General features: G+C 40.4%; 11 protein-coding genes across 19 annotated transcripts in view; 3 read left to right on the top strand and 8 right to left on the bottom strand.

Moving 5' to 3' along the window:
• LOC308099555 (tyrosinase-like) overlaps positions 1-6,011 on the top strand; it is a gene marked incomplete at both ends in the record, with an annotated part of 13,469 nt that extends 7,458 nt beyond the window's left edge. Inside the window, one exon of the mRNA XM_080448293.1 lies at positions 5,951-6,011. Coding sequence (XP_080304419.1) covers positions 5,951-6,011 — 61 coding nt within the window. The remainder of the gene's footprint in view (positions 1-5,950) is intronic.
• Positions 6,012-63,978: 57,967 nt separating this feature from the next.
• Positions 63,979-77,895, bottom strand: LOC308099011 (histidine--tRNA ligase, cytoplasmic-like). The gene is made up of 4 exons (XM_080447517.1): positions 76,560-77,895; positions 75,410-75,566; positions 74,046-74,602; positions 63,979-69,577 (listed from the first exon to the last, which is right to left on the bottom strand). The coding sequence occupies exons 1-2, from the start codon at positions 77,812-77,814 to the stop codon at positions 75,541-75,543; spliced, it is 1,281 nt and encodes a 426-aa protein (XP_080303643.1). The 5' UTR covers positions 77,815-77,895; the 3' UTR covers positions 63,979-69,577; positions 74,046-74,602; positions 75,410-75,540.
• Positions 77,896-83,360: 5,465 nt separating this feature from the next.
• Positions 83,361-87,153, bottom strand: LOC308099013 (histidine--tRNA ligase, cytoplasmic-like). Of its 3 annotated transcripts, none has more exons than XM_080447520.1 (3): positions 87,088-87,153; positions 84,493-85,898; positions 83,361-83,499 (listed from the first exon to the last, which is right to left on the bottom strand). In XM_080447520.1, exons 2-3 carry the CDS (start codon positions 85,745-85,747, stop codon positions 83,474-83,476), a joined length of 1,281 nt encoding a protein of 426 aa, XP_080303646.1. In that variant the 5' UTR covers positions 85,748-85,898; positions 87,088-87,153; the 3' UTR covers positions 83,361-83,473. The 3 variants fall into 3 exon arrangements, with proteins under 3 accessions (XP_080303646.1, XP_080303647.1, XP_080303645.1); XM_080447521.1 differs by lacking the exon at positions 87,088-87,153 and adding an exon at positions 86,431-86,830; XM_080447519.1 differs by lacking the exon at positions 87,088-87,153 and having other exon boundaries at positions 84,493-86,830.
• LOC308099554 (histidine--tRNA ligase, cytoplasmic-like) lies at positions 86,921-92,446 on the bottom strand (the record flags this gene model as incomplete). Its single annotated transcript, XM_080448292.1, has 4 exons — positions 92,047-92,446; positions 90,109-91,514; positions 87,088-87,170; positions 86,921-87,046 (listed from the first exon to the last, which is right to left on the bottom strand). Exons 2-4 carry the CDS (start codon positions 91,361-91,363, stop codon positions 86,921-86,923), a joined length of 1,464 nt encoding a protein of 487 aa, XP_080304418.1. The 5' UTR covers positions 91,364-91,514; positions 92,047-92,446.
• Positions 92,447-92,536: 90 nt separating this feature from the next.
• Positions 92,537-95,101, bottom strand: LOC308099553 (histidine--tRNA ligase, cytoplasmic-like; the record flags this gene model as incomplete). Its single annotated transcript, XM_080448291.1, has 3 exons — positions 93,779-95,101; positions 92,704-92,786; positions 92,537-92,662 (listed from the first exon to the last, which is right to left on the bottom strand). The coding sequence occupies exons 1-3, from the start codon at positions 95,031-95,033 to the stop codon at positions 92,537-92,539; spliced, it is 1,464 nt and encodes a 487-aa protein (XP_080304417.1). The 5' UTR covers positions 95,034-95,101.
• A 657-nt stretch (positions 95,102-95,758) lies between these two features.
• LOC308099302 (histidine--tRNA ligase, cytoplasmic-like) lies at positions 95,759-104,374 on the bottom strand. 3 transcript variants are annotated; one of them, XM_080448017.1, is made up of 6 exons: positions 104,309-104,374; positions 101,714-103,119; positions 100,564-100,720; positions 99,196-99,752; positions 97,818-98,125; positions 95,759-95,792 (listed from the first exon to the last, which is right to left on the bottom strand). In XM_080448017.1, exons 2-3 carry the CDS (start codon positions 102,966-102,968, stop codon positions 100,695-100,697), a joined length of 1,281 nt encoding a protein of 426 aa, XP_080304143.1. In that variant the 5' UTR covers positions 102,969-103,119; positions 104,309-104,374; the 3' UTR covers positions 95,759-95,792; positions 97,818-98,125; positions 99,196-99,752; positions 100,564-100,694. The 3 variants fall into 3 exon arrangements, with proteins under 3 accessions (XP_080304143.1, XP_080304144.1, XP_080304142.1); XM_080448018.1 differs by lacking the exon at positions 104,309-104,374 and adding an exon at positions 103,652-104,051; XM_080448016.1 differs by lacking the exon at positions 104,309-104,374 and having other exon boundaries at positions 101,714-104,051.
• LOC308099552 (histidine--tRNA ligase, cytoplasmic-like) lies at positions 104,142-109,667 on the bottom strand (the record flags this gene model as incomplete). Its single annotated transcript, XM_080448290.1, has 4 exons — positions 109,268-109,667; positions 107,330-108,735; positions 104,309-104,391; positions 104,142-104,267 (listed from the first exon to the last, which is right to left on the bottom strand). Exons 2-4 carry the CDS (start codon positions 108,582-108,584, stop codon positions 104,142-104,144), a joined length of 1,464 nt encoding a protein of 487 aa, XP_080304416.1. The 5' UTR covers positions 108,585-108,735; positions 109,268-109,667.
• Positions 109,668-109,757: 90 nt separating this feature from the next.
• Positions 109,758-115,283, bottom strand: LOC308099551 (histidine--tRNA ligase, cytoplasmic-like; the record flags this gene model as incomplete). Its single annotated transcript, XM_080448289.1, has 4 exons — positions 114,884-115,283; positions 112,946-114,351; positions 109,925-110,007; positions 109,758-109,883 (listed from the first exon to the last, which is right to left on the bottom strand). Exons 2-4 carry the CDS (start codon positions 114,198-114,200, stop codon positions 109,758-109,760), a joined length of 1,464 nt encoding a protein of 487 aa, XP_080304415.1. The 5' UTR covers positions 114,201-114,351; positions 114,884-115,283.
• Positions 115,284-126,285: 11,002 nt separating this feature from the next.
• Positions 126,286-130,608, bottom strand: LOC308099550 (uncharacterized protein; the record flags this gene model as incomplete). Its single annotated transcript, XM_080448288.1, has 5 exons — positions 126,286-126,439; positions 128,583-128,739; positions 129,408-129,658; positions 130,126-130,226; positions 130,593-130,608. The coding sequence occupies 5 exons, from the start codon at positions 130,606-130,608 to the stop codon at positions 126,392-126,394; spliced, it is 573 nt and encodes a 190-aa protein (XP_080304414.1). The 3' UTR covers positions 126,286-126,391.
• Positions 130,609-131,101: 493 nt separating this feature from the next.
• LOC308098304 (cysteine protease atg4da-like) lies at positions 131,102-139,675 on the top strand. Of its 3 annotated transcripts, none has more exons than XM_080446612.1 (11): positions 131,102-131,208; positions 133,150-133,415; positions 133,514-133,597; positions 133,840-134,013; positions 134,482-134,776; positions 135,708-135,772; positions 136,171-136,316; positions 137,057-137,135; positions 137,565-137,641; positions 138,181-138,300; positions 138,784-139,675. In XM_080446612.1, exons 2-11 carry the CDS (start codon positions 133,217-133,219, stop codon positions 138,958-138,960), a joined length of 1,416 nt encoding a protein of 471 aa, XP_080302738.1. In that variant the 5' UTR covers positions 131,102-131,208; positions 133,150-133,216; the 3' UTR covers positions 138,961-139,675. The 3 variants fall into 3 exon arrangements, with proteins under 3 accessions (XP_080302738.1, XP_080302740.1, XP_080302739.1); XM_080446614.1 differs by having other exon boundaries at positions 131,108-131,208; positions 133,191-133,415; XM_080446613.1 differs by lacking the exon at positions 131,102-131,208 and adding an exon at positions 132,313-132,364.
• A 2,769-nt stretch (positions 139,676-142,444) lies between these two features.
• Positions 142,445-144,179, top strand: part of smarca4a (SWI/SNF related BAF chromatin remodeling complex subunit ATPase 4a) — a 26,166-nt gene continuing 24,431 nt past the window's right edge. For all 3 annotated transcript variants that reach the window (XM_080446109.1, XM_080446108.1, XM_080446107.1), the window contains exon 1: positions 142,445-142,578. The gene's annotated coding sequence lies outside the window, so the exon portion shown is untranslated. The remainder of the gene's footprint in view (positions 142,579-144,179) is intronic.

Below are 144,179 nucleotides of genomic sequence, written 5' to 3'. Positions count from 1 at the left end.
GTAAATTCTGTTGTAATTGTTGATTAAATCATTTAAAAGAGAGTAAATATATTGGGCACTTTATAACTTTCTGAGCTCTTTGTGGTGAAGAAAGAGAGAGTGAAAAGAAGGAAAATAGATAGAAATAGAAGAAAACAGATTCAACCAGAAGTTCTTTGCATCAGTTGATCAAACAAAAGTTATTGCAATTGCATCTGTTGCCATGACATCATAAATCAATGAAACAGACCTCTTTGTTTGGGCAATCTGATCAGCCGTAGTAGTTTGATGATGGTCTTCGAACCTCTTCCAGGGCTAGGCTCAGCAAAGTCTGTTGACTCCTTTTCCAGCGGCCAGAAATAGGGGCCGCAGTCTTCTTTGCGAGAGAAAGAGAGACAGTGGTGGGGACTGGATGTCCAATGGTAGATTTCTGTCTTTCTCTCTCTCTCTCTCTCCCGACTTTGATCCTTGATGCACTGTTTTCCTGGTTCAGAATGACTTTTTCCCAGGAGTGTGCTAATCTTTACGGGAGAGAAGATTGTCACTTTTTGATGAACGGTTCCTACAGCCTTGACTTGAAATGGCTGCAGGGAGGCTCACAGTTTACTGTGATAAGGCATTAATGCTTATGAAACTAAAAGTCCAGCTTATTAGATCTTTAACATTATGGTAGTATTTGGCCTGTTAAAAGTTGATTAGTTAGAGAAAGTTACTAATCATTTGATTCAAGTTAAACTTCAATACTTGTATGAATTAAAAACATTTAAAACATTTAAAACACTCAAACGTGTGACAGGAGGATAGTATAGACAAGGGGGTAGACGAACGACAACTGAACTAGCAGTTGGATGGGAAATGAGTGTATATCTGACCTCATTTGCATATTCCCAGTAGGTCTGTTTTTAACCTCACTGCACACTTTACGTCATGTGTTAAATGTTTCAAAAGGGATCCTTTAAAGGATACAGAGAATGAGAGAGAAAGAAAGTTAGAGAAAGTAGGAGAGAAAGAACAAGCTGAGCTTTCCTTAGTTATATTAGATCAATTATTAAAGATGCCCACACACTTTCAATATCTATAAATGCACTCAATAACCACATTTTGATTATTCTACAATTATTTATTTACCAAGTCTTATGTCAAAACATTCAGCATAATAAACCACTGTAGAATAAGTAAAACTTCAATCAAATAGAAATATAGTTATTTGATTATAACACAATTTGCTAAAAACACAACCACACAATTATAACAGGTTTAAACCACCTGGTAGATAAGACAGAGAGGGAGAGGGGAGTGATGTTTCACTCCTTGATTCATTGTCCAGGGAATGGAGGAATTCGCTTTATTGCGAGGTCGACAGTTTTGCAAAGGTTCATGTTATTGCGTGGTTCGAGTCACATGATGTTTTTGGGTTATCTTGTGACTAACAGTCAGACTTGAGTCTCTCTTTGTCACATCCATCAAGCTGAGATGTCGCTTACCGACAAAGGACGCATCTGGTGGTATGCTGGGATCCATCGGATGTGCTGGTGTGTGTGTGTATGTGCATGTTAGTGCACGTGGGAGTGTGTGCTGTTTTAGACACACAGAGCTGTGAAGGGCTCCCTGGGGTCACAAAGGGTGAGATCTTATTTCACTGTACAAAGTGAGCACCACCAGTGACTGTCTGTTGTGGAGTCTATCTTCTGACCAGATGTTAATGTCAGTCATTAAACATTTATTGATCATCAGGCTTTATTATAAGCCGAATTCACTACATATAATACCCCCCCCCCCCCCCCCCCCAATTACAGTACATTTCGGGTCCAATACAGCATATTTGAATACATTTTGGAGTAAATGACAGATTTCTTTGATATAGAGCTGTCATCACGCTCAGTGTTGCCATGTCCTCTAATTATAAGCGACATTGCCCTTGTTTTTCTGTGAAGGTACTTGTAAAGACTGGTGGTTGGCCTTTGTCCCTGTTTCTAAAACGTTGTTGATATTTGGCATGAGTTATTTGTTGATAGCTTGTAGATCTGCTATTTTCTACTACCACCACCACCACTAGTAATACTATTAATAACTAGAAAAAGTGCTCCTCGGAGCACAGGTCTCCACCAGGTCAGGTAGGTTATTGTGGCCTCCTGGTGGCGCTATAATAGGCCAATGTGAAAAGGGTGGCATTTCTTCTTAAGCCTTTCACGGCAAACGGACATTTCATTCATGATTTGAGGCATTTTGTTCCAAAAATGTGTACTGCTAAGTTGTATGGATTTAAACTTGTAACAGAGTATTTCTATATTGCAATATTGGTACTTAACTTAAGTAACGACTTTGAGTACTTTTTCCACCACTGCCAAAATATTTCGCCTATACATAGTAAACTATAATAGCTGTTCAAATGGCTTTTCAGGTAATAATGGTGCTTCAAGGTGATGCCTTCCTGTGCTATTGAAGTGGTGCTAATCACTGCATATGGAAGTTTCGAAGTAGTTCACACGTCTATTTACCAATAGATGTCACACTTAATCGGTATTCACATTCCACGTACATCACCAGCGCAATAGAGATGAGATGTATGGCTCTTTTAAGGGAGCCGGCTCTTGGCGATCCGTTCCTTTCACAGTGCCGTTCAAAAGACTGGCTCATTTATGCCTCATTTGTATATTTATATATTTAAAAAACATATATAAATGTATATAAATATATATAAATATTTGTATATTTATATCTCATAACATTATTTATATTTGTATTACTGTATATAAATATGATATAATTGATGTTATATCATATATACAATAATACAACATATAACATTATAATAATATATTATTATATTTAAAAATATATAATAATATAATAGATTACATCACTAATACAATATTTATTATATTATAATATATCATATACATTATAGTACATATTATTATTATATTATAGTATAAAATTATAATATAACATTTTCTTACACTAATTAATTTAATAAATCTCTGCTGTCCAGCAGCCAGCAACCATCTACCTCTAAAACGCTCATTTTTCAGGAAATGAAAAAAAAAAAAAAACTTATATTTTTTTAAACAAAGCAGTACAGCCTCATCAAAGTTGGTATAGTGACTTTATATATTGTCAGATACTTGCATGTGTCATTATATTATCACCACTTTACCCAAATCCAGCTCAACTGTAGTTAGGAGTCCAAAAAGATGACAAGAGTTGGAGTTTGCGTAGAACTAGCGAGATAAATGCTCTGAACTCATTTCTTGTCACATTGCTCTCCTCATTAAATACTTCATAGATTTTAGAAATATAATTACTTGTTTTCATAACATTAGCGTCAGTGCTAAGTTTGATAAAGATAAAAAGGTACACTGCATAGTTTTAATAGACTACGGGGAGAAAAACCCTGCCGTTTAGTTTGTTTATGTGCTGCTCCTCCTCTGTCTGTGTTCGCTCACTTCGCTCACAGTGCGCTCTGCGCTGTGCTGTGCAACAGCAGCAGGAGAGGAGAGGGGGGGAGTTGCGTGGTTTTGACAAACCGTTTGAGGAATTAGGGAGTTTTTGTCAGAGGCGCGTTTTCATACTTTTTATTAGTTCATTCATTAGTCCCTTTTTTTTACACAGACGTAAAGGGTGTTCAATAGCGCTGAAAATGGAGTTAGCTGGTTCCTGCTATACAGCGACAATATAATAAATGTATATATAATATATAACATATGCATAATATACTATGTTATAACTACCAATGCCAAATACATCAATCACCTACATAGCAGAAATCACACACCCTCACAAACCCGCATCCTACAAATATCCAGCCACTGCCAACTCTCTGTCCACCATGACATCTACAGTATGTCATTCTTTCTTGTTTAAAGATCTAAATTGTTGTTTGTTTGTGTTTTCTCCACATTCATTAAAGTATTACTGATTTTATCGTAGTCAATAAGATGGCTAAGCAGTGAGCGGTTAAGAAGCCAAGTTTGAATTTCCTTCTATATTCATTTTCTTTTCCAGGGACAGAATAGATGTTTCAAATCAATATTTAAAATGCATGCATTAATATTATCACACTCTGTGTATGGGTTCAGAGTCGCAATTGTTCTCATGGTGGTGCTATAACAGCTCCATCGTTTTTGTTATTTCCATGAAAGAGAAAGGGAAGAAGAAGAGGGGGTAAGAGGAAGAGAGAGAGAGATCAATAAAAACAACAATTTATCTATTTACACATAGTGGCCCTCATTTATCAACGCGGTGCAGCCCAAATAATGGGCGTACGGCGAGATCACCGCACCTTTCGGCATTTATCAATATATCCTGACGTTGGCTTCATCCTACCGTAGGCTGAGATCTCACGTCTGGTAGAGACCAGTTGTTGACTTTGGCTGCGCCCGTTTATTCCATTGTAGTCCTGCGGAGCAGCATTGTCTGACTGGCATCTGGACACATAATCCACTCCTAAATGTATATCTACACTAATAAATAATCCCTGTGAAAATATAACATTTTATAAAGTAGTTTAAACAAACTGCTTTAACAGTCATTCGGTTAAGCTTGTAGATCTGGCTGCATTGGCTATTTGAAAATAGCAGATCTGCAAGCTCACAACGGGTCGCATCGCGACGCGTTGTGAGCTTGTAGATCTGCTATTTTCAAAATATACGAGCGCTTTTGCGTTGGGAGTCCCGCGGTCGGGACTCCCGAGTCCCGACCATCTTTTCATGGACAGTGAGGTGTACAAACTTACAGTAGCTTGTCCTATGGTATGGAGTTATGTCATAGAGAGTTATATAGGCTACAACCTGGCTGGGTTAAGGATATAAACCTGACGCTCCAATCTCTTATAACGTGGGTGGCAGCACGGGATCACTGCAGTCTGCAGACCGCCCGAGTCTCATGGGGAATATAGTCTACATGACTGCTTTAGTGTAACTCGAACGCGCACTGCTTGGTATGGGTTAAATAAATGAATATACAAACGTATTCCATTCATGGCGATGTGATTGGTATCATAATATGTCATTCATGTAGGCTACAAGCCTACGTGACAAAGATTGTACCGCTATGGTACGGATTACAATACATGAAAAACACAGCTGGGCGGGTGTGTGTGTGTGTGTGTGTGTGTGTGTGTGTGTGTGTGTGTGTGTGTGTGTGTGTGTGTGTGTGTGTGTGTGTGAGAGAGAGAGAGAGAGAGAGAGGGGCGTGTGCGTGTGCGTGTGTGGCGAGGCAGGCGGGGGAAACTCTTTCTTATTGGCTTTTGATGTCTTTGATCGTATTCTGGTTCTTCTTCATGTCGTAAAATCGGGGCGTTTTGAGAATATTTAAGGGCGTGTTATTTAAATGACGCTAGGTTTCAGCCGTGACATTTATCAAGGCTAGGACCAAATGTATGCTCGGATCAGCTGTGTAGGATGCGTTGATAAATGTGACTTCGACGTTGGTGTACGGCCGAATATATGGAAAAATATACGCCGGTTTATACGCTCCGTTGATAAATGAGGGCCAGTATCTCTATCCGGTGCGGTACTGTAAGTACCTAAGATAAGACATAAGGTGCATAAGCATAGCAGCAGCAGACATACAGGTTTACATGATATCGAAACCTCTTATCTCCATAGTTTAACTTTTTATTTTTCTTCCAAAATGAATGCCCCATTCTGTCAGTGTCACACAAAAATAGCAGATCTACAAGCTCGCGGCGCGTTTTGAGCTTGTAGATCTGTTATTTTTGCTATTTTTGAATTTCAATCCTGAAAAGTAACAGCAAGAATAATACAAATCAACGCGTTGGACATGGGATTAAGGTGCAGATTGTCAGCGCGTGTCGACCACATAGTCCACATGAAGGGTAACTGTCACTGGTATAACCCACAGGATTATAATGAACACTAAACACTATGGTCTGTCTGTCTGTCTGTCTGTCTGTCTGTCTGTCCAGATGATCCTGCTCTCTCTGATCCTGTGTTGTCGGACTGGGCAGAGTGGTCAAACTGCACGACTTGGACCACAATGATCTCATCAAACATCTTCGGCTGCAATAGACCTAGACTAGGACATCAGCAGCGAACGCGTCGATGCCTTCACAAAGCAGAGGATGGACGCAGCTGTCGTGATCAGGACCTGATTGAAGTCCGATTCTGTCTCAATATAGGAGATTGTTACAGTAAGACGCACACGCACACGCACACACACACACACACACACACGCACACGCACACGCACGCACCACAATGTTGAGTAAGCTCCAAGTACAAGTATGTCATTGTCTACAATGTACGGGCTGTACAGCTATGCAACAGGTCTTGAACCCTGAACCTAGATAAATAGCATTGCCAAAAATAGCAATGTGTCACGTTGCAGGCTTGTAGATCTGCTTTTTTCAAGATTAAGAATGCTAGGCCCCATCCCTTTTTTTTTACCTCTACAACAAAATCTCTTGGCAGAAAATAGCTGAGCCACAGGCTCACAACATCAACATCACATTGCGAGCTTGTGGATTAGCTATTTTCGCCAAATGTTCTCCTATTTTCACAGAATCTGTTCACCTATTATGACATGCCCAGAATAGAGCTCATGTGGTTAATATAAGTAATGTTATTAATAACTGTATCTGTGTGTCTGCAGTCTCCGGTACATGGTTAGATAATTGGTCACAATGGTCCAAGTGTAGACCTTCATGTGGAAGCAGCTACTCCAAACGATTCAGAGAGAGAATCTGTCAACTACCTGACTACAGGTAACTAACTAACTAACTAACTAACTAGCCTTGACGACCATGCAGTCTTATGCAAAGGTTAAAATATAATTTAGATACAGTAGCATGTTATTTAGGCCAGGTTCATTTGTTGACCTAGCATCCTATATTGTTTGTAAAGTTTCAATGTACATATCATTTACTTTTTGATATTATAATGTTTTGACTGATGATTACAGAGAATGGGGCGTCATTGACAGACTTATGGGTCTTGGGGAAAAGGAAACGTCACAGAGGTATGCCAAAAATAAGTGCTTTTTATTAATAAATGATTTTAAATGATCAAAAGATAAAGCAACTGGATTCAACTGAACATTATTAACTTAATTCAACTGAGCATAATTAAAGCAACATAAGCAGACGGTGCTATTTAGTGTGACCGCTCCAGCTGCCTCAGGAGGACTGAAGAGAAAGAATATCATTAGAGCAGGTATTTTATAGTGTCTGAGGAGACAATGGCCAGGTGTCTCCCCTTCCACCAATCATCTCCAACTCCACCCTCCAAGTCAGCACTGCAATGGAAATGTACTGACACACACACACACACACACACACACACACACACACACACACACACACACACACACACACACACACACACACACACACACACACACACTCCTATAGCAAAGGCCCAGGGGGCCGTCACACCCCCCCCCCTTCAAAACAGGGTCCCATAGGGAACCCTGGCCCAAACTTTATGCTATAAATAAATCACCTACAAATGTGCAAATATTTACAAAAATGTACCCCCTTCAAAACTAACCCCCTCAGTTCACATCTATATTCTGCTTCTGCCACACCCCCCTCAGCAACTGGTACCTTGGAGCCTTTAAGAGAAAAGTTAAGGCATTATGCAAAACAGAAAATGAACACAGAATTAGTTACATGGGGCTCTAGACAAAGCGTCCGCAACCACATTATCTTTTCCTTTTACATGGCGAATATCTAATGTGTAGCACTGAAGAAATAAGGACCACCTAATCAGCCTCCGATTTGGACTGTGCAGTGAATGCAAAAAGGTTAATGGGTTATGGTCTGTGTACACCACCACAGGTCCAGAACCCACATAAACCTCAAAGTGCTGCAAAGACCATATCAAAGCCAAAGCTTCCTTTTCTATCACTGAATAGTTCAACTGATTCCTGTTAATTTCTTTTAAAAAAAACACACAGGTTTTTCAATGCCCAATTCATCCTCCTGTAGCAAAACTCCACCTGCACCCACATGACTGGCATCAACCTGCAGTTTAAAAGGCCTTTCCATGTGTGGAGCAGCTAGAACAGGAGCATTATAGAGGATCTTCTTAGCACTTTCAAAAGCCAGCTGACAAACAGGAGACCAGATGTATTTTACATTACCCTTAAAGGGCAAGACCACTTTAGTAGAGGTTTGGGTTGTGTAGTGTACCTTGCCATGAAGTAACTCCAAAGGTGAACAAGAAATCAAAAAGAATTACTCCATTGATTAGAAATTGAGAATTCAAAATATGCTCCTCATTGACTTACATTGTACAGTGAAACAGCTCTCAAAGTCACTCTTTTAGCACGTAAACAAACGCAAACAAAGATGATTCAGACAATATAGAACATCACAAAACCCAGTACTGTTTGGTTTTTAAATAAAAATGTTAACTTCCTGTTGATTTTACTATTTGAAGATCCGGATCCGGATCCGGATCCGTGAATCCACAACTGATATTGCTTACGACGACCTGGAGTGGCAAGAAGAGAATTTTGCTCTGTCAGCTGTTTAACCGCATTATATGGTCCCATAAATTTAGCCTGGAACGGTGAACCCACAATAGGCAATAAAGCTAAAACTTGGTCACCTGGACTAAAAACACGCTGCTCAGTCAGCTCTACGGTCATACAAACGTTTCATTTTCTTTTGTGCAGAATGCAGTCTTTCCTTTGCCAACTCCGTAGCCGAATAAAGTCTGTGCCTAAAGCCATTTACATAATCAATTAGATTGTTAGGCGGATCAACCTCTTTCCAATCGTCTTGTAGAACCGCTAATGGTCCTCTCACTGTATGACCAAACACAAGTTCGTTTGGACTAAAACCCAAACTCTCCTGCGTTACTTCTCTAGCAGCGAGTAATAACCATGGTAACCCATCCTCCCAGTCTGCCTCCATCTGAACACAGTTTGCCCACATCAATGATTTTAATGTCTGATGGAAACGTTCAAGCGCCCCTTGGCTTTGCGCGTGATATGCCGACGCTTTGTTGTGTTTAACCTTCAGTTGTTTCAACACTTGGGCAAACAAATGAGAGGTAAAATTAGAACCCTGATCACTCTGGATCGTAATCCCGAAGATTGAAATAAACTGCGTGAGCGCACGCACCACTGACTTCGCTGTAACCATGCGTAATGGATACGCAGCAGGATATCTGCCTGGTGCTCTGGCACATCACGGTCAACAAATACTTTGCACCAGACTTGGCGCAAGGCAGAGGGCCTACACAGTCCACAATCAAATGCTCAAACGGCTGGGAAATAGCTGGAATAGGATACAGAGGGGCCACTTTTATGGCTTTCCCGTTAACTGACAGGTATGACATGTTTTAATGTAGCCGGCAACACTTTTCTTAACCCGAGGCCAGAAAAAAAATCTCAGAACACAGTCATATGTTTTCCCCACTCCCATATGTCCCGACTCATCATGAGCGACCCGCAACACTAAGTCACGAAATTTGGAGGGAACAACAATTTGATAAATAGGATCTCCAATGAACCCCTCGCCATGCGGCACCCATTTGCACAGCAGCACTTCATTCTCCATGAAATAACCCTGTGCAAGATTATTCACCTCACTTTTGGGGAGCGCCATCTGGAATAGATCCTTCAACGTGGGATCTGATGTCTGCTCACTCACCAATACACTGAGTGGAATAGACACTGGAGTGTCAGCCAAAGACAACAACACCCCATCCATGACACCACCCTCCGATTCTGTCTCCCCCCGAACCTCGGCACTGTCACTGGCTTTTTTCATGGCACGCGTCATAGCGCATGCCTGAAACACATCAGGGAAAAGTTTCTCATTCTCATCAAGGTTCAAGATTCAAGGTTACTTTATTTTTGTCTCCCAAGGGAGAAATTTGTCTTGGACACACAGACCAGCAGCATACACAATACCATACAGTACAGGACAGAGACAAAAACAAAAACATAAACACACAGTGACATGTACAGTCCGTTTTTCCTAGTCATCACCCTCCCTAATAATAATTAATAATAATAATAGCCACCTCATTCAGTATATAGCGCAATAAGACCAACACCTTAGCACACCTCAAAACCTTCTGCCCCGCCGTCTGCCCACCGCAAGGACATCATTGAGGAGTGTAATTGACATAGGGACAAAGGAGTACTTGTACCTATTGTAGTTGAACGCATGGGTCCCGTACCTCCTACCTGACGGCAGTAACCTATACTCAGTGTGTAGGACATGAGAGGAGTCAGACACAATCTTCTTAGCCAGCCCAATGGTGGACTGCTCAAAAATGACCTGGGGGGTAATGGGGGGTGTGGACATACCCATAATCTTCCCTGCCATTTTGACTAATCTAAGGATCTCAGATTTATACTTTACCGTCAGGTATCCGAACCAACTGGTGATACCATATCTGACAACAGACTCTATACTAGCTCTATAAAAGATCAGCATTATGTTTCTACATACACCAAAGAGTCTAAGCCTACGGAGAAAATGAAGGCGCTGGTGTATTTTTGCACACACACTTGTCACATGAGTGTGCCAGGCTGCCAGCTCATTTCACAATCGATCTGTACTCCTAGATATTTATAGGAGGTGACCTGTTTGATGTCATGACCATGAATGGTGATCGTCGTGTGGTCTCCTGGACCTGGGATCCACCACAACCTCCTCAGTTTTCCTTACATTAATTTGTAAGTGGTGTTCATCACACCATCCTACAAACCTGTCCACTCCAGTTGTATGGCTACTGATGTCACATTCACTTGTGAGTAGACTGAGGATAACAGTGTCATCAGAGAACTTAAATACATACTGATTGGGTTGTGAGCTGACACAATCATTTGTGTATAAAGTAAACAAAAGGGACGAGCTAACTGTCCCCTGAGGGGCCCCTGTACTACTCACTGCCTTATCAGAGAGTGCCGAGTTAAATCTCACCTGTTGTGGCCTATTAGATAAAAAGGAAAAATACCACTTAATTAAAAACGGATTCACCTTCAGATCAGCTAATTTACGGAAAAGAATATCTGGATGGATTGTGTTGAAGTCCGAGCTAAAATCAACAAAGAGAAGTCTTGCATATGCCTTTGTGTGCTCTATATGCTACAATACACAGTGAGCTAGTGTAGAAATCACATCACTAGTTCCGCGGTTCCTTGCATAGGCAAATTGATGCGGATCTAGTGATCGCTCTGTTTCCTTACGGAGCTCCTCAGTTATAATTCTCTCCAGGGATTTAACCACATTGGAGGTTAGTGCTACTGGCCTATAATCATTATTTTCTAATGGACAGGGCTTTTTTGGAACTGGAACTATGATCGATTTTTCCATAGTTCTGGCACCGTGTGGGTGTCGATAGAAACCTGGAAAAGAGGATGCCATGCTCGAGTTAATTCCTCCGCACATGTTTTTAGGAGGAATGCACTCATTCCATCCGGTCCTGTTGCTTTGTTAGTCTGCAAAGCTTTAAACACCTTAGTAACCGAACCTGCATCAATTATTATTCTATCATCATCACCATCACATGGTAAGGCATTTATTACATCACAGCATTCTTTGACAGTGTCAGTCTCAAAACGCATACAAAAATAATTTAGCTCATTTGCCATGGGCTTCCTGGTAGGTTGCATGTTTGTCATCTTCCTGATAGAGTCCCATAGTCTCTTGATATTGGAGCTGGCTAACTCCTGCTCTGCACGCTCTTTATGCTGCCTTCTGGATTCCCTCAGCTGCAGACTAAGTTCACTTTCTGCAGCCTTCATAGCTGCTGTGTCCCCCATCCTGAAGGCTGTCTTCTTTCTCCGAATGCAGTCCTGGATTCCCTTTGTGATATAGGGTTTATTGTTTGGATATTTTGTAAAAGTTTTCTGGGGTATTATTGAATCCACACAGAAGGTGATGTAAGCGGTTATTGTCTCTGTGGCTATGTTGACATCTGCATCGTGATAGAAGACATCCCAGTCTGTGCATAAAAAGCAGCCCTTCAGCTCCTCCACTGTATCACCAGACCACACATGTATAGTCTTGGTGACTGGTTTGCTAGATTTAAACACAGATCTATATGTGGGTGTGAGATGGACAGCCTTATGGTCAGAGGTGGCTAGTGGAGCCATAGCTCTGGCTGTATAGGCGTCCTTGATGTTACCAAAGCACTTGTCCAGTATGTTGCTTTTCCTCGTAGCACACTTCACATATTGTTGGAAGCCTGGCAGATATTTCTCCAGAGGGCAGTGGTTTAGGTCACCCAGGACCATCATAGGTGTGTCAGGCTTATTTTGAAGATGACGGTGTACACAGTCTGCGATCTAGCTAGCTGCACTGGCTGCCCTCGCATCTGGCGGTACATACACGACACATACAAAGATATTAGAAAACTCCCGTGGCAGATAGTGTGGTCTCAACGTGATACACAACAGCTCCAAGTCAGGGTTACATATATTGTCTCTGATCGCATAGTTCCGACACCAGCTGTCCTTAACATACACACAGAGACCTCCTCCTGTTAACTTCTCAGAGCTATCCTCTCTATCAGAGCGTATATGTGAGAACCCTTCTACCTGTACAAGACTGTCCGGCATGTCCTTAACAAACCAGGTCTCCGTAAAAACCAATAACCCAGACTCACGGTATTCATAGCTGATTCTTGCTTGTGTGCGTAGGTTGTCCAGTTTATTCCTCAGTGAGCGGGCGTTGCAAAGTAGTATCGGCGGCAGCGGTAGCTTTGTAGCCTTCCTAGTACGTTGCCTGACGCCACCTTTCCTCCCCCTTTTCCTGGCTCTCCCAGCATGGTACGGTGCCTGTCCTGGCGGCCTCAGTAGCTCTCCTGGAACCAAGCTCAGCAGGTTCGGCGATGGTCCTCCTTCGCCCTATTGTAGCTGTAGAAGCTCGGTCCCGCTGTACACTAGTCGGCCCGTGTTGCTGGGTCCGCGAGCTAGGCACTCAGCTATCCAGCCAGACAGCATTAGCCATGCTAGTAGCCATACTAGTTTGCGGTCCAACCGTCTCCATTCCATTCTCCATAAAGTTTTCCTATAGTCCATGGTGCACACTTTCCAACCGTGTGATCCCTAGTGTACCAGTCACCACATAAAACAGCACGGAAAACAGCACAAAACTACACAAATAAGGACATATAACAAGTTGCTGCGGAGCCTGTGTGCCCGTGTCGCCGCAGAGCAGCGCCAACAAGGATCAGTTCAATCGGGAGACCACCCGATTGAACTGATCAGGGCCCTTGGTAATCAATGGTACTGGGACCAGAACCGGACTTACAGGCTGAACCCCATGATCCGCCCACACCCGTTCCCCCGCCACATCATTTCCCCAAATTACCGTTACCCCGTTCACTAGAAGAGCTGGTCGTACTCCCATTCGCACCTCACCTACAAATAAATCTGAATGAAACATTAACCTGTGTACCGGGACATGGAACACAGCCATTCCCATGCCTAACACAGGAAGAAAGGATCCGGTATGAGTCTCCTCAGAGAAGGGCAGAGCAGATGACAAGATGAATCGAACGCGCCTGTGTCTCGTATTATCGTAACTGGCACTTTCTCTCCACTACCAATCAGGGACCTTCTTACCCTTTGAAACAAAGGGTAAGAAGGAACTTTCAGGTTTTGACATTTTTGGTACCTCAGCCATCGGCTGTGCAGCACCACTGGTACCGGGCAAGGATGTAGCAAATGCCACTGGCTTAGCTTTAGGCCCGCCGTTCTTATTACGTGGCCTAAGCATGGGACATTCCTTTTTCCAGTGTCCTGCCTGGTGACAGAAATGACAGGAGTTACCGGAGTCATCTACAGCACGACCACTCGGTCCACTCTTGTGCTCCGCACTCCATGCCCCACTGGTCCTACCAGGGAAATATTTTCCCCCAATAACTTGGCCAGCTTCTCTGCCACCCCCAAATCCACCAGTAAATCTACGGTTGTCCCCACATCCCTTATGCATTAACGAGAACTCATCGGCGAGTGCCGCAGCTTCAGCTGCAGTCTGTGCCTTCTGCTCACTTATATGAACGGCCACTTGCTCAGGGACTTTGAATTGTTCAAGTACAATCAGATCTGCCAGATCATCATAGTCATCGACTCCTGCAGCTACACACCAACGATTAAAGTGTGTGGACAGGTCACGGGCAAACTCCAAGTAGGATCTATTGCCTCGCTGCCACGTTCTAAACCGCTGGCGGTAAGTCTCGGGTACTAATTCGTAGGTACGAAGCACTGCGGCTTTCACCTCCGTGTACTTACAACTGTCCCGTGCCGACAGTGAAGCAAACGCCTCCTGTGCACGACCAGTCAGCACACACTGCAACAGGACCGCGCGGTCCGCATCACTCCAGTCCCTAGCGTCTGCCACCCGCTTGAACAAAGTGAAAAACACCTCCACCTCCTTCTTGTTAAATTTGGGGACTAACCGTAGACTTTTTAAGATCCTGTCCTTATCACCTGATTCCTTTTTCACCTCACTTAACGTGCCATCCCTCACCAGCTTGAGCCTCGTGTCCTCAATTTCTAACCTCGTCATCTCTGTCCTGTGTCTCAGCCTCTCCATCTCCAAATCCTTGTCTTTTGTTGCCGTTAACTGTGCTTGCAGTTGTAATTGCAAATTCAACAATCTTTCCTGCTGTTCAAAGGTTAAGACAGCCACAGATGGTACACTCTCCTTAACCTCAGCCTGCACACTTACTGTCGGAGGTGGGGTCAACACCTTTTGCTCATATAAGCTGTCCATAATCATGGCTTTGATGTTGTCCTTCCTGGACCTTTTATCGCCAATTTCAATTGCATAGTGCTCTGCAATTAAAATGAGCTGATCTTTGGTGCAGGCACCTAACCCCGCCTCCGACGGAGCCAAGAAAAAATCAATAACCTCCATTACTTTTTGAAACTTTTGAAAAACCCAAACCAAAAAGAAACAATACCAAATTAAACCAAAAACCTCTAGTAACAAAAGAACGCAACAGAAAACAAATCAATTAAATTGAGCCTCCCCACTGACTGCCTATACAAAAAACTTATCTAACTGCACTCTAGTCTTCAGAGGGTTTCTGCGGCCAGGTACTTACGCACCAAAACCCGCTAGCGTGGAAAAGCGACCAGCAAGCTGGCAACCCCCCAAAACTAGGGACATGCTCCAAGCCACTTTCACCCCACACTACTTTCTACCCGCTCACGAATCCCAAGGGGAAACGCGCTATGCCTACCATGAGTTGGCTCAATAAAACCGATTTGCAAAATAACTGTACTTACGTTCTTAAGTCACCAGACCTTTAACAAATTCTCCGACCTCCGATCGTTCCCCAAAAGAATGCGGGTAGGGAATCCCCAGCACTGACGTCACCAGCGGCTTTCCCAATTCCCACGGCCCCACCCCCCTGCTGCCACCAAGGGTAGGTGCGAACCTGAACCCTGCTTGTTGAACACAAGCAACCTAAACTACAATAGGCCTACTCAAACTTTGCAGTTTACCAAATGTTTCCGTTTTAGACGAGCCCCCATTTGTTATGGCCTGGCTCCAAGGCCACAACAAAAAAGGGGAAACGGCACGGAGGTATGCCAAAAATAAGTGCTTTTTATTGATAAATGATTTTAAATGATCAAAAGATAAAGCAACTGGATTCAACTGAACATAATTAACTTAATTCAACTGAGCATAATTAAAGCAACATAAGCAGACGGTGCTCTTCGGTGTGACCGCTCCAGCGGCCTCAGGAGGACTGAAGAGAAAGAATATCATTAGAGCAGGTATTTTATAGTGTCTGAGGAGACAATGGCCAGGTGTCTCCCCTTCCACCAATTATCTCCAACTCCACCCTCCAAGTCAGCACTGCAATGGAAATGTACTGACACACACCCACGCGGAAGGCCTACAAATCCACGCCCACTTTTGACACTCGGGGTCCGTTAGAACGATGAACTGCAGCTCTCAATGCAATCTCTATGAGAGGCATTGTAAAATACCGTCATTTCACTGGTTAACTACTGAGGCTGTAGCGATTTTTTTTGTGTTCTAATTATCTGTCCCATTTGTTTAATTTGTCCTTTTTAATGTCCCATATCTTTCATCTCGATATACTACCCACAATATACTATAATATACTCCATCAGTATGTCAAAACCGCTAGCATCGGAGATCCAGAGTTTAAGTGGTCGCATGGTATATACGTTACGGACGCATCCCTTCAGGTTTTCAATACCCAGAAAACTGGCGAAAGTGGCCGTTTTCAATAGGTTTTGGTCATTATCTCTGGAACAGAAGGTCCAATCTGCTCAGTTCAAAGCTTGTTGGATGCGTGACTTTGAGGACATTAAGCACGCAATTACACATTTTCGGGTTATTTATTTTTTTAAGGAGGGGTGAGCCTTAGTTGGGCAGGCGACCGCCTCTCCTGCCTCTACAGTGGGTACGCCACTGGTCGGCGCTCGGCGCTCGAAAAGACAGTGATGTCACTGAAATGCCCTTCTGCTGTCTACCCTCTGCTGTGTTAACATTATGGGTAACTCGTTAAAGTGGCAAATTAAATGTGAAACACATCAACTATTAAGAAAACAAGAAGATATGTTGACAAAGACACTCCATACATTTGGAAACATATTTTTATTTAAATCAATATCGTCTTCAGTTAATGCAGGATAATTTTAAAAGTAGGCTAACTTTCATATCCTCTCATAGGGAATGCATTGGAAGCTGCAGTTCATCGTTCTAACGGACCTCGAGTAGCGGCGCTGTCTCAAAAGTGGGCGTGAAATTTGTAGTCCCCGTGTGTCTCTATAGCAAAGGCCCAGGGGGCCTTCACAATCTGGAGGACCCAGGCGAAAGGTAGTATGAGGCCCCAGGCTGCGGCTCAGTGTCACTGCCCCCCCCTCCACAGATTTTTTTTAACAGAATAGATGTCATTTCCAGTATTCTGGTGCATTTTGGGAGTTTGATACTTCTATCAGGCTTTACTAAAATGGGATCCTTTAAAAATCTAAAATTAGGCACACACCATGCCTGTAACTTTATAATTTTTTCATGAGGTCCCCTAACTCTTGAGGCCCCAGGCAGTTACCTAACCTTGCCTACAGTTAAGTCCGCCACTGAGGTCTCTATGCATTTGATGTATTACCTTGTGTTTACCTTGCGGACCTTCGCTCTGGATTAAGAGTGTGTGCTAAATGCCTAAATTGTAACTATCTATCCTACTACTCACTACAATAACACAAGTATGGAACAAGCAACTGTTTCAGCGCTCAATAAAACGTGTGTGTGTGTGTGTGTGTGTGTGTGTGTGTTTGTGTGTTTGTGTGTCCAGGTTCAGGGAGAACATTCACTGTGGTGAACTACCAGCAGGAAAAAACAAGAATGAAACCCAAGCCTGTCCTTACTATGCCTGTGTGTCATTACTTTCGAATCGCTTCGATTAGGCAGCCTGCCGCTTAGGCCTACCGATTTGGTTAAGCGGCAAATCTAGCATTTTCAGAGGTTAACTTTTATTGAGGTAATATCATGAAGGTTTTCTAAGATTGTATTGATTGGGTCCTGAGCTCAGTAAGAGTAATTTCCATTTTTGTAGAATAGTCTTACTTAAAAGACGTCTATATTACATGACAAATTAATACATTTATTTTCGTGTCTGGCTGCCTTTCACAGCCTATCCCTTACGGGATTATTCAGACACAATTTAAAGTTTAAACACAGTTTTTCCAGTGCCAACATGCTGACACCAAAATAATAAACAAAATAAATAAATACCACACACTGTATACAAATCAAAAGTACAGTTTAGAAGTCTTTCAAACTATATATCTCTGCTGTCCGGCAGAAACCAGCTAACTCCAAAATGTTAATTTTTCAGGAAATTACAAAAACAAAACAAAAAGACTGGACCTCCAAGCTCACAATGAGGTTGGAGGTCAAAAGGAGGTGGAGCCTGGAGTCAGCAAAACCAGCTAACTCCACCCCCCTTTGGTGGACTTTAGCTGGTTTAGCAGAAAGTTTGAGGATCCAGTTAGCTGGTTTTGTCAAAAGCGCTTTTTAATACTTTTCATTGGTTCAATATTTTTTTTATCAATACACTGACGTAAAGGGTGTTCAATAGCAATTATGGAAAAAATGCAAAAGCGGAAAAATGGAGTTAGCTGGTTTCTGCCGGACAGCAACAAAATATGTATCTTTTATGATAAATGTAATATATCTCTATCTCTATCTCTATCTCTCTCTCTCTCTCTCTCTCTCGGATCTGCCAAATGTAATCAATGTTATTAAAAGATCGTATGTGACAGAACCAAACAGAGTAATTAGTATTATTATTTTTCGCCATTTCATATGACATGTTTGCAACGCCACAATGGTCTTGGAATTACACCGTGGTATATGGAATTCACTTTAAAACCTGCAAACAGAGAATTTCACATTGAAAGAGAAAACACAGTCATTCTCTCTTTCTTTTCATTCACTACACTGGTCTTACGTATCCCAAAGGACATATGTATAGGAAGGGGCCTGATGCCTAACACTCAAAGAACTTTTTTTGTTTTGTTTTGTTTTGTTTTCTAGAAGATATAATGTTCTCACACAGAAAACTTGTTTATCTGTGTGACTTTTAGAGAGCCAGGAGGATTTGCATTTACAATGTAAACACAACCAAAGTATATGCATTAAATATACAGTAAGGTAGATCTTTATTAATCCTGCGGGAGAAATTCAGTTTCAGCTTCACCCATCTTGCACCAGTGGCAGTGACACATACTGGTAGGGGTCTGTTTTTTTTTATATGTTTGGTTCAAATTGAACATACAAATTATCCCCAGACCCTGGGAGGCTTCTGCTGACCTTCTGATTACCAGACAGCCTCTCTACCACTAAGCTATGGCTATAAACAATATTGTTTATTTCTTTCTTATAGGCTACAACGCAAACACAGCCAGAGTAGGAATTAATTTGGATGTACAAATCTTGTTTATTGTATCAGAAATTAATATCAGCAATGGAGCCGTCAAATACATGTTTAGAGCACTACATGTGCCAATACCCATGCATGCATTTCCACCAGATGTCACTTTTGACTCAGTTATTAAGAGTAGTTGTGTTTTGGACCCAAAAGCAGAACTCAGAAAGCCAATCTGTCTTTCACATTGTTGACCCGAATCCAAAATAAGAATTTCCACTAAGGTCTAAGCAGCAGAACGTTGTTGTGTGAACACACATTCTGAATGAGTTGAATAGTTTGTTTTGGCAAAAAAAAACAAAGCACTGCAGTCTGGCAGGGCAGGCATGGCGTGTCACTGGGCATGGATCTGAGGCACAGAAAGCCAAGGAGTAATAAACTAGAATTTTTGCAATTCTGGGAAATTAAAAAGTGAAAATGTGTGCAAATCTTTGAATATATATATTTTTTAAAGCAAACATTTGTAACTCAAATCTTTGCTTCTGGGGGTCCCTGGAACAACATATTTTGAGATGGGGGTCCGTGGCCATATACATTTTGGGGTCCTTGACATGAAAAAGTTTGAGAACGACTGATATACTGTTCGACTTTTTTCTGTTCTGGCCCCACAGTGGTGGAATGAACTTCCCACTGATGTCAGGACAGCAGAGTCACTGCCCATCTTTCGCCGCAGGCTGAAAACCCACCTCTTCAGGAAACACTACCCTTCCTCTTTGCCTGGCCTACTTGTTGTTAACTAGTTGTACGAACTCTTGTTTTATTTTTTTATTGTTTTATTGGATCTTGTTTAGTCGATACACTTATTTGTTTTAGCTCGTGCTCATTTGATTTTGCTATTTTGTCTCATCTGTTTAAGAAAGTAGGTAGCTGATATATTGCACTTTTACCTTAGCGCTAGGTATACTCTTGGTTGCTTGTTTTTGCAGGAAATGCACTTAAGACTTCTGGTGATTAGTAGTTTCGTTCCCTACCTATGTTGAATGCACTTATTGTAAGTCGCTTTGGATAAAAGCATCTGCTAAATGACTGTAATGTAATGTAATATAGTAACGGCAAACAGCCTCTGAGAAAGACTCTTTGCAGAAACCTGTAAGCATCTTTGATGTTCCTTTTGTGATGTGGTTTGTTTATGGCTGTCATGGTGACGTGGCGGTGGTTTGTTTATGATGTCATAGTGACGTGGCCGTGGTTTGTTTATGACTGAGTCAGAATGGCGTCTGAGGTCCGCCAAGCCCTCCATTAGCCAATTTCAATACAGGATAATGAAAGTCAAGGGGGCTGAAACCTTGCCCAAATTTGGAATCATACGAATGACTGATGTCACAGGCTGCCGCTGGTCACATGAATTCTCAGATCCACATTGGAGCCACGCTATTTCTGTCTGGATCCTCAAAATCCACATAATTTCAAAGTTTTTTTTTATTTAAAAAAATGTAGACAAAATGAACCCAAGAATAATTTTCACTCCTTAGTGGCTGTTCTCCATTTAATAAAGCCCCAGACCAGTGTCCAAAATGGCTATTGACTGCACAGTCAGCCGTACAGAGAGCCAGAACATTCCTGCTATCGACTTATTCGGTCTGATGAACCGGTGAATCTGAGGACAGGGAGGAATAGAAAAAGCAATGGGCCTTATAAATTCAACACACACGCACGCGCACACACACACACACACACACACACACACACACACACACACACACACACACACACACAGCAGGGATTATAAAGCAAAAGAAAAGTCTCACGACTGAAACTTTTGGTCGTGCCGATACCCAATCTGTCATTTGTGTGAAATAGCATGAAAGGACCCAGCACACTCGCGTTCTGTTTCCTAAACAGGGATGAAAGTGGCTCTGAGATAAACCATCAGGAACTATATATAAAGTACAATATTTGCCTCTGAGATGTAGTGGAGTAGAAGTAAAAGTACTGAAAATTGTACTTAAGTACAGTACTTGAGTAATTGTACTTAGTTATGGAGTATATTTAATAACATGATACAAATGTAAGCCATATTTCACAGATAGCCTACTGTCAGACACAAGAGTGGATTCAAGAGGTGACTGTTGGTCTGGGCCGGGTGGGGTACATACACTTAGCTTTGCCTTTTGTTGTTTACCTGGGTTCTATGCATGTGTCTCCCTTCCCCCTTTCCTGCTTCATACAGGTGCAAATTGAATCAGGGAACTCAGAGGGTGATCTATTGTTTGTCTGGGGGGGTCTAACCTTTTGGAGGCTGACCCCCACCCACTTATTCAAAATGTGACCACGGCTATAAAGACTATGACATGTAAGCTTGTAGTGTGTGTGTGACTCAGCGGCCGGCAGGCTGTTGTGTTGTGTGGTGGGGACCTCAGGGTCCATGGAAGAGCTGTTCTGTACTGTTTGTACTTGTAATAAATCGGAAGCAAAGTAACCTCACTTGCTGGAGTGATGACTCAAATTCATTCTACAACCATTCATTCTCATCTCTGGAACAACAAACTTATCTACAATATGGCGTTGTTGGCAACTCAATAGAGCCTTTAAGGCAGTGGAAGAATATACCTCATATGGCGTCAAAGTCGGCAGTCGCGTTGGTTTGTTTTTTTGGGGACGTCAGTCTCCAGGGATACTGAGCCAGGCGTCGAAAGAACATGCGGCGGCGTTTTTGCCTTGCGGTGGGTGTACGGATCACGTTCTCTTCCTGAGACGTGGGGGGTCCACCGTGTAGGTGATTATGGACATCGGCACGACATGACGACAACTTTTCAAAGTTCTGCAGGGAGAGGACCTCATGACCAGGCCTAGGATGGCTGCACGACTCGTCTGGCTGATCGCTAGCAGTGCGCGTGGCTGTGCTGGAGCTGCGCTGGGCAACATGGCTGGGGTGAGAAGATGACATTGCGGGAGACTACAAGAGGGACGTTATCGAGCGGGACGCTGCACATATGGGACCTGGGATTGTATTTTTGTGATAATGGTGGGTTAACCTGTGAATTAGGGGATGCCTACTGGAGTTAACTGTCCCAATATCGACTGATGTAATCACTGATTTGCCCGCCTTTTGTTTATCTGTAGTACATAGGGTGGCGGTGTTGGATTAAGTTAATATTTTTTTGGAGTTTGGACTTCTTTTCAATGGTTCTCATGTCGAGTGATATAATTGCTTTGATGCCCGCCTTTTGTTTGTGTGCTGAGAAGACCAGGCGACTCCCGTGACGAGGTACATGGAGGGGTGGCGGTGTGGGAACTATGTGATGGGATTGTTGGAATTTTATTAAACCTTGTGGGGATCTCTGAGTTGGCTGTGTAATTCACCGTGTCGCTGTACTATGTAATCTTGGTTTTTGTATATGCATTGTTCTGTATGATGTTGTTTGCTGTTTTAGTATTCCTGAATGTTTTCTTTTTGTCCTGGTTGGTGTTCCGGTCGCTTTTCATGGGGGGCGGTTCTTTGTGGTTCTTTTGAAATATACGTGTTTGTGGAAGACGTTTTAATGTCTCCCATGGGGGGTCTGGAGTATATTTAATAACATGATACAAATGTAAGCCATATTTCACAGATAGCCTACTGTCAGACACAAGAGTGGATTCAAGAGGTGACTGTTGGTCTGGGCCGGGTGGGGTACATACACTTAGCTTTGCCTTTTGTTGTTTACCTGGGTTCTATGCATGTGTCTCCCTTCCCCCTTTCCTGCTTCATACAGGTGCAAATTGAATCAGGGAACTCAGAGGGTGATCTATTGTTTGTCTGGGGGGGTCTAACCTTTTGGAGGCTGACCCCCACCCACTTATTCAAAATGTGACCACGGCTATAAAGACTATGACATGTAAGTGTGTGTGTGTGACTCAGCGGCCGGCAGGCTGTTGTGTTGTGTGGTGGGGACCTCAGGGTCCATGGAAGAGCTGTTCTGTACTGTTTGTACTTGTAATAAATCGGAAGCAAAGTAACCTCACTTGCTGGAGTGATGACTCAAATTCATTCTACAACCATTCATTCTCATCTCTGGAACAACAAACTTATCTACAATATGGCGTTGTTGGCAACTCAATAGAGCCTTTAAGGCAGTGGAAGAATATACCTCAGTTACTTTACACCACTCATAACAAGCACCTTTGGCTCCACTGGAACAGGTTTTTTTTTTCTCCATTTCCTGAAAAGTAACAGTTTTGGACATTATTACCACCAGACAGTGATATGAACCTGTGCAGTGTGGCTGTGCTCCAGACAGTGAATCATCAGTGACTGTGACTTGCAGGGCAGAGCAGAACCATGGCACAAGCTGTCAGCCTGGCCTCCCACACTTTACTGCTTTTCATTTTCCTTCCTCTGAACTTTCTTTAACTTCCCTCACTTTGCTGTTGTCTAGAAATGTATTACTGTGTAAATAGACCCTTCATACTTAGTTGACCGGAGGTTCCCCTATGCTTGGTCAGCTTCTCTTTCCCCACCACACCAAATCTCTTTGCCAAAAGTAACCAATCTGCAAGTTGTGACGCGTTCGTGAGCGTGCAGATCTGCTATTTTCACCAAAAGTTCAGCCACCCCATAATAGGGACGCTGGGGTTCAAGTGAGGAAAAAGGTTTGACATAATGGTGATATTGATTTGAAGTAGGGATGCAAATGATCGATTAATTCATTCATTGATAGTTGATAACCTTATCGATCGATTAACCGATTAATTGATAAGCGGCGTTTTTTTAACAGGGTAATTCTTGTTCGAAACCGAAAATGAGCGCAGAAACATAATTGCCTTGTTGTATATAACATTAACGAGCGTCAACGAGCATCAGCTGGTCACAGACACACACGCCTCCCCTCTGAAGTGCTCTACGGAGTCTCTCTCATTTCTCTCCAAAAGCCCTTGAATATGATGGAGTATGAAGGATTACTGTGATTATGGTAAGCTCACATTTCATATCACACACACCATACCTGTAACTTTCACTAGTCCAAAAAGTTATCCATAACTTCAATAGACTAAATTCTTAGCGGAAGTTGATCGATTATAGATTAATTGTTAACATGACATCCCTAATTTGAAGTCATATCTCTCTCTCTCTCTCTCTCTCTCTCTCTCTCTCTCTCTCTCTCTCTCTCTGTCTCCCTCCCTCTCTCTATCTCTATTCCTCTGTGGTAAACAGCTCTCTCCCCACCGTGTGGCTCTGTCCTCCACTTGCCATGCTCACCTGTTCCCATAGTTTCACCCCCCCGACTGATTCTCTCTGTGGTTAAATATTCATGCTTCTCTCCTCGGGGTCGGCTTCCCTACATCCTCCTGACATTATGGCAGCAGGTGGCAGGGCTGCATTTCATTAACTACAAATGCAGCCCCAAGCTGAGGTGAGCCCAGCACGCACAAACACACGCACGCACGCACGCACGCACACACACACGCACACACACACACCCACAACCACACACGGTTGTATTATTATACTTGTGAGGACATCGATATTTTATACCATTTTGTGCCATTTCTAACGTTTAGGTTGAAAACAGTCGATCTACAAGCTCGCAGCTTGTCGCATCGGCCTTTGTTCGGTGCACAACACACCGGCATGGAACCAAGTACAAATCAGGTGTAACTCTAACCCAAACACTAAACCTAACCTATAAATGCCTGATCCTAATCCTAACCCCAACCAACCTGACTCTTTTCCTAATAGTAAACCTAACTCCCCAAATCGTTTTAACCATAAAACAACCTTTTCTCATGTGAGGACCAGTGAATATTGACCTCATGTACATTTTACAAATTCTACCATGCTTGTGGGGACATTTAACCATCATAAAGTGTATAGTAATACACGTGTACACACACACACACACACACACACACACACACACACACAGACGCGCGAGCGCACGCACGCACGCGCGCGCACACACACACACACACACACACACACACACACACACACACACGTTTGTCTTACCATCTAATTAAATAGTTATGTAAACAAGTACGTACATGACTAGCATGCATGTGTGTGTGAGTGCATGATGATCCTTAGGCCTCTTGCTACCGGTACTCCCCCTGCTTGCAGTTTCATCATCAGTACGCGTTGATGATGAAACACGCAAAACAATCCTTTAATCCATTAAGAACGGGAACGCATCTGAGTCATTTTTAGATTTCTTTGGCTATTAAAAAAAATAAAAAAAAACGTGAAAATGTGTGAAAATCTTTGAATATATATATATATATTTTAAAGAGAACATTTTGTAACTCAAATCTTTTCTTCTGCGGAGGTCCCTGGAACAACATATTTTGAGATGGGGGTCCGCGACCAAATACATATCATTTTGAGGGTCCTTTGACATGAAAAAAGAACCACTGATAATATCAACATAAGTTTAAAAAAAAAAAATGTTCAGGATTTAGAAGACATTTGTAGAATCCCCAGAAGCAAAGATTAGATTTGAGTTAAAAACATTCTTTAAAAATACATATATATATATATTCAAAGATTTGCACACATTTTCAAGATTAAAAAAAAAAAAGCAAATATACAAGCTCATAGCACGGCACTCAGTGCCGCACTATGAGCTTGTATATCTGCTATTTTTTTTTAATAGCCCAAAGAAATCTATAAAATGACGCTTTCCGGGTCTTAATGGATTAATCCTTCTTCAAAGCGACCATCAGTAGTCCTCAGACGGGATGCACATCAATTCGTTCCAGACATATTTTGGTTCTAACATGGGACACACTCATGTTTCTACCACAGCGAGGCAATGCTGATGTGAGGCAGGCGTTAAGGTCTCTGATGGGGTATGATGAATCACCCCTCCGCAATTTTGCTGGCTAGGAAGCCGACACAACATCTAAAATATTAATTCTTAAACCAGCAGAACGTTATGGGGGAATACAGCTTTGTATTTGATATATAAACTCCAGATTAGTTTCACTTCTTTTTTTTCATGGCTTGGCTTTTAAAATAAATCAAAGGCTTTGCTCTGAATCCGTTGCTGATAAAGAGACAACTAGGAAACCACAAGGTAGACACCGTTTCCTTTTATTTGACCTTTGTTCACCTCTGACCATAACGAGACCGTTGGCATGTCCTGCTCACTGTGTTCAAATACTGACGACAGCTGCCCAATGCAATTTGCCTCTCTAATGGGGCAATTGGTTGCGCAGCAGTAAAAACATAATAACACATGGTCAAATATCCAACACAATTAAATACAACATAAGAAAAAGTTAAAACATACATGCTGATTTTATTTCTATGTTTTCTTTTAAAATTGTGATAGAAGATGTTTGTATTTTGTCAGCCACTGCACATGGCAGAGAAACTTAATGTTCTGAAATCATTTCCAAACATAAAGTCTCAAGTGACTCTTTATATCAATGCAAAACTAGCAAAGTATTCACCAGTATGGTCAATGATTAATACCATGCTGTACCCAAATAAAAAGGGCACGACCAAATCATGTGCCGGTGCGACCAGCTGAGAAGGTTCGTTGCACCCTATCAGTGGAAAGGTTAGTCTGGAGCTCTGTGAACTAAATGCTAAAACAAAAGACACACACACACACACACACACGCACGCACGCACGCACAAACACAGGTATAAACACAAACATGCACAAGCACACAGACACTGTACCGCAGAGACACAAAGATACACAACCCATAAACATGGGCCGGCGGCCCAAAAATGGGTCCCGACACAGTGTTTGGGGAACACTGTTTCTACACAATCGTTCCTGCCAAGCTTGGCACAAAGCTTGGCACAAAGCTTGGCACAAAGCTTGGCACAAAGCTTGGCACAACTCAGAGATCTGAGTCTGCATTGGACTTCCTGTCCGGCCGTCGCCATGGTGGTGAGACTAGGCATCAGATTCACTGACCCTCAACACGGGTGCTGAGCTCACTCCTACACTCAACCAGTGATTCTCAAACGTTTTTATTTCAAGGACCCTCAGTTTGATATGCAATATTATTGATATGATTAGTAAACAATGTTTTATATCTCTGGGACCCTAACAATCTACCCCCCCCCCATTTGCCAACCACTGCTCGACTCCATGCCTATGCACAGCTCCAACGTCATCATCAAGTACTGTATGCTGACGGCACGCCGATGACGGGCCTCATCTTCAACAATTACTGCAATGTAGAAATACTCTGTTACAAGTAAAAGTCCGGAATTCAAAATGTACTTGAGCGAAAGTAATGGTATCAAAATGTACTTAAAGTACCAAAAGTAAAATTCCTTTTAAAATAGCAGATCTATAAGCTCACAACGCGTTGCTTCGACATGCGTTGAGAGCTTGTAGATCGGCTATTTTCAAATTGCCAAAGTTTAAATATGGCTGAAGTGGTTTTGTAATAATAATCAAAATCTACAAAGTAACTAGTAACTAAAGTTTTCAAATAATTGTAGTTTGAGATTGAGTAAAAGTACAATATTTGCCTCTGAGATGTAGTGGAGTAGAAGTAAAAGTATTGCAAATTGGAAATTCTCCAGTAAAGTAAAAGTACCTCAAAACTGTACACATTGATTGCCAAGAACGAGTTAACTCGTTTTTAAAATCCATCACTTGATTGCCAAGATCGAGTTTTTAAGAAAGAAAAAAAAATCAAAAAAAAAATAATCTTTTTTTAATTTTTTGATTTTTATTTTTTAAAATTTGACCCAAAGACCAAGGAGATATGATTTGTTGAAGATCTAGACTCCTATCCACTTCCTTGTTAACTTAAAACTTAAAAATGTTGTATCTCAGCTCCTGAGTACTTTTTTTTTTTTCAATGAAAAATCTCTGGCAATAAAAAAGTTGGAATGTGGAGAATGAGATACAAGGTTTCTGTCCGACAACAAAGATATGAGAGAGAGAGATAGAGTATGACTTTGAGTGCACTCAATTGTAATTCAACTGACACCATCACTTTATGCACAGTATATAAATATGACTGAACTCCATTCCCACATATTTCATTTGGACATATTTTGATAGCATTTGGACATGTTTGATATCTTCTGCTAAGTGATGTCTCTTACTTGCACAAGAGGTGTACTGTACTGTGTTTGATATCGTTAATTCCATTAATTCCGTTAATTGCCATTTTCCTTTGTGGGAGCCTTTACGCCTGTAAACGTACACCTCTTAATTCGACTACTTCAAGTTTGGGGTGTGTTTGTTCTGCGCCTTCAGTTTTTCGGTTTTAGTTTTCTTCCATAAATAGCCTAAAACATTCTCAATTAGCCTAATACGGTAAAACAGAGCAGTCGACGCCAATGCAAATCTGGCAATGTGGCCTCGAGATAAAGGGACAGCATCCAATAGCATGGTTTGAAAGCCTCTACCTCATCTTAATCCAATTCATTTCACTGTCAAGGAAAAAACATTACTGTTGCTCACTGGAGTGTTTATGCTTGGCATTTTAATTGCACACACTCAGAGAGGCAGGGAGACAGGCAGGAGAGCAAATAATGGTAAAATGAGTCAGTCATCAGCTATGCTGCTTTCTGTTGCCTACAGCAGTGGTTCTCAAACATTTTCGTGCCAAAGGACACCCAAATTGATATGAGATATGAGATTTGAGTTCAGGGGTCCCCCCCAAGGACCCCTGGGGGTCCCCGGACCCCACTTTGAGAACCAATGGCCTACAACAGCAATGGCTGAGAGCTGTGGTGTGTGTGTGTGGACAATTCAAAGATCTGCGCGCAAGGCCCCTCGTCTGACTAAACGATGCGTACGCGAGTCTCTGTGACACCGGCAATGACTGTCAATGACAGGCACAATGATGGGCAAAAGAACAGGCATCAAAGGGGTAGTGGACCTTTTCAGATTAATCAGCTTGTAGTCACAGTCTGTTCTGTTTTCTGATGGAGTCTTATCATTCGCCCACATGCTGGAGCTGCTGCTTGTCATCTTTTCATCTCTTTTGGTTCTTTGCTCCACACTACGCACGTACAGACAGACAGACAGACAGACAAGACAGATAGACAGACAGACAGACAGACAGACAGACAGACAGACAGACAGACAGACAGACAGACAGACAGACAGACTCAATTAGACAGACATGAATACTGCCAAACAATGGTTCAGGGCCCATCCAATATTTTCTAGGCGCAACCACTGTCAAATGACGGGCGAATAATTACCAGGGTTTTTCATACTTTTAGTGAATAGGACATAATGGGACATAGTTGACAATAGATGCTAAAAAGAAAGATGATTCAACTGTCTTGTTTGATTTCTTCATTATTATTTTTCTTGAACTCTTCACACCTGCACACTTTTACTCAAGATGGAATCTAAAGCCTGAATTATACTTAGTTGCACGCTTTGTTTTGTTTTATTTATTTTAGGGCTGGGACTCGATTAAAAAAAAATCTAAATAATTAGAGGCTTTGTAATTAATTAATCGCAATTAATCGCATGTTCAATTTGAAATGAATCACTTAAAGTCCCAGGCCTAATTTATTTGCACAATAAAAACTGTACATAAGGTAACACTTACAAAAAAGACAGAAATACAGTAAGGGCAGGTGAGAAAGGAAACCCATATACAGTAGGGCTTATAAGGTTTTCACCTAAAATGTGTGTGTGTGTGTGTGTGTGTGTGTGTGTGTGTGTGTGTGTGTGTGTGTGTGTGTGTGTGTGTGTGTGTGTGTGTGTGTGTGTGTGTGTGTGTGTGTGCGTGCCTGTGTGGTAGAAGCAAACGGAGAGGCTTGATTCATCAGGCTGGCCCTCAATCTATGTTCAAAGTTACTGAGTGAAGATGAGGAGTTGGCAATAAGTATGTGTGTATTCCAGAGTAACCTCCGTGTTTAATGGAGAACTGGCTAAGAGTGATACGGCTGAAGGGAGGCTGGAGATTATGGGATTGTCTAGTATTATGTGCATGAACTTGCAAATTGGTCACAAAATATACTTTGAAAGGTGTAGGAAGCATATTTGAAAGTTAGGTGTTTATTTGAAAGGTAGATAAGATGGTGTTTCTACGCTGGTGTTGCATGCCATAAATAGCAGATCTACAAGCTCACAATGCGTCACATCTGTGACGCGTTACGCGTTATCAGCAGCCACAAAATAGAAAGCACGCTTTATATTTGTATAGATTTTTATACAAATATAAACATTAGCTACTCGTTTATGTCAGTGACATGATGATCAAAGTATTGTTTTCCAATGGAGACTCACGACAGCCGGTGTGAGAGAGAGAGAGAGAGAGAGAGAGAGAGAGAGAGAGAGCTACTTAAGCTCTCAGAAGAGAGATCTACAAGCTCAGAACTACGTCACATCGCGACGCGTTGCAGATTGTAGATCAGCTACACTTATTTTTGCAATTAATTTTTTTTTTGTGTCTGTGGGTTTTATAACTATCAAACCGATGAAAAGTATTAACAAGAGCTTGGGACTAAATAACAAATACATTAAATCCGTTGGGAAACGGATTTCTTTTATCCACTTCCTGAAAAGTAACATATGTGAGCGGGTACAGTGCTTTAGGCAGCAAGGGGGCATTTTTCATTTTTCATTTTATTACAGATTGTTGAAGTACAGAATATAAGCTTTCATATGATGTATCATTCATTGAAATTGGAACACATTTGAAGAAGATGTGATCATTTGAATCTTGTCATCTTTAATAGTCTAAACTGAGATAATCCCTTGTAAAGAATTTCCACTTTCTAGCACCTCTCAGCTCCAGGTAATGGGCGTGAACAATGGGTAATTTATTCAACCTAGCCACTCCTCTAACCACTCCCCCATTTTCGGATTTTTACTGTGGAAAGCAACTAAGTACATTTACTCAAGTACTGTACTCAAGTACATTTTTTTAGGTATTTTATACATAGGCTATTTGAAAATAGCCGCTCTACAAGCTCACAATGCGCATTGCAACGTGTTGTGAGCTTGTAGATCAGCTATTTTCAAACATTTGAGTACTTTTACTTTAGGTACTTTAAGTATATTTTGATGCCAATACTTTTGTACTTTTACTTTGCTTGAACGTAACATTTTGAGCACAGGCCTTTTACTTTCTATATTGTGGTATTGCTACCACCAAGTGCTTCTTCCACCACTAAATTTGACCCACTGGTAGTCGACTATAGTCGAGGTTTACCTACTAATGATAAAGACACGCACAAGCTAGGTCCTGGATTAACTCCAACCTGGTGTTTGCACTCCATTTACAACCCGTACATCTACAGAAACGTTCAGATTTCAAATATAAAGTCCTTACCTCATGACAACGGATGTTACCATTCACTTCGGGTGGGTCTAAGTACCCGTATCTTCCATATTGTTCAATAAAAAGCATTTTAATCCGATCGGCGGCCATTTTCTCATAGAGTTATAACGTATCAGGAGTGCAATACCCCCCCCAACCGATACGGCCGCGTAGTTGAAAAAAAAAACGGAGATGGCCATCAATCGGATCAAAATGCTTTTTATTTAACAATACGGAAGATACGGGTACTTATGAGGGCCCGTACATAATTATAACACCCGTGGCCATGAGATAAGAACTTTATATTTGAAATCTGAACGTTTATGTAGATGTACGAGTTGTAAATGGAGAAATGCAAACACCAGGTGTACGTTCTGCCATGACGCTTGGCAACGAGCTAACAATGCTAAAGCTCCTAGCCTCGTTACTCCACTGTTGTTTTGGCCACATCTTCAGTGAAATACTTCCATACGAACGTCGAGCGGCCTGTTGTTTAGCTGGGGCTGACCTCACCTAGCTGCTGTGTTCGCTACAATCTTATATTGTTTATACAACTAGATTCTGTCCCGAAAAAGACTAACGCAATACTAGCCCTGGTCCAGAGCGTTAGTGAGATTATTTTTATTTACTCCACTGCGCCGGGTGCGCCCTCTACAGATCTGGACAATTTGAACTTACAATTAACCAAATCTGTAGAGGGCACTGTGGAGTAAATAAAAATAATTTCCGTCTTGCGGACATTTTCTGCCCAAAAAGTGTATTTTACAGAGTAGCTGGGGTGCTGAGAGGCTTCCCACCTCCGAGAATAGACTTTCAACAACACAAAACAGCCTTTGTTTCAGTGAGTAGCGAAATGGTTTTGTTTATTTTCACTACTCTTGAGTCTTCCAGGGCGTTAGAGGGAACTCACTAACGCTCTGGACCAGGGTCCACCGTGGTGAAGTTAGTTTCATATTACTCCAGTAAAGTAAAATACCTCAACATTGTACTTAAGTACAGTACTTGAGTAAATGTACTTAGTAACTTTACACCACCACAGAGAGGAGCGAAACTGATGGGCGGGGATTAGGCTTGTAACCGGAGTACAATGCCTAGCTATGACCAATCGAAACCTCTCGGGTTAGCAACTCTCTACCAAACTCTCCGCCCACAGGACTCACAGACAGACACACAGACTAGCAGAATAGGAGCCTACTTTACTATACAAATTTAACCATTTAATGACGTTAAAACGGATATCTGTTGGGATTGAAAGCTTGCTCGACATTCGAACTGTGTTAATATGGAAAAAAACGAAAATCAGCCAAAAAAAAAAAAAGTTATTTTGCTTAGTTTCTACCGTTTCTCATCTCGCGAGTTGATGCCCGAAACACCAGGCCTGCTCACATATAGTAGCTGGTTTTGGCTCCAAGATTTCCGCCCTACAGAGTTGGGTGTTCTCCTGGCTCATTAGCAGTTATCATCACACCTGTTCGAATGCCGCCATCACTGTGTTACTTCAGGATTTGTGTCCTGTCCTCTCGCTCATGTGTGTGCTTTTCAATGACAATGAGGCTCACCCAGTATACGTGACTGAAGGGTAATTGCACCTTAATCTCAGGTTGTGATTTGTCTCCAGCCATGCAGAATTAAAGAGCCTCTCCCAAATATATAGTAGGAAAAGACAAAACAAAGCAAACAATATTTCTGGTGCAACGTGATTCTCCACCTTTTTTTTATGTCAAGGACGCCCAGTTTAAATATGCATCAGGCCACGCGAATCCCCAGTCGATTACATTTTTAATCTCTGGGACCTCAATCTACACCATAAAATCCTGTTGTGTTCATTCAACTCATTCAAACAGTGAGTGTACAAATGGAACCAAATGGATCACGGGTACATTTGTGGGGCCCCTGGTGGTCCCCAGTCCCGACGTTGAGAACCGCTGTTCTTTCTTTCTTTTTCTCTCTCTCAGCAGGAGGGCCATAGTCGACCTTCCTTTCTGCTGCTCTGCTGTCAATCATTATCCTGCTTCACACCACTGGTGACTCTACCCATCGAGCTTAATCATTCCATTCCCTGTTCCTGCTGTCCATCATTATCTGCTCCCGCCGTTTGTTTGTGTGTGTGCTTGTGCTTTGCTTAAACCCAGAGCCAGTAACAAGCAATGTCCCTACCTGTAGTTGTCTGATTAACGACAGGGGTGTTGTTGGAATCTTGAGACATCTTAGCCCAGCCCAGAAACCTTTAGATTTTCATCCGAATTTTTTTTTGCATTTTCAAGTTATTTCAGAATCAAATTATTATAAGATGTGAGAGACTGTGCCGCTCTAATGTTCCTGTCAGGTGAGTGGGCTGGCTTTCAGAACATGAAATCAAAATAAACCAAATGAGTGTAATCGGAGTTCAAATGACTTTGGTTATTTTAATTTTCAGGAGCAGGAATACAAATATTAAGGAGTAATATATAGTAATATAATAGTAATAAGTATTAAGGAGAAACAAGAGCCTTGATGTTGATGAGCATCGTGCCTCATCTCGTCTGCTCTCTCCCCCTCTGCTCATAAATAGGATCCAATCAGCATTGGCATGCCAACCGAAATCTAACCATTTTGTTTTTGATTTGATTGTTATTCATCACTCTATTTTATACATACAGACTTTTTGCCAACCACAGCAAAAACAAACAATTAATGCGTTATTCCATGAGAGGCTGAATAGTTAGCAATGCTTATAATTCCACCTGGGCTCACAGTCACATAACACAGCAACACTACTGGATGCAGCCATGTGCCAATATTCAAGATAAATGTTCTCATCTAGCCTTGTCTGTGCCTCGTTGCCTAACATGCCTTCATCATTTTTCTTGAAAAAAAGAAAGAAAAAAGAAATAAAAAAGGTTTCTTTTAGCCATAGTGAATTAACTTGCAGATGACAACAATAACAAACCCTGCAGATGGTGCTTTGCTCAAACGCAAGTTGTGCAATGCCAAGTTGCCCTAGCCAAGTTGCTGGTTTGCCACAAACCAGCAACAACAAACAACAAAATATAGCTGCAAGCAGCGATAAGCGGTTTCGAGGGATAAGGCCCTCTCTCCCTCTCTCCCTCTCCCCCTCTCTCCTTCTCCCCCCTCTCTCTCTCTCCCCCTCTCTCCCTCTCCCCCTCTGTCTCTCTCTCCCTCTCCCCCTCTGTCTCTCTCTCCCTCCCTCCCTCTCCCCTGTCTCCCTCTCTCCCTCTCTCCCTCTCTCCCTCTCCCCAGACAGACAGACAGACAGGCAGACAGTGAGAGAGTGAGAGAAAAGGCAGACAGACAGACAGGCAGACAGTGAGAGAGTGAGAGAGAGGCAGACAGACAGACAGACAGACAGACAGACAGACAGGCAGACAGTGACAGAGTGAGAGAGAGGCAGACAGACAGACAGACAGGCAGACACTGAGAGAGTGAGAGAGAGGCAGACAGACAGACAGACAGACAGACAGACAGACAGACAGACAGACAGACAGACAGACAGACAGACAGACAGTGACAGAGTGAGAGAGAGGCAGACAGACAGACAGACAGACAGACAGGCAGACAGTGACAGAGTGAGAGAGAGGCAGACAGACAGACAAGCAGACATTGACAGAGTGAGAGAGAGGCAGACAGACAGACAGACAGACAGACAGGCAGACAGTGACAGAGTGAGAGAGAGGCAGACAGACAGACAGGCAGACACTGAGAGAGTGAGAGAGAGGCAGACAGACAGACAGGCAGAGAGCAGGGGCGGATATTTGCACTAGGCATACCACGCAGCTGCGTTGAGCCCCGAGGGAGGGCAAAAATAAAATACAAAACAAACACAAACAACATACACAAACAAAAAAAGTATCAATACATCTACGCATCGTTTTGAAAGGAAACAGATTTCTGGGGGCCCCTTGACTAACGGGCCTATGGAACAATGTGTGTTCTCTTTCTCATCTTTGCAGAAGGTGGGTAAGTAATTAATCTAGTGCTGACAGCGGTGGAAAGTAACTAAGTAAAGTACATGTACTCAAGTACTGCTATTTGAAAATAGCCGATCTACAAGCTCACAAGTGACTATTAGGCCTACTACTGTACAGTATACATTCTGTATAGTATAAAATGCTTAAAATGCATGAAATATATAAAATGCATAAAATACTTAAAATGCATAAAATGCTTACAATGCATACAATTCATAAAATGCTTACAATGCATAAAATGCATAACATTTATAAAATGCATACAATGCATAAAATGCTTAAAATGCATAAAATGCATAAAATGCATAAAATGCATAAAATGCATAACATGCTTAAAATGCATAAAATGCTTAAAATGCATAAAATGCTTAAAATGCTTAAAATGCAAAAAATGCATAAAATAGATAAAATGCTTAAAATGCATAAAATGCATAAAATGCATAAAATGCATAAAATGCTTAAAATGCAAAAAATAGATAAAATGCTTAAAATGCTTAAAACGCATAAAATATATAAAATGCTTACAATGCATAAAATGCATAAATATGCTTAAAATGCATAAAATGCTTAAAATGCATAAAATAGATAAAAGGCATAAAATGCTTAAAATGCTTAAAACGCATAAAATGCATAAAATGCATAAAATGCTTAAAATGCATAAAATGTATAAAATGCATAAAATGCTTAAAATGCTTAAAATGCATAAAATGCATAAAATACTTAAAATGCATAAAATACATAAAATGCAAAAAATGCATAAAATGCATAAAATGCAAAAAATACCTAAAATGCATAAAATGCTTAAAATATATAAAATGCATAAAATGCTTACAATGCATACAATGTATAAAATGCATAAAATGCTTAAAATGCATAAAATGCATAAAATGCTTATAAATGCATAAAATGCATACAATGCTTAAAATGCTTAAAATATATAAAATGCATAAAATGCTTACAATGCATACAATGCATAAAATGCTTACAATGTATAAAATGCATAAAATGCTTAAAATTAATAAAATGATTACAATGCATAAAATGCATAAAATGCTTACAATGCATCAAATGCATAAAATGCATAAAATGCATAAAATGCTTAAAATGCATAAAATGCTCAAAATGCTTAAAATGCATAAAATAGATAAAAGGCATAAAATGCTTAAAATGCTTAAAACGCATAAAATGCTTAAAATGCATAAAATGTATAAAATGCATAAAATGCTTAAAATACTTAAAATGCATAAAATGCATAAAATGCATAAAATACTTAAAATGCATAAAATACATAAAATGCATAAAATGCAAAAAATGCATAAAATGCAAAAAATGCATAAAATACCTAAAATGCATAAAATATATAAAATGCATAAAATGCTTACAATGCATACAATGTATAAAATGCATAAAACGCTTAAAATGCATAAAATGCTTAAAATGCTTACAATGTATAAAATGCATAGATGTATAAAATGCATAAAATGCTTAAAATGCATAAAATGTATAAAATGCTTAAAATGTATAAAATGCATAAAATACATAAAATGCTTAAAATGTATAAAATGCTTAAAATGCATAAAATGCTTAAAATGCATAAAATGCTTAAAATGCATAAAATGCATAAAATGCATGAAATGCAAAAAATGCAAAAAATGCATAAAATACTTAAAATGCATAAAATGCATAAAATGCTTACAATGCTTACAATGCATAAAATGCTTAAAATGTATAAAATGCATACAATGCTTACAATGCATAAAATGCATAAAATGCATGAAATGCTTACAATGCATAAAATGCATAAAATGCTTAAAATGCATAAAATGCATAAAATGTATAAAATGCTTAAAATGCATAAAATGCTTAAAATGCATAAAATGTATAAAATGCTTAAAATGCATAAAATGCTTCAAATGCATAAAATGCAAAAAAATGCATAAAATACTTAAAATACTTAAAATGCATAAAATGCATAAAATGCATAAAATGCTTACAATGCTTACAATGCATAAAATGCTTAAAATGTATAAAATGCATAAAATGCATAAAATAGATAAAAGACCTAACTTGCCTAAAATGCATACAATGCATAAAATGCTTAAAATGTATAAAATGCTTAAAATGCATAAAATGCTTAAAATGCATAAAATGCATAAAATGCATAAAATGCATGAAATGCAAAAAATGCAAAAAATGCATAAAATACTTAAAATGCATAAAATGCTTACAATGCTTACAATGCATAAAATGCTTAAAATGTATAAAATGCATACAATGCTTACAATGCATAAAATGCATGAAATGCTTACAATGCATAAAATGCATAAAATGCTTAAAAAGCATAAAATGTATAAAATGCTTAAAATGCATAAAATGCTTAAAATGCATAAAATGTATAAAATGCTTAAAATGCATAAAATGCTTCAAATGCATAAAATGCATAAAATGCAAAAAAATGCATAAAATACTTAAAATACTTAAAATGCATAAAATGCATAAAATGCTTACAATGCTTACAATGCATAAAATGCTTAAAATGTATAAAATGCATAAAATGCATAAAATAGATAAAAGACCTAACTTGCCTAAAATGTTTAAAATGCATAAAATGCTTAAAATGCTTAAAATGTATAAAATGCATACAATGCTTACAATGCATAAAATGCATGAAATGCTTAAAATGCTTAAAATGCATGAAATGCTTAAAATGCATAAAATACTTAAAATGCCTAAAATGTATAAAATGCATAAAATGTATAAAATGCATAATAAAATGCATAAAATGCTTAAAATGCATAAAATGTTTAAAATGCATAAAATGCATAAAATTTATAAAATGCTTAAAATGCATAAAATGTATGCATTAAATGATTACAATGCATAAAATGCATAAAATGCTTACAATGCATGAAATGCATGAAATGCATAAAATGCATAAAATGCTTAAAATGCATAAAATGCTTAAAATGCATCAAATGTAAAAAATTCATAAAATACTTAAAATGCATACAATGCATAAAATGCTTACAAAGCATTAAATGCATACAATGCATACAATGCTTAAAATGCATAAAATGCTTAAAATGGATAAAATGCTTAAAATGTATAAAATGCATAAAATGCATAAAATGTATAAAATGCATAAAAATGTATAAAATTCATAAAATGCTTAAAATGCATAAAATGCAAAAAATGCATAAAATACTTAAAATGCATAAAATGCTTACAATGCTTACAATGCATAAAATGCTTAAAATGTATAAAATGTATAAAATGCATACAATGCTTACAATGCATAAAATGCATGAAATGCTTACAATGCATAAAATGCATAAAATGCTTAAAATGCATAAAATGTATAAAATGCTTAAAATGCATAAAATGCATAAAATGCTTAAAATGCATAAAATGCAATAAAATGCATAAAATACTTAAAATGCATAAAATACTTAAAATGCATAAAATGCATAAAATGCTTAAAATGCATAAAATGCATAAAATAGATAAAAGTCCTAACTTGCCTAAAATGTTTAAAATGCTTAAAATGCTTAAAATGTATAAAATGCATACAATGCTTACAATGCATAAAATGCATGAAATGCTTAAAATGCTTAAAATGCATGAAATGCTTAAAATGCATAAAATACTTAAAATGCCTAAAATGTATAAAATGCATAAAATGTATAAAATGCATAATAAAATGCATAATAAAATGCATAAAATGCTTAAAATGCATAAAATGTTTAAAATGCATAAAATTTATAAAATGCTTAAAATGCATAAAATGTATGCATTAAATGATTACAATGCATAAAATGCATAAAATGCTTACAATGCATAAAATGCATGAAATGCATAAAATGCATAAAATGCTTAAAATGCATAAAATGCTTAAAATGCATCAAATGTAAAAAAAATGCATAAAATACTTAAAATGCATACAATGCATAAAATGCTTACAAAGCATTAAATGCATACAATGCATACAATGCTTAAAATGCATAAAATGCTTAAAATGCATAAAATGGATAAAATGCTTAAAATGTATAAAATGCATAAAATGCATAAAATGTATAAAATGTATAAAATGCATAAAATGCTTAAAATGCATAAAATGCATAAAATGTATAAAATTCATAAAATGCTTAAAATGCATAAAATGCATAAAATGCTTAAAGGACGACTTCACCGCTTTTCAACCTATCTTCATATAATTGGTCCTCACTAATACTCATGATACAATGGTACAATTTTTTTCTACTTGGTCTGTGTCTCAGAGGAGGGCTGTGGACAGTTCAGAGTCCCGTCTACCAGTGACATCATCAATGGGGAATCCAAGCTAATAGAAACTGCAGGCTTTCTATTCCTGGAAAGTTGCAATGCAATAAAAGAAGCCATTGTTCTCGTGTTAATACAAATCTAAATAAAACATGTGAAATCTTGTTGGAAAAAAAAATCATGCCTAACGATGATGTCACTGGTAGACAGGTTTCTGGACTGTCCACAGCCCTCCTATGAGACACAGACCAAGTAGAAAAACATTGTACCATTTTATCATGAGTATTAGTGAGGACCAATTATATGAAGATAGGTTGAAAAGCGGTGAAGTCGTCCTTTAAAATGCTTAAAATGCAAAAAAAATCCATAAAATGCTTAAAATGTATAAAATGCATAAAATGCATAAAATGCTTAAAATGTATAAAATGCATGAAATGTATAAAATGCATAAAATGCATAAAATGTATAAAATGCATAAAATGCTTAAAATGCAAAAAAAATCATAAAATGCTTAAAATGTATAAAATGCATAAAATGTATAAAATGCATAAAATGCATAAAATGCTCAATGCATAAAATGCATGAAATGCATAAAATGCTTAAAATGCATCAAATGCATAAAATGCATAAAATGCATAAAATGCTTAAAATGCTTAAAATGCATAAAATGCATAAAATGCTTAAAATGCATCAAATGCATCAAATGTATAAAATGCATAAAATACTTAAAATGCATACAATGCATAAAATGCTTACAAAGCATTAAATGCATACAATGCATACAATGCTTAAAATGCATAAAATGCTTAAAATGCATAAAATGCTTAAAATGTATAAAATGCAATAAATGCATAAAATGCATAAAATGCTTAAAATGCTTAAAATGCAAAAAAAATCCATAAAATGCTTAAAATGTATAAAATGCATAAAATGTATAAAAGGCATAAAATGCATAAAATGCTCAATGCATAAAATGCATGAAATGCATAAAATGCTTAAAATGCATAAAATGCTTAAAATGCATAAAATGCATAAAATACTTAAAATGCATACAATGCATACAATGCATAAAATGCTTACAATGCATACAATGCATACAATGCATACAATGCATACAATGCTTAAAATGCATAAAATGCTTAAAATGCATGAAATGCTTAAAATGTATAAAATGCTTAAAATGTATAAAATGCATAAAATGCAATAAATGCATAAAATGCTTAAAATGCTTAAAATGCTTAAAATGCTTAAAATGCAAAAAAAATCCATAAAATGCTTAAAATGTATAAAATGTATAAAAGGCATAAAATGCATAAAATGCTCAATGCATAAAATGCATGAAATGCATAAAATGCATAAAATGCTTAAAATGCATCAAATGCATCAAATGCTTAAAATGCATAAAATACTTAAAATGCATACAATGCATACAATGCATAAAATGCTTACAATGCATACAATGCATACAATGCATACAATGCATACAATGCTTAAAATGCATAAAATGCTTAAAATATATGAAATGCTTGAAATGTATAAAATGCTTAAAATGCTTAAAATGCTTAAAATGTATAAAATGCTTAAAATGCATAAAATGCCAAAAATACATAAGATACTTAAAATGCAATACTTAAAATGCATGAAATGATTACAATGCATAAAATGCATTAAATGCTTACAAATGCATAAAATGCATGAAATGCATAAAATGCTTAAAATGCATAAAATGCTTAAAATGCATAAAATGCAAAAAATGCATAAAATACTTAAAATGCATAAAATGATTACAATGCATAAAATGCATGAAATGCTTAAAATGCATCAAATGCTTAAAATGCATCAAATGCTTAAAATGCTTAAAATGCATAAAATGCATAAAATGCAAAAAAATACTTAAAATGCATGAAATGATTACAATGCATAAAATGCATAAAATGCTTAAAATGCATAAAATGCTTAAAATGCATAAAATGCTTAAAATGCATAAAATGCAAAAAATGCATAAAATACTTTAAATGCATAAAATGATTACAATGCATAAAATGCATGAAATGCTTAAAATGCATCAAATGCTTAAAATGCTTAAAATGCATAAAATGCTTAAAATGCATAAAATGCAAAAAAAATACTTAAAATGCATAAAATGATTACAATGCATAAAATGATTACAATGCTTACAATGCATAAAATGCATTTTATACTTAATGTTTTGAGGAAAAAAATAATAATTAATTAATTAAAAAAATAATAATAATGCAACATTTAGCAATTTTTTTTATAGTAAAAAATGGCAAAGAAGTTTAGGGATAATGGGCCCTAAACTGCAGGTGTGCGAGGAGGCCCCGAACCAGAGCTTTGCTTGGAGCCCCTAACTTCTTAAATCCGCCCCTGGCAGAGAGTGAGAGAGAGGCAGACAGACAGACAGGCAGACAGTGACAGAGTGAGAGAGAGGCAGACAGGCAGACATTGACAGAGTGAGAGAGAGGCAGACTGACAGACAGACAGACAGACAGACAGGCAGGCAGAGTGAGAGAGAGGCAGACAGGCAGACAGTGACAGAGTGGGAGAGAGGCAGACAGGCAGACAGTGACAGAGTGAGAGAGAGGCAGACAGGCAGACAGACAGACAGTGACATTAAAAATGCTTAAACTGCATAAAATGCACAAAATGCATAAAATGCTTAAAAAAATGCATATAATGCTTAAAATGCATAAAATGCAAAAAATGCATAAAATACTTAAAATGCATAAAATGATTACAATGCATAAAATGCATGAAATGCTTAAAATGCATCAAATGCTTAAAATGCATCAAATGCTTAAAATGCTTAAAATGCATAAAATGCAAAAAAATACTTAAAATGCATGAAATGATTACAATGCATAAAATGCATAAAATGCATAAAATGCTTAAAATGCATAAAATTCTTAAAATGCAAAAAATGCATAAAATACTTTAAATGCATAAAATGATTACAATGCATAAAATGCATGAAATGATTACAATGCATAAAATGCATGAAATGCTTAAAATGCATCAAATGCTTAAAATGCATCAAATGCTTAAAATGCTTAAAATGCATAAAATGCAAAAAAAATACTTAAAATGCATAAAATGATTACAATGCATAAAATGCATAAAATGCTTACAATGCATAAAATGCATTTTATACTTAATGTTTTGAGGAAAAAAAATATAATTAATTAATTAAAAAAATAATAATAATGCAACATTTTGCAATTTTTTTTATAGTAAAAAATGGCAAAGAAGTTTAGGGATAATGGGCCCTAAACTGCAGGTGTGCGAGGAGGCCCCGAACCAGAGCTTTGCTTGGAGCCCCTAACTTCTTAAATCCGCCCCTGGCAGAGAGTGAGAGAGAGGCAGACAGGCAGACAGTGACAGAGTGAGAGAGAGGCAGACAGGCAGACATTGACAGAGTGAGAGAGAGGCAGACTGACAGACAGACAGACAGACAGACAGACAGGCAGGCAGAGTGAGAGAGAGGCAGACAGGCAGACAGTGACAGAGTGGGAGAGAGGCAGACAGGCAGACAGTGACAGAGTGAGAGAGAGGCAGACAGGCAGACAGACAGACAGTGACATAAAATGCTTAAACTGCATAAAATGCACAAAATGTATAAAATGCATTAAATGATTACAATGCATAAAATGCATATAATGCTTACAATGCATAAAATGCATGAAATGCATAAAATGCATAAAATGCATAAAATGCTTAAAATGCATCAAATGCATCAAATGTATAAAATGCATAAAATACTTAAAATGCATACAATGCATAAAATGCTTACAAAGCATTAAATGCATACAATGCATACAATGCTTAAAATGCATAAAATGCTTAAAATGCATAAAATGGATAAAATGCTTAAAATGTATAAAATGCAATAAATGCATAAAATGCATAAAATGCTTAAAATGCTTAAAATGCAAAAAAAATTCATAAAATGCTTAAAATGTATAAAATGCATAAAATGTATAAAAGGCATAAAATGCATAAAATGCTCAATGCATAAAATGCATAAAATGCTTAAAATGCATAAAATGCATAAAATACTTAAAATGCATACAATGCATAAAATGCTTACAATGCATAAAATGCTTACAATGCATAAAATGCATACAATGCATACAATGCTTAAAATGCATAAAATGCTTAAAATGCATGAAATGCTTAAAATGTATAAAATGCATAAAATGCTTAAAATGCATAAAATGCCAAAAATACATAAGATACTTAAAATGCATAAAATGCTTAAAATGTATAAAATGCTTAAAATGCATAAAATGTATAAAATGCTTAAAATGCTTAAAATGCTTAAAATGTATAAAATGCATAAAATGCTTAAAATGCATAAAATGCTTAAAAAACATAAAATGCATAAAATACTTAAAATGCATAAAATGATTACAATGCATAAAATGCATAAAATGATTACAATGCATAAAATGCATGAAATGCATAAAATGCTTAAAATGCATAAAATGCTTAAACTGCATAAAATGCTTAAACTGCATCAAATGCATAAAATGTTTAAAATGCATAAAATACTTAAAATGCATACAATGCATAAAATGCTTAGCAAAAAATGCATAAAATACTTAAAATGCATGAAATGATTACAATGCATAAAATGCATTAAATGCTTACAAATGCATAAAATGCATGAAATGCATAAAATGCATAAAATGCTTAAAATGCATAAAATGCTTAAAATGCATAAAATGCAAAAAATGCATAAAATACTTAAAATGCATAAAATGATTACAATGCATAAAATGCATCAAATGCTTAAAATGCATCAAATGCTTAAAATGCATCAAATGCTTAAAATGCTTAAAATGCAAAAAAAATACTTAAAATGCATGAAATGATTACAATGCATAAAATGCTTAAAATGCATAAAATGCTTAAAATGCATAAAATGCAAAAAATGCATAAAATACTTTAAATGCATAAAATGATTACAATGCATAAAATGCATGAAATGCTTAAAATGCATCAAATGCTTAAAATGCATCAAATGCTTAAAATGCTTAAAATGCTTAAAATGCATAAAATGCATAAAATGCAAAAAAAAATACTTAAAATGCATAAAATGATTACAATGCATAAAATGCATAAAATGCTTACAATGCATAAAATGCATTTTATACTTAATGTTTTGAGGAAAAAAATAATAATTAATTAATTAAAAAAATAATAATAATGCAACATTTTGCAAATTTTTTTATAGTAAAAAATGGCAAAGAAGTTTAGGGATAATGGGCCCTAAACTGCAGGTGTGCGAGGAGGCCCCGAACCAGAGCTTTGCTTGGAGCCCCTAACTTCTTAAATCCGCCCCTGGCAGAGAGTGAGAGAGAGGCAGACAGACAGACAGGCAGACAGTGACAGAGTGAGAGAGAGGCAGACAGGCAGACATTGACAGAGTGAGAGAGAGGCAGACAGACAGACAGACAGACAGACAGACAGACAGACAGACAGTGACAGAGTGAGAGAGAGGCAGACAGACAGACAGACAGACAGACAGACAGACAGTGACAGAGTGAGAGAGAGGCAGACAGACAGACAGACAGACAGACAGACAGACAGACAGACAGTGACAGAGTGAGAGAGAGGCAGTGACAGAGTGAGAGAGAGAGGCAGTGACAGAGTGAGAAGAAGTGAACATGCATTAATTAACAAAGTCATGATTTTTGTTCAGTAAATTATATTTGGACTGGTTAAATTGGGGTTTGAACCAGGGACCTACAGACTTGCGGTTAGACAGTGTAAAGGATAAGGATAATTCCTTTAACAGGTCCGTTCATGAAAGTCCTTGCGGCCTTGTTTCCAATGAAGGCCTGTGAGCAATTAGGGGTTAAGAGTCTTGCTCAGGGACACATTTCATTTCATCGACACATTTGCTGGCCTGGCCTGGAATCGTACCTGGGGCAACCAGGGCCTCTGGCTCCGTAGGCGGGCTCACTAACCACTCAGCTATGGCCGCAGTACTGACTGAGCTATTGGATAGACAGGACGCTACCTACTCTAGATCACTGGTTCACTAGTGAAACTAGTGAAAATAGTCGATCTACAAGTTCACAATGCGTTGCTATATAAAAAGGTGTGCGATTGTAGATCGGCTATTTTCACAAGAAAGTATGTCATACATAAAAAACAACTACTCTCAAAAGCATTTCATGTTATTGTTTAAAAATTGCACATGTCTGAATTAACAGGGTCATGTTTTGTACAATGCAATTTAAATGTAAACTGTGATGAGTGGGGTTTGAACCGTGGACCTTTGGCACATGAGGCCACTGTACTGATCAAGCTATTCAATCTACAGTCTTAATCAGTGAAAAAGGAGAATCCAACAAAACAAAACAAAAGAGGGAATGAAGTACATCATACATTGAAAATAACTACTCTCAATAAGCGTTTCATTTAACAATTGCACTTTTATTCATTGATACAGTCATGTTGTGTGCAGTGCAATTGAGATGAAGTCTGCATGAGGTGGGATTTGAACCGGCAACCCTGTGGTATCAAGGCAGATGATTAAAGGTATCATGACATTCATTTTCACTTTTTTTATTTTCAATGTTTTATTTGGGGTTTTATGTCCTCAATTACACCCAAAAAACCTGAACTTAGAACATTCAGTGGATTTTCTGTGGTCTGGGGTTTTCTGAATAATTAGGCTGAAAAGTAATCTGAGCTTGGCCCTTCGACAGTGAGGTCACAGTCAATTAATCCCGCCCACTCTCCTCCTCGCCCCTCCCCTCCCCTATCCTTTCCTTTGGGGGGGCGGAGCAGAGGCGATGATTGACAGGCAAAATCCCTCACCAGCGACACCCGCAGGCAAAGATTTCTTTTTTCATTGCAGTTGAAAAGGCTTTAGAAATGTGAGAGAAAAACACCTGCCATGGATCACTGGAATGGAATTTTCACTTAAAACTTTTTGTACACTTTTGAAGGACCAGGACAAAGACTTTGAATGTGGTGTAAAAGTGAATGTCATTAAACCTTTAAGCCATTGGGCCAACAGACCTGAACTGGTGAAAAGGAGCTCACAGATTTGACACACTTTCACGCAAATTGCTCAGAAATTCTGGGTTAAAATGTTTTTCAAACTGGTTAAATTGGGGTTTGAACCAGGGACCTACAGACTTGCGGTTAGACAGTGTAAAGGATAAGGACAATTCCTTTAACAGGTCCGTTCACGAAAGTCCTTGCGGCCTTGTTTCCAATGAGGGCCTGTGAGCAATTAGGGGTTAAGAGTCTTACTCAGGGACACATTTCATTTCATTGACACATTTGCTGGCCTGGCCTGGAATCGTACCTGGGGCAACCAAGGCCTATGGCTCCCTAGGCGGGCTCACTAACCACTCAGCTATGGCCGCAGTACTGACTGAGCTATTGGATAGACAGGACGCTAACAACTCTAGATCACTGGTTCACAAAACATTTACCAATAAAGTTTTTTTTTGTGTCCTCGGAATGGAAACTAGTGAAAATAGTCGATCTACAAGCTCACAATGCGTTGCTATCTAAAAAGGTGTGAGATTGTAGATCGGCTATTTTCACAAGAAAGTATGTCATACATAAAAAACAACTACTCTCAAAAGCATTTCATGTTATTGTTTAAAAATTGCACATGTCTGAATTAACAGGGTCATGTTATGTACAATGCAATTTAAATGCAAACTGTGATGAGTGGGGTTGGAACCGTGGACCTCCGGTATATGAGGCTAACACTGAACTGATCAAGCTATTCAATCCACAGCCTTAGTCAGTGGAAAAGGAGAATCCAACAAAACAAAACAAAAGAGGGAATGAAATACGTCATACATTGAAAATAACTATTCTCAATAAGCGTTTCATTTAACAATGGACCCTTCGCTAAGCCCCACCCACTCCACTCTGTGACTGGTGGTGCGAAGTTAGTCACACCCAGGCCTGACAGCGCCTGGCAATCTCTGCTTCTCACCCATTGACTTGCATGTTAAATGACGGCTTTTCCCCTTAAAGATAATCGATAATTTCAGCAGCAATAGCTTCAAAAATCTCTTCTAAATCTAGTCAACAAGGCCTGCAGTAGGCTATGCACTGGACAAATGTGCATGACATTATTTCAATAAACTAAAAACACGGGACATTTTAGAGGGAGTAATAGCCATGGATACACGACGGTCGTCTGTCTCGACCGTCATGGATGAATTTCAACCTGGTGTTTGCACTTTCTCCATTTATAGCCCGTACATCTACAGAAACGTTCATATTTCAAACATAAAGTGCTTATCCCATGGCCATGGATGTTACATTTATGTACGGGCTCTCAAAAGTACAGGTATCATCCGTATTGTTCAATAAAAAGCATTTTAATCTGATCGGTGGCCATTTTCTCCATATGCTTTCAACTAAGCGACCCTATCGGTTGGTAGGTGTATTACACTCTGATACGTTATAACTCTATGAGAAAATGGCCACCGATCGGATTAAAATGCTTTTTATTGAATAATACAGAATATACGGGTACTTTTGAGAGTCCCGTGCATCATTTTAACATCCGTGGCCATAGGGTAAGCAATTTATATTTGAAATCTGAACGTTTATATATATGTACGGACCGTAAATGGAGAAAGTGCAAACACCAGGTTGAAGTTGATCCATGACTGTAACAGGAGTTTTCATGTACCGCAGGGTAAGACTACAGTAGCAGTTAATAAATAGACGAACAAATGAATGAATATACTTTAACGTGCGGAATCCAAAACAGGCAGCGCTGTGATTCTGAATTTTGTTACGATTACGGTGACTAGTAGCCTATTATTGACACGCACCACCTGGGCGAGTGAGTCGTGTCGTGTAACTTTCTGACAGCTGTGTATGTGTTCAACAACACAGCCATATTCAGCCTTGCCGTTTAAGTGCAGATTTCAGCTTAATTGGGAAAAGCAGCCTCCAACGGGTTTGGGTACGTGGTTCATAGTCACCATTGCGTTATCGTGGTATTCCTATTCTTGCTATTATGTTGCAAATGATTGTGTGTGTGCGGGCGAAATAACATTGACAGCTATGGCAGGTGACGAAAGCTTGCCAGACCTATGCCAGGCTAACAACGGTTGCTAAGCTGGCATTGGACAATCGCTTTTGGGGTGGGGTTTAGCGAAGGGTCCATTGCAAGTTTATTCATTGATACAGTCATGTCGTGTGCAATGCAATTGAGATGAAGTCTGCATGAGGTGGGACTTGAACAGGCAACCCTGTGGTTTCAAGACAAATGATTAAGCGATCAAGCTATTGGACCAACAGACCTGAACTGGTGAAAAGGGACTTCACACACGACACACTTTCACGCAAATTGCTCAGAAATCCTGGGTTTAAATGTTTTTCAAACTGCTCAAAATTGCAGACAATCTAAGGGCGGAGCTTACTGGTCAAAGTGATAGATATGTTCCTCATGAGTCAAGGCACATATGTAAGCAAGTTTCACGGCTGTCGGCCAAACGAGGCATGACTTTTGCCTGTTTAGAGTTTGCATTAAAAAAAAATTGCTATAGCGCCCCCCTTTTACCAATTGGAGTAAGATTGGTTTCAGTGATACTTGGAATGACCCTCTACAATATTGCAAAGTTTCAAACAAATGTGAGTCTGCATGTATGTGTTAGGGGCAGACGAATCATTTTCATAAAACTGCAATATTCATTGGCTCATAAAAGCTTAACGTTTTCACTTATGGAAAATCCGCTTGCTCACGTCTGTCGGTATAGGTCCAAAGTTCATGTGTAAAATGTTTTGTGCAGATTGCTCAAAAATCCCAGGAGGAGTTTGATTTTAACTGCTTTTCATATAATTGGAAATGGTGGGAGATCTAAAGGTCAGAGGTCAAAAGTCAGAGTGTGAAAGTTGTTAGGCATGAGGAGACGCATGTGTGTATCGAAGTGTCATGGATGTGGGTCAAACAGGGCATGAGTTGTACCTGTTCAAAGTCAATTGAGTAAAATAGCGCCACCCTTTGGCCGATAGTTGTGAGTTTCGTTTCTTCGCCGTTTGGCATAGCCCTCTACCATATTGCCGAGTTTCGTAAAAAGTGACCACGCGGTTAGGCCAGAACTGCCAAAAACGGCGGAAGAATAGTGAAAGGCAAGAGATGCAATAAGGCTTCGAGAGCCTGATAGGCCTCGAAACCTTAACTAGCACCGTTTGTACATTTAATCTTGTTTTGGTCTCCTTTTTTTACACACCACACACTCAATATCTTTTTATTCAATGATTAAGGGCCCCTAACTAATTGGAAAAACGTTAAGATTTTAACATTAATATTAAAATAATAATGTAAAAAAAGTCATGGTATTCTTTCTTTAAAACCTTGACAAATTAGTTTTCTTTGTGATACCAATAAATATAGTGTTCTACGTTAGTTCCATTGATCCAAGCCGGAACACAATCGATTGATTGATCATTAAAATGAGGTGTTGATAACTAGAACAATGATGCATCTCCAGGTGTTCTGGAGGTGAGAAGACCTTCTTCATAACTAAGCAAGTCACAGCAGATTGGATGCGGACAGAAACACTGTCACCTGATTCTATACATAGCTTCCTATCAATTCCTGGTGTAATGCACCCAATACCCAATACACCAAACTCCTCATTAAAATGTTGAGGAAGTGTAGCAAGCATGTGTGTGTTTCTGCATGCACACGTGTGTGTGTGTGTGTGTGTGTGTGTGTGTGTGTGTGTGTGTGTGTGTGTGTGTGTGTGTGTGTGTGTGTGTGTGTGCGCGCGTATGTGCGTGTGTGCGTGTGTGTGTGCATGTGTGCGTGCATGGCGTGCGTATGCGTGTGTGTGTGCGTGTAAGTACGTGTTTTCCCTACACCAACTGGACAGTCTCCAACCCTAATTATGAGACCAGAACAGACAGCTGCTTCTTCCTATCTGTAGTTCAGTTAATGAGACGTTCTCTGCCATAGCTCTTTACACCAATTCTCGTTGCAAGCTTAATCAAACACACAAGCGCGCATGTGCGTGCACGCACAGCCACACACACACACACACACACACACACACACACACACACACACCAAGGATGGCTTCTGCCTGGCTAACAACATGCTTCATGCAGTTTTGTGCAGTTATTCACCCTAGACAATGAAGGATACCTGGACAGTGATAGCCTCAGGTGCTGCGGTATCACTTAGATACACGTGTATAGAGGCTAAGCTTGCACAGAACGTTTGTATATTTCTCTTTCCTGCATTGGTCAGTCACTACAGTGATTTCAAAAGGAATTGTCTTAATTTCTGTACAGTGTTATATTAGGTAAAACATGGGAAAAGCATACTATTCCTGTCACTTGGCAACCTGTGCCTAGACAATAACAGGGACATGCATGCACACAAACTACACAGCTGCTTCCAGTTAACATCAAGCCGGCTTCGAAGTGTCTTAGAGTTCTGTATTGAATGTTTCCTTAAAATCATCTGTACATCTTGATGCATTGTTGAAGATCACAAGGACTATTTATGGGTTTTAAGCTATTCTATATTTGAAACTAATAAATGAAAGGTAGGGTGAGTGATTTTATTTGGTTAAAATAAGTGTTAAATAGCTCTATATTCTGATAGTACTCATTGCTATAGAGTGTTTGTTCAGTAACAGGAGTCTCTCCACCTCTTTAATAAACAGAAAATGCATTTTCAGGTCAGGATACCAATTTTATCCAATCAGGATAGAGAACTCAGTCAGGATACAGATAAAACAATGAAATTGGAAGTGATGACACTAAAGCCAGATTCCATTCCCCAAAGCTCGGTCACTCGCTCACTCTCCTCGCTTCCTCCACTCGCGCCTAAGCCCCGCCCCTGCGAGGAGCCGAGGATTATTTGTGAGGACGAGTGGTCGAGTGGTTGCCGTCAAAGGATCGGACTGCACTGGGTCCGTCATTTCAAAGCGACAGAAAATTCCGCGATCACTTATGACGTCTCAAACAGCTGGACCAGAGCCGTGGATGAAAATATACATGCATAGAATAATATGCAGGTATAGAATAATACATAATATAAGAATAGACAATCATCAATGTGGATGGCCACATTGTTATCTTTATAGTTAACATTTTGTGCAAAGCCATTTATTCCTGAAATAGTGAACGAAGCGCCAGGATGATTAAACATGTATGAATTAAATCCTGACCCGTCCCTCTTTTTGCTCTTACAGTCCCCAGACCCCCCACCCCCCGCAGCAGTCCCGCACGGCACTGCTGCTTATAACAGCCACCGTATATTACAGAGTATGTCTGACTCTGAATTACATCATTCATGCAGGGTAGCCATATATACGTCCTCTTTTCCCCTTTTGAGAGTTTGGGTGATATCCCTCCCACTTCTGGGACGAAGAAAAAAGAAAAAAACTCAGACGATTTTGTGATTTTGCTTGATATTGTTTGATAGCGAAATAAATCATGACTGATAGACATGAAAGAAGACCCTTCACAGCTAATAGAGAATTATAAATTTTAAGAATCGGTTCAGAATTGAATGAGTACGGCTATAGTTAAAGAGTAAAGTGTCCTCTCCTATATTCAGTCTATATATAAATACAATACATTATTTTAAACATAATCTTTGTCACAGTAATTTATAGTAGTCCATGCACTGCATTGAGACATGCAAGGAGAGAAATGAACTATCAGCTTTTGAGACAGAATAAGTGTGCACAATATATTACAATGTATATAATTGTATTATACTTTATATCGTATTGTTGCGTCTTTTCAGTCAATTTACACTGTGTGTGTGTGTGTGTGTGTGTGTGTGTGTGTGTGTGTGAGATGCGCAAGTGATCGGCGGGGGCGAAGGGGGGGGGGGGGGGCAGCCGGTGTTTTCGGGGCATGGTTTCGGGTTTCAAGCATTGTTTGTGTGGCCACATGTGGAGGAGGACCATGTATACGTCACGGGAGAAGGGAAAAAACAAAAAAAACGTGTACACGTGATGCGGAAGTCTGCCGCAGAGGAGCTGTGGAGAGTGGTCGAGCCTACACTTGATGTACACTCGCTAAATGCGGAAGTAGAGAGCCTTCTCGGCTCCTCCACTCGACTCCACTCGCCTCCTCCAAGAAGCAACTGAGTAATTGGAATTTAGCACATCCGGTTTGGAGTCGGAGTGACCGAGTGGGAGTGAGCGAGTGGCCGAGATTTTCGGGTTTGGAATCTGGCTTAAGAAATGAGCTGACAACATTCTAACTGGATCACTATCAAAATGAAGCTGATAAATGGGTACTCTGTCTCTCCTTATTGGCTGAGATTTTGTCAGAAAATAATCAGTGAGATTATTTTCAAGCCTTATTTTTTGATGTCTTATTTATTATAAAATTATTTGTGCACTGTAACTACTGCACAGGACTATTGGTGTTGGTCTTTTGGGAAAAAAATAAAACTGCAATAATCTTTTGTCTACTTCTTGGAACCTTGGCCGTTTGACCAACTTCACAGTTCCACTTTGACTTGTTTACATCAACGCATAGCAAAGGTTTTAGCAACCGTTGTTTCTTCTAACATGGTGGATAAATGGGCATTCTGTGAAAGGTTAAGGAGACATGGCTTTGTAAGGTTAAAAGGAAGGCCAAACACGGATCCCATTCCATGGAGTGGAGATGAAGGCTGGTCTGCCCTCTATTGTAAAGGGAAAGCCAACTATCATACATGGCTTTGATCAAGGTTAATAATGCTCTAGCCTCGGTACCCAGGCGTTTGTTATTTGTTTCATAATGCTGTGACTGAGTCTTACTCCCTGGAGGTGGAACATAGCAGACAGCCCATGGGGCTTGACCAGGGAGGTTATGTGGTGAAGGTCAGCTTCGGCGCAGACAGTGACTGTAGGCTGGAGGCATTTATATTAAAACAAGACATGACTCAGTCATGTAAACCAGCATGCAGAACGGACGCTACGCAGCGCGTATGCAGAGGTGTGAAGTAACTAAGTACATTTACACAAGTACTTTATTTAAATTTTGTCCTATATATTACTCTGTGAACTGACGGCAGGCGTGTATACTGTAGTAGCCTTAGAGGCGAGAGGCGTGTCTAGTACCATAGCTTGGGATGATGAGACCGCCCGTTCAGAGTATGGGAAAGTATCCCCATTGGCTTAACACTTGCACGACTAAGCTATCACTATGACCGATTTTGAGAATTTAAAGTGGATTATCTTCTCTCATGAAGCTCTGAGAAAGTTCCCCTTTCATGACTTTTCCTAAATATTTGTTTCAAATCATCTCCGTTTTTTTTTTCTTCTGAAACGTATTATAAATATGAAATATATACTATACCATCCCAACCGTTATATTTCGGCTAAATTGACCGCTCTCCCCCTCTCTCCCCCAGGCAAGAGCAGTTGACACCTCTAGACCCCCCGCAGAGCGGCCCGTAGACGAGCAGACTCCCTACGCAGCAGCGAGTCCATGTTGCCATGTCTGCTTATTATAAGCGACTTTGGGCTTGTTTTTCGCGTCTTTCTATTATTATTAATATTATAATTATATATATAATTACATTATAATGGTAATACTTTTCTACTCCACTACAGCTCAGAGGCAAATCTTGTACTTTTACTTCACTACAATTATTTGAAAACTTTAGTTACTAGTTACTTTGCAGATATAAATATATTTTCATACTTGTTTAGATTAGAGCTTCATGCATTTTTATTAGGTATATATTTATATAGAAAGGTCTAACCAGGGACTGGTGTTGCAAATTAGCCTCGGCTATTACCCCATTCATGCCTGTTTTCTCAGGGCACAACGACGCATGCAGTAACATTTTCATAGACCTGACTTATTTCTCTCGCAAAATTTGGCGACCCATTTTCCACTTTCCCTTTCACTGCAAAGCGGTGGAAAAAGATAGGATCTACAAGCATACAGCTTGTCACGCAGCAACTGTTTTATGCTTGAAGATCAGATATTTTGCGCAGGATTGAGCACATTTGTGGAACATAGCATTGTGTTCACTTGGGAGGGAGGGAGGAGGAGAGGAGACGCGTTTGTCAGCGACTGGACAGCTGATAGAATGAGAGCTTTACGCTCAGACAATAATGTGAATATTATTATTATGAATAATAATAATATAGGTTTGTCACTGGGTTGTTTACAAGTTACTATAGTTCGCTTGCTGCTACTAAATTTAGAGCAGCATTACATCACGGTCATATTATGACAGTGATGACGAAACTTCAACCTGTTTTTTGCACTTTCTCCATTTACAGCCCGTACATCTACATAAACGTTCGGATTTCAAATATAAAGTTTTTATTCCGTGGCCACGGATGTTACAATTTACTTCGGGTGGGTATAAGTACCCGTAACTTCTGTATTGTTCAATGAAAAGCATTTTAATCCGATTGGCGGTCATTTTCTCATAGAGTTATAGTGTATCAGAGTGCAATTACACCTCCCAACCGATAGGGTCACATAGTTGAAAGCATGGAGAAAATACGGAGAAAATGGCCACCGATCGGATTTAAATGTTTTTTATTGGACAATACGGAGAATATGGGTACTTATGGGTTACCCGAATAGAATTGTAACATCCCTGGCCATGAGGTAAGCACTTTATATTTTAAATCTGAACGTTTGTGTAGATGTACGGGCTGTAAATGGAGAAAGTGCAAACACCAGGTGTAAGTTTATCGCTACTCCTCTCCTCCTCCCTAACGTAAGTTCGTCAGCATTAGTTTGGGCACTTTGGGGTCGGATTAGTGTTTTTGTTGGAACATTAAGCCGACACGCAACACCACGTTTAATGTTACGTTGTAAACAACCACCACCAAACCTTTTGTTAACTTATAACTCGATCTCTTTGTGGTGAACGCTTGTGTCTCTTCAAGTTGTTGCGTTTTTCCCACATTGCTTGCCTTCGGATAAAATCAAGCATTGTGTTTTGTTCTCCACATCGATGTAGCGAAAATGTGTCCATATCACCTCTTCTCTTTCTCCCGAGCCCCGTGCAAAGCATTTTACCGTTTTATTTTGTAAAGTTTCGCTCTGAAATCTGAATCCTCCTGCCATTCATTTGACGGTGGTGTGACTCTGTGTGTGTGTGTGTGTGTGTGCGTGCGCGGCTGCAACTTTAAAAGGGGGTGTGTGTGTGAGTGAGGAACAGCATGCCTGCGCTGTGCATCAAAGGAGACAGGGAGTGACAAAATCATATAATAAATATATGATATAATATTTTGTCTCGTCTTTGTTCGTGAACTAAAATGACCATAGAGTTTAGTCCAGTCTTTATTTAGTGAATTACATTTTCGTCTCGTCTTTATTAGTCAACGAAATTGCATAATGATTTAGTCCCAGTTATTGTTTATTCATGGGTGGTGGTCTCGTCTCGTCTTCGTTCTGAAAAATGTGCTTTGACGAACATATTTCGTTTCGTTTTCGTTAACGAAATCAACACTGCATGGAAGTAAAAATGAGATCCCCACATACACAAATCACAAATCATGATGACATATAGGAGACAGATAGAAATACACACTAGCCTACTGCCTACACTTTCATAGACATGCCTGCTTATTTCGCTCTCAAAATTTGGCAACCCATTTTCAACTCTCTGCTTTTTAGAAGACAATGGAACCCCCCACTGTTTGGGGGAGAAAGTGTGAACTAGTCTGGAGAACAGAGGGAGACAGTGGCCAATAGGATAGCCTGATTTGGGGATCAAAATGATCATTTTTCAGGCTTGGTGGAGGAGTATGAAACCTCAGTCATGCGAGTGTTAAACCCTCTATATTTTCCACAAATGAACAGGGATGCTTGGGTTCAAGTGGTTAAAATGGCCAACTGGTACCATATATGGCAGTAAATGTTTAACCATGACAGCATGAGGTTCAGCAGTTCACAGCCTATTCCATTCTCTACAGCACTACCCTTAAGTAGTTTTGTCTGATGTAAAGTCACACGCTGACTATACTAGTTTGTCACTTTCTTTAGCACCACAAAAAAACATTCTTTAACAATTAATCAAGTTTCAATGCGCATTCAGCTTCTGATGACGAAGTCCTTCATGCGGCACCGCTAAAAACACCCAAATACTTAAATAATGTACTTATAAATTAAACAATAAAATACAAGTGAAAAATTTGTAAACGTGCAGGGTGCTTAAAGCTAAAATTACCGACTACGCCACCTAGTTAGTCCTTGTGTATTTATACCCCCCTGTTCCTAGTATGATTGTGAATCTATTCTCTCCCCAGCCAGCATGCAAGGTACATGCATGGCCCACTGCATTTTCTTATTTCCATATTATTTTTTTGCATTTTCCAAAACAGGAACAAACATACATGAAAAAGGAAAGACTAGTAACAAACAAACCGGACATACAAATACAAACGTATAAGGGGAGCAAACTGGACATACAAATACAAACATATAAGGGGAGAAAACTTTCTCTCTACTTGGTCATTTATTGACTACTATGCATACGTGTATCCCATACACTTGGTCACATCTTCAAAACCGGTGAACAAAAAGTCCATTAATGGGACAGATTCAACATACACCCCATTCAATATGGTCAATCAAAGAAAAATAGCTGAAGGAAATGTTATTAAAATAACTGAATTCAAATAAAATCAGGTCTTATGGTAGAGACATGAGTAAGCCAACTGAATCCTCTCCATGTGGAGGAACTAGTCATTATCCATTGGTGTTTGCGTCCTGTATGCACTGTCCGTTAAGAATTGGGTAATGCTATGTATTTAGCCACATACCCCCATCTCAAAACATTTAGTTCCAGGGACCCTCAGAAGCAAAGATTTGAGTTAAAAGTGTACATATATATTCAAAGAATACAGGTACACTACCAATACACCAGTTTCCTTCACATCGACAATGTTTTCTTTTTATTTCACTGGTACGAACCACTTCTTGAATGGTGCGGCATCAATGAGGACGATGCAAAAAAATTAATACAATTAAGAAATAAAATAAAATAAATGAAAAATAAACTTCTTTTTGCATGTGGGCAGAGCTGAGCAGTCGGAGGCACTGAATCATACTGTAGTCCTAAATCCGATATTAGTGGCTTTAGCAACTTGTGTCTACTGGTAAATACTTACTGGTGCCCCAAGGGCTGTACGGTTGCCATGTCGCCAGTATTGTGTTGAGGGGGGAGAAGTTGAGTCGTTCTGCTTCTGGCAGGTCAAATATCATGTGCTTATCGGCTGACCCCTGGGACAGTACCACCATGTTTACCCTGGCAACACAGACCATGAAACTGTTTTAAGACCTTTTGTTTTTTTCTTCAAAAGGCCATTAATGCATGAAAAGTACTCAGCAGACAAACATTTTGAAAATAGCCGATCTACAAGAGCTTGTGAGCTTGCTATTTTCACAAATTTATCTTTGGAGTCAAACAAATTATAATGCCTCAACTGATTATTTTGGGGGTCACCAGGTCAAATATGATTATTTTGTGGGGTCCCTGCAGTTCAAATATGATTATTTTGGGGGTCACGGCCTGAAACGGTTGAGAACCACTGTCTTAATGTGTTCTTCGTGTTCCCAGTACAGTAACAGAATGGGCTAAAACATAACATAGATCTAAATCCATTGAATAAATGTAACGGATGCTTTCCCGGTTTTAATGGGTTAAGTGGTTAAGTAGTTGAAAAGAAACACAACAGAAAGAGCTGATAAAACCCGACCCTGTATGTCATCAATGGCTCTTGAAAGCCAGTGGTGGACAAAGTGTCACGATCTGTTTTTAAACACTCACGGCATCTATGAAGATTTTCAGTCCGGTTTTAGATTAGGTCACAGCACGGAAACGGCACTCTTAAGAGTTTTTAATGACCTTTTAACTGTAGACTCTGGCAGCCCAGCTGTCCTGGTTCTGCTTGATTTGACAGCCGCATTTGACACGGTGGACCATAATATTTTATTATCGCGTCTCGAATATAATGTAGGCATTACTGGCACCGCCTTACAGTGGTTCAAATCCTATTTAACAAATAGGAGTTTTTCCGTGAAACTTGGAGAATTTTCATCTTCTATGGCCCCTCTGACCTGTGGAGTCACTCACGGTTCAATCCTGGGCCCCATACTCTTTTTATTATATATACTGCCCCTAGGGGAAATCATAACCAAACACAATATATCTTTTCATTGCTTCGCCGACGACATCCAAATTTACCTGCCCCTTAAGCCAAATGATAATAACCCAGACCATAACCCAACCCTACAGTTACTACAGGACTGCCTAGCAGATATCAAATCTTGGATGAGCTCAAATTTTCTTAAGTTAAACGACAGCAAGACAGAAATTATAATTTTTGGCCTCGATTCTCCCATTCCTCCCCCCGTCATCCTTGGTCGCCTTAGCTTCTATAATCACTCCTCTGTAAAAAATCTTGGTGTCACTTTAGATTCAGCATTCAAACTAGATAAACAGGTTAGCTTGGTCGTTAAAACCAGATTTTTTTCACCTCAGACTCTTAGCCAAGATCAAACCCTATCTCTCTCAAAATGACCTTGAGAGGGTCATCCATGCTTTTATTTCTTCAGGATCGGATTATTGTAACTCTTTATATGTTGGCATTGATCAATCGTTGCTGAGCCTGCGGCTGGTCCAAAACGCTGCTGCCCGTCTCCTCACTGGGACAAAGAAGCGAGACCACATTACTCCAGTTTTAGCCTCGCTCCATTGGCTCCCTGTCCGTTTCCGAATAGATTTTAAGATTTTAATGTTCGTTTTTAAAATTCGAAATGGGTTGGCTCCCCCGTCCCTTGCCGATCTAGTTTCTAACCACTCTCCACCCAGAGCCTTGAGGTCGGCTGACCAGCTGCTGCTGTAGGTGCCGGCAACACCCACGAAAAAGAACAGGGGTGACCGGGCCTTTGCAGTGGCTGCCCCCAGGCTCTGGAATATTTCATATTTTATGTCAGTGTCTGTCTGTCTGTGTGTTTCTATGTGCAGGGCGTTGCTGAAAATGAGCACTTGTGCTCAGCTACTACCCTGGGTAAATAAAGAACAAAAAAAATATCTACCAAAGACTCATTTTTTCTCCCTGGCCTTCAGTGATAGCTGATGTAACCCTGTCTCTCCATTGACTGGTGCTAATGTTTGTTTTGTTTTTATTTGCACTTAATTTTTGTATGCTACGTCTGTTTACATTGCATTGTTTGCTCTTTGTTGTGTGTTTTTACCTGTACAGCACTTTGTTTGATTCTGTCATGTGAAATGTGCTACATAAATAAACTTTGATTTGAATTCCTGTTGTGGTCCTAGTTTTAGTTAGTCTTTAACTTTTCTATTGTTTCCTTTCATTTTGAAGTATTGTGTATTCCTTGTTTCTTGGTTGCAGTTGGAGTTTTACTTTACACTTGTGCACCTTTTATTTTGTAGTATCTAGTGTCTCCTGGTTTCCTCTGTTGCTGTCTCTGTACCTGTCTTGTCTCGCCAGTCCTGTGATTTGCCAGTGTTTCCACCTGTGTCATCTTAGTCCCCCAGCCTATCCCAGTGTTGATTTTCCAGTTGAGTTCACCTGTGTGTAGTTAGTCCTTGTGTATTTATACCCCCGTTCCAAATACGCTTGTGAATCAATTCTCTCCCCAGCCAGCATGCAAGGTGTATGCATGGCCCACTGCATTTTCTTATTTCCATTTTTTTTGTTGCATTTTTCAAAACAGGAACAAACATACATGAAAAAGGAAAGACTAGCACACTAGTAACAAACAAACTGGACATACAAATACAAACATATAAGGGGGTCAAACCGGACATACTAATACAAACATATAAGGGGAGAAAACTGTCTCTCTACTTCATTTATTGACTACTATGCATACGTGTATCCCATACACTTGGTCACATCTTCAAAACCGGTGAACAAAAAGTCCATTAATGGGACAGATTCAACATACACTCCATTAAATATGGTCAATCAAATAGAAATAGCTGAAGGAAATGTTATTAAAATAACTGAATTCAAATAAAATCAGGTCTTATGATAGAGACATGAGTAAGCCAACTGAATCCTCTCCATGTGGAGGAACTAGTCATTATCCATTGGTGTTTGCGTCCTGTATGCACTGTCCGTTAAGAATTGGGTAATGCTATATGTATTTAGCCACAGACCCCCATCTCAAAACATTTAGTTCCAGGGACCCTCAGAAGCAAAGATTTGAGTTAAAAGTGTACATATATATTCAAAGATTTGCACACATTTTCACGATTTCTTTCCTCAAAAATAGCAGATCTACAAGTTCAGAGCACGGCACTCGGTAACGCACTGAGCTTGTAAATCTGCTATTTTTGAATAGCCAAAGAAATCTAAAATGACACGGTATGCGTTCCTGGAATGAATAGGTTAACCCAGTGGTTCCCAAACTTTTTAGCTCAAGACCCAAAAGAGAACTTAGACGTTTGCCTGGGTCACAAATTAGTGAAAAATAGCAGATCTACAAGCTCACTTTTTTAGTTTTTTAAATGTAGGAAAAAAAAGGAGGAAAAAAATGATGTTTTTTTCGACCCAAACATGACACATTGTTTGGGAAACAGGGCTTTAATGCAGACTACTAATTGATTTGGATGTTTTACATTTGGTTGCATTAACCATCACACAGTGGTGTAAGGCCTGGGACCCAAGGGCGGTCTTTTAGAAAAAGTAGTTTTTATCCAAGTCTCCTCATTTTTAAATTCATTTAACATTATTGACAAATTTCAATCCGGTTTTAGAACTTTGCACAGCACAGAATCCGCACTGCTCAAAGTACAAAATGACATCCTTTTAACCGTCGACTCTGGCTCTTGCGCCATTTTAATTCTGCTTGACCTCACCGCAGCCTTTGACACGATCGACCACAATATTCTTTTAAAACGCCTGGAAAATGAGGTTGCTTTTAAGAGCACTGTTTTAAACTGGTTTACTTCCTATTTACAAAACAGAACTTTTAATGTCACACTTGGTACCTACACATCTTCCTCAGCCCCTATCACTTGTGGTGTCCCCCAAGGGTCAATACTAGGGCCCCTTCTTTTCTCCTTATACATGCTCCCACTTGGCTCCATTTTTAAGAAACATGACATCCCCTACCACTGCTATGCCGACGATACACAATTTTATCTCCCAGTCACACCAAACGACACGTCCTCCTTAAATAGTTCTAAAATTGCCTTGATGACATCAAAGGCTGGATGGCTACAAATGTTCTCCAGCTGAACCAAAATAAAACAGAAATTATTATCTTTGGCCCGAAACAGTCCATCACTGGCCTAAAAAGCGCTCTTGCCCCCCTCTCTGTAAATTTGCACACCACTGTAAAAAAAACTTGGGTGTTTATTTGGACTCCTCCTTGAACTTTAATAAACTAATTTCAAGTGTAGTGAGCAGTAGTTTTTATCAGTTACAAACCATAGCCAAATTGAAGCCCATTTTAACTCATAGGGACCTGGAAACAGTCATCCACGCTTTTATTACTTCTCGGTTGGACTACTGTAGCTCGTTATACCATGGGCTGGCTCAGTCTACTCTCTCCCGTCTGCAGATGGTCCAAAACTCTGCTGCTAGACTCCTGACTGGAACTAGGATGCGAGAGCACATTACCCCGGTTCTGGCCCAACTGCACTGGTTACAAGTGAAACATCGCATTGATTTTAAATTTTTACTTTTTGTTTTTAAAGCCTTAAATGGCCTCGCGCCACAGTACTCTGACCTACTTTCTGCACCTCCTACCCTCAGAGTTCTTAGGTCATCTTCCCAAATGCTCCTCGACATTCCCCCAACAAACCTTAGAACTAAAGGTGACCGGGCTTTCTCTGTTATTGCGCCCACACTCTGGAACAATTTACCACTGCACATTAAGTCCAGCTCCACCATTGAAAGGTTTAAATCCACCCTAAAAACCCACCTCTTCTCCATTGCCTTCAGCTCAGTCTGAGGGCAATTTTAACCTATGGCCATTGAATGTATTTTTCCTCTTTTTTGTATTACTTTTATGTTCTCCTATCTTTGGTGTTTTTGTTTAGGTATTGCTTTATGTTTCTTTTACTATACTGTATTTTTATTAGGTTATGCTATTGTGATTGTAAAGCACTTTGGGTCAACTTCTGTTGTTTTTAAATGTGCTATATAAATAAAGGTGTCTTGACTTGACTTTTAGATGGGTCCCAGGGACATTTTATGAGTCCCACAAAAATTCCCAGCGTTTAACTCGTGTTTCATCTTGGTTATTATGGTTATATTCATGTAGAACATGTATCTGAAAGAAATCCAAATCCGACAACTTTAATAGTGCAAGTGTAGAACAGTGCAAAGTATATAATATGTGTATACTATTTAGTATAGTATATATTTAGAAAATAGGTTTGCTATTTTCTGTTGCCCTGCAGCAGGCTTCAGAATATTTTTGGTGCCATTTTACACCACTAACATTTTATTAACTTTTTTCGTTTATTTTTAATTCACGTTTGTTATTTTTAAATGTGTTAACCATAGAGTCAGGTCTAATGGAGTCACGACACAGAGACGTCACGTTTCGACGGCCCGGTGTGTGTGTTACACCCAAACGCGTTACCCAAAGAATTCGGTCTGAGCAGAAATGTAGCATACAGTGGCATGACGGATATTCCTTTCAAAGTTTTCTAACCTTCCACTGGTCTCCAAGGGCATCGGCAGAGACCTCACTGGCCATGCGCTTATGGTAGAATGGACGCAGCCTCCACTCATCGTTGACTTCTATCAGCTTCTTGTGCCATGTGCCACCATTTGTGCTTGTATATATGCTGCATCTGCCCCAAAAAAATATGTTATGTCCAGCCCTGACCATTTTCTGTTGAATGTAGAATCAAATGTGATTTCTGGCTAGATCATGGTGTCCTTAACCCCGTTTAATCTTTTCATCAAGTTGTGCTCATGAAATGTTACTCATGTCTACATTACCTACATTATACTTTTTCACACCACAGGCCTAGAGATATTTACATATCAAATCAATAGTGTAGCACACACACACCCATAATCAACCTCAAAGCAGCCAGACCAGGTAAACCCACATATTAACTAGACTAACATTTATCACTTAAATCCTCTATATTTTCCACAAATGAACAGGGATGCTTAGGTTCAAGTGGTTAAAATGGCCAACTGGTACCATATATGCCAGTAAATGTTTAACCATGACAGCATGAGGTTCAGCAGTTCACAGCCTACTCCATTCTCTACTGCACTACCCTTAAGTAGTTTTGTCTGATGTAAAGTCACACGCTGACTATACTAGTTCGTCACTTTCTTTAGCGCCACAAAAAACATTCTTTAACAATTAATCAAGTTTCAATGCGCATTCAGCTTCTGATGACGAAGTCCTTCATGCGGCACCGCTAAAAACACCCAAATACTTAAATAATGTACTTATAAATTAAACAATAAAATACAAGTGAAAAGTTTGTAAAAGTGCAGGGTGCTTAAAGCTAAAATTACCGACTACGCCACCTTTGGAGAGGTCTGGTCCTCAGTTAAACTTTAAAAAGGCAACACAGGTTCGTCTGACAACTTTGAGATTTAAAAGGCAAAAACTTAAAACTGAGGCAAAATTGCAAATGTGAACAATTGACTTTTATTTGAATTACCCTAATACATAATAATGGCATCTAAAACAGCCAACACACAATAAAATGCCTATCTAAAAACAAATTAAGGGCCCACTAACTAAAAACAAATTATGGGCCCACTAACTAAAATAGAATAAAACAACAAAAACAAGCAGCGAAGAATAAAATGATGGGTAGAGCACGGCAGGTAGGAGCCTTCACACACCTCAATTCAATTCAATTCAATTTCAATTCAATTCAATTCAATTGTATTAAAGTGTCAAATCACAACAGGTTGTCTCAAGACACTTTACATGTAGAGAAGAGACCCGACATCCCACCCTGAGCAAGCAATTTTGCGACAGTGGCAACGAAAAACTCCCTCTTAACTGGAAGAAACGTCAGGCAGACCCTAGGCTCTAGGGTGGCGGCCTTCTGCCTCGACCGTGTCGGGGGAAAGAAGAGAGAGAGAGAGGGAGAGACAGACAGAGGAGAGACAGAAAGAGATACAGTGCAAGTAGTAACAATAACACTAGCAGCAAATATAATAGTGTAAGATAGTATATGATAATATAATATAATAAAATAATATAGTACAGCAATAGTGTGTATGCAGTATATAATGGTATAATAAAAGAATGTTAAGATAATATACAGTATAGTGTAGTGGTATAGTGTAGTGTAGTAGAAATCCACGGTCGTGCTCCATGGAGAGGCCCGGTCCGCAGTCACAGTATTGAGCCGCAGCTGGGGGTCCATGGACCTGCGACGTGGGAAATAAAAGAAACTCCGGGGAGCAGGTCCCCGGTTGTAGAATTAGTGGCAGGCCTTACTAGAGCGTGAATCTGTACAGGGTTAATTACGATTGTACCAATGGGACACAAACCCACACAACCAAAGGGAGGACTGAGTCTATACACTTTGGCTATAGGCTTTATCATAGAGAAAGGTTTTTAGTCTAGTCTTAAATTTACAGAGTGTGTCTGCTTCACGGACTGAGACTGGGAGAAGGTTCCACAGCTGAGGTGCCTGAAACTTAAATGCTCTACCTCCTGTTCTAATCTTTTTGGGGTTTCTTGGAGCTGTAAGCATTTTTCCATACTGTGGACGCAATGGTGTTCTGGCTGGTTTATAGGGCTCGATGAGTTCTTTGAGATATACTGGTGCCTGTCCATTGAGAGCCTTGTATGTGAGGAGGAGAACTTTAAACTCTATTCTGTATTTAACCGGGAGCCAGTGCAACGAGGCCAATGAAGGAGTGATATGATCTCTTCTTCTGGTTCCTGTCAGTATGCGCGCAGCGGCATTTTGGACTAGCTGCAGGCTTTTTAGGGACTTACTTGGGCAGCCTGCTAATAAAGCGTTGCAATAGTCCAGCCTAGAGGTAACAAATGCGTGGACAAGTTTTTCTGCATCATTTTGGGACAGAATGTGCCTAACTTTTGCAATATTACGCAGGTGAAAAAAGGCATTTCTTGAAATTTGTTTTATGTGGGACTGAAAGGACATATCTTGGTCAAACGTGACTCCCAGATTCTTTACAGTGGCCCTGGAGGTCAAGGTAATACCATCTAGGTTAAAATTCTTATCGGCTAGTTTATCTCTGAGGTGCTTAGGGCCAAGTACAATAACTTCAGTTTTGTCCGAGTTGAGGAGTAGGTAATTACGGGTCATCCAACTCTTGATGTCTATAAGACATGCTTGAAGTTTAGCCAGTTGATCTGTTTCATCTGGCTTCATCGATAGATATAATTGTGTATCATCTGCATAACAGTGGAAATTTATAGAGTGTTTCCTAATTATCTCACCTAAAGGAAGCATATATAGAGTAAATAGTATTGGTCCAAGTACAGAGCCTTGTGGGACTCCGTATTTAACCTTTTCGCGTAATGAGGGTGTATCGTTAACGTTTACAAATTTAAATCTGTCAGACAGATAGGACTCAAACCAGTTCAATGCAGCACCCTTAATGCCAACCAAATGCTCTAGCCTCTGTAACAAAATATGGTGATCGATAGTATCAAATGCAGCACTGAGGTCCAACAAAACCAGTACAGAGAGAAGGTTGTTATCGGATGCAATCAGGAGGTCATTTGTGACCTTCACCAATGCCGTCTCAGTGCTATGGTGTGCTCTGAATCCTGACTGAAAAGCTTCAAATAGCTTATTGTTATGTAAAAAGTCACATAACTGCTTGGCGACTGCTTTCTCAAGGATTTTAGAGAGAAATGGAAGGTTCGATATAGGTCTATAGTTAGCCAAAATGCCTGAGTCGAGAGTAGGCTTCTTGAGGAGAGGTTTGATGACAGCTACCTTAAAGGACTGTGGTACGTAGCCCGTCACCAGGGACATATTGATCATATTGAGTAGGGATGCACCAACCGGGGTCAGGACCTCTTTAAGTAATTTAGTTGGGACTGGATCCAAGAGACAGGTCGTTGGTTTGGAAGATGTGATCATTAAAGTGAATTCGGAGAGCTCGACCGGGGAGAAACTGTCCAAATATACACTGTGTCGCACAGCCACTTCTGAGGATACCACATCGGAGGGTGGTCCAGCAGGGGCCGAGAGCAGTAGGTTATCTATACTATCTCTGATAGTATTGATTTTACCATTGAAAAAATTCATGAAATCATTGCTGCTAAGGGATATAGGAATACGCGGACACTAGTCATGACTTTTTGTCAATTTGGCTAGAGTGTCAAAAAGGAACCTATGGTTGTTTTTGTTTTCCTCTATTAAAGATGAATAATAGGTGGCTCTGGCATTGCAGAGAGCCTTCCTATATATTTTAAGGCTATTCTGCCAGGCTATACAGGATTCTTTCTGTTTGGTTGAACGCCATATTCTTTCAAGCTTACGTGAAGTTCGCTTGAGGTTTTTAGTTCCAGAGTTATACCATGGGGCTAGCCTCTGTTGCTTTATTACCCTCTTTCTTAAAGGAGCAACAGAGTCAAGCGTTGTCTGAAGGGAGCCTGTGATACTATTAACAAGGTGATCGACCTGAGAGGGGCTATAAGTATAGAGATCTTCGATTGTGTTGGAATATACTGAGTTGATGGCTGATGGTATTGCTTCCTTAAATTTGCCCACAGCACTATCGGATAGATTTCTACCAAATACATTTTTGTCCAATGGTGAGTAATCAATTAATGTAAAATCAAAGGTTATTAAATAGTGGTCGGAGAGGTTCTCATTATATGGGAAGACTATGAGATGTTCAATTTCAATACCATAGACCAAAACAAGGTCGAGGGTATGGTTGAATTTGTGAGTAGGTTTATCTACACACTGAGAGAAACCGATTGACTCAATTAATGTAATAAACGCTTTACTGAGGCTATCGGTTACTACATCCACGTGGATGTTCATGTCGGCAGCCAAAATGATTTTATCAGAGTCTAGGACTAGGCGTGATAGAAACTCTGAGAATTCAGGTAGAAATTCAGTGTAGGGCCCAGGAGGGCGGTACACTGTAACAAATAATAAAGGCTGTAATGATTTCCAGCTTGGGTGCGAAAGAGTGAGAACTAGACTTTCAAACGTTTTGTAAGTCAGCCTGGGTCTGGGGCTGATTATTAAGTTTGAGTTGAAAATGGCTGCAACTCCACCTCCAATCTGGCCGGTGTCTCGAGGGATATGAGCATTTGTGTGACTTGGTGGGGTGGCTGTATTTAGACTGACGTATTCTTGCTCACTCAGCCATGTTTCGGTAAGACAAAGTAGATCAAGATAGTTGTCTGATATGATTTCATTTACCAATACACCTTTAGAGCGTAGAGATCTAATGTTCAGGAGTCCACATTTAATAATTTTGTTTTGTGGCACTACTGCATTAATTTTGATATGTGCCAAGTTTTTATGCACAGCTCCTCGAACCCCTGGTTTCACATACCTAGGGGGTCGAGTCGTTTCAATTGTTCTGATTTGTAGGGTAGGTGGCTGCTCTGGTGGAAGCACAGAGAAGCGTGTAGGACTGCAACTCTGCTTCCTGATCCCAACTCTGGGTGGTCATTGCTTATTGATAGACTCGTCTATATTTCTAGAGATGAGCGCCGCACCATCCCAAGTTGGATGTATGCAGTCTCTCTCCATCAGACCAGTTTTCCCCTCGAAAGTTTGCCAATGATTTATAAAGCCCACGTTATTATCTGGACACCACCTTGATAACCAGCGGTTGAATGAAGACATACGGCTGTACATCTCATCACCAATCATATTTGGCAGGGGACCAGAGAAAACTACGGAGTCCGACATTGTCTTTGCGTATGTGCACACAGACTCAATATTTATCTTTGTGATCTCTGATCTCTTACGTCGTGTGTCATTGCCACCGCAGTGGATTACAATTGTATCATAACGTTTATGTTTACTTTTAGCCAGCATTTTTAAATCTGATTCGATGTCGCCCGCTCTGGCCCCGGGGATGCATTTGACTATGGTCCGTGGTGTCACTAACTTCACGTTTCTCATTATAGAACTACCAATAACCAGAGTTGTATTCTCAGTGACACACTGGGGGGGCGTGTCACAGAGTGGGGGTAACGTCTCACTGCTAAACTCAACGGGTGTAGCAGCGAGTGGGGAAAATCTGTTTGAAACGTGAAGTGGTTGGTGTCCCGTGTTCTTTTGTTTATTACTACGCTTCCGACCAGGAGCAGTCACCCAACCGTCTCGGTGCGTGTGGGGACTATGATCAGTCACGATCGGTGACCGTGACTGGTAATGTCCCCCTGTTCCCTGTTTCACGGGAGCAGAGGCTAGGCTAAATTGAGCACCGCTAGCTAAGGTTTCCTCTAGCTGCCATAGCCTCTCCTCCAGCGCTGCAAACACACAGCACTTGTTACATACATCCGTACATTCAATAAAGTCGTCGGAGTTGTAACTATACATGTGGCAAGCAGCACAGTAGAGAGGATAGGAGCAAGACGGGAACCGGGGGGGGAAGGAGTGGGAGGCCATAGCCCAGCAGCCCAGGGTAGCCGCTAAGCTAAAGCTAGGATAATTGTAAAGCCAACAACCAACGGCAAAGTTAGTCCCTTAGCTAGACAATCAGCCCAGGCAGCGATAAAGTCGCCACACAGTAGAGAAATAGGATAGTAGTTAACAGTGGCAGTGTGTGTTTAAATCACAACAATACAATAATATCAACGTTAGCGTCTTGCACAGCTAAACGATACACGTCTCGCTTAGCTCAGACAGTATAGGAAGTGACGTAACACGCTTACCGTCAGGGCTACGTCAGGGTTGCCAGATCCTCCAGAAGCCCCTGTGGAGGACAGCCCCTGTGGAGGACAGAAAGACTGGGGCAGATCACTGGTATAATGGCTATTTAAGCTTGTTGTAGTGGCGTGCTGTGTAGTCAGAGACTTACCGACAAGGCAGAGTCATAGACCCTGCCGCTGCGGTTGTTGCGTGTACATCACTGACGTCTCCCCACGGCACAGTGTCTGTCTGTCTGTCTACTGGTCCGGTCCGCTCTCCGTCCACTCCCTCTGCTTCTCCTCGCCGTCGCACTTACGACCTGGCCATCCTCGGGCAGCCTCCCACGGACGAGGTCCTCCCGCAGGCAGGCTGGGCACACACCGCCGGCCGCATAGCAGTTTAGGGGGTCGTGGCTCCCACTGGCCCCCCCACCGATTTTTCAACACTTTGGTCATCTGATAATGCCAGAACACATCGACTGTCAACTAAATGGCTGCATCAAGTTATCTCCAAAACAGTATAGACCAGTGGCGAATTTTCAGGACCTTCAGGGTATTCAGAGAAGGCCCTGGGATCCTCAGATGAAAGAAAATAAAAATTCTATAAATAAAATATTTTTTTGATATAATTTTTTTTTTTTATCAAGTAAATTTTTTTTTTATTGTGTTGCTAATCTGTTAAACTGCACTGTTTCGCTCGCCATACTTATTTTATTTGTTTTTGCCCCATGCACTGTGTATTTGAGTGTGTTTGTGTTGGGAAAAATTAACAGCCAATCAGAGAATTTTACTACAGAGTCTCTGGGCAGAATATTCGCCATCGTGGGGATTCTAGCATGACCACCGGTTGACCATCGGCTCAATAGTAGCCTAGGTGTGGATTGACAGTTTAAGCAACCAATCATATTTCGAGTTGTAGTCAATGGGCGTAGTCTTTCAGAGTTCAAGGTATTCTAGAAGGTAGCGGAAGTCTCGCCCCAAAACCTGCTTGCCTGAGGTTACGTTTAGGAATACCAGTTGAATACTGGCGGATTTTCCCCGGGGTGATTGTGTTTTGGGGCGAGTGTTTGGTAGAACCGCTCAGCTACGGGAAAGCGCCAGACTGTCACGGGGTCACACAGACTGTGATTGTATGAATGTAAACAAACGCAACATGGCAGCAAGTGAAGTTAATACCGTCGCAAATGATGATGTCGTTGTGGATTTATTATCAGTGCCCTTTTCAAGACGACCCTTTAATGAAAAGATGGACATTGTTAAAAAAGGCCGCCCAACACCGGATAAACTGGAGATCAGCCAAGCTTCAAAGGCGGGCTACGAGCGGCATTTTCAGGGTAGCAATTGGGAACGATACCCGTGGCTTACAGGCTCGGTTCTAAATAAGAAGCTGTACTGCTGGGAATGCTTGTTGTTTGGTACCGATAAGGGTGCGTGGAACTGGAGAGGCTACGACAACCTTAGCAGTTTAACCAAAGCTGCACAAAAGCATGAAGGCTCAGCAAGTCACCTTAAGGCAACTATTAGTTTGAAAACCTTTGGAGACACAAGGATTGATTTACAGCTGGATGAACAGAGACGGAGAGACAACTATGCACAATGAAAAGGTGAAAAAAAATAGGGATCTTTTGAAACGTCTCATACACTCTGTCATTTTCCTAGGCAAACAGGAGATGGCTTTTAGGGGCCATGATGAGAGCAGAACATCATTGAATCGCGGTAATTACCTGGAGATTTTATCATACTTAGCAGAATATGATCCAGATTTGCACTACCATCTGACCACTTCAAAAGTGTTTATTGGAACCTCAAGTCAAATACAGAACGACTTAATAAGTGCTGTTGGTGGTGTGATGGATGATGCCATTAAAGAAGAAATAAATAAAGCATCATTTGTAGCTCTTATGCTGGATGAAACATCTGATGTGAGCAATGCTGCGCAGCTATCGATTGTTCTTCGTTACATAACAGACAGTGGCGTACAAGAGAGGTTCGTTAAATTTGTGGATGTGTCGGGGAGCAAACGGGCAGAACAGGTAGCAACCCTGGCCCTTGGATTCTTGGAGGAATATGCATGCACAGACAAACTTGTAGCCCAGTGCTACGATGGTGCTCCCGTTATGGCATCGGGACTGAACGGGGTCCAAGCCAAAGTGAAGGAAAAGATTCCCCAGGCGCTTTTCATACATTGTTATGCACATGTCCTTAATTTGGTATTATCACAAGGTGTAGGTAAAATTAACGAATGCAAAATCTTCTTCGCACACCTTTCTTCCATGGCCGCATATTTTAGTAAATCGCCAAAACGAACGCAACTGCTCGATGAGATATGCCAGAAGCGACTGCCACGAGTTGCACCAACCAGGTGGAATTTTGCATCAAGATTGGTGTGCACTGTATTCGATCAGAAAGATGATCTCAAGGATGTGTTCGAGTATGTAGTTGACCACCATGATGAGTATGACGATCCTGCTATAAGCAGTGCTGATGGTTACATATCAAACCTGAGCAGCTTTGAATTTTGCTTTTTGCTTTCAATATTTAACGACATATTTTCACATGCAGATGTTCTCTTCGACATCTTGCAGAAAAAGTCATTTGACATGCAGTTTTGTATGGCCAGGGTGGACCAGTTTTGCATTTGCATTGAGGGGCAGAGGGCAAATTTTGATCAGCTCTATGACGAGACAGTGCAGAACACCAGCGTGCCATCTGGGCGCAGAGTGCATGGAGATCCACGTGCACACTACAAGAAGTTGTTTGACAGCATTATTGACAATATTCTCAATCAAATGACAAATCGTTTTAAAGATCACGAAAAGCTTTCATTCCTTTCCCTCCTTGACCCCAAGCAGTTCCCCATCTTTAAAACGACGTTCCCTGAAACTGCTTTCGCAAGCTTGACTGCCAGCTACGGGCCGCGTTTTGACTTGGTACGGCTGAAAACAGAACTCAGTGTCATGTACTCTATGGCAGATTTTCAGGGAAAGGACCCATCAGACCTTCTTCTATTTCTCCAAGGCAAAGGACTCTGTGACATTATGCATCAGATATACAAACTAACATGTTTAGTTGTAACTATCCCTGTCACCACTTCATCCGTGGAAAGGACATTTTCCGCCCTCAAACGGATAAAAACATATTCGAGGAATACAACAGGACAATCCCGACTCTCTGCATTAGCTTCCATGTCTATTGAAAAGCAAATTCTCCTGGATCTTAAAAGTACTGATCAGCTCTACGACCGGGTCATTGAAAAATTCACTCAAAAGGACAGGAGGATGGATTTTGTCTTCAGGTGAACCACGTCATTGGTGAGTGAAAGTGAATTAATTTATATTGCTGGATCTGCCGCTGTGCATTTTATTTCCACACACTTATGTCTGTCTTGAATTATTGGCCGCTGTGCCTTTTATTTGGGTCTTTCTTTGCATTGATAACTGCTGTTACGAGACTGGTTGTGTGGTTGTGTGGCACTGGCGGGCATCAGACCAGTGTTACCAAGTCCGTTTATTTACCGCAACTGTTGGAAAAAAAAAAAGAGGCTTGTTTTTGGAGCTCGGCTGGCTCATTTCTCTCACGATATTTGGCAACACTGACTAACACACGCACAGCTGAGCCTGAGCTGTCACTGTCACAGTCACACAGGAAAGAGACAGGACAGCACATAAATCGCCCTGTCATTCATTAACATTTTAACATTGCAAATTACACTGTGATGACTCATCATGGTGTAATTTGCAATGTTAAACCCACAATCAATCCTCCAGTTCAAGGCAACACAGAAAGGGGGGAACTTTTTTCTTATTTCCACACAACTCCTTTATGCTATATTAATGACATAGTTAAATATTGAAAAGGGGTGGATTTCCCCTTTAAGAGTGCCATAATTGTGAATGGAATTATTAGCGGGCCTACCTGTTTAAGTGTGTGTAGTGGTTCTGTGTTCTGTGCGGTTATTTTTTTTATTTTTGCTTTATCAAGTAGCCTATACGATATAATAGCCTACTTTATTGTCAGCTAAATCATACCGATTGCGTGCAAAGTGTGTGCGAGGTGTGTGTGTGTGTGTGTGTGTGTGTGTGTGTGTGTGTGGGTGGGGGGGTGCGGGAGGAAAAAAGAAAAAGGTTTTTCACGGCTGGAAAAGTCCGACGGTTCTTATTATCCATTTCTCAATGGAGAGGTGCGTTATGAGAGACATTTTTCTGATCCGAATTAACCGAATAAAAGTAAGAAAAACACGAAATAAAAGGGGGGGGGGGTGCGGGAAGAAAAAAGAAAAAGACGAGCAGGAGGTTTTTCACGGCTGGAAAAGGGCGACGGTTCTTGTTATCCATTTCTCAATGGAGAGGTGCGTTATGAGAGACATTTTTCTGATCCGAATTAACCGAATAAAAGTAAGAAAAACACGAAATAAAAGGGCTATAACCCGCCCAAAAGAGAGACATTTTTCTGATCCGAATTAACCGAATAAAAGTAAGAAAAACACGAAATAAAAGGGCTATAACCCGCCCAAAAGAGAGACATTTTTCTGATCCAAATTAACCGAATAAAAGGGCTATAAACCCGCCCAGAACCGAAAAAAAAGGGCTTTAACCCGCCCAGAACCGCAAAAAAATCCCGCGCGCGCGGTGCTCTGCGTCCCTGAGAAGGTCCAGTTCATTCTGGTACGCTTCGCCACTGGTATAGACCTTTTTGATCGAAATGTCCATACATTTTTCAAGAGTTTGGCTAAACATGTAATCAAAATACAGCTTTCATTATCATAAAAAGCCACAATAGAATACAGGTACACTACCAATACACCAGTTTCCTTCACATCGACAATGTTTTCTTTTTATCTCACTGGTACATTAGGTTTTCAAATCTAGTTTTTTTTTCTTGTAAAATCAATCCTCATTTCACCACAGTGCTAATAGACACATACCTTATTGAAATCTTCCCGAAAACTGAGGGGTATGGACATTCTGTAGTAAGACTCGAACCACTTCTTGAATGGTGCGGCATCAATGAGGACGATGCACATTGGTAGAATTCCCTGTAGCGGCCCGGGCCTGGGTTGTCACGGCGATAGACCTTGCCTATTTGGTAGCGCTTAATGTTGGTGACTTTGTACATGGCCAGGTAGCGGGCAAAGGGCACAGTGAGGTCATATCTGAGAGACAACAGCTCTCCACCTTGGTCCTTGAGGTCGTATATCAACGATTAATACAATTAAGAAATTAAATAAAATAAATGAAAAAGAAACTTATTTTTGCATGTGGGCAGAGCTGAGCAGTCGGAGGCACTGAATCATAAAGAGTCTAGCCCCACTGAATCATAAAGAGTCTAGCCCCAGTGTGAAATCAATTTTAGAAAAAGGCCCATCCAATGTTTATTTGCCAGTTTTGCAAATTTTTAGCTGGTAGAACTCCAGCTCCTCGCCTTCCAGGATGTAGCCATTGGCCATGCCACACTGCAGGTCTGGAGCTGATGCAGGCTGCACTGCAGAGGGGAGAGGAAAATTACAGGATTTAACAGCAGAACTTGATTTCATCCACAATTAACTATACCAACACACAGAAAAAACACCCCATCTATAAAATCATGGGTGTCTACATCACTAGGTCATAAAAAAAACAAAAGAAAAAAATACTTTATGGGTTTGAATGAAAACCTGAAATCACAGCACATAACTTAAAGAGGTGGTGCCATGTTTTTGCACTTTTTCTGTTTTTCATGTGTCTATGAGGTTGATAGAACTTCATTAAGCCCCCCGGTGGTGTTTTTATGGTGTTTTATGTCTTCTCTGACTATTTGGAGTTTTTTCCTGGAGGCTGAAACCTTGAGGGTCAAATGTGCCAATAGAGAAACAGCGCTTTAGTGACATCACAAAGCCCACACCCTCCCCCTCATTATCATAACACAACAGGTGTGGGCATGAGGAGGAGGAGGGACTAGGACAGGTGGGTGGTGCTAAGGTGGTGGAGGAGGTGCTAAGGTGAGAACCAGGTATACTTAATGCACTGGCGTGTCTACATAAAAACAACATTTTAACACTTACTGTACACTTTTTTTTTGTTGAAAAAAATCCTTACATAATAATAATACCTTATGATCAGGTTTTAGGGTTGAAAAATATCATGGCACTCCATCTTTAAAGTGACATTAAGATGTTGGCTTTAGGAGCCAATGACAATACAAATTGTCATTACATCACAATATCAAGTACCATATAATCTGGATTATTTTGGCCAGTGTTTGACCAAAACAATTTGGAAAGTGCACATGCTGAAACAGATTTGGACTTACCAAGAAGTTTGTCCTTCTGCAACTGCCTCGCAATGCCTTGGGACAGCATGCAAGTCTTTTTGCGTTCCTCGTGTTGTTTCTTGACATACTTGGACCTTGGTACGTAGATTATAGCATCACTTTTTGGCTAACTACCTCTGGCTCCCTCTGTTGTACACTGGGAGTTAAAGGCGGTAAGAGGCAGTTGTAATAACACTACAAAATCACTGACATGCTGATAATTGATTTCAATGTAGTTCTTATCAACTATATGCAGAACCAAGTTAATGTTTAGTGTGAAATGTTGACAGTGACCGCTGTCATTTTGATTACCGGTGGGGATGTTTTATCCCTGCTTCTGGTCAGACTGAATTAAATACATGCATTTCCTTTGGGGAAATGCATGCAGACTGTGTGATATGTCATTATGTTTGGTAATACAATTTAACTAAAACATTTACCACATCCCTATTTGGCCTAAATTTGTATTGAAAAATAACAAGTTCACAATGAGATCTGATATTTTTTCTATTTGTCACACAAAGAAGTATAAGTGGTTAAGAAAATGGGGCCCTCCTGTTTTCCTTTTTATTTTTTTCGCATCCAAGTGCATCTGACTGGTCAGACAGGTACAAAGCACTCCATCTCTTTTATGACTTTAAGCTTCAATGGGGCCAAAATAGTCAACTCCATATCTATAAAAATGAACTTTATCAGGATCTTTATCAGGCAACACTCTCTCCTCTGGCAAGTCTGCCATCTTCTGGTCCAAAAGCCTTCCACGGTGCTTGTTAGCAATAAATTGCCATATTATATATATTGTATATCTGGGAACCACTCCCAAAAAAAAATCACCTTTAGTCAGTAGTTATTACATATTACGTTTCTATCACACAACTTTGAAAACAGCCTCTACTTAAAGGACTTCAAGTTTGAAGTTAGACCAGGAGGCTGAGAATTCTCAACTGTCTCACCTCATGTGAGATGGACAGTACAGAAATAATGCCCAGAATCATGGATTAATCAGTCGGTGTGGTCTTACTTACATTAGTCATTTAATTTTGTATGCTTTTTTGCTGGGTAGAGCAGAATGAACAGGCCTCTGAGGTCCTTCTCCTGATCTCTTTTATTAAATCACCTCTTGATACATAAGCCTCTTTTATTAGATTACCTTTTGATCCACAAGCCTCTGCCTCCTCTTTGGTGACAACAGTGCAGAGTTTGACCACTCCGTCTTTCAGTTCCTGTTCTCCCAGGATGGCTACCAGGGGGATTTCTGAGCGCACACAGTACTGCACCTGGTTCAGGTATTTGGGGTTCCTTTTGTACTCTGTCTCTGCCTTGATGCCAGCAGTCCAGAGCTCGGCCGTCAGTCGGAGTCTCTCCTCTAGTAAGTTCTTCTGTGCTGAGACCACCATGACCTGCACCTCTGTGGTACGCACGTTGTTACCCTTGGCCTCAATGATAGAGAAGATCCTCTCCATGCCAATGCTGACCCCGACACACGGCACCTTCCTATCCTTGGGGGAAATCCTGTCCACCAGGTTGTCATACCGTCCACCTCCAGCCACACTGCCCATGCTCGCGGTAATCTCTTGGGCCACCGCACCCGCCTGGATCAACACAGCCTCATAAATTACACCTGTGTAGTAGTCCAGACCTCTGGCTAGGCTGAGATCAAACAGCACCTTGTCTGTGACCTGGAAGATCTGCAGGTAGTTGAAGAGCTCCTTCATGTCGGTGAGGCCAGCACAAATCTGGTCGTTCTCACACATCTTTGTGTCTTTAAGCAGGAGCTCTACTAGGTCGATACCACCCTTCTTCATTTGCACATATTTACCAATCTGCTCAGCCACCTCCTCCGATACGCCCTTCTCCATTATCTCATTTTTAACGTCTGGCCAAGACATTTTGTCCATTTTGTCTACTGACGAACAGATGGTGCAAAACTTGTCTTTCGGAACACCGCACATGTCAAACATTCCCTCCAGAATACGTCTGTCATTGATCTTGATGCAGAAGTCTCCCAGGTCCAGCTCGCTGAGGATTTCGTAGATGATCTTCAGGCATTCAGCATCAGGGATCATATTATCATACTTTCCTGCAATGTCAAAATCACATTGGTAGAATTCCCTGTAGCGGCCCGGGCCTGGGTTGTCACGGCGATAGACCTTGCCTATTTGGTAGCGCTTAATGTTGGTGACTTTGTGTGTGGCCAGGTAGCGGGCAAAGGGCACAGTGAGGTCATATCTGAGAGACAACAGCTCTCCACCTTGGTCCTTGAGGTCGTATATCAGCTTAGCGTCCTCGCCATACTTGCCTGTCAATGTCTCTTTTAGTTCAAATACAGGTGTGTCAATGGTCTCAGCACCGTGACGTTTGAAACAGCCAATAATGGTGTTTAGCACCTTCTCTCTGATGGCCATCTGCGAGGGGATGTAGTCTCTTGTTCCCTTGGGAGTTTTAAGAACAGACTGGTGTTTCCTCCCACTCGCTCCTTGTAAGCAAACCCCGGCTGATCAAGGATGAATTCTCAAACTGATGATAATGAAAGTTTATTCCAAAACACCGTAAGAACTGTATAGGTGGGAAAACAACAGAAAACAAAACATACATTACAATATGGCTGTAATATACTGTAACAAATGCAAAATAATACAGAAACAACATTTGACAAAGAGCCTGTGAGTTGCAAAACCTCAGCATAAATAGTTTTGACACAAAATGACAATCTCCTTGTTTAGAGTGCAAACATAAGAAATAGCAAAAATATTAACCATCTTAATCACAATAAAATGTCTTATCCTTTTAAACCAACAATAAAGAAATTGTTACTGTACTGTTATTTGTATTATTTATGTCCTTTAGTAAACATGAAATGTATGTTTTACTCCATGAATTATGCATTGCAATTGTGGATTACCGATCTAAACCCACGGTAATTATTTAATTATTTATTCACGCCACTGAGGCCTCCCAATGGGTCCAAGAACAGATCGGCAGAACGACACCCAATAAGTGACTAGTAACTTCAACTTTGTGAAAATATGCAAAAGATACAACATAACATAAAATGCAAACGACACAAAGCAGCATGTAACTAACATACCTTATGTTAGGTTGTGTGGTTGTGTGGCACTGGCGGGCATCAGACCAGTGTTACCAAGTCCGTTTATTTACCGCAACTGTTGGAAAAAAAAAAAGAGGCTTGTTTTTGGAGCTCGGCTGGCTCATTTCTCTCACGATATTTGGCAACACTGACTAACACACGCACAGCTGAGCCTGAGCTGTCACTGTCACAGTCACACAGGAAAGAGACAGGACAGCACATAAATCGCCCTGTCATTCATTAACATTTTAACATTGCAAATTACACTGTGATGACTCATCATGGTGTAATTTGCAATGTTAAACCCACAATCAATCCTCCAGTTCAAGGCAACACAGAAAGGGGGGAACTTTTTTCTTATTTCCACACAACTCCTTTATGCTATATTAATGACATAGTTAAATATTGAAAAGGGGTGGATTTCCCCTTTAAGAGTGCCATAATTGTGAATGGAATTATTAGCGGGCCTACCTGTTTAAGTGTGTGTAGTGGTTCTGTGTTCTGTGCGGTTATTTTTTTTATTTTTGCTTTATCAAGTAGCCTATACGATATAATAGCCTACTTTATTGTCAGCTAAATCATACCGATTGCGTGCAAAGTGTGTGCGAGGTGTGTGTGTGTGTGTGTGTGTGTGTGTGTGTGTGTGTGTGTGTGTGTGTGTGTGTGTGGGGGGGTGCGGGAGGAAAAAAGAAAAAGGTTTTTCACGGCTGGAAAAGTCCGACGGTTCTTATTATCCATTTCTCAATGGAGAGGTGCGTTATGAGAGACATTTTTCTGATCCGAATTAACCGAATAAAAGTAAGAAAAACACGAAATAAAAGGGGGGGGGGGTGCGGGAAGAAAAAAGAAAAAGACGAGCAGGAGGTTTTTCACGGCTGGAAAAGGGCGACGGTTCTTGTTATCCATTTCTCAATGGAGAGGTGCGTTATGAGAGACATTTTTCTGATCCGAATTAACCGAATAAAAGTAAGAAAAACACGAAATAAAAGGGCTATAACCCGCCCAAAAGAGAGACATTTTTCTGATCCGAATTAACCGAATAAAAGTAAGAAAAACACGAAATAAAAGGGCTATAACCCGCCCAAAAGAGAGACATTTTTCTGATCCAAATTAACCGAATAAAAGGGCTATAAACCCGCCCAGAACCGGAAAAAAAAGGGCTTTAACCCGCCCAGAACCGCAAAAAAATCCCGCGCGCGCGGTGCTCTGCGTCCCTGAGAAGGTCCAGTTCATTCTGGTACGCTTCGCCACTGGTATAGACCTTTTTGATCGAAATGTCCATACATTTTTCAAGAGTTTGGCTAAACATGTAATCCAGGGTTCCCACACATTTTTAACAATGATTTTTCAAAACTTTTCCATAACTTTTCCAAAGTATTTTACCCCATTTCCAGGACTATAGAAATCATACAGTGCAATAATGAGACTCTTAAACCAGTGTGCCATCAACGCCCCAACACAGACTCGAGCGAAGGTGTCACGTGATAATTTAATGGAATGGCATTTCCTGAAAATAAATGTGCTGAAAATATAGAGCTTGGTTTAACGTTTTGTGGGAATCTAAAATACACTAATACAGAGTAAACTAGTTACACAATAACATTTGTGATTTTCTTTCTTATTTATGCAAGTCTGTTTTGAAATTGATCATATAATTTAATCAAACTGAATCCTAGTGAAATTGATTGACTTCATAATGCATTGAATCATTTCCTACATTATCAATCCATCAAGAACATCAACTCAATTACACAAGTGGTTTTAACTCAGGATTCTAAGTCTTATGCTTATTATTGCAGTTTTGTAAGTATTGTCTCTCTAAGTGTATCCTCATTGCAACCCCAGTTCCAACATCAGTTAGGCTGGAGTACTTAAGGACAGGTGCTCTGCCCCACAAGAATGACCACTGGAGGACATAGACAGCCCTGGCGGAAAGTGAAGATGGGGGTTCTAATCCAAATGTCAGCTCCAATGCAAGCACCAATTCACAACACAGAAATCTTTACTGTCTCTTTACTTCTCTCAAGTACAACATTACTTGAGCTGTGAGAAGTAATGTGAATTGCAGGACACATTGATCATCAACACTTCGAATGCACCTTGCGGCCTCGGGTCCATCCCGGGGCTACGCCTGTCTGAGGGTCGCCCCACAATCAATCGGAGGCCCCTCGCGGGTCTCTGCGGCTGGGGCGTTGCAGGCCTTCCGAGGCCTTTGTCCCCTGAAGTGTGGGCTGCCTGTGGACCTCGTGTCTCTAAGCAGCCTGCGTGCGTGCGCCCGGCGGACTCCGGCCGACCCACGCAGCGGAGCGTGCGGACGGGGGGTTCCCTTCATCGGGAGCCACACCAGCAACCTGTTGCTTTACGACCTCAGATCAGACGAGACGATCCGATGAATTTAAGTATATTACTAAGCGGGGGGAAAAATTAAGAAAAAAAAAAGAATTACTAAAACACAGGCTAAGACAAATCCTAAGTGTCAGATATACAACTACACACTAAGGCAGCAAAATATAAAATAGATGTAATGTACAAAGGCTGAGGTCGTTTTTGAGTGTATAACGTTAACTGACACACCTAGAGTATATATGAACTATGATTATTGGAGATCTCAACTATTCCGTTTTAAAACTGGCTACATGTAAACATCAAAAACATAATATTGATGAATAGTGTTTTGTCTTTATTTTTTTGTGAGAATAATAATCACTGACTTTCTGGAAAGACATGACATAATAATACTGATGACCATGATATGAAGATAAAACACATGTGCATGTAAACATCACTGTAGACTTCTGTCGCCCCGATTTTTTTCCTTTACGGAATAAAGCAGGAATTGTGGGATGAGAGAAGGGGAGTGAAATTGGTGAAACAAAACATGATTGATTGAGGTTTCATTGGAGCGCTGAAAAAGCAGAGTCCAGCTCAACGTTTTTTATAGCTTTTATAGCATAGCTCACTGGAAGACTCATTATGGCATCCGTATGACTTATTTTATTTAAATAATATATGCCATCACACAGCCCGTTCGGCGAAAAACTACTTGTTACATATTTCGTGTAATGTTATACATGTTTATGAAAATGTTTTGTATTAACAAAATCAATAGCCAAAAACAATGCATAGCCAAATATTTTTCCAGGACCCTTGATAAATTCCAGGACCTTTGATCAATTCCCAAACTTTTCCAGTACTGGATTATTTTTTTTTCAATTTAAAAATATTTCCAGGAATTTCATGACCGTGGGGACCCTGGTAATGAAAATACAGCTTTCATTATCATAAAAAGCCACAATAGAATACAGGTACACTACCAATACACCAGTTTCCTTCACATCGACAATGTTTTCTTTTTATCTCACTGGTACATTAGGTTTTCAAATCTATTTATCTCACTGGTACATTAGGTTTTCAAATCTAGTTTTTTTTTCTTGTAAAATCAATCCTCATTTCACCACAGTGCTAATAGACACATACCTTATTGAAATCTTCCCGAAAACTGAGGGGTATGGACATTCTGTAGTAAGACTCGAACCACTTCTTGAATGGTGCGGCATCAATGAGGACGATGCACATTGGTAGAATTCCCTGTAGCGGCCCGGGCCTGGGTTGTCACGGCGATAGACCTTGCCTATTTGGTAGCGCTTAATGTTGGTGACTTTGTACATGGCCAGGTAGCGGGCAAAGGGCACAGTGAGGTCATATCTGAGAGACAACAGCTCTCCACCTTGGTCCTTGAGGTCGTATATCAACGATTAATACAATTAAGAAATTAAATAAAATAAATGAAAAAGAAACTTATTTTTGCATGTGGGCAGAGCTGAGCAGTCGGAGGCACTGAATCATAAAGAGTCTAGCCCCACTGAATCATAAAGAGTCTAGCCCCAGTGTGAAATCAATTTTATATAAAGGCCCATCCAATGTTTATTTGCCAGTTTTGCAAATTTTTAGCTGGTAGAACTCCAGCTCCTCGCCTTCCAGGATGTAGCCATTGGCCATGCCACACTGCAGGTCTGGAGCTGATGCAGGCTGCACTGCAGAGGGGAGAGGAAAATTACAGGATTTAACAGCAGAACTTGATTTCATCCACAATTAACTATACCAACACACAGAAAAAACACCCCATCTATAAAATCATGGGTGTCTACATCACTAGGTCATAAAAAAAACAAATAAAAGAAAAAAATACTTTATGGGTTTGAATGAAAACCTGAAATCACAGCACATAACTTAAAGAGGTGGTGCCATGTTTTTGCACTTTTTCTGTTTTTCATGTGTCTATGAGGTTGATAGAACTTCATTAAGCCCCCCGGTGGTGTTTTTATGGTGTTTTATGTCTTCTCTGACTATTTGGAGTTTTTTCCTGGAGGCTGAAACCTTGAGGGTCAAATGTGCCAATAGAGAAACAGCGCTTTAGTGACATCACAAAGCCCACACCCTCCCCCTCATTATCATAACACAACAGGTGTGGGCATGAGGAGGAGGAGGGACTAGGACAGGTGGGTGGTGCTAAGGTGGTGGAGGAGGTGCTAAGGTGAGAACCAGGTATACTTAATGCACTGGCGTGTCTACATAAAAACAACATTTTAACACTTACTGTACACTTTTTTTTTGTTGAAAAAAATCCTTACATAATAATAATACCTTATGATCAGGTTTTAGGGTTGAAAAATATCATGGCACTCCATCTTTAAAGTGACATTAAGATGTTGGCTTTAGGAGCCAATGACAATACAAATTGTCATTACATCACAATATCAAGTACCATATAATCTGGATTATTTTGGCCAGTGTTTGACCAAAACAATTTGGAAAGTGCACATGCTGAAACAGATTTGGACTTACCAAGAAGTTTGTCCTTCTGCAACTGCCTCGCAATGCCTTGGGACAGCATGCAAGTCTTTTTGCGTTCCTCGTGTTGTTTCTTGACATACTTGGACCTTGGTACGTAGATTATAGCATCACTTTTTGGCTAACTACCTCTGGCTCCCTCTGTTGTACACTGGGAGTTAAAGGCGGTAAGAGGCAGTTGTAATAACACTACAAAATCACTGACATGCTGATAATTGATTTCAATGTAGTTCTTATCAACTATATGCAGAACCAAGTTAATGTTTAGTGTGAAATGTTGACAGTGACCGCTGTCATTTTGATTACCGGTGGGGATGTTTTATCCCTGCTTCTGGTCAGACTGAATTAAATACATGCATTTCCTTTGGGGAAATGCATGCAGACTGTGTGATATGTCATTATGTTTGGTAATACAATTTAACTAAAACATTTACCACATCCCTATTTGGCCTAAATTTGTATTGAAAAATAACAAGTTCACAATGAGATCTGATATTTTTTCTATTTGTCACACAAAGAAGTATAAGTGGTTAAGAAAATGGGGCCCTCCTGTTTTCCTTTTTATTTTTTTCGCATCCAAGTGCATCTGACTGGTCAGACAGGTACAAAGCACTCCATCTCTTTTATGACTTTAAGCTTCAATGGGGCCAAAATAGTCAACTCCATATCTATAAAAATGAACTTTATCAGGATCTTTATCAGGCAACACTCTCTCCTCTGGCAAGTCTGCCATCTTCTGGTCCAAAAGCCTTCCACGGTGCTTGTTAGCAATAAATTGCCATATTATATATATTGTATATCTGGGAACCACTCCCAAAAAAAAATCACCTTTAGTCAGTAGTTATTACATATTACGTTTCTATCACACAACTTTGAAAACAGCCTCTACTTAAAGGACTTCAAGTTTGAAGTTAGACCAGGAGGCTGAGAATTCTCAACTGTCTCACCTCATGTGAGATGGACAGTACAGAAATAATGCCCAGAATCATGGATTAATCAGTCGGTGTGGTCTTACTTACATTAGTCATTTAATTTTGTATGCTTTTTTGCTGGGTAGAGCAGAATGAACAGGCCTCTGAGGTCCTTCTCCTGATCTCTTTTATTAAATCACCTCTTGATACATAAGCCTCTTTTATTAGATTACCTTTTGATCCACAAGCCTCTGCCTCCTCTTTGGTGACAACAGTGCAGAGTTTGACCACTCCGTCTTTCAGTTCCTGTTCTCCCAGGATGGCTACCAGGGGGATTTCTGAGCGCACACAGTACTGCACCTGGTTCAGGTATTTGGGGTTCCTTTTGTACTCTGTCTCTGCCTTGATGCCAGCAGTCCAGAGCTCGGCCGTCAGTCGGAGTCTCTCCTCTAGTAAGTTCTTCTGTGCTGAGACCACCATGACCTGCACCTCTGTGGTACGCACGTTGTTACCCTTGGCCTCAATGATAGAGAAGATCCTCTCCATGCCAATGCTGACCCCGACACACGGCACCTTCCTATCCTTGGGGGAAATCCTGTCCACCAGGTTGTCATACCGTCCACCTCCAGCCACACTGCCCATGCTCGCGGTAATCTCTTGGGCCACCGCACCCGCCTGGATCAACACAGCCTCATAAATTACACCTGTGTAGTAGTCCAGACCTCTGGCTAGGCTGAGATCAAACAGCACCTTGTCTGTGACCTGGAAGATCTGCAGGTAGTTGAAGAGCTCCTTCATGTCGGTGAGGCCAGCACAAATCTGGTCGTTCTCACACATCTTTGTGTCTTTAAGCAGGAGCTCTACTAGGTCGATACCACCCTTCTTCATTTGCACATATTTACCAATCTGCTCAGCCACCTCCTCCGATACGCCCTTCTCCATTATCTCATTTTTAACGTCTGGCCAAGACATTTTGTCCATTTTGTCTACTGACGAACAGATGGTGCAAAACTTGTCTTTCGGAACACCGCACATGTCAAACATTCCCTCCAGAATACGTCTGTCATTGATCTTGATGCAGAAGTCTCCCAGGTCCAGCTCGCTGAGGATTTCGTAGATGATCTTCAGGCATTCAGCATCAGGGATCATATTATCATACTTTCCTGCAATGTCAAAATCACATTGGTAGAATTCCCTGTAGCGGCCCGGGCCTGGGTTGTCACGGCGATAGACCTTGCCTATTTGGTAGCGCTTAATGTTGGTGACTTTGTGTGTGGCCAGGTAGCGGGCAAAGGGCACAGTGAGGTCATATCTGAGAGACAACAGCTCTCCACCTTGGTCCTTGAGGTCGTATATCAGCTTAGCGTCCTCGCCATACTTGCCTGTCAATGTCTCTTTTAGTTCAAATACAGGTGTGTCAATGGTCTCAGCACCGTGACGTTTGAAACAGCCAATAATGGTGTTTAGCACCTTCTCTCTGATGGCCATCTGCGAGGGGATGTAGTCTCTTGTTCCCTTGGGAGTTTTAAGAACAGACTGGTGTTTCCTCCCACTCTCTCCTTGTAAGCAAACCCCGGCTGATCAAGGATGAATTCTCAAACTGATGATAATGAAAGTTTATTCCAAAACACCGTAAGAACTGTATAGGTGGGAAAACAACAGAAAACAAAACATACATTACAATATGGCTGTAATATACTGTAACAAATGCAAAATAATACAGAAACAACATTTGACAAAGAGCCTGTGAGTTGCAAAACCTCAGCATAAATAGTTTTGACACAAAATGACAATCTCCTTGTTTAGAGTGCAAACATAAGAAATAGCAAAAATATTAACCATCTTAATCACAATAAAATGTCTTATCCTTTTAAACCAACAATAAAGAAATTGTTACTGTACTGTTATTTGTATTATTTATGTCCTTTAGTAAACATGAAATGTATGTTTTACTCCATGAATTATGCATTGCAATTGTGGATTACCGATCTAAACCCACGGTAATTATTTAATTATTTATTCACGCCACTGAGGCCTCCCAATGGGTCCAAGAACAGATCGGCAGAACGACACCCAATAAGTGACTAGTAACTTCAACTTTGTGAAAATATGCAAAAGATACAACATAACATAAAATGCAAACGACACAAAGCAGCATGTAACTAACATACCTTATGCCCTCAGCCAGGTGCTTAAACAAAATAAACGTTTCGGTAAGAACGCTGAAGTTCTTTGTTATTGTTTCATTCATTCGTTTACGTGCATTTTGCAAAGACGCGCGCTCTCAAAACAGTACAACTTCCAGTTCCTACTTCCTTCCTGTTTAGGGCGTTTTCACAATAAAAGCTTTACAAAAACAGATTAATAAAAACGAACTCAAAGAGAATTCTTTCAAGCAACCAAAGTAAGTGTCAGTAGAGGCAAGAATAATAAGACATTATAAGGCCAATAAAAACAATTAAAGGACCCAAATGAAGTGCATATATTAAACTTTGGCAAATGTCCACATCAAAGTATTTTGAAGTCCAAAGGCTTGTGTTGTTTTAGGGAGACAATAGCGCCGTCTTCTGGCCAGGAGGTACACTGGTGGGCCTTTCTTATGGAAAGTAATACTTAATTCTGGTAACAATTTCTTATGCAAGGCAGTGCTTAAATGGTTAGTTACACTCCTGCTTCCACTACTTCCTCCAATCCCTTTTCCATTTTCAGGAAGACCTTGTTCTCTATCTTAATCTCATTATTCTTCATCATGTCCTTTTCCCCCTCTGTTTCCATCTTCTCCAACCCCTTTTACATGTTTAGGATCTTGATTCTCTGGAGTCTCTTACCTTAATAATGTCCTCCAGGTCTCCAACATTCAGCACCACTGAACATCTGGCACCACTGAACCTCTGGCTCCCTCTGTTGTACACTGGGAGTTAAAGGCGGTAAGAGGCAGTTGTAATAACACTACAAAATCACTGACATGCTGATAATTGATTTCAATGTAGTTCTTATCAACTATATGCAGAACCAAGTTAATGTTTAGTGTGAAATGTTGACAGTGACCGCTGTCATTTTGATTACCGGTGGGGATGTTTTATCCCTGCTTCTGGTCAGACTGAATTAAATACATGCATTTCCTTTGGGGAAATGCATGCAGACTGTGTGATATGTCATTATGTTTGGTAATACAATTTAACTAAAACATTTACCACATCCCTATTTGGCCCAAATTTGTATTGAAAAATAACAAGTTCACAATGAGATCTGATATTTTTTCTATTTGTCACACAAAGAAGTATAAGTGGTTAAGAAAATGGGGCCCTCCTGTTTTCCTTTTTATTTTTTTCGCATCCAAGTGCATCTGACTGGTCAGACAGGTACAAAGCACTCCATCTCTTTTATGACTTTAAGCTTCAATGGGGCCAAAATAGTCAACTCCATATCTATAAAAATGAACTTTATCAGGATCTTTATCAGGCAACACTCTCTCCTCTGGCAAGTCTGCCATCTTCTGGTCCAAAAGCCTTCCACGGTGCTTGTTAGCAATAAATTGCCATATTATATATATTGTATATCTGGGAACCACTCCCAAAAAAAATCACCTTTAGTCAGTAGTTATTACATATTACGTTTCTATCACACAACTTTGAAAACAGCCTCTACTTAAAGGACTTCAAGTTTGAAGTTAGACCAGGAGGCTGAGAATTCTCAACTGTCTCACCTCATGTGAGATGGACAGTACAGAAATAATGCCCAGAATCATGGATTAATCAGTCGGTGTGGTCTTACTTCAGGGTTCCCACACATTTTTAACAATGATTTTTCAAAACTTTTCCATAACTTTTCCAAAGTATTTTACCCCATTTCCAGGACTATAGAAATCATACAGTGCAATAATGAGACTCTTAAACCAGTGTGCCATCAACGCCCCAACACAGACTCGAGCGAAGGTGTCACGTGATAATTTAATGGAATGGCATTTCCTGAAAATAAATGTGCTGAAAATATAGAGCTTGGTTTAACGTTTTGTGGGAATCTAAAATACACTAATACAGAGTAAACTAGTTACACAATAACATTTGTGATTTTCTTTCTTATTTATGCAAGTCTGTTTTGAAATTGATCATATAATTTAATCAAACTGAATCCTAGTGAAATTGATTGACTTCATAATGCATTGAATCATTTCCTACATTATCAATCCATCAAGAACATCAACTCAATTACACAAGTGGTTTTAACTCAGGATTCTAAGTCTTATGCTTATTATTGCAGTTTTGTAAGTATTGTCTCTCTAAGTGTATCCTCATTGCAACCCCAGTTCCAACATCAGTTAGGCTGGAGTACTTAAGGACAGGTGCTCTGCCCCACAAGAATGACCACTGGAGGACATAGACAGCCCTGGCGGAAAGTGAAGATGGGGGTTCTAATCCAAATGTCAGCTCCAATGCAAGCACCAATTCACAACACAGAAATCTTTACTGTCTCTTTACTTCTCTCAAGTACAACATTACTTGAGCTGTGAGAAGTAATGTGAATTGCAGGACACATTGATCATCAACACTTCGAATGCACCTTGCGGCCTCGGGTCCATCCCGGGGCTACGCCTGTCTGAGGGTCGCCCCACAATCAATCGGAGGCCCCTCGCGGGTCTCTGCGGCTGGGGCGTTGCAGGCCTTCCGAGGCCTTTGTCCCCTGAAGTGTGGGCTGCCTGTGGACCTCGTGTCTCTAAGCAGCCTGCGTGCGTGCGCCCGGCGGACTCCGGCCGACCCACGCAGCGGAGCGTGCGGACGGGGGGTTCCCTTCATCGGGAGCCACACCAGCAACCTGTTGCTTTACGACCTCAGATCAGACGAGACGATCCGATGAATTTAAGTATATTACTAAGCGGGGGGAAAAATTAAGAAAAAAAAAAGAATTACTAAAACACAGGCTAAGACAAATCCTAAGTGTCAGATATACAACTACACACTAAGGCAGCAAAATATAAAATAGATGTAATGTACAAAGGCTGAGGTCGTTTTTGAGTGTATAACGTTAACTGACACACCTAGAGTATATATGAACTATGATTATTGGAGATCTCAACTATTCCGTTTTAAAACTGGCTACATGTAAACATCAAAAACATAATATTGATGAATAGTGTTTTGTCTTTATTTTTTTGTGAGAATAATAATCACTGACTTTCTGGAAAGACATGACATAATAATACTGATGACCATGATATGAAGATAAAACACATGTGCATGTAAACATCACTGTAGACTTCTGTCGCCCCGATTTTTTTCCTTTACGGAATAAAGCAGGAATTGTGGGATGAGAGAAGGGGAGTGAAATTGGTGAAACAAAACATGATTGATTGAGGTTTCATTGGAGCGCTGAAAAAGCAGAGTCCAGCTCAACGTTTTTTATAGCTTTTATAGCATAGCTCACTGGAAGACTCATTATGGCATCCGTATGACTTATTTTATTTAAATAATATATGCCATCACACAGCCCGTTCGGCGAAAAACTACTTGTTACATATTTCGTGTAATGTTATACATGTTTATGAAAATGTTTTGTATTAACAAAATCAATAGCCAAAAACAATGCATAGCCAAATATTTTTCCAGGACCCTTGATAAATTCCAGGACCTTTGATCAATTCCCAAACTTTTCCAGTACTGGATTATTTTTTTTTCAATTTAAAAATATTTCCAGGAATTTCATGACCGTGGGGACCCTGTTACTTACATTAGTCATTTAATTTTGTATGCTTTTTTGCTGGGTAGAGCAGAATGAACAGGCCTCTGAGGTCCTTCTCCTGATCTCTTTTATTAAATCACCTCTTGATACATAAGCCTCTTTTATTAGATTACCTTTTGATCCACAAGCCTCTGCCTCCTCTTTGGTGACAACAGTGCAGAGTTTGACCACTCCGTCTTTCAGTTCCTGTTCTCCCAGGATGGCTACCAGGGGGATTTCTGAGCGCACACAGTACTGCACCTGGTTCAGGTATTTGGGGTTCCTTTTGTACTCTGTCTCTGCCTTGATGCCAGCAGTCCAGAGCTCGGCCGTCAGTCGGAGTCTCTCCTCTAGTAAGTTCTTCTGTGCTGAGACCACCATGACCTGCACCTCTGTGGTACGCACGTTGTTACCCTTGGCCTCAATGATAGAGAAGATCCTCTCCATGCCAATGCTGACCCCGACACACGGCACCTTCCTATCCTTGGGGGAAATCCTGTCCACCAGGTTGTCATACCGTCCACCTCCAGCCACACTGCCCATGCTCGCGGTAATCTCTTGGGCCACCGCACCCGCCTGGATCAACACAGCCTCATAAATTACACCTGTGTAGTAGTCCAGACCTCTGGCTAGGCTGAGATCAAACAGCACCTTGTCTGTGACCTGGAAGATCTGCAGGTAGTTGAAGAGCTCCTTCATGTCGGTGAGGCCAGCACAAATCTGGTCGTTCTCACACATCTTTGTGTCTTTAAGCAGGAGCTCTACTAGGTCGATACCACCCTTCTTCATTTGCACATATTTACCAATCTGCTCAGCCACCTCCTCCGATACGCCCTTCTCCATTATCTCATTTTTAACGTCTGGCCAAGACATTTTGTCCATTTTGTCTACTGACGAACAGATGGTGCAAAACTTGTCTTTCGGAACACCGCACATGTCAAACATTCCCTCCAGAATACGTCTGTCATTGATCTTGATGCAGAAGTCTCCCAGGTCCAGCTCGCTGAGGATTTCGTAGATGATCTTCAGGCATTCAGCATCAGGGATCATATTATCATACTTTCCTGCAATGTCAAAATCACATTGGTAGAATTCCCTGTAGCGGCCCGGGCCTGGGTTGTCACGGCGATAGACCTTGCCTATTTGGTAGCGCTTAATGTTGGTGACTTTGTGTGTGGCCAGGTAGCGGGCAAAGGGCACAGTGAGGTCATATCTGAGAGACAACAGCTCTCCACCTTGGTCCTTGAGGTCGTATATCAGCTTAGCGTCCTCGCCATACTTGCCTGTCAATGTCTCTTTTAGTTCAAATACAGGTGTGTCAATGGTCTCAGCACCGTGACGTTTGAAACAGCCAATAATGGTGTTTAGCACCTTCTCTCTGATGGCCATCTGCGAGGGGATGTAGTCTCTTGTTCCCTTGGGAGTTTTAAGAACAGACTGGTGTTTCCTCCCACTCTCTCCTTGTAAGCAAACCCCGGCTGATCAAGGATGAATTCTCAAACTGATGATAATGAAAGTTTATTCCAAAACACCGTAAGAACTGTATAGGTGGGAAAACAACAGAAAACAAAACATACATTACAATATGGCTGTAATATACTGTAACAAATGCAAAATAATACAGAAACAACATTTGACAAAGAGCCTGTGAGTTGCAAAACCTCAGCATAAATAGTTTTGACACAAAATGACAATCTCCTTGTTTAGAGTGCAAACATAAGAAATAGCAAAAATATTAACCATCTTAATCACAATAAAATGTCTTATCCTTTTAAACCAACAATAAAGAAATTGTTACTGTACTGTTATTTGTATTATTTATGTCCTTTAGTAAACATGAAATGTATGTTTTACTCCATGAATTATGCATTGCAATTGTGGATTACCGATCTAAACCCACGGTAATTATTTAATTATTTATTCACGCCACTGAGGCCTCCCAATGGGTCCAAGAACAGATCGGCAGAACGACACCCAATAAGTGACTAGTAACTTCAACTTTGTGAAAATATGCAAAAGATACAACATAACATAAAATGCAAACGACACAAAGCAGCATGTAACTAACATACCTTATGCCCTCAGCCAGGTGCTTAAACAAAATAAACGTTTCGGTAAGAACGCTGAAGTTCTTTGTTATTGTTTCATTCATTCGTTTACGTGCATTTTGCAAAGACGCGCGCTCTCAAAACAGTACAACTTCCAGTTCCTACTTCCTTCCTGTTTAGGGCGTTTTCACAATAAAAGCTTTACAAAAACAGATTAATAAAAACGAACTCAAAGAGAATTCTTTCAAGCAACCAAAGTAAGTGTCAGTAGAGGCAAGAATAATAAGACATTATAAGGCCAATAAAAACAATTAAAGGACCCAAATGAAGTGCATATATTAAACTTTGGCAAATGTCCACATCAAAGTATTTTGAAGTCCAAAGGCTTGTGTTGTTTTAGGGAGACAATAGCGCCGTCTTCTGGCCAGGAGGTACACTGGTGGGCCTTTCTTATGGAAAGTAATACTTAATTCTGGTAACAATTTCTTATGCAAGGCAGTGCTTAAATGGTTAGTTACACTCCTGCTTCCACTACTTCCTCCAATCCCTTTTCCATTTTCAGGAAGACCTTGTTCTCTATCTTAATCTCATTATTCTTCATCATGTCCTTTTCCCCCTCTGTTTCCATCTTCTCCAACCCCTTTTACATGTTTAGGATCTTGATTCTCTGGAGTCTCTTACCTTAATAATGTCCTCCAGGTCTCCAACATTCAGCACCACTGAACATCTGGCACCACTGAACCTCTGGCTCCCTCTGTTGTACACTGGGAGTTAAAGGCGGTAAGAGGCAGTTGTAATAACACTACAAAATCACTGACATGCTGATAATTGATTTCAATGTAGTTCTTATCAACTATATGCAGAACCAAGTTAATGTTTAGTGTGAAATGTTGACAGTGACCGCTGTCATTTTGATTACCGGTGGGGATGTTTTATCCCTGCTTCTGGTCAGACTGAATTAAATACATGCATTTCCTTTGGGGAAATGCATGCAGACTGTGTGATATGTCATTATGTTTGGTAATACAATTTAACTAAAACATTTACCACATCCCTATTTGGCCCAAATTTGTATTGAAAAATAACAAGTTCACAATGAGATCTGATATTTTTTCTATTTGTCACACAAAGAAGTATAAGTGGTTAAGAAAATGGGGCCCTCCTGTTTTCCTTTTTATTTTTTTCGCATCCAAGTGCATCTGACTGGTCAGACAGGTACAAAGCACTCCATCTCTTTTATGACTTTAAGCTTCAATGGGGCCAAAATAGTCAACTCCATATCTATAAAAATGAACTTTATCAGGATCTTTATCAGGCAACACTCTCTCCTCTGGCAAGTCTGCCATCTTCTGGTCCAAAAGCCTTCCACGGTGCTTGTTAGCAATAAATTGCCATATTATATATATTGTATATCTGGGAACCACTCCCAAAAAAAATCACCTTTAGTCAGTAGTTATTACATATTACGTTTCTATCACACAACTTTGAAAACAGCCTCTACTTAAAGGACTTCAAGTTTGAAGTTAGACCAGGAGGCTGAGAATTCTCAACTGTCTCACCTCATGTGAGATGGACAGTACAGAAATAATGCCCAGAATCATGGATTAATCAGTCGGTGTGGTCTTACTTACATTAGTCATTTAATTTTGTATGCTTTTTTGCTGGGTAGAGCAGAATGAACAGGCCTCTGAGGTCCTTCTCCTGATCTCTTTTATTAAATCACCTCTTGATACATAAGCCTCTTTTATTAGATTACCTTTTGATCCACAAGCCTCTGCCTCCTTTTTGGTGACAACAGTGCAGAGTTTGACCACTCCGTCTTTCAGTTCCTGTTCTCCCAGGATGGCTACCAGGGGGATTTCTGAGCGCACACAGTACTGCACCTGGTTCAGGTATTTGGGGTTCCTTTTGTACTCTGTCTCTGCCTTGATGCCAGCAGTCCAGAGCTCGGCCGTCAGTCGGAGTCTCTCCTCTAGTAAGTTCTTCTGTGCTGAGACCACCATGACCTGCACCTCTGTGGTACGCACGTTGTTACCCTTGGCCTCAATGATAGAGAAGATCCTCTCCATGCCAATGCTGACCCCGACACACGGCACCTTCCTATCCTTGGGGGAAATCCTGTCCACCAGGTTGTCATACCGTCCACCTCCAGCCACACTGCCCATGCTCGCGGTAATCTCTTGGGCCACCGCACCCGCCTGGATCAACACAGCCTCATAAATTACACCTGTGTAGTAGTCCAGACCTCTGGCTAGGCTGAGATCAAACAGCACCTTGTCTGTGACCTGGAAGATCTGCAGGTAGTTGAAGAGCTCCTTCATGTCGGTGAGGCCAGCACAAATCTGGTCGTTCTCACACATCTTTGTGTCTTTAAGCAGGAGCTCTACTAGGTCGATACCACCCTTCTTCATTTGCACATATTTACCAATCTGCTCAGCCACCTCCTCCGATACGCCCTTCTCCATTATCTCATTTTTAACGTCTGGCCAAGACATTTTGTCCATTTTGTCTACTGACGAACAGATGGTGCAAAACTTGTCTTTCGGAACACCGCACATGTCAAACATTCCCTCCAGAATACGTCTGTCATTGATCTTGATGCAGAAGTCTCCCAGGTCCAGCTCGCTGAGGATTTCGTAGATGATCTTCAGGCATTCAGCATCAGGGATCATATTATCATACTTTCCTGCAATGTCAAAATCACATTGGTAGAATTCCCTGTAGCGGCCCGGGCCTGGGTTGTCACGGCGATAGACCTTGCCTATTTGGTAGCGCTTAATGTTGGTGACTTTGTGTGTGGCCAGGTAGCGGGCAAAGGGCACAGTGAGGTCATATCTGAGAGACAACAGCTCTCCACCTTGGTCCTTGAGGTCGTATATCAGCTTAGCGTCCTCGCCATACTTGCCTGTCAATGTCTCTTTTAGTTCAAATACAGGTGTGTCAATGGTCTCAGCACCGTGACGTTTGAAACAGCCAATAATGGTGTTTAGCACCTTCTCTCTGATGGCCATCTGCGAGGGGATGTAGTCTCTTGTTCCCTTGGGAGTTTTAAGAACAGACTGGTGTTTCCTCCCACTCTCTCCTTGTAAGCAAACCCCGGCTGATCAAGGATGAATTCTCAAACTGATGATAATGAAAGTTTATTCCAAAACACCGTAAGAACTGTATAGGTGGGAAAACAACAGAAAACAAAACATACATTACAATATGGCTGTAATATACTGTAACAAATGCAAAATAATACAGAAACAACATTTGACAAAGAGCCTGTGAGTTGCAAAACCTCAGCATAAATAGTTTTGACACAAAATGACAATCTCCTTGTTTAGAGTGCAAACATAAGAAATAGCAAAAATATTAACCATCTTAATCACAATAAAATGTCTTATCCTTTTAAACCAACAATAAAGAAATTGTTACTGTACTGTTATTTGTATTATTTATGTCCTTTAGTAAACATGAAATGTATGTTTTACTCCATGAATTATGCATTGCAATTGTGGATTACCGATCTAAACCCACGGTAATTATTTAATTATTTATTCACGCCACTGAGGCCTCCCAATGGGTCCAAGAACAGATCGGCAGAACGACACCCAATAAGTGACTAGTAACTTCAACTTTGTGAAAATATGCAAAAGATACAACATAACATAAAATGCAAACGACACAAAGCAGCATGTAACTAACATACCTTATGTTAGGTTGTGTGGTTGTGTGGCACTGGCGGGCATCAGACCAGTGTTACCAAGTCCGTTTATTTACCGCAACTGTTGGAAAAAAAAAGAGGCTTGTTTTTGGAGCTCGGCTGGCTCATTTCTCTCACGATATTTGGCAACACTGACTAACACACGCACAGCTGAGCCTGAGCTGTCACTGTCACAGTCACACAGGAAAGAGACAGGACAGCACATAAATCGCCCTGTCATTCATTAACATTTTAACATTGCAAATTACACTGTGATGACTCATCATGGTGTAATTTGCAATGTTAAACCCACAATCAATCCTCCAGTTCAAGGCAACACAGAAAGGGGGGAACTTTTTTCTTATTTCCACACAACTCCTTTATGCTATATTAATGACATAGTTAAATATTGAAAAGGGGTGGATTTCCCCTTTAAGAGTGCCATAATTGTGAATGGAATTATTAGCGGGCCTACCTGTTTAAGTGTGTGTAGTGGTTCTGTGTTCTGTGCGGTTATTTTTTTTATTTTTGCTTTATCAAGTAGCCTATACGATATAATAGCCTACTTTATTGTCAGCTAAATCATACCGATTGCGTGCAAAGTGTGTGCGAGGTGTGTGTGTGTGTGTGTGTGTGTGTGTGTGTGTGTGTGTGTGTGTGTGTGTGTGTGTGGGTGGGGGGGTGCGGGAGGAAAAAAGAAAAAGGTTTTTCACGGCTGGAAAAGTCCGACGGTTCTTATTATCCATTTCTCAATGGAGAGGTGCGTTATGAGAGACATTTTTCTGATCCGAATTAACCGAATAAAAGTAAGAAAAACACGAAATAAAAGGGGGGGGGGGTGCGGGAAGAAAAAAGAAAAAGACGAGCAGGAGGTTTTTCACGGCTGGAAAAGGGCGACGGTTCTTGTTATCCATTTCTCAATGGAGAGGTGCGTTATGAGAGACATTTTTCTGATCCGAATTAACCGAATAAAAGTAAGAAAAACACGAAATAAAAGGGCTATAACCCGCCCAAAAGAGAGACATTTTTCTGATCCGAATTAACCGAATAAAAGTAAGAAAAACACGAAATAAAAGGGCTATAACCCGCCCAAAAGAGAGACATTTTTCTGATCCAAATTAACCGAATAAAAGGGCTATAAACCCGCCCAGAACCGGAAAAAAAAGGGCTTTAACCCGCCCAGAACCGCAAAAAAATCCCGCGCGCGCGGTGCTCTGCGTCCCTGAGAAGGTCCAGTTCATTCTGGTACGCTTCGCCACTGGTATAGACCTTTTTGATCGAAATGTCCATACATTTTTCAAGAGTTTGGCTAAACATGTAATCCAGGGTTCCCACACATTTTTAACAATGATTTTTCAAAACTTTTCCATAACTTTTCCAAAGTATTTTACCCCATTTCCAGGACTATAGAAATCATACAGTGCAATAATGAGACTCTTAAACCAGTGTGCCATCAACGCCCCAACACAGACTCGAGCGAAGGTGTCACGTGATAATTTAATGGAATGGCATTTCCTGAAAATAAATGTGCTGAAAATATAGAGCTTGGTTTAACGTTTTGTGGGAATCTAAAATACACTAATACAGAGTAAACTAGTTACACAATAACATTTGTGATTTTCTTTCTTATTTATGCAAGTCTGTTTTGAAATTGATCATATAATTTAATCAAACTGAATCCTAGTGAAATTGATTGACTTCATAATGCATTGAATCATTTCCTACATTATCAATCCATCAAGAACATCAACTCAATTACACAAGTGGTTTTAACTCAGGATTCTAAGTCTTATGCTTATTATTGCAGTTTTGTAAGTATTGTCTCTCTAAGTGTATCCTCATTGCAACCCCAGTTCCAACATCAGTTAGGCTGGAGTACTTAAGGACAGGTGCTCTGCCCCACAAGAATGACCACTGGAGGACATAGACAGCCCTGGCGGAAAGTGAAGATGGGGGTTCTAATCCAAATGTCAGCTCCAATGCAAGCACCAATTCACAACACAGAAATCTTTACTGTCTCTTTACTTCTCTCAAGTACAACATTACTTGAGCTGTGAGAAGTAATGTGAATTGCAGGACACATTGATCATCAACACTTCGAATGCACCTTGCGGCCTCGGGTCCATCCCGGGGCTACGCCTGTCTGAGGGTCGCCCCACAATCAATCGGAGGCCCCTCGCGGGTCTCTGCGGCTGGGGCGTTGCAGGCCTTCCGAGGCCTTTGTCCCCTGAAGTGTGGGCTGCCTGTGGACCTCGTGTCTCTAAGCAGCCTGCGTGCGTGCGCCCGGCGGACTCCGGCCGACCCACGCAGCGGAGCGTGCGGACGGGGGGTTCCCTTCATCGGGAGCCACACCAGCAACCTGTTGCTTTACGACCTCAGATCAGACGAGACGATCCGATGAATTTAAGTATATTACTAAGCGGGGGGAAAAATTAAGAAAAAAAAAAGAATTACTAAAACACAGGCTAAGACAAATCCTAAGTGTCAGATATACAACTACACACTAAGGCAGCAAAATATAAAATAGATGTAATGTACAAAGGCTGAGGTCGTTTTTGAGTGTATAACGTTAACTGACACACCTAGAGTATATATGAACTATGATTATTGGAGATCTCAACTATTCCGTTTTAAAACTGGCTACATGTAAACATCAAAAACATAATATTGATGAATAGTGTTTTGTCTTTATTTTTTTGTGAGAATAATAATCACTGACTTTCTGGAAAGACATGACATAATAATACTGATGACCATGATATGAAGATAAAACACATGTGCATGTAAACATCACTGTAGACTTCTGTCGCCCCGATTTTTTTCCTTTACGGAATAAAGCAGGAATTGTGGGATGAGAGAAGGGGAGTGAAATTGGTGAAACAAAACATGATTGATTGAGGTTTCATTGGAGCGCTGAAAAAGCAGAGTCCAGCTCAACGTTTTTTATAGCTTTTATAGCATAGCTCACTGGAAGACTCATTATGGCATCCGTATGACTTATTTTATTTAAATAATATATGCCATCACACAGCCCGTTCGGCGAAAAACTACTTGTTACATATTTCGTGTAATGTTATACATGTTTATGAAAATGTTTTGTATTAACAAAATCAATAGCCAAAAACAATGCATAGCCAAATATTTTTCCAGGACCCTTGATAAATTCCAGGACCTTTGATCAATTCCCAAACTTTTCCAGTACTGGATTATTTTTTTTTCAATTTAAAAATATTTCCAGGAATTTCATGACCGTGGGGACCCTGGTAATGAAAATACAGCTTTCATTATCATAAAAAGCCACAATAGAATACAGGTACACTACCAATACACCAGTTTCCTTCACATCGACAATGTTTTCTTTTTATCTCACTGGTACATTAGGTTTTCAAATCTATTTATCTCACTGGTACATTAGGTTTTCAAATCTAGTTTTTTTTTCTTGTAAAATCAATCCTCATTTCACCACAGTGCTAATAGACACATACCTTATTGAAATCTTCCCGAAAACTGAGGGGTATGGACATTCTGTAGTAAGACTCGAACCACTTCTTGAATGGTGCGGCATCAATGAGGACGATGCACATTGGTAGAATTCCCTGTAGCGGCCCGGGCCTGGGTTGTCACGGCGATAGACCTTGCCTATTTGGTAGCGCTTAATGTTGGTGACTTTGTACATGGCCAGGTAGCGGGCAAAGGGCACAGTGAGGTCATATCTGAGAGACAACAGCTCTCCACCTTGGTCCTTGAGGTCGTATATCAACGATTAATACAATTAAGAAATTAAATAAAATAAATGAAAAAGAAACTTATTTTTGCATGTGGGCAGAGCTGAGCAGTCGGAGGCACTGAATCATAAAGAGTCTAGCCCCACTGAATCATAAAGAGTCTAGCCCCAGTGTGAAATCAATTTTATATAAAGGCCCATCCAATGTTTATTTGCCAGTTTTGCAAATTTTTAGCTGGTAGAACTCCAGCTCCTCGCCTTCCAGGATGTAGCCATTGGCCATGCCACACTGCAGGTCTGGAGCTGATGCAGGCTGCACTGCAGAGGGGAGAGGAAAATTACAGGATTTAACAGCAGAACTTGATTTCATCCACAATTAACTATACCAACACACAGAAAAAACACCCCATCTATAAAATCATGGGTGTCTACATCACTAGGTCATAAAAAAAACAAATAAAAGAAAAAAATACTTTATGGGTTTGAATGAAAACCTGAAATCACAGCACATAACTTAAAGAGGTGGTGCCATGTTTTTGCACTTTTTCTGTTTTTCATGTGTCTATGAGGTTGATAGAACTTCATTAAGCCCCCCGGTGGTGTTTTTATGGTGTTTTATGTCTTCTCTGACTATTTGGAGTTTTTTCCTGGAGGCTGAAACCTTGAGGGTCAAATGTGCCAATAGAGAAACAGCGCTTTAGTGACATCACAAAGCCCACACCCTCCCCCTCATTATCATAACACAACAGGTGTGGGCATGAGGAGGAGGAGGGACTAGGACAGGTGGGTGGTGCTAAGGTGGTGGAGGAGGTGCTAAGGTGAGAACCAGGTATACTTAATGCACTGGCGTGTCTACATAAAAACAACATTTTAACACTTACTGTACACTTTTTTTTTGTTGAAAAAAATCCTTACATAATAATAATACCTTATGATCAGGTTTTAGGGTTGAAAAATATCATGGCACTCCATCTTTAAAGTGACATTAAGATGTTGGCTTTAGGAGCCAATGACAATACAAATTGTCATTACATCACAATATCAAGTACCATATAATCTGGATTATTTTGGCCAGTGTTTGACCAAAACAATTTGGAAAGTGCACATGCTGAAACAGATTTGGACTTACCAAGAAGTTTGTCCTTCTGCAACTGCCTCGCAATGCCTTGGGACAGCATGCAAGTCTTTTTGCGTTCCTCGTGTTGTTTCTTGACATACTTGGACCTTGGTACGTAGATTATAGCATCACTTTTTGGCTAACTACCTCTGGCTCCCTCTGTTGTACACTGGGAGTTAAAGGCGGTAAGAGGCAGTTGTAATAACACTACAAAATCACTGACATGCTGATAATTGATTTCAATGTAGTTCTTATCAACTATATGCAGAACCAAGTTAATGTTTAGTGTGAAATGTTGACAGTGACCGCTGTCATTTTGATTACCGGTGGGGATGTTTTATCCCTGCTTCTGGTCAGACTGAATTAAATACATGCATTTCCTTTGGGGAAATGCATGCAGACTGTGTGATATGTCATTATGTTTGGTAATACAATTTAACTAAAACATTTACCACATCCCTATTTGGCCTAAATTTGTATTGAAAAATAACAAGTTCACAATGAGATCTGATATTTTTTCTATTTGTCACACAAAGAAGTATAAGTGGTTAAGAAAATGGGGCCCTCCTGTTTTCCTTTTTATTTTTTTCGCATCCAAGTGCATCTGACTGGTCAGACAGGTACAAAGCACTCCATCTCTTTTATGACTTTAAGCTTCAATGGGGCCAAAATAGTCAACTCCATATCTATAAAAATGAACTTTATCAGGATCTTTATCAGGCAACACTCTCTCCTCTGGCAAGTCTGCCATCTTCTGGTCCAAAAGCCTTCCACGGTGCTTGTTAGCAATAAATTGCCATATTATATATATTGTATATCTGGGAACCACTCCCAAAAAAAAATCACCTTTAGTCAGTAGTTATTACATATTACGTTTCTATCACACAACTTTGAAAACAGCCTCTACTTAAAGGACTTCAAGTTTGAAGTTAGACCAGGAGGCTGAGAATTCTCAACTGTCTCACCTCATGTGAGATGGACAGTACAGAAATAATGCCCAGAATCATGGATTAATCAGTCGGTGTGGTCTTACTTACATTAGTCATTTAATTTTGTATGCTTTTTTGCTGGGTAGAGCAGAATGAACAGGCCTCTGAGGTCCTTCTCCTGATCTCTTTTATTAAATCACCTCTTGATACATAAGCCTCTTTTATTAGATTACCTTTTGATCCACAAGCCTCTGCCTCCTCTTTGGTGACAACAGTGCAGAGTTTGACCACTCCGTCTTTCAGTTCCTGTTCTCCCAGGATGGCTACCAGGGGGATTTCTGAGCGCACACAGTACTGCACCTGGTTCAGGTATTTGGGGTTCCTTTTGTACTCTGTCTCTGCCTTGATGCCAGCAGTCCAGAGCTCGGCCGTCAGTCGGAGTCTCTCCTCTAGTAAGTTCTTCTGTGCTGAGACCACCATGACCTGCACCTCTGTGGTACGCACGTTGTTACCCTTGGCCTCAATGATAGAGAAGATCCTCTCCATGCCAATGCTGACCCCGACACACGGCACCTTCCTATCCTTGGGGGAAATCCTGTCCACCAGGTTGTCATACCGTCCACCTCCAGCCACACTGCCCATGCTCGCGGTAATCTCTTGGGCCACCGCACCCGCCTGGATCAACACAGCCTCATAAATTACACCTGTGTAGTAGTCCAGACCTCTGGCTAGGCTGAGATCAAACAGCACCTTGTCTGTGACCTGGAAGATCTGCAGGTAGTTGAAGAGCTCCTTCATGTCGGTGAGGCCAGCACAAATCTGGTCGTTCTCACACATCTTTGTGTCTTTAAGCAGGAGCTCTACTAGGTCGATACCACCCTTCTTCATTTGCACATATTTACCAATCTGCTCAGCCACCTCCTCCGATACGCCCTTCTCCATTATCTCATTTTTAACGTCTGGCCAAGACATTTTGTCCATTTTGTCTACTGACGAACAGATGGTGCAAAACTTGTCTTTCGGAACACCGCACATGTCAAACATTCCCTCCAGAATACGTCTGTCATTGATCTTGATGCAGAAGTCTCCCAGGTCCAGCTCGCTGAGGATTTCGTAGATGATCTTCAGGCATTCAGCATCAGGGATCATATTATCATACTTTCCTGCAATGTCAAAATCACATTGGTAGAATTCCCTGTAGCGGCCCGGGCCTGGGTTGTCACGGCGATAGACCTTGCCTATTTGGTAGCGCTTAATGTTGGTGACTTTGTGTGTGGCCAGGTAGCGGGCAAAGGGCACAGTGAGGTCATATCTGAGAGACAACAGCTCTCCACCTTGGTCCTTGAGGTCGTATATCAGCTTAGCGTCCTCGCCATACTTGCCTGTCAATGTCTCTTTTAGTTCAAATACAGGTGTGTCAATGGTCTCAGCACCGTGACGTTTGAAACAGCCAATAATGGTGTTTAGCACCTTCTCTCTGATGGCCATCTGCGAGGGGATGTAGTCTCTTGTTCCCTTGGGAGTTTTAAGAACAGACTGGTGTTTCCTCCCACTCTCTCCTTGTAAGCAAACCCCGGCTGATCAAGGATGAATTCTCAAACTGATGATAATGAAAGTTTATTCCAAAACACCGTAAGAACTGTATAGGTGGGAAAACAACAGAAAACAAAACATACATTACAATATGGCTGTAATATACTGTAACAAATGCAAAATAATACAGAAACAACATTTGACAAAGAGCCTGTGAGTTGCAAAACCTCAGCATAAATAGTTTTGACACAAAATGACAATCTCCTTGTTTAGAGTGCAAACATAAGAAATAGCAAAAATATTAACCATCTTAATCACAATAAAATGTCTTATCCTTTTAAACCAACAATAAAGAAATTGTTACTGTACTGTTATTTGTATTATTTATGTCCTTTAGTAAACATGAAATGTATGTTTTACTCCATGAATTATGCATTGCAATTGTGGATTACCGATCTAAACCCACGGTAATTATTTAATTATTTATTCACGCCACTGAGGCCTCCCAATGGGTCCAAGAACAGATCGGCAGAACGACACCCAATAAGTGACTAGTAACTTCAACTTTGTGAAAATATGCAAAAGATACAACATAACATAAAATGCAAACGACACAAAGCAGCATGTAACTAACATACCTTATGCCCTCAGCCAGGTGCTTAAACAAAATAAACGTTTCGGTAAGAACGCTGAAGTTCTTTGTTATTGTTTCATTCATTCGTTTACGTGCATTTTGCAAAGACGCGCGCTCTCAAAACAGTACAACTTCCAGTTCCTACTTCCTTCCTGTTTAGGGCGTTTTCACAATAAAAGCTTTACAAAAACAGATTAATAAAAACGAACTCAAAGAGAATTCTTTCAAGCAACCAAAGTAAGTGTCAGTAGAGGCAAGAATAATAAGACATTATAAGGCCAATAAAAACAATTAAAGGACCCAAATGAAGTGCATATATTAAACTTTGGCAAATGTCCACATCAAAGTATTTTGAAGTCCAAAGGCTTGTGTTGTTTTAGGGAGACAATAGCGCCGTCTTCTGGCCAGGAGGTACACTGGTGGGCCTTTCTTATGGAAAGTAATACTTAATTCTGGTAACAATTTCTTATGCAAGGCAGTGCTTAAATGGTTAGTTACACTCCTGCTTCCACTACTTCCTCCAATCCCTTTTCCATTTTCAGGAAGACCTTGTTCTCTATCTTAATCTCATTATTCTTCATCATGTCCTTTTCCCCCTCTGTTTCCATCTTCTCCAACCCCTTTTACATGTTTAGGATCTTGATTCTCTGGAGTCTCTTACCTTAATAATGTCCTCCAGGTCTCCAACATTCAGCACCACTGAACATCTGGCACCACTGAACCTCTGGCTCCCTCTGTTGTACACTGGGAGTTAAAGGCGGTAAGAGGCAGTTGTAATAACACTACAAAATCACTGACATGCTGATAATTGATTTCAATGTAGTTCTTATCAACTATATGCAGAACCAAGTTAATGTTTAGTGTGAAATGTTGACAGTGACCGCTGTCATTTTGATTACCGGTGGGGATGTTTTATCCCTGCTTCTGGTCAGACTGAATTAAATACATGCATTTCCTTTGGGGAAATGCATGCAGACTGTGTGATATGTCATTATGTTTGGTAATACAATTTAACTAAAACATTTACCACATCCCTATTTGGCCCAAATTTGTATTGAAAAATAACAAGTTCACAATGAGATCTGATATTTTTTCTATTTGTCACACAAAGAAGTATAAGTGGTTAAGAAAATGGGGCCCTCCTGTTTTCCTTTTTATTTTTTTCGCATCCAAGTGCATCTGACTGGTCAGACAGGTACAAAGCACTCCATCTCTTTTATGACTTTAAGCTTCAATGGGGCCAAAATAGTCAACTCCATATCTATAAAAATGAACTTTATCAGGATCTTTATCAGGCAACACTCTCTCCTCTGGCAAGTCTGCCATCTTCTGGTCCAAAAGCCTTCCACGGTGCTTGTTAGCAATAAATTGCCATATTATATATATTGTATATCTGGGAACCACTCCCAAAAAAAATCACCTTTAGTCAGTAGTTATTACATATTACGTTTCTATCACACAACTTTGAAAACAGCCTCTACTTAAAGGACTTCAAGTTTGAAGTTAGACCAGGAGGCTGAGAATTCTCAACTGTCTCACCTCATGTGAGATGGACAGTACAGAAATAATGCCCAGAATCATGGATTAATCAGTCGGTGTGGTCTTACTTCAGGGTTCCCACACATTTTTAACAATGATTTTTCAAAACTTTTCCATAACTTTTCCAAAGTATTTTACCCCATTTCCAGGACTATAGAAATCATACAGTGCAATAATGAGACTCTTAAACCAGTGTGCCATCAACGCCCCAACACAGACTCGAGCGAAGGTGTCACGTGATAATTTAATGGAATGGCATTTCCTGAAAATAAATGTGCTGAAAATATAGAGCTTGGTTTAACGTTTTGTGGGAATCTAAAATACACTAATACAGAGTAAACTAGTTACACAATAACATTTGTGATTTTCTTTCTTATTTATGCAAGTCTGTTTTGAAATTGATCATATAATTTAATCAAACTGAATCCTAGTGAAATTGATTGACTTCATAATGCATTGAATCATTTCCTACATTATCAATCCATCAAGAACATCAACTCAATTACACAAGTGGTTTTAACTCAGGATTCTAAGTCTTATGCTTATTATTGCAGTTTTGTAAGTATTGTCTCTCTAAGTGTATCCTCATTGCAACCCCAGTTCCAACATCAGTTAGGCTGGAGTACTTAAGGACAGGTGCTCTGCCCCACAAGAATGACCACTGGAGGACATAGACAGCCCTGGCGGAAAGTGAAGATGGGGGTTCTAATCCAAATGTCAGCTCCAATGCAAGCACCAATTCACAACACAGAAATCTTTACTGTCTCTTTACTTCTCTCAAGTACAACATTACTTGAGCTGTGAGAAGTAATGTGAATTGCAGGACACATTGATCATCAACACTTCGAATGCACCTTGCGGCCTCGGGTCCATCCCGGGGCTACGCCTGTCTGAGGGTCGCCCCACAATCAATCGGAGGCCCCTCGCGGGTCTCTGCGGCTGGGGCGTTGCAGGCCTTCCGAGGCCTTTGTCCCCTGAAGTGTGGGCTGCCTGTGGACCTCGTGTCTCTAAGCAGCCTGCGTGCGTGCGCCCGGCGGACTCCGGCCGACCCACGCAGCGGAGCGTGCGGACGGGGGGTTCCCTTCATCGGGAGCCACACCAGCAACCTGTTGCTTTACGACCTCAGATCAGACGAGACGATCCGATGAATTTAAGTATATTACTAAGCGGGGGGAAAAATTAAGAAAAAAAAAAGAATTACTAAAACACAGGCTAAGACAAATCCTAAGTGTCAGATATACAACTACACACTAAGGCAGCAAAATATAAAATAGATGTAATGTACAAAGGCTGAGGTCGTTTTTGAGTGTATAACGTTAACTGACACACCTAGAGTATATATGAACTATGATTATTGGAGATCTCAACTATTCCGTTTTAAAACTGGCTACATGTAAACATCAAAAACATAATATTGATGAATAGTGTTTTGTCTTTATTTTTTTGTGAGAATAATAATCACTGACTTTCTGGAAAGACATGACATAATAATACTGATGACCATGATATGAAGATAAAACACATGTGCATGTAAACATCACTGTAGACTTCTGTCGCCCCGATTTTTTTCCTTTACGGAATAAAGCAGGAATTGTGGGATGAGAGAAGGGGAGTGAAATTGGTGAAACAAAACATGATTGATTGAGGTTTCATTGGAGCGCTGAAAAAGCAGAGTCCAGCTCAACGTTTTTTATAGCTTTTATAGCATAGCTCACTGGAAGACTCATTATGGCATCCGTATGACTTATTTTATTTAAATAATATATGCCATCACACAGCCCGTTCGGCGAAAAACTACTTGTTACATATTTCGTGTAATGTTATACATGTTTATGAAAATGTTTTGTATTAACAAAATCAATAGCCAAAAACAATGCATAGCCAAATATTTTTCCAGGACCCTTGATAAATTCCAGGACCTTTGATCAATTCCCAAACTTTTCCAGTACTGGATTATTTTTTTTTCAATTTAAAAATATTTCCAGGAATTTCATGACCGTGGGGACCCTGTTACTTACATTAGTCATTTAATTTTGTATGCTTTTTTGCTGGGTAGAGCAGAATGAACAGGCCTCTGAGGTCCTTCTCCTGATCTCTTTTATTAAATCACCTCTTGATACATAAGCCTCTTTTATTAGATTACCTTTTGATCCACAAGCCTCTGCCTCCTCTTTGGTGACAACAGTGCAGAGTTTGACCACTCCGTCTTTCAGTTCCTGTTCTCCCAGGATGGCTACCAGGGGGATTTCTGAGCGCACACAGTACTGCACCTGGTTCAGGTATTTGGGGTTCCTTTTGTACTCTGTCTCTGCCTTGATGCCAGCAGTCCAGAGCTCGGCCGTCAGTCGGAGTCTCTCCTCTAGTAAGTTCTTCTGTGCTGAGACCACCATGACCTGCACCTCTGTGGTACGCACGTTGTTACCCTTGGCCTCAATGATAGAGAAGATCCTCTCCATGCCAATGCTGACCCCGACACACGGCACCTTCCTATCCTTGGGGGAAATCCTGTCCACCAGGTTGTCATACCGTCCACCTCCAGCCACACTGCCCATGCTCGCGGTAATCTCTTGGGCCACCGCACCCGCCTGGATCAACACAGCCTCATAAATTACACCTGTGTAGTAGTCCAGACCTCTGGCTAGGCTGAGATCAAACAGCACCTTGTCTGTGACCTGGAAGATCTGCAGGTAGTTGAAGAGCTCCTTCATGTCGGTGAGGCCAGCACAAATCTGGTCGTTCTCACACATCTTTGTGTCTTTAAGCAGGAGCTCTACTAGGTCGATACCACCCTTCTTCATTTGCACATATTTACCAATCTGCTCAGCCACCTCCTCCGATACGCCCTTCTCCATTATCTCATTTTTAACGTCTGGCCAAGACATTTTGTCCATTTTGTCTACTGACGAACAGATGGTGCAAAACTTGTCTTTCGGAACACCGCACATGTCAAACATTCCCTCCAGAATACGTCTGTCATTGATCTTGATGCAGAAGTCTCCCAGGTCCAGCTCGCTGAGGATTTCGTAGATGATCTTCAGGCATTCAGCATCAGGGATCATATTATCATACTTTCCTGCAATGTCAAAATCACATTGGTAGAATTCCCTGTAGCGGCCCGGGCCTGGGTTGTCACGGCGATAGACCTTGCCTATTTGGTAGCGCTTAATGTTGGTGACTTTGTGTGTGGCCAGGTAGCGGGCAAAGGGCACAGTGAGGTCATATCTGAGAGACAACAGCTCTCCACCTTGGTCCTTGAGGTCGTATATCAGCTTAGCGTCCTCGCCATACTTGCCTGTCAATGTCTCTTTTAGTTCAAATACAGGTGTGTCAATGGTCTCAGCACCGTGACGTTTGAAACAGCCAATAATGGTGTTTAGCACCTTCTCTCTGATGGCCATCTGCGAGGGGATGTAGTCTCTTGTTCCCTTGGGAGTTTTAAGAACAGACTGGTGTTTCCTCCCACTCTCTCCTTGTAAGCAAACCCCGGCTGATCAAGGATGAATTCTCAAACTGATGATAATGAAAGTTTATTCCAAAACACCGTAAGAACTGTATAGGTGGGAAAACAACAGAAAACAAAACATACATTACAATATGGCTGTAATATACTGTAACAAATGCAAAATAATACAGAAACAACATTTGACAAAGAGCCTGTGAGTTGCAAAACCTCAGCATAAATAGTTTTGACACAAAATGACAATCTCCTTGTTTAGAGTGCAAACATAAGAAATAGCAAAAATATTAACCATCTTAATCACAATAAAATGTCTTATCCTTTTAAACCAACAATAAAGAAATTGTTACTGTACTGTTATTTGTATTATTTATGTCCTTTAGTAAACATGAAATGTATGTTTTACTCCATGAATTATGCATTGCAATTGTGGATTACCGATCTAAACCCACGGTAATTATTTAATTATTTATTCACGCCACTGAGGCCTCCCAATGGGTCCAAGAACAGATCGGCAGAACGACACCCAATAAGTGACTAGTAACTTCAACTTTGTGAAAATATGCAAAAGATACAACATAACATAAAATGCAAACGACACAAAGCAGCATGTAACTAACATACCTTATGCCCTCAGCCAGGTGCTTAAACAAAATAAACGTTTCGGTAAGAACGCTGAAGTTCTTTGTTATTGTTTCATTCATTCGTTTACGTGCATTTTGCAAAGACGCGCGCTCTCAAAACAGTACAACTTCCAGTTCCTACTTCCTTCCTGTTTAGGGCGTTTTCACAATAAAAGCTTTACAAAAACAGATTAATAAAAACGAACTCAAAGAGAATTCTTTCAAGCAACCAAAGTAAGTGTCAGTAGAGGCAAGAATAATAAGACATTATAAGGCCAATAAAAACAATTAAAGGACCCAAATGAAGTGCATATATTAAACTTTGGCAAATGTCCACATCAAAGTATTTTGAAGTCCAAAGGCTTGTGTTGTTTTAGGGAGACAATAGCGCCGTCTTCTGGCCAGGAGGTACACTGGTGGGCCTTTCTTATGGAAAGTAATACTTAATTCTGGTAACAATTTCTTATGCAAGGCAGTGCTTAAATGGTTAGTTACACTCCTGCTTCCACTACTTCCTCCAATCCCTTTTCCATTTTCAGGAAGACCTTGTTCTCTATCTTAATCTCATTATTCTTCATCATGTCCTTTTCCCCCTCTGTTTCCATCTTCTCCAACCCCTTTTACATGTTTAGGATCTTGATTCTCTGGAGTCTCTTACCTTAATAATGTCCTCCAGGTCTCCAACATTCAGCACCACTGAACATCTGGCACCACTGAACCTCTGGCTCCCTCTGTTGTACACTGGGAGTTAAAGGCGGTAAGAGGCAGTTGTAATAACACTACAAAATCACTGACATGCTGATAATTGATTTCAATGTAGTTCTTATCAACTATATGCAGAACCAAGTTAATGTTTAGTGTGAAATGTTGACAGTGACCGCTGTCATTTTGATTACCGGTGGGGATGTTTTATCCCTGCTTCTGGTCAGACTGAATTAAATACATGCATTTCCTTTGGGGAAATGCATGCAGACTGTGTGATATGTCATTATGTTTGGTAATACAATTTAACTAAAACATTTACCACATCCCTATTTGGCCCAAATTTGTATTGAAAAATAACAAGTTCACAATGAGATCTGATATTTTTTCTATTTGTCACACAAAGAAGTATAAGTGGTTAAGAAAATGGGGCCCTCCTGTTTTCCTTTTTATTTTTTTCGCATCCAAGTGCATCTGACTGGTCAGACAGGTACAAAGCACTCCATCTCTTTTATGACTTTAAGCTTCAATGGGGCCAAAATAGTCAACTCCATATCTATAAAAATGAACTTTATCAGGATCTTTATCAGGCAACACTCTCTCCTCTGGCAAGTCTGCCATCTTCTGGTCCAAAAGCCTTCCACGGTGCTTGTTAGCAATAAATTGCCATATTATATATATTGTATATCTGGGAACCACTCCCAAAAAAAATCACCTTTAGTCAGTAGTTATTACATATTACGTTTCTATCACACAACTTTGAAAACAGCCTCTACTTAAAGGACTTCAAGTTTGAAGTTAGACCAGGAGGCTGAGAATTCTCAACTGTCTCACCTCATGTGAGATGGACAGTACAGAAATAATGCCCAGAATCATGGATTAATCAGTCGGTGTGGTCTTACTTCAGGGTTCCCACACATTTTTAACAATGATTTTTCAAAACTTTTCCATAACTTTTCCAAAGTATTTTACCCCATTTCCAGGACTATAGAAATCATACAGTGCAATAATGAGACTCTTAAACCAGTGTGCCATCAACGCCCCAACACAGACTCGAGCGAAGGTGTCACGTGATAATTTAATGGAATGGCATTTCCTGAAAATAAATGTGCTGAAAATATAGAGCTTGGTTTAACGTTTTGTGGGAATCTAAAATACACTAATACAGAGTAAACTAGTTACACAATAACATTTGTGATTTTCTTTCTTATTTATGCAAGTCTGTTTTGAAATTGATCATATAATTTAATCAAACTGAATCCTAGTGAAATTGATTGACTTCATAATGCATTGAATCATTTCCTACATTATCAATCCATCAAGAACATCAACTCAATTACACAAGTGGTTTTAACTCAGGATTCTAAGTCTTATGCTTATTATTGCAGTTTTGTAAGTATTGTCTCTCTAAGTGTATCCTCATTGCAACCCCAGTTCCAACATCAGTTAGGCTGGAGTACTTAAGGACAGGTGCTCTGCCCCACAAGAATGACCACTGGAGGACATAGACAGCCCTGGCGGAAAGTGAAGATGGGGGTTCTAATCCAAATGTCAGCTCCAATGCAAGCACCAATTCACAACACAGAAATCTTTACTGTCTCTTTACTTCTCTCAAGTACAACATTACTTGAGCTGTGAGAAGTAATGTGAATTGCAGGACACATTGATCATCAACACTTCGAATGCACCTTGCGGCCTCGGGTCCATCCCGGGGCTACGCCTGTCTGAGGGTCGCCCCACAATCAATCGGAGGCCCCTCGCGGGTCTCTGCGGCTGGGGCGTTGCAGGCCTTCCGAGGCCTTTGTCCCCTGAAGTGTGGGCTGCCTGTGGACCTCGTGTCTCTAAGCAGCCTGCGTGCGTGCGCCCGGCGGACTCCGGCCGACCCACGCAGCGGAGCGTGCGGACGGGGGGTTCCCTTCATCGGGAGCCACACCAGCAACCTGTTGCTTTACGACCTCAGATCAGACGAGACGATCCGATGAATTTAAGTATATTACTAAGCGGGGGGAAAAATTAAGAAAAAAAAAAGAATTACTAAAACACAGGCTAAGACAAATCCTAAGTGTCAGATATACAACTACACACTAAGGCAGCAAAATATAAAATAGATGTAATGTACAAAGGCTGAGGTCGTTTTTGAGTGTATAACGTTAACTGACACACCTAGAGTATATATGAACTATGATTATTGGAGATCTCAACTATTCCGTTTTAAAACTGGCTACATGTAAACATCAAAAACATAATATTGATGAATAGTGTTTTGTCTTTATTTTTTTGTGAGAATAATAATCACTGACTTTCTGGAAAGACATGACATAATAATACTGATGACCATGATATGAAGATAAAACACATGTGCATGTAAACATCACTGTAGACTTCTGTCGCCCCGATTTTTTTCCTTTACGGAATAAAGCAGGAATTGTGGGATGAGAGAAGGGGAGTGAAATTGGTGAAACAAAACATGATTGATTGAGGTTTCATTGGAGCGCTGAAAAAGCAGAGTCCAGCTCAACGTTTTTTATAGCTTTTATAGCATAGCTCACTGGAAGACTCATTATGGCATCCGTATGACTTATTTTATTTAAATAATATATGCCATCACACAGCCCGTTCGGCGAAAAACTACTTGTTACATATTTCGTGTAATGTTATACATGTTTATGAAAATGTTTTGTATTAACAAAATCAATAGCCAAAAACAATGCATAGCCAAATATTTTTCCAGGACCCTTGATAAATTCCAGGACCTTTGATCAATTCCCAAACTTTTCCAGTACTGGATTATTTTTTTTTCAATTTAAAAATATTTCCAGGAATTTCATGACCGTGGGGACCCTGTTACTTACATTAGTCATTTAATTTTGTATGCTTTTTTGCTGGGTAGAGCAGAATGAACAGGCCTCTGAGGTCCTTCTCCTGATCTCTTTTATTAAATCACCTCTTGATACATAAGCCTCTTTTATTAGATTACCTTTTGATCCACAAGCCTCTGCCTCCTCTTTGGTGACAACAGTGCAGAGTTTGACCACTCCGTCTTTCAGTTCCTGTTCTCCCAGGATGGCTACCAGGGGGATTTCTGAGCGCACACAGTACTGCACCTGGTTCAGGTATTTGGGGTTCCTTTTGTACTCTGTCTCTGCCTTGATGCCAGCAGTCCAGAGCTCGGCCGTCAGTCGGAGTCTCTCCTCTAGTAAGTTCTTCTGTGCTGAGACCACCATGACCTGCACCTCTGTGGTACGCACGTTGTTACCCTTGGCCTCAATGATAGAGAAGATCCTCTCCATGCCAATGCTGACCCCGACACACGGCACCTTCCTATCCTTGGGGGAAATCCTGTCCACCAGGTTGTCATACCGTCCACCTCCAGCCACACTGCCCATGCTCGCGGTAATCTCTTGGGCCACCGCACCCGCCTGGATCAACACAGCCTCATAAATTACACCTGTGTAGTAGTCCAGACCTCTGGCTAGGCTGAGATCAAACAGCACCTTGTCTGTGACCTGGAAGATCTGCAGGTAGTTGAAGAGCTCCTTCATGTCGGTGAGGCCAGCACAAATCTGGTCGTTCTCACACATCTTTGTGTCTTTAAGCAGGAGCTCTACTAGGTCGATACCACCCTTCTTCATTTGCACATATTTACCAATCTGCTCAGCCACCTCCTCCGATACGCCCTTCTCCATTATCTCATTTTTAACGTCTGGCCAAGACATTTTGTCCATTTTGTCTACTGACGAACAGATGGTGCAAAACTTGTCTTTCGGAACACCGCACATGTCAAACATTCCCTCCAGAATACGTCTGTCATTGATCTTGATGCAGAAGTCTCCCAGGTCCAGCTCGCTGAGGATTTCGTAGATGATCTTCAGGCATTCAGCATCAGGGATCATATTATCATACTTTCCTGCAATGTCAAAATCACATTGGTAGAATTCCCTGTAGCGGCCCGGGCCTGGGTTGTCACGGCGATAGACCTTGCCTATTTGGTAGCGCTTAATGTTGGTGACTTTGTGTGTGGCCAGGTAGCGGGCAAAGGGCACAGTGAGGTCATATCTGAGAGACAACAGCTCTCCACCTTGGTCCTTGAGGTCGTATATCAGCTTAGCGTCCTCGCCATACTTGCCTGTCAATGTCTCTTTTAGTTCAAATACAGGTGTGTCAATGGTCTCAGCACCGTGACGTTTGAAACAGCCAATAATGGTGTTTAGCACCTTCTCTCTGATGGCCATCTGCGAGGGGATGTAGTCTCTTGTTCCCTTGGGAGTTTTAAGAACAGACTGGTGTTTCCTCCCACTCTCTCCTTGTAAGCAAACCCCGGCTGATCAAGGATGAATTCTCAAACTGATGATAATGAAAGTTTATTCCAAAACACCGTAAGAACTGTATAGGTGGGAAAACAACAGAAAACAAAACATACATTACAATATGGCTGTAATATACTGTAACAAATGCAAAATAATACAGAAACAACATTTGACAAAGAGCCTGTGAGTTGCAAAACCTCAGCATAAATAGTTTTGACACAAAATGACAATCTCCTTGTTTAGAGTGCAAACATAAGAAATAGCAAAAATATTAACCATCTTAATCACAATAAAATGTCTTATCCTTTTAAACCAACAATAAAGAAATTGTTACTGTACTGTTATTTGTATTATTTATGTCCTTTAGTAAACATGAAATGTATGTTTTACTCCATGAATTATGCATTGCAATTGTGGATTACCGATCTAAACCCACGGTAATTATTTAATTATTTATTCACGCCACTGAGGCCTCCCAATGGGTCCAAGAACAGATCGGCAGAACGACACCCAATAAGTGACTAGTAACTTCAACTTTGTGAAAATATGCAAAAGATACAACATAACATAAAATGCAAACGACACAAAGCAGCATGTAACTAACATACCTTATGCCCTCAGCCAGGTGCTTAAACAAAATAAACGTTTCGGTAAGAACGCTGAAGTTCTTTGTTATTGTTTCATTCATTCGTTTACGTGCATTTTGCAAAGACGCGCGCTCTCAAAACAGTACAACTTCCAGTTCCTACTTCCTTCCTGTTTAGGGCGTTTTCACAATAAAAGCTTTACAAAAACAGATTAATAAAAACGAACTCAAAGAGAATTCTTTCAAGCAACCAAAGTAAGTGTCAGTAGAGGCAAGAATAATAAGACATTATAAGGCCAATAAAAACAATTAAAGGACCCAAATGAAGTGCATATATTAAACTTTGGCAAATGTCCACATCAAAGTATTTTGAAGTCCAAAGGCTTGTGTTGTTTTAGGGAGACAATAGCGCCGTCTTCTGGCCAGGAGGTACACTGGTGGGCCTTTCTTATGGAAAGTAATACTTAATTCTGGTAACAATTTCTTATGCAAGGCAGTGCTTAAATGGTTAGTTACACTCCTGCTTCCACTACTTCCTCCAATCCCTTTTCCATTTTCAGGAAGACCTTGTTCTCTATCTTAATCTCATTATTCTTCATCATGTCCTTTTCCCCCTCTGTTTCCATCTTCTCCAACCCCTTTTACATGTTTAGGATCTTGATTCTCTGGAGTCTCTTACCTTAATAATGTCCTCCAGGTCTCCAACATTCAGCACCACTGAACATCTGGCACCACTGAACCTCTGGCTCCCTCTGTTGTACACTGGGAGTTAAAGGCGGTAAGAGGCAGTTGTAATAACACTACAAAATCACTGACATGCTGATAATTGATTTCAATGTAGTTCTTATCAACTATATGCAGAACCAAGTTAATGTTTAGTGTGAAATGTTGACAGTGACCGCTGTCATTTTGATTACCGGTGGGGATGTTTTATCCCTGCTTCTGGTCAGACTGAATTAAATACATGCATTTCCTTTGGGGAAATGCATGCAGACTGTGTGATATGTCATTATGTTTGGTAATACAATTTAACTAAAACATTTACCACATCCCTATTTGGCCCAAATTTGTATTGAAAAATAACAAGTTCACAATGAGATCTGATATTTTTTCTATTTGTCACACAAAGAAGTATAAGTGGTTAAGAAAATGGGGCCCTCCTGTTTTCCTTTTTATTTTTTTCGCATCCAAGTGCATCTGACTGGTCAGACAGGTACAAAGCACTCCATCTCTTTTATGACTTTAAGCTTCAATGGGGCCAAAATAGTCAACTCCATATCTATAAAAATGAACTTTATCAGGATCTTTATCAGGCAACACTCTCTCCTCTGGCAAGTCTGCCATCTTCTGGTCCAAAAGCCTTCCACGGTGCTTGTTAGCAATAAATTGCCATATTATATATATTGTATATCTGGGAACCACTCCCAAAAAAAAATCACCTTTAGTCAGTAGTTATTACATATTACGTTTCTATCACACAACTTTGAAAACAGCCTCTACTTAAAGGACTTCAAGTTTGAAGTTAGACCAGGAGGCTGAGAATTCTCAACTGTCTCACCTCATGTGAGATGGACAGTACAGAAATAATGCCCAGAATCATGGATTAATCAGTCGGTGTGGTCTTAGTAATATGGAAGTAAAAATGGAAATACTGTACATAGAGTATTCCCATTTTTCAATATTGTATACATCTCATTACAAACATTAGTTACAAGTTACATTGTAGATTTAGATCATTACAAAACATACATACCAATTAATCCCTATTTGTTACTGCATCTATTCAAAAATACAAATCTACAAGCTTGCAATGCCACACATTGTGAGCTTGTAGATCTGCTATTTTTGACATATTGGGGCCAAATCCCCAACAATTGTGAAATGCCATTCATAATGAGTACTGTTACTTTGGTATGCTACTTCAAGTAATTTTACTTGCAACAGAATACTTCTACATTGTGAGATTACTACTTTTACTTGAGTAAATAAAATAATCCGAGTAGGCTTGCTTCTACCACCATTAAATTAAATATCATTGTGTGGAGGGAGCCTATAACTGCTCTCCTCCTGTGAATTACTTAAGTAAAAGTATCAATACTGCAATCTAGAAATAATCTATCACAAGTAAAAGTCCGGAATTCAAAATGTACTAGAGTAAAAGTACAAAAGTATTAGCATCAAATTGTACTTAAAGTACCAAAAGTAAAAAGTACTCGTTATGAAGAATGTTTTTTTTTTAAACGCATTGTGAGCTTGTAGATCGGCTATTTTCAATAGGGCTGAAGTGGTTTACTGTACGTTTTGTAATAACACATCTAAAAAGTAACTACAGTTTTCAAATAACTGTAGTGGGTTAAAAAACTACAATATTTGCCTCTGAGGTGTAGTGGAGTAGAAATAAAAGTACAGAATATTGGAAATACTCCAGTAAAGTAAAAAAAATACCTCAAAACTGTACTTAAGTACAGTACTTGAGTAAGAGTACTTTACACCACTGTACACAGGACCCCAATGGAAACAAGCCATTGGCTTTCTTGAGTTTATCCTTTTAGCATCCTTTTGTATGAATCTGTACCTTTTTTTTGCAAACCGTTAATTAAGTATTCAATCAATCAATCCCATGCAGGCTTCTTACATTGACTACACAGTATGACAGTATCGTTTGTCAAAGTAGAACAGATCTACAAGCTAACAACGGCCCTAGCTCTGGTCCATAGCATTAGAAGGAGTTCTCCTTAACCTTCTAACACTGTATAGACCAGAGCTACAACGACCCCACAAATCCATTCAGGTTGTTAGCTCAACGTCTTTTGAACGACAGCGCCAATCCCTTGTTTGAATCAAATGTAAACAAGCTACAATGAGACGTTTTTAATGTATGCAACTCATTTCAACCCAGTACAACCAATTAAAATGACATTTCCACCTTAATCCCAAGAGCGTTTTGAAACGTTTTTTGAAAATCAACAACACAACATACATAAGAGACAGACGTTACACAGCTATAAACAAGCTAGCAGTTATTTCGAAAACGATCGTGCAACGACGACAGCACGACCGTTAACGGTAAACAGTAAGCAGATCTACAAGCTCACAACGCACCACGATGCATCTGGCGTCGCGTTAATTAACGTGACAGCATCAACCGTTGAAATAGCAGATCTACAAGCTCACAATGCATGATGCATCTGGCGTCGTGTAATGACAGCAACGGCCGTTGACGTGTCGCGCGACGCGTTGTGAGCTTGTAGATCTGCCATTTCAACGACAGCACGATCGTTAACGGTAAACAGTAAGAAGATCTACAAGCTCAACGCATCACGATGCATCTGGCGTAGAGTTAGTGAACATGACAGCATCAACCGTTGAAATAGCAGATCTACAAGCTCACAATGCATCGCAATGCATCTGGCGTCGCGTTAGTTAACTGCCATTTCAACAGCCGTTGCTGTCATGTTAACTATTTCGGTTACGGGCAGTAACCGAAAAGTCATCCACTAACAATTGTAGCCTCTAAACTTTTGACAGATCATGCTACAATCAAACATAATCAATAAAATAGCATTAAAATGACAGTTTCCCCCTAAACCCCCGGCCTGAGCATTATGAAAATAAATCAAACTCACCAGTTGTAGAGGAAAAAGCTGGTTGAAAAAGCAACAAATTAGCACTGCTGCAAGAAAAAAGTCGATAAAACAATCTGTAGAAGTTCCTCTGGTTGGTGGTTCCGTCCGTTAGTGGTTGTTAAAGCAGGTAAAGTGGCTGTTAAGCTCTGGGTAAATGCGACTGAATCTATGAAAATCTCAGACACATCTGACGCTGCTCGTCTTGCTTAACGATTTTATACCTGAAGCATCCCACATGAGCCCGCCTCTCGCTCGTCGCTGATTGGTCAGCTGTCGCCTCTCGCTCGTCGCTGATTGGTCAGCTGTCTGTAAACAACTTCAAACGCTAGCGTAGTCGTGATGATGACATCATCGCGTAACGTAACAAATCGGTTACGTACGTGTGTTTATTTATTTTTTATTTTTGTTTTGATATCGAATAAGAAAAGAAAAGACTCTTTCTGGTCATTATGTGACACATATACGTTTAGAGGAGAAAATATTAATCATTGAACTAAAACAACATATCACGTATTTCCATCACCTGTGTGCAGTGATGGAAAAAGTACTCGCATTTCATACCTAAATAAAAGTATCAATACTGCGATGTAGAAATACTCTGTTGCAAGTAAAAGTCCGGAATAACAAATGTACTTGAGTAAAAGTACCAAAAGTAGAAAGTACTCATTATGCAGAATGTTTTCAAATGTATAAAATGTATAAAAATCTTTTGAAAATAGCTGATCTACAAGCTTGTGAGCTTGTAGATCTGCTATTTTCAAATGACCAAAATGTAGTGCGCTGAAGTGGTTAGTGTATGTTTTGTAATAATAATCAAAATCTACACACAAGTAAACAAGTTTTCAAATAATTGTAGTGGAGTAAAAAGTACAATATTTTCCTCTGATATGTAGCAGTGGTGGAAAGTAACTAAGTACATTTACTTAAGTACTGTACTTAAGTAAAAATTTGAGGTATTTGTACTTTACTTGAGTATTTCCAATTTTCAGTACTTTTACTTCTACTCCACTACATCTCGGAGGCAAATATTGTACTTTTACTCCACTACAATTATTTGAAGACTTTAGTTACTAGTTACTTTTCAGATATAAATTATGAAATTATGAAACATACATTAACCGCTTTAGCCCTATTTTATACATAGGCTATTTGAAAATAGCCGATCTACAAGCTCACAACGCGTCGCGATGCGACACGTTGTGAGCTTGTAGATCTGCTATTTTCAAACATTTTAGTACTTTTACTTTTGGTACTTTAAGTACATTTTCATGCCAATACTTTGGTACTTTTACTCAAGTCAATTTTTAATTCCGGACTTTTACTTGTAACAGAGTACTTCTACATTGCAGTATTGATACTTTTACTTAAGTAAAACATTTGAGTACTTTTTCCACCACTGAGTAAAAGTACTGACAATTGGAAATACTCCAGACAAAAAAATCCCCAAAAGTGTAATTAAGTACAGTACTTGAGTAAATGTACTTAGTTACATTACACCACTGCCTCCCAATATGTTATAACTCTATCATAGAGTTATGAGTCCCACCATTTTCAAATGCTTTCGTGGAATAGTTAAGTTGTCTGTACGCGAGAACTTGGTGAAACGCTTGGTGAAATCGCCTCCCAATGGTAGGCTCCCATCGTCTGGGAGGGCGCTGTCACTTTAAGAAGACCAGAAGCACATGACGCTCAGCCAATGGATAGGTGGTATGAAGGGATTGGGGGCGTGGACAGGTGCGAGGCGTGGTATTGGCTATCTTGAAAATCAACAACCTTTGTCCAATCACAAAGCTCTCCTCACCGGCACATCGTTGGAAGATGCTCTTCGAAAGTGCAAGATCAGTCACACACCTTGAGACACAGCAGAGAGCGTCACTTATCGAACAAACGCTCCAGAAATTAATTTTTGTTTGAATTCAACGGCTTTCTTCAACTAACTAACTAACTAACTAACTTCCTTGACTGACTACGGTAAGCTTTATTGAAATTTAAAAGGGGGAAAATGTCATTTTAATCATTTGATTTTAACATGAAATGAGTTATAACGTATTTCTTTAGAAGCTATACTAGTATCGACAACGAACACATTGTGGATAATCTTTGTGCATTGTTTGTTTTTTTTATGGTGGAATCGATGCCACAGCTTGTCATTGAGTCACCATCCTGCAGTCTGCAGCCAAGAGATCAGCCAACTGTTATAATAGGTGAGTTTTGTTGATTTTCATAACGTTCTTAACGGAATTATGGGGATCGATTTTGAGGCGAGTGCGATTTTTGATCGACATTATGTCTGATATTAGGGTGAGATAAAGTTAGGCCTGCAACAAGCTATGTAACGAGTTGATTTCATTTGAATAAATGATGGGATGCCGGTTGTCCTTTGACATCGCTCAAAGTAATCACCATGTTGCGTGCAAAAAAAGAAAAAAAGAACAGATCTTGAGTCAAGATCTGTTCTTAGCTTGTATAGTCAAGATTCTTGACTACAAGCTAACAACCTTTAGCAGATATATTCTTTTTTGGCATGCAACACCGTCGTAGGCCTACGGGGTATAAAGAGGGATTGTGCGCCAACGGTCAGCCAGCCACACGCACGCACGCTCGCACATGTCTGTCTGTCTGTCTGTCTGTCTGTCTGTCTGTCTGTCTGTCTGTCTGTCTGTCTGTCTGTCTGTCTGTCTGTCTGTCTGTCTGTCTGTCTGTCTCCATCCATCCATCCATCTTTCTTTCTTTCTTTCTAGAATCTAGAGCCATGCAGTCGATCAGTTGGGGTAACCTGTGTCCTGAGGGTACCATGGTCCTGGATACATGGATGGACATGGACATGGATGACAGGTAAATATAAAGCTCTAGCGTTTTTCTGTTTTATCCTTTTGACCAGTGGTTCTCAAAGTGGGGTATGAGGAGCCCCAGTGGCCCTTGGGGGGGTTCCAGAAGGTCCCCAGCTAAATTGTTGATAGTTTAATAGGAACCAAATTGACCTATATGATACTCTCAGACATGGGGGTTCGTGGGGTAACCGGAAGACTCGCCCCCAAAACACACTCGCCCCCATTTTTTTTGCGGTTGTTGTATTCTTGTTTTTGTTTTAATGAGGATAAGGTTAGGAATAGCCTAAGTTTAAGGTTATGCATATAGTTTTACTGAGGTTAAGTTTAGGAATAAGGTTAGGTTTAGGCATAATTTTTACTGAGGTTACGTTTAGGAATAAGGTTAGGTTTAGGCATATAGTTTTACTGAGGTTACGTTTAGGAATAAGGTTAGGTTTTGGCATAGTTTTACTGAGGTTACATTTAGGAATAAAGTTAGGTTTAGGCATAGTTTTACTGAGGTTACGTTTAGGAATAAAGTTAGGTTTAGGCATAGTTTTACTGAGGTTACGTTTAGGAATAAGGTTATGTTTAGGCATAGTTTTACTGAGGTTACGTTTAGGACTAACTTGTGGCGACCGCTCCGAGGTCGTCAGATTTGACCCAGGATCGAGCGTGTTTTGGGGCGAGCGTTCTTGTATTTGTTCGTGGCCTAGTCACGCACAGCAAATTGGGGCTCCTTGAAATCAAAACCTTTGTGAACCACTGCTTTTGACAGATACGTACAAATATAATATATACTGTATATGCATTTTTGTTAATAAAAACATCAACATCAACAGCCTGACCAGCCTAGAGTGGCTACAGGTCGCCTGCTCAATCCCTGGTGCCAGCGGAGGACAAGGGTCCCAGCTAGGCACTCCGCCGGCCATCCTCCACCACCAGCCACCTCCCATCTTCATCTGCAACCAGCTGCTGGCTTCTCCAGAGGGGCCTTTGTCCCCTTTGGCTGGGGACCTGGCATCCATGGACACGCCACCGATCCCCGGCAAGCCCATAGTGACAACCTGCAGCCGCATACAGAACAAGGTTAGTATAGTTTAGATTTGTATTTTGTGTTCTTGTTTCATGACTTCATGTTTTCAATTGATGTGGGTTTGCTGGTTTAGTTTAGTTTTTTAACTTTTTTTTTTTAAGGGCTAGTTTTAGTTTAGTTTTGTAGTTTTAGTGTTATTTTTATTTGTCAGGGGCGAGATTCAAACATGTATAGTTAACAAAACTTATTGTTGTTGTTAACACTATACAGTTTCAGTTAGTTATGTTAAAGGTGCAGTAAGTGATTTATTTTTGTTAAAATAAGTGTTAAATAATCATTGCTATACCCCTGTTACTGAACAAACACTATACAGCAATGATTACTATCAGAATGTAGAGCTTCTTCACTTTCACGAAAAACTTCGTGTTTTAACCAAAAATATATAAAAAATAAATTGTCGTTTTGTTTAGTTTTTGCAATTCAAGTTTTTGTTATGTTGTTAGTTTTAATTAAGTATAATAATCTTGTTGCAGATTCTCCCTGGCATGGTGGCACAGGGTACGGTTGATTACAGGACCAACAGCGTGAAGCCACCGTACTCGTGTGCCACACTGATCTGCATGGCCATGCAGGACAGTGAGGAGGACAAGGTGCCCGTGTCCTACCTGTACGAGTGGATCAGCGGCAACTTCGCCTACTTCCACCATGCTGACCAAACATGGAAGGTAAGGAACCACATGAACCCTAGCATGCCTATTCTTGGGTGAACTTTCTGTGAAAAATATTTGTAAAACAAATTGGTTTAAAGAAATATAAATGTAAATAATAGATCTTACTTGCATGATGCCTGGTGCAGTTCTTTGTGACGCACAATTGTCACATCGAAAGTGTATATGGACATGATGAGATTTGTTGACTCAACGTCAATTCTGTGAGTTAAATTTGGTGAGGGAAGACTGTCACTTCAGCAAAAGCACTACAAGCTTACAACGCATCACATTGTGACCTTTTCTGAGCTTGTAAATCTTCTATTTTCGAGTACAATAAAGTAAAAAATAGGGCATAAGTGGTTATTAAAAGTGGCCTCTTGACATAGCCTCAGTTTGAAGTGTCATCACATGAAAAATGCTTCTCCCCTCTTCGCAGAACACGGTCCGGCATAACCTGTCCACGCAGAAGGGCTTCATCAAGGTGCTGCGTCAGAAAGGTGAGCCGTCGAGGAAAGGAGGGTACTGGAGGGTCGACCCTCAGTACGCCGAGAGCCTTCTGACCGGCACCTTGAGCAACAGCATGAAGCCCTCTGTCCAGATCCACTCAGCCCTGCACACCCCACTGCAGGCCGGCTCCCCTCCAACAGCCCCCGGACCCTGGACAGGCAGCCAGATCGGCCCCTGGACAGGCAGCCAGACCGGCCTCTACAACCCTACAGGCAGCCAGACCGGCCCCTGGACAGGCAGCCAGACCGGCCCCTGGACAGGCAGCCAGACCGGCCCCTGCACGCCTACAGGTAGGGCAGTCACGATTACAAATTCTTGACGAGTTGACGATTAATTGTCACTCAAATAATTGCGATTAACGATTGAATTGTGTTTGGCATTGAACATTGGAACATATGAATACATCATTTTATTTCTGTTTGCCATTTAGGCTTCGTAATAAAAAAAATCCACAGGGCAGATATGACAAATAACTTAAATATACAAAGAACTTATTGACATACATAATCATTTTATACGTGTACGAAAAAACAGAAATAGCTGATCTACAAGCTTACTACGCGTCACAAAGTGACACGTTGTAAGCTTGTAGATCTGCTATTTTTGCTTTTTTTTTATATTCGGAAATGTGTGGACATATTTCAGCATGGAAACGATTATGACGATTATGCAAAAATAATTGCGATTAGACGATTATGTACTAATTGTGACAGGTCTACCTACAGGCAGCCAGGCCGGCCCCTACGCCAACCTGGAGTCACAGCAGCGACTAGATGCAGCAGAAGGCACCAGCAGCGTGGACCACCAGAACAGGGACCCTCATCACCCTGAGGGAACCACGCTGGGGGGGTCCTGTCTGCAGGCCAAGGCGGTCCGCAGGCAAAAAAGGAAACGGTCCCCAGAAACCGGAAGCCAAAGCCCAGCAGCCAAAGTCCTGCGGTGCTCCTCCAGCCCCCTGCTGCTCTCTGTGGAGAGGAAGGAAGAGCAGGAGGAGACGCTCCCGGGGGACTTTGACGTGGGTGCGTTCATCTGGGACGCATTCCTAAAGTCAGCCTGTGGCGGGGAGCTCAGTCCTCCTGAGAGCAGGGAGCGGCTGAGCACCGTCTCTACCGGGGAGGACCAGACAGTGGACGTCCATGCGCTCACAGAGACTCAGAGTAAGCGCGAAACTGAATCACAATACACCAGTGGTGGAAAAAGTATTTTACTTAAGTAAAAGTATCAATACTGCAAAATAGAAATACTCTGTAGTAAAAGTGAAAGTCCGGAATGCAAAATGTACTTGAGTAAAAGTACAAAGGTATTGGCATCAAAATGTACTTAAAATACCAAAAGTTAAAGTACTCATTGTGCAGAATGTCCCGTTTCAAGTTTTTAAATGTATAAAAATCTTTTGAAAATAGCAGATCTACAAGCTCACAATGCGTCGCGATGCGATGCATTGTGAGCTTGTAGATCTGCTATTTTCAAATGGCTGAAATGTATATAGGGCTGAAATGGTTAATGTATGTTTTGTAATAATAATCAAAATCTACAAAATAACTAGTAACTAAAGTTTTCAAATAATTGTAGTGGAGTAGAAGTACAATATTTGGATCCGAGATGTAGTGAAGTAGAAGTATGATTTCAAGTATGTAGTAAGTATTGGAAAATTCTCAAGTAAAGTACAAATACCTCAATATTGTACTTAAGTACAGTACTTAGTTACTTTCCACCACTGATCACAATACACATTCACTGCACGTCTGTTTATAGAAGTCAACGTTCAACAATGCTAGTTTTGACTGTATCATTTACTTGACTACAACCCTGAACTCAACATACTTTTTACTGTCCTCAGGTGTGTCATTTGATGTCATTGAGCCCTGTGCTGACTGGATGGATCCCTTCGTGGAGACGGTGGCAGGTGTTGGCGAAGACAGTCATAACATCCAGACACATGCAGTCAACATGACCATGCTGGTTAGTAAGCCTTGTTTTATACTGTTGTGATTTTGTATATTTGATTAAATCGGCTAATATGGCTATCATAAGTGTCTACAAATGTATGTTATTTCCAGCAATACTGATGCAAAACTATAATAACAGTGCAATAAATACTTACATCGCCAACATTATAAGCAGCAGACGACAGGGCTTATACAGATGCATTGCATCAACATTGTTTTTTTAAGCATTTTTGGGTGTTCCATTCTCAACCAGTTTAAACCTGCCGTCCCTATTTTGGGCATACAGTATTGTCATAGATGTAAATTGTCAAAAATGGTCAAGTAGTGAAAATAGCAGATCCACTGTACAAGCTTGCGACGCTTCGTGAGCTTGTAGGGCTGCTATTTTTGCTATTCGGCCTACAACAAAATATATATAAGGCTCAAGTGGTTAAAGAATCTTTTGTATGCATTTTAGGATGAGGAGGGGTGTCAGATGGAGATGGAGAGCATGTTCCTGACATCAGACAACAGACCAAGTATGCTACAGCTGCTTTTCATGGACCTTTGAAGAGGCAAAAAAAAACTCTGAATACAGAGAACAGAGTGAAAGACTATGGACTGCCCTCAGCCAAGAGATGGAGAAAGAGCTTGATTGTATATAGTTCCTCATTAATTTGTTACTTTTGCCCATAGAGGGAAACTGACTTCATGCATGCTGTATATATTTGTATATAATAAAGACACAGTTATATTTGAATCTGAAAATGAATCTTTATTTTTTTACAGAATGAAATAAAATGTACAGTTTATTTCTCCCAACAGACAGTTGGTCATGTGTGTTTTAAAAGTAGAGTTCAGCCATAGCTTGAAGGAACTTCTTTTTCCGCTTCTGTGCAGCCAATGGTAGTTTTTACTCTGGGTTACTGGCATTAAGCTGTGTCTGTCCAATCACTTTGATCTGAAAAGAAGAATTAACGTCTAACTCTGCTTAAACATTTAAGCCTACAATAACCTATATTTTCAAACATAATCAAGTACACAATATCCAATTGCTATGTTTTATCCTTATATTGTGTTAGGTAGATTTCTGTAAAACATGTAGTATCCCTTTCACAAGCTAATAGAGATTATTTTATATTGTTATGCTTAATTCTTAAGATAAGGAGAATTCCGGACAAATTAAGTGTTATCTTTGATGTCTCGTTACTCACCTACCGATGTGAAAAGTAGCGTTCTTTTTTTTCATATATTCCCCTGTCGTCATTTTTTAAACACCCTCCGTTGTTATAATGGGAGCCGCTGGGTTAGTGAAGTTCGTCTATTATAACCGACGCAAAGTTGTTTTTTTCACTACTAGTATTCATAGTAGAGTCTCATGATAGTCAAACATGCGTTGAAACTATCTGCGAGGCTGCCGTCAATGGCGAACGATTTAGAATACAAGAAGACTCACTCCAAAACCAACTCACCCCAACTCAAAAAGGAAAACTCACCCCGGAGCTAGGAACACTCACCCCGGGGGGTGGGTAAACTCACCCCAGGACCTGAGAAAACTCACTCCGGAACACTCACCCCGGGGGTAGGAAAACTCACCCCGGGGGAGACGCACTGTGATTGGCCAGTAGTCACTTTGAGTGGCAGTTGGGGCAAACGCAGTCAGTGGGGCAAACGCAGTGATTGGGGCAAACGCAGTCAGTGGGGCAAACGCAGTCCCCACCAAAAATATTTACTATTCTGTCCCTATCGTACATAACTCGGACGGCGCTGATTCGACTAGCAGACCATCGGCTGGTCGTTGCAGGCACTCGCGCCTGGAGGCGCTCCGGCGCAACTCCTCAGCCTCAAGGTCTGCTGAGTCGGCGCGCCTCCGTCATGGTCCAAAACTATACTTTATCGGCGAAAAAAAGAAGTCCGCGGATGACTGAAAAAGTTTTACCCCAAGCATTCTGTGAAAATGGAAAGCTCAAAGTTAAAAACCATTGGGGTGAGTTTTCCGGAGTGAGTTTTCTCAGGTCCTGGGGTGAGTTTTCCTACCCCCGAAAATCTTGGGGGTGAGTTTTCCTACCCTGTGGGGTGAGTTTTCCGGAGTGAGTTTTCCTAGCAATGGGGTGAGTTGGTTTTGGAGTGAGTCTTCTTGATACCAACGATTTAACACTGGTTGCTTGTTTCCAGATTCTGGCAACACGAGTTGCCAGGTTCTGGAAGAAACAAGCAACCAGTGTTAAATCGTTCGCCATTAACGGCAGGCTCGCAGGAATTTTCAGCGCATGTTTGACTATCATGAGACTCTACAATGAATCGTAGTAGAGAAAAAAATAACATTGCATCGGTTATAATAGACGAACTTCACTAACCCAGCGGCTCCCATTATAACAACGGAGGGTGTTTAAAAAATGACGACAGGGGAATATATGAAAAAAAAGAACGCTACTTTTCACATCGGTAGGTGAGTAACGAGACATCAAAGATAACACTTAATTTGTCCGGAATTCTCCTTTAAGATAGAGCATATGGTCTTTGTACTAACTGGTTGAGCCACCAGGGACCAGTTCTGCCTTTTAAACCATATTATAACAGCTTGGGGAGATTACCCCATCTAGGGGCAGTAACTTGTTCTACACCAACAAAACAAAGAAGGGTGGATAGTGGTTTTGCTTCAAGAATCGAAGATAATGCCATGGTATATTCAACATTTACATTGTGTATTGCAGTTTTGTGTCCACTCAAAGCTTAGATCCAACATCTTTAGGCATTTTTGTTTGTCCAACGTAGGGAGTCTGTTCTCTGTGAAAACAGACAGACTTTACACACAAGACATCCCCTTGTCGAGCCAAGTGTAAGTCTCCTACCGGAACCGCCACCGGTCATCAAATTATTGGCTTAGGAATGCGACAAAAACAAATAAATCTCCATGAATTCAAGTCTCCATGGGGTGTGTAATTCATAGAAAAAGTCATTTTGGGGGTGAACTATCCCTTTAATTTTCTTCAAAGATGGATGACTGGTCTAACTAGACTAAACCATGTAACTGATGTATTTATCAATTCATTAATTTCACTTAATTTCTCTATTGTCGAGATCTGTAGTAAAGGTGTACTTACCAGAAGGTGGTGTTTGGCTAGTGGCCTTTTGCCTCTGCAGGCTACTCCTTGGCGGCAGTCTCTTTTGCAGGATTTTCCTTGGCAAATTCCTTCTGGCCTCGTGTTGTTGCCCGTGCTTTGAGAGATGCATTTCTGCCGGAGGAAGCTTTGCATACTCCTGCAAAAAGTGTGAGATGGGAATAAGCAGAGTAAGAATGAACTCCAGTCAATAAACAACAAGGTCACATAAATAGAGTGCAGAGAGAACAATGTAGTGCCTCAAAGGATTCCAGGTAAACAATGAACCTAGTATCTGTGTATACCAAGGTTTCCCAAACCTTTCAGGCCATGACCCCCCAAAATAATCATATTTGAACAGCCCACCCCACCCTGACAAGCACTTGGAATTGTAGGCAGTATACATTTAGTTTGACTAGGTTCCACAGATAAACATTGTGAAATAGCCAAACTATAAGCTCACAACGCCTCGCAGTGCGAGGCGTTGTGAGCGTGTAGATTGGCTATTTTCACAATGTTTGCCTCTTTCTTACATAATATTTGACAATTTGGCCAATTTCGTATTAGAAAGGTCTTAAAAGTCATTAAATAGAAACGTGCAGATATCCTGTATACACTTATACTGCATGTTGGTTTGTTTACTGTTGAGTGAGAAAACAATGTTGCATATTAAGATAATCGGGGTCCCGACCCCCAGTTTGGGAACCACTGGTCTATACAACATGCTATAGTATCTAAATAACATTCTTAAACATTTGTGGTCAAGAAAAACAAATGTATTAAAATAGCAAAACCATGAGAACAGGTGACCAAAATGTATCTACATACTTGAACCAACCAGATCCAGTTCCTTGCTTCTTCTTGGCAACGGTAACCCTCTTCCTGGTGGTGACCTGTGGGGGAGGAGAAACAGAGGAGTCAGTTTCCGTATCTGAATCGTCGGTCAAACACTGAAACCAACTCACCTGTGGCTGAGTGGGTGCTTCTCCCGGTGAGGCATCCTTCACCAGCACCCTCCTCAGTATCGCCCTGGGATTCTGGTCATCGACCACGGTGCACTTCCAGTTGTATTGAGCGTCCTGTGTGAGGAAATGCATACATTGCTAACTTGGTAACCAATAAATGTAACTGCAGGAAATTGAAGTCCATTGAATTTTGTTTTTAAATAATAGCGTTTTTTGTGTAATGTTTCTTCCTACAGACAAACTCATGGATGCTTTCTTCAAGACTCTGCTTATAGACTTCAAGCTCAAACTCACTGTGAGCTTGTAAGTCAGCTATTTCTTAATGTACAAAGTATAGAATAGGGTTAATGTATATCTTTTTTAATAATCTAAATCTACAAAGTAGTAAATAAAATGTAATAATTGTAGTAGAGTAAATATTATTTGCCTGTGAAACATGGTGGAGTAGAAGTATTAAATATTGAAAAATGGACACTCAAGTAAAGTAAAAAAGATTCCTCTAAATTGTGCTCAAGTACAGTAGCCTACTTGAATAAATGTACTTAGTTACTTTCCACCACTGGTAGTAAGGCTGTACTTACTTGAAGGCGCTCGGTCCAAACTCTCTTCAGAACCACCCTGGTGTTCCACGGGTTGTTGGGGTCCTGGATCAGGGCAGAAGTCCAGGTGAAGCTGCAACATTCTGTGGGATGGGAGAAAATGTAGACATTTGTAAATTAAGCTTATTTCCTTCATACATTGAAGTGCAAGAAATAGAAGGCCATTGGATATACCATAATTAATATAATAATGTAAGATCTAAGATACAAGCAATCAGTGTGCTGTTATTTTAGTAGTGCAAGTATTAACTAGGGTCTTCCAGCAAAACATCAAGTTTTGATTCACTGTACTACCACAAGTGAGGAGTGCATGTATGATATGAAGGTTTCAGCATAATAATCTACATTTATTAGAGGTTTTATTTCAGACAGAGGCAATTTATATCTGATCTCTGGTATCTGGTACCTTGAAGTCATGGATCAGCTCTGCATTGCATTTTCTCCATCACTCTCCGCTATAATCATGTATAAGTTTCCAAAATAACATTTATGTTCTAATAGAACAGGAACAGCCATAATACTCGCTGTAAGATGCATGTACAACAAGACAAGCAGACAGATTGTGTAGCAGGTAAGTAGGTGGGTATATATGTTTTATTCTCCAGCTTTTAATAACAGTTTCCCTTCCAGCAGTTTACTAAAAACATAGCCTACTAAAACCCCCATGCTCCCTAGGCAACAAAGTGGCATTTCCTTGTTTTGATCGAGGTCTATCTGAGGAAGTTCCAATGTTGGAACCAGATCAATGCATGACGCGACTCTAATGTAAGGCTCTGGAAACGACCAGATATCAGTGGACAAATATGATTGGTCCTCTATTGACCAATCGCGGTGCAGATACACGTTGTTATGAAGTTAACAGGAAATAAGCCTGAGTTCAGCTCTGTTCCTCCATGGTTCTAATGAGAAACGGATGAGTTCTTCTCTATAACTCTATGGTTCTTCTCCATGGTTCTAATGAGAAACGGACGAGCACCCGTAAATCAGTCAAAAATAACAGAGTAACACAAGGCTGTTGTCTTGGTGGAGCAATACGATGACGACATGACAACGGTCTGAATGAAGGTAAGAGAATAAACTTGGACTAAGTACTTCTTTTAGCTTCGCTACTAGCAGTGGTGGAAAACGTACTCAAATGTTTTACTTTACTGGAACAAAAGTATTCTGTTCCAAGTAAAAGTCCAGAATTCAAAATGGCTTCATAAGTACAAAAGTATTGGTATCAAAATGTACTTAAAGTAGGCCTACCAAAAGTAGAAAGTACTGATAATGCAAACGTCCAATTTCACAAGTTTTCAAATGTAGAAAAGTATTTTTGAAAATAGCAGATCTACAAGCTCACAATGTGTTTGTTTGTTTGTTTGTTTGTTTGATTGAATACTTTATTTACAGTTTGCAAAATAAAGCACAGGAAGTACAGTTCTATACAAGGTCTGCTAAAAGGATTAAAACCCAAGAAAGCACTATGGCTTGTTTCCATTGGGGTCCATGTGGTCCATCGCGACGCATTGTGAGCTTGTAGATTGGTTATTTTCAAATGGATGTGTATGTTTTGTAATAATCCAAATCTACTTAGTAACTAGTAACTAAAGTTTTCAAATAATTGCAGTGCAGTAAAATTACAATATTTGCCTCAGAGATGTAGTGGAGTAGAAGTAAAAGTACTGAAAACTGGAAATACTCAGGTAAAGTTAAAAAAAAATCAGTAAAATACAAAATTGTTCTTAAGTAAATGTACTTAGTTACATTACACCACTAGTTTTCCGTCATCCCAAAATACAAAAAAGGTATACAGGATTCTGGCGGTGCTTCTGCCAAGTCATAATGCTTGCCTTTAATGAGTTTGCCAGTGCTGCTGATAAGACGTCTGATGTCCATAATAGTACTGTAAACGTAAGTGAAGTCATGTGCAAGAGACAACAAACACATCTTATCAAGCTATTTTTAATGTACTGAGCTTGATCTACTTTCTGTCACACATTGATAATTGTCGCTCACTATCCTTTAACATTTAGTCTTGAGACCAACATTGCAGCCATTCTAAACTGAGCTGACAAATTGTCAGTTCAGTTAAGGAAGGAATGGCTGTAATGTTAATTGGCCTCAAGATTAAATCAAATGTTCCAGGATGGTGAGCTACGATGGCCACCTCTACTTTGACTGCAACACATTGCATGCCTGATGCTTGGCTATGGTACATTACTCCAGAACTTTTTTAAAGGTAGGTGGTAGGCTGTGTATTTTCCCTCTGCATTGCAATTAACAAACTATTTTTGTCCTGGTTAATTATTATTTGTTAAAAAATTAATAATAAAATAGTGAAAGATTGTCGTTCAGCTGATCAGTCAGTCTATCAAATAAATAAACTAAAGTCCCCAGTATGATAGTCTACGGGACCAGACCCCTGTGATCCAAACCATACACTAGAATTGTACTGCAAAGTCTACCTCATATTTTGACACTACTTGCTTTTTCTCACTCTATGTGAGGTAACTGATGAGAAAGAGATTAAAAAAGAGAGAAGTATGTCTACGATACGGAAGTTGTACATTTTTATCATCAACACAATTTTAAAAAATTGTGTTGCCTTTATCTTTAATGACCTTGTTACCGTACATGATACCCCTCATATATTTCGTCATTATTGTTTAATTGTACAGTATACTTATGTTTTGTTTAAAAAGTGTATATATATTCACTCACATACTGTATATATAATTGCATACAAAAGTTCCTCAAGTCACACGGTACGGTACTAATCACATGGCTTCACTGCTTCCACAAAGATACGGTAAATTATTTACTGTCTATTAGGCCCTACACACTGTTCAACAGGGCCATGCACAGACGGAACCTAGCAAGATCACAGTTTTAGGTGTGGCATGCATAATGTCCTAAATTCTAATACCACACCCGCATATGTCTCAGAAACACATACAGAATGTGGGAGGAAGTACAGATAGCATCTAGCCACAGTTGCTCTTGTTCTCTTTTGCCTCTGCACAGGTTACAAGTTGCTAATGGCCATAAGCAACATTTCTTCACAGTCGGGGTCGTTCTGCCAACCACAGTTATGAATCCCAGCTGCTCGTCGCCCTCTCCCTGTGAGGGCCAGTCCACAGAGGAGGACATCTCAGATGACTGGCTATACCTTTCCGCTGACTCCATATTATCGCCCCAATGCTTTGAAGAGTGCAAGGATGACCAGGGGCGAGAGGAAATGGGCAAACTCAAATCCAAGCTGATCTCGGCATGGAACAGTGTCAAATATGGTGTGTTTACCTACATTCTAAACGGCTGCCGTGTTGTTTTAGCACGAGAGACGTTCCCTGTTTCTTTTTCTGAGTTTTGCTACCTTTTTCTTCCTCAGGCTGGCCTTTGAAACAGAAATCCCGCTTCAAAAAAGGTTCTCCTGTGACAATGCTTGGACATTCGTACTTGCTCAGTAATCAAGGTGAGACCTGGCTCATTTTAATTTAGCCAGTCACTGGAATAAATGTATTTTCAATTGAGAAGGAATAGTTAATTCCGGGGACCAGTCCTTCCTTATGTGTAACTAACTGCAGCACGCCTGAACCACCCAAAGAGCACCTGTATGTGACAGCACACCTGAGACCCATGTGCGCTCCAACCCCCTTGTCTTCTGGGTTCTGTAGTTTCTGATTGAGGTTCCGTTCTGTTCTGTGTTTGTGTCAGAGGAGAGGGAGCGTTTCCATCGATCCTTTTCATCTCTCCCATGGCTGACGTATAGACGGAGGTTCCCGCCTCTGTCTGGCACCGCCCTGACCACTGACGGAGGCTGGGGGTGTGTTCTGCGCACTGGACAGATGCTGCTGGCACAGGGCCTGCTGTTACACCTGCTGCCCTCAGGTGTGCACAGACATACACAGACCACAATATCGCACATCTAGTAAAAGTCCCAAACTACATTCTTTTTTTATACTGTGACATTCGCAGGGGTATTATACTCGTAGATTACTCTGATGTCCAACGATGTATTAGTAAGTATTTGTGAAAATTAGCAACTCCAAAACCAGAAACTAGAATGAGACAATAAGAGATTAGTGGAGCATTATGTGTTAATGGCCCTCTGCATTGGTGGGGCATAGCGAAGGATGGGATGAATTGTGTTTTAACTGTAAGAGACAATTGCTGTTTAAATGTTCAAGCAGGAAAAAGTAATACCAAATCAAATTGTCCTCCTGGGGCGGGAATACATCAGTAGAAGCAACCATTTCCAGTATGTCATCCTAACCCTGACCATAGAAATTGATCATTCTCTGCCTGATGTCTACATTAATCTAAACATTTATTTCTTTACCATTTCCTCATTCCAAGGGTGGACCTGGTCTTTGGGTCACCATGGGGTCAGAGATGACATTGATCTCCAAGGGTCTCGGCCAGTAGAAAGTGGATGGTTGGCACCTCAGAGGTGGGGTCGAACATTGAGCCTGGGTTCCCTGCCGGACACACAGGCTCAAACACAGGAGGCTATACACAGACGGGTGGTGTCCTGGTTCGGGGACAACCCCACAGCCCCCTTTGGAGTGCACCAGTTGGTGGAGCTGGGTAAAAGCTCAGGGAAAAAGGCTGGTGACTGGTATGGCCCTGCTATCGTGGCACACATGCTCCGGTGAGACTTGCTGATGTCATCTTAAAGAGGTGGTGCCATTGTTTTGCACTTTTTCTGTCTTTCATGTGTCTATGAGGTTGATAGAACTTCATTAAGCCCCCTGGTGGTGTTTTTATGGTGTTTTATGTCTTCTCTGACTAGTTTGAGTTTCTTCCTGGAGGCTGAAACCTTGAGGGTCAAACGTGCCAATAGAAAAATCACACCCAGTGTGAAGTGGGCGGTGTGGTCATCACAGTGGTCATCACAGTGATGGAAGCTCACTTTAAAAAAAAGTGTATTTTTTTTAGTCCTATTTATAGGTTATTAGTTTCATCATGTGTCTCGCTAGCCAATCACAGTGCTGAATAGAGTCAGCCGATAGAGTCAGCCAATCACAGTACAGCTAGCTAGCTAGCTTTTTTGAAAAAAATCTTCCTCCTAGTATAACCATAATACCTGATGATCATGTTTTGGGGGGGGGGGGGGAATCACTGAAAATCACGGCACCCCATCTTTAAATAACAAATAACACTGCTGACCTTCAACCTTACTTAGTGTTACTAGACCGCACTGCACCAGCCGACTCGGGAACCACGCACGTTGAGAACAACGTCATGGGAACGCTGCAAGTCGGGAATTCATTGTTTGGTTATACAATATCCTTTGTACCTGTTGTCATACTACTTGTAACCGTTGCGAGTACCCAGTGCAGTAACGGCTGGAATGCATGCCCCACCCGTTTATTCAATAATTAATTGTACCCTTTCTCAGAGTACCCAGTGTGATTTCCACCCACTAGTAGACGAGTAATTACATAGAAGAAATGGCTGCTTTTTGTGTGCACTTCGTACAATAAATAAATGTAGATAAGCTTGGAAAATGGTGGATTTATCTACTTTGTTGAGGTACAATATGGTCCTTTAGTGATGCAGGATAACTTTTTTTGTTTCAGTAAAGCTGTGGCTGCGTCTGCTGACATTCCCACTCTGGCAGTTTACGTTGCACAGGACTGCACCAGTGAGTGCCTTTCTCACTTTTACTTGTTTACTAGTAGTCTGCTGTACCATATATCACCATCCCCCAAAACAACAAACAAAATCTTTTCCCTGCCACTACACAGTAAAATGTATTTACAAATGGATATGTTGACACAGGGACAAATACAGGGATTGAAAACACTATAATCAGAATTATATATAAGCTATATAATAGACAATATGATCAGATAAATCAGTTCAAATCTATTCATGTAAGCATCTTTGTTTTGATTTTAACCATAATTTGAGTCCTCTAATTATTGATGGTTGATCCATAAATATTGTCTTAATCATATCTGCTAACTCGTACCTGAACCCCACCTAAACACCATACCTCCTTTTTTTTAAATGGTCCTGGTTGCCACTGTCCCCTTGCAGTTTACAAAGAGGACGTGAGAGAGTTGTGTGAGCAACATCACACAGGCTCAAGAGGAACCAGTCAGCCCTGGAGGTCAGTCATCATCCTGGTCCCTGTACGTCTAGGAGGACAAGACCTCAACCCCAAGTACATTGCATGTGTCAAGGTAACACAATCTCATGTGTAGAGCCCGACCGATATTTCGGTTTGGCCAATATATGGGCCATTATTTAACTTTTTTGACAACATCAGCATCCGCAATTTTCCACAGCCAATGTTTCCAGATTAAACGGAAAATGCATTTTCAGGTCTGGATACCAATTTTATCCAATCAGGAGAGAACTCACACAGGACACAGGATAAACAGAAATGAGCAGCGAAAATTGGAACTGAAAAACTATGAAATTGAAGCTGATAAATGTGTACTTTCTCCTGATTGGCTGAAGATTGGCCACCCACCTGAACATTTATTTTCTGTTTATTGAGCTGGAGAGACGGGGAGATCTACTGAACAAACACACTATCAGATCAGTCAGATGTGCTTTAACCTTTTAACAAAAAAAAATGTTTTAACCAGAAAATATCACTTACCCTACGTACCTTTAGAAGTTATTTAAGTTAAATGTTCTTGAATGGAAATCTTAATCAAATCTATCTTTTTCAAATTGATAAGAACTGACTTTTCACTTTGTCAAAACATCAGTCAAACATCGGTGGTCAAGGCGTCGGACCTAAACATCTAGCATCGGTCAAACTCTAGTGTAGCTTATACAGTACAAGATTTAAAGTGTATTTTATATGCACTTTTTGGGAGAAACTATGATGCTCTATAATAGAGAATAAGGGTATAGTGAATGGACTGTAGAGCACAAACACTATCTAACCATTCCATATTCCTTTCCATAGAATCTCTTGGCATTAAAATGCTGCATCGGCATTATCGGGGGCAAACCAAAGCACTCCTTGTTCTTTGTTGGTTTCCAAGGTATGTGTGTACGTTTGTCTTGTCTGTCTGTTTGTCTGCCTGTAGATGCAGCTACACACAATCCCACATAGCACCCCCACACACGCCTACCTCAATATGACATAATACTATGCATATCAAGACTGCACACTGTTTATATATGTGTGTGTGTATTTATTTACACAAAAATAGATGTGTAAATAGATATTTATACACAGCTACTGCACAGTGCATACATACATATATTGCTCATATTTAGAAGTAGGACACAACACATTCAAGCACCTCCATTTTTGTTTTGTTACTTCTGCTACAATGTTGAGGAACCAAAACCCCCCAAAAATCTCATGTGCTCGTATATATGATTGGTAATGTTGGTGTGATTATTATTATGTTCAGTTATGTACAGTCAGAGTTGTCACTCTGGTTTCCTCTGGTATCTTGTATCAGATGACCATCTGTTGTATTTGGACCCACACTACTGTCAACCTGCCGTGGACATCACACAGGAGGACTTCCCGTTGGAGGTAGGAGAAAGTGCCATTGTTCAAATGGTTCTGCTTTCTCTGGCCTGTTATATGTAATCATTTGCCTGACAGTTGATATCAACTGTGGTATAAAAGCCGCTGAGGAACCTTTTATAGATGTGTGTGTGCGCGCTCGCTCTGATTGAATACTTTATTAATCAGAAACAGCACGTTGGTACAGTAAGACATTAAAGCTAAAAGGATAACACAAAGTCCTGGGGACGTGTTTCCATTGTGGTCCTATGTATTCAATTCATCAACATAGCATACAAAATTAACACAATAACTTGTCATCAACAAATTCAACCACTATACTCTATGTACTAAAGAGATAGGGAAAATGTAATTTACTTCCCTTTTGGTCTCCTGATGTTTTTTCAGGCCAATTTTGAAAGAAACCAGTGTTACACGTGTGTGTGTGTGTGTGTGTGTGGGGGGGGGGGGGGAAACAGCCATGTTTGCACTGGTATGGAAATTATTATCCTCTGCACTTAATTAGACCTCATTTGCCGTTAACTTCTCTTCATCACCTCTTGCAGTCATTTCACTGCAAGTATCCCCGGAAAATGGGATTCACTCGCATGGACCCCAGCTGTACGTTTGGCTTCTATGCCAAGGGCCAGAAGGACTTTGACTCACTGTGCTCAGCTGTCATTGCAGTATGTAAAATTATATGTGTGAAGCTTTGGCTAGATATTTTTTTGTGATTCATTTGGTTTTTCATATAATTCTATATTGATTTGGGTTATACTGAATATTTCTGTACTTGCCAGGATGCAACTGATATGAATAAGATTCATGTTTTTAAATTGCATGCTTCTTTCTTTTTTTTTATGAATGTTTTTATTGAAATGAATTCACCATATTTAACCTGGTGTCCAAATGGTGGGCAACTGTTTTTTTTTTCCAATTGCTTAATATGTTTTATACATTTTTCAAAATTTGTGAAAATAGCAGATCTACAAGCTCACAACACGCTGCGAGCTTGTAGATTGACTATTTTAACTATTTGTCTATTTGTCGTATGGCAAAGTATATACAGGTAGGGCTTATGTCTTTAAAAAATAAATGTTGGAAAGTAAAAACTGGATTCTCTTGGAGGATGAATGTATTTCTTATTTATCTTCTTTGCTTCCTCCAAGGCTCTGTCAACATCTCCAGAGCAGTACCCCATGTTCACATTCGCAGAAGGTCACAGCCCTCCTGACTGGGAGTTGGGGGGAGATGCTACGCCCACAACCAGCACCCGTATCGTGAGGACAGGGCAGCGAAGACGAGCTAACACCAGCAACAGCATGGATGAGTTTGTTCTATTATGAGCTGTGACGGACAACATTCACTCGCTGGCATAAAGTGATCTTTGTCTTCAGCTGACGTGCGGAACAGCTTTTTGTGGCAACTACTGACAAGCACAAGAATGGATGGACATTGGTGTCACTTTCCACAAGCAATACCCTAAAGGGGAGGTCTCGGTAAAAACAATATTGTGAGCCAAGAACATTATTATAATTTATTTATTGCTGTTTTGATACAAAAATTATTAGATTTTTATTTATTGTTTTAGGGTCTTAGGTGAATGTGAATCGAATGATGAGGCTTTTAATCTGAAATCTGAATGATTTTTATTTCCATTTCTATCTATTATGAGTGCACTATTACACAATCCTGTCCCAAGATTGTGATTATTTAGTCAACATAAAGGTCCCATTTCTGGGAGATATTTTTGTGGTTGTTCACCTTATTCAAACAAATTAATTTCTTCTGTAGACAATGAAGAAAGTGTTGTACTCCGGGGTAGTCAGTGGACCATGGGTTGATGTCATGTGACAGGATGTGCTGTGTTAGAATGGATTAGGAAATTAGATGCCTTTGGCCGTATGACTTGCACTTGTGAAAATAGATTCCTGTGAAAATGGTTTCTAAATATAGTGAAATGGTATGAGAATACTATTAGATGTAATAAGTCAAGTTTACTCAAACTTTTACTATGCGGTGCCGTTTTTGTCAAAGGTTCACATGAATAAACATTTTATAAATGCTAAATAAATATCTCGTGTAATAATTCTGGGTATGAAAAGGCATATAAAGCAATGTGCATTTGTTATTTGTTTATTGAAAAATAATGTATCTAGGAGGGCTTTGCAGAATTTAGGCCCTCTTGTCTGCCATATTGCTGGAAATGGGCATGGTACTGAAGTTCAGGCAGCACCAGTTGCACACCGAACCTGCTGTGTTTAGGGAGCCTTCCACAGTGGTAACGTATCAGTCTGCAAGGTCCTCACCGGGTCCTCCTGGTCATTGGGGAGCGTTCCTTCCCTGGCCACACATCTCTGTCTGAAGCTCTTGTCGAGGCCCTTAGCAGATCCGCTCCAGGTCAAACTGCTTTGCCTTTGCTCAGAGCACTTGGAGAAAGAACTCAGAGAGCAGGACATCTAGGCTGTTCCAGGCTTGCATCCTGTCCTTGATGATGTCATCCAGGGGCTAGTTCTAGCTTAAGCAAGGCCCAGGACCACCAGGGGGCTGGAAGGCTGGAATTTGTACTCTTAGTAGCATAATAGTCCCCTATTGATCCAGATTATGGGCACTACTAGGGGGCCTGCCCTACTAGGGGAATGCGCCATCTGCAGGGAGCTGCAGGGACCACATGCCCCCATTTAGATGAACTGCACTCCAGTTGAAAGTGAACAGCTACAGTACAGGTTCCTCAGCTTTGGCACAAGGTGGTGTGACTCACTGCTTGCTATGGAAGATGATCTACTCATGACTGTAAGCCAAGTCTCTACTGGGTGTTTAAAACGGCACAGCACATCACCAGGACTGAGCTGACAGCCATGCAGGACCATCGCACCCAGATGGTAGCAGTCAGCAGAGTTAAGATTGTGTCATTCTGGCTTTCTCAATCATCAACAGAAATCGGGGGCAAGAGAATTAACGAGTTGACATCTACCTGCCTCATTCCAAGGTCTAGTACGCTGCCTTCTCCAAGGGAAAGAAAACCACCCGTGTGAACATTTTTAATGTGGGATATGAAGAGGGAATTACTGACAACATTGTTTATATTGAGCTGCTTTAATTGTCTAAGTGATTCATTCAAACTAAGAACATTCTGCATTCAGAACAAAATCTCAAGCAACTTCTGCTTTTCAGAAATAAAACTATGCTGCTACAAGTCCAATATCTTAGATCTTTGAGGCTTCACTTGGCGCTGCCAGGCCAACCTCAAAGACGTTTTAATCCTGGCAGTCCAAGATGGAGAGGTTTATCTTATATATGATAATGGCTATGTTACCATTAAACAATAAACACCTATAGTCCATCAAGTGTTGCTGTTTTTAAATCAGATTCAGATCATATAAAATCATGAAGTGGTACAGTAGACAATTGCTAAGTTTACTGTATTATTATGAGGTGCTTCCTTCTGGTCCTCTGCAGACAAACAGGCGCACAGGATGACAAGAACTGTTCCTTACCTTGAAGGCTGTAGTGAATAAGTACCCAAGAGTATGGGCAAGAGAAGTCACCCCCAAGGTCACTGGTCGGCCTTCCACATGGTATCTCCATTGGGTGGCATCTCCAAACAGCAGTCCTCCCTGATCAGATGATCTCTGTGACATTATTTTCTGCCAGCAAGCTGAGCATGGGACTGCTGTTGAGACTTCCCTCTGGTACTTATAGCCAGTAAGCCACCACTGTCAGCGACCTGACCTTACCTGAGTCATAATTGACTGCTTATTTCATATATTACACTGTGTGTGTGTGTGTGTGTGTGTGTGTGTGTGTGTGTGTGTGTGTGTGTAATATATATGAAATGAATATATATATATATATATATATATATATATATACACACACACACACACACACACACACACACACACACACACACACACACACACACACACAGCCTACTGTGCAAAGCCTGCATACTTATGCTGTGTATATTCTTATTAATTGGTAGGCAACTACTGTTTACATGCGTGCACACGCCTCAATTCTTACATTAACAGAGGTATGCTAAATTACATATTAATACAACCAAATGCATATCTAGCATATCTACACAATGTAGCAAATTTAGTATAAATAGTCCTATGGGGAGTGCGATTATTTATTGTTTTAGTAATTAGGTTCATTATTATTTTGTCTATCCGATGGGGAAACCTTCCATTTTCCAAAAAATAAAAAAATAAAAAATTCCAATTAACGTACACAGCAATAATCATTCCCCCCCCTATAATAATAATGTGTGCTTTTCAAGCGGACTGGAACACCCATCCCCCACGTCGGTCGCTGCATTCCTCTCTGCAACGCAGCCATCAGCGTTGCCAGATTTTGTGAGAGAAAAAAGCAACCAGGTCTTGGAAAATAAGCCCAAAAGAAGCGACTAAGCTACGGCTATTTGAAAATAGCTGACCTACAAGGGATCTTGTAGGTCGGCTGCTTGTAGATCTGGGATTTTTATTTATTTTGGAAACATTTTAACCACAAATCTTGTAGGGGGTCCCTGGCACAAAATATATTCAGATGAGGAGGGGTCTGTAGTGTGGACAAATACATATTAATGTGGGGGTCCTTGACTTGAAAATGTTTGAGAACCACTGGTTCAAGCAACATTAAGAAAAAAGCCCAAATAAGCAACTACACTTTAGAAACAAGCCCGAAAAACCGTAACCACCAATAAGGAACTTTACAGAAAAATAAGCCCAAAGTCGCTTATAATAAACCGACATGGCAACACTGGCAGCCATCATCGCTGGGCATGAAGAGACAGAGACGGCCAGGGGGGCGCTAGAGACTGCAGTCGAGTAAGAGAGGGGGGAGGTGGACGCAAAACACCAGGGCAGGTCGCTCTTTGTTTCTGGGCAGAAAGGAGGAATAACCAAAAGACATTGCACCCGGCGAGGCATCATTTATTCACCCAGAAACTTGGTGCTCGAGTAAGTTCCAGCGATATTTTATTTCGTAACGTATGAAACAGCCCGCGTTTCACAGCATTATTCTTATATAACTGTGGGTTTTATTTGGCTGGTTTTGATGGCGGAACAATGAGAAACAGTACGGTACGACAGTGGCGCGGCAGCAGAGCGAGCAATGAATGAGCCCGATGTGTTTGTTGGAAATGTTTTTATTGTAGAGCAGAGCGGCGGTACGGGAGGCGCGTGGGATCAATCAGCTCTACGGTGAATGAATGACTGATGCGCTTCACCTTTTGATTGAATCGCCGTATTTGGACTCAAACGGCCGCTGAACAACGTATTAAATTGGTCGCGAGAGCATGGTCGGCTAGGCTAGCTCAACTAGACTCGCTAGCAGGTGGTGTTGCCATGTCCGCTTATTATAAGCGACTTTGGGATTGTTTTTTCTGTTAAAAGGCTTGTAAACATTGGTTAGTTACGGGTTTTTGGTCTTGTTTTTAAAGTTAATTTGCTTATTTGGGCTTGTTTCCGTATCCTATTTTTTCTATAAACCCAGTGGTTCTCAAACATTTGCATGTTAATGAAAGGACCCCCAAAATGATATGTATTTGTACCAGGACCTCCCCCCCCAATACAAGATTTGTGTTGTTAAAATGTTGCACAAATAATTCCACATTTTTCACATTTTCTTAAAGATTTTTTGAAAATGGCAGATCGGCTGATTTCAATTATCAATTAGCCCTATTTGCTTCCTTTGGGCTTGTTTTCATAGACCTGGTTGCTTATTTCTATCGCAAAACCTGGCAACACTGGTAGCAGGCTACCAGCGTTAGCATTCTCATCATAGTCAGTCAGTCAATGTTGTGGCTAGCATTAGCAACCCGGCTCCCCCCTCCCCCCCTAGCGCCCAACATGTAAAAGCAAAGGTTTTATTTGTGTTTTAATCGTTGTTGTAGCGGTTCTTTAAGGGCTGGGCCACGGTGTCCCATGAGTGGCTCTAAGTTGTAGGACTTTTAAAAGGGGTTTAAATGAAGCAGAACATGAAGGGAATACGTTGACATAACAACAAAAGCTGTCTAGGCCCTGGCTAGTGATAGCTTAGCCAGTTGTCTTGTTTAAAGTAAACAAAACATTCAAAACATTGTTTTGTTGGTAAACATTCGGTGAACTGAGCGGCAAACGACGAGTCTAATAGAAAGTGTTTATTATCACGTTGTTATTAAAAATAACCAGCTCTGACTCTGTGGTGTTTTGTTGTTCAGCGCTGTCTTAATCTATGGCGAGCCATTCTTTCATTTGTTTTCCAAAGGGGAGATACCGTAATAATATTGCAACAAATTGTTATGAAATAAATCGATTACAAACAATATATAAAAGTAACGTAACATGATTATATAAATACAAAAAGAAAATACGTTTGAAACTGGACAATATTTTATATATTTTTATATTTTTATATAAAAATTAAATTACCTACAACCTCTGTTACATTAACGTGTATTGGCGACTTGTTTTACTTTTTTATTTATTATAATTGTAATCACCGCAATCAGTAGAAGCATTTAATTTACACTTCTGAAAGTATAAATATATTTTTTTAAATTAGATTTGTTGTTTATTAT

The sequence above is a fragment of the Gymnoscopelus braueri genome (genome assembly GCF_963280865.1).
Source record: "Gymnoscopelus braueri genome assembly, chromosome: 13".
Classification (NCBI taxonomy): Eukaryota; Metazoa; Chordata; class Actinopteri; order Myctophiformes; family Myctophidae; genus Gymnoscopelus; species Gymnoscopelus braueri.
Note: the sequence above shows the minus strand (reverse complement) of the source record. Positions and strands in the feature narration are given on the sequence as shown.

Coding starts and splice junctions, on each gene's coding strand:
- LOC308099302 (XM_080448017.1), bottom strand. CDS start 102,968: ATGGCCATCAGAGAGAAGGTGCTAAACACCATTATTGGCTGTTTCAAA. Junction 100,721..101,713: donor AGAGGCTTGTGGATCAAAAG/GTAATCTAATAA, acceptor TTTAACTCCCAG/TGTACAACAGAGGGAGCCAG.
- LOC308098304 (XM_080446612.1), top strand. CDS start 133,217: ATGAATCCCAGCTGCTCGTCGCCCTCTCCCTGTGAGGGCCAGTCCACA. Junction 134,014..134,481: donor GTTACACCTGCTGCCCTCAG/GTGTGCACAGAC, acceptor CCTCATTCCAAG/GGTGGACCTGGTCTTTGGGT. Junction 138,301..138,783: donor TGTGCTCAGCTGTCATTGCA/GTATGTAAAATT, acceptor GCTTCCTCCAAG/GCTCTGTCAACATCTCCAGA.
- LOC308099011 (XM_080447517.1), bottom strand. CDS start 77,814: ATGGCCATCAGAGAGAAGGTGCTAAACACCATTATTGGCTGTTTCAAA. Junction 75,567..76,559: donor AGAGGCTTGTGGATCAAAAG/GTAATCTAATAA, acceptor TTTAACTCCCAG/TGTACAACAGAGGGAGCCAG.
- LOC308099013 (XM_080447520.1), bottom strand. CDS start 85,747: ATGGCCATCAGAGAGAAGGTGCTAAACACCATTATTGGCTGTTTCAAA. Junction 83,500..84,492: donor AGAGGCTTGTGGATCAAAAG/GTAATCTAATAA, acceptor TTTAACTCCCAG/TGTACAACAGAGGGAGCCAG.